Source organism: Eumetopias jubatus, unplaced genomic scaffold, assembly GCF_037043125.1.
Source record: "Eumetopias jubatus isolate StellerSeaLion01/CBP00866 unplaced genomic scaffold, mEumJub1_p1.0 scaffold_15, whole genome shotgun sequence".
Classification (NCBI taxonomy): Eukaryota; Metazoa; Chordata; class Mammalia; order Carnivora; family Otariidae; genus Eumetopias; species Eumetopias jubatus.
Window position 1 is genome coordinate 74103654 of NW_028274821.1, and position 142855 is coordinate 74246508.

At 45.8% G+C, this 142855-nt stretch overlaps 2 protein-coding genes and 1 non-coding gene across 4 annotated transcripts; 1 reads left to right on the top strand and 2 right to left on the bottom strand.

The window, feature by feature from the left end:
• Positions 1 to 492: 492 nt before the first annotated feature.
• On the top strand, positions 493 to 107983 carry SNX30 (sorting nexin family member 30). 2 transcript variants are annotated; one of them, XR_003610061.2, is made up of 10 exons: positions 493 to 685; positions 47527 to 47718; positions 59601 to 59711; positions 70387 to 70545; positions 73990 to 74185; positions 76060 to 76259; positions 87072 to 87158; positions 98276 to 98428; positions 101831 to 104030; positions 104221 to 107983. XR_003610061.2 is itself a non-coding variant. In XM_028107783.2 (9 exons), the coding sequence occupies exons 1-9, from the start codon at positions 530 to 532 to the stop codon at positions 101888 to 101890; spliced, it is 1314 nt and encodes a 437-aa protein (XP_027963584.1). In that variant the 5' UTR covers positions 493 to 529; the 3' UTR covers positions 101891 to 107983. The 2 variants fall into 2 exon arrangements, 1 of the variants encoding a protein (XP_027963584.1); XM_028107783.2 differs by having other exon boundaries at positions 101831 to 107983.
• LOC114212943 (U6 spliceosomal RNA) lies at positions 69866 to 69968 on the bottom strand. The gene has a single exon (XR_003610080.1). It is a non-coding gene; the product is annotated as a U6 spliceosomal RNA (small nuclear RNA).
• Positions 107984 to 111210: 3227 nt separating the features above from the next.
• On the bottom strand, positions 111211 to 120667 carry SLC46A2 (solute carrier family 46 member 2). Its single transcript, XM_028107849.1, has 4 exons — positions 119415 to 120667; positions 117926 to 118009; positions 117356 to 117512; positions 111211 to 112027 (listed from the first exon to the last, which is right to left on the bottom strand). Exons 1-4 carry the CDS (start codon positions 120541 to 120543, stop codon positions 111961 to 111963), a joined length of 1437 nt encoding a protein of 478 aa, XP_027963650.1. The 5' UTR covers positions 120544 to 120667; the 3' UTR covers positions 111211 to 111960.
• Between the last annotated feature and the right edge of the window lie 22188 nt (positions 120668 to 142855).

Consider the following 142855-nt stretch of genomic DNA (forward strand, 5'->3'; position numbering starts at 1 on the left):
TCGGAGGCGAGGTTGGCCACGCGGAGGACAGCGGCCGAGGGCTCAGGGCGCACTTCCTGCGGGGCAGCGGGCGGCTGGCGGCGGGCGGCGGGCAGGGGCGGGGCTTCGGGCGCGCCTCCTCGTCCCCCTCCCTTCCCTCCTCCGGCCTCCTCCCCTCCGCTCCCGCCTCCTTTCCCCTCCAGGGCCGGCCGAGGCGCCGCGGGGGCGGGGCCGCGAGCGGGCTGGGCGGTGTGGCGGAGCGGGCTGGGCGCCCCCGGCCAAGGTGCGAGCGAACCGCGGCGGGCTCGGGCGCGGAGCGGGGGCGCGCGGTGCCGAGCAGCCCAGCCCAGCCCAGCCCAGCCGCAGCCCGGCCCGGCCCCGCGCGGCCAGAGACGAGCCGGCGGGCGGCGGCGGCGGCTCCCAGCCCGGCTGGTGCAGGGCCTCCGACCGACCGCGGCCGAGCCGGGCCTGGGCGCGGGCGCTGGGGTAGCCAGCCGCGGCGGGCGCAGGAGGAAGCGGCGGCGGCGGCGCGTCCCGAGCCGTGCGCGCCATGTCGGGCGGGCCCCCCAAGGGCCTGCCGTCCACCGGGCCCCACTCCCTGCTCGACATGCCGCACCCGCTGGCCGGCTCCAGCAGCGAGGAGGCCGTGGGCGGCGACAGCACGCCCAGCCCGGACCTGCTGATGGCCCGCAGCTTCGGCGACAAGGTGGGGCGCACGGGGCTTGGGGACCGGGAGGCGCATTTCGGGGATGGTGGACCCGGAGCTCCCAACGGGCGCCGGGCCGCGCCCACCCTGGCGCCCCTGCCCGGGGGCGGGCGTGCCCTGGGCCCCAGAGCCTTCCGAAAAAGCGTCGGTCCCTGCCGCCCCCGCGGGGTCGTAGCCGCGGGGAGAGCGGCCGGAGGGGGGCGGGCGCCAGTGACAGCTGGTGGGGAGGGGTCCTGCCCGCGTGTCGGGGCCGGTGGCGGGTGTGCGGTGCTCGGCGCGTGTGTCCTGGGATGGGGTCCCAAGTTCCTCCAGGTGCATCCCCGAAGGCTGAGCTGCCGGGTAACTTGTAGCTCCCCCACTTCCCTGGGACTGCAAAGGAGCAAGTTAATGGTTTTCCGTGGTAGGACTGGCAGCCTTGGTCTTACTGCCAGAGTCATTTTCCCCACGCTCTGTCATGTGGGGAGTGATCTTTGTTTAGGTTTGCTGTGTGCCTGCCGGGTCACCTGACTCTGACCCCGGCGGCGAGGGGAGAGTCTCGCTGTGGTTTTCTCTCCGGGGTATAGGTTCACCTCTGACGGCCCTCCACACTGGTTAGCTTCGGCAGAGGCCCGTTTTGTGGTTGATGGAAAGGAAGCTCGCCCTTTGACCTTCTTTGTGCAGAAGGAGGCTCCTGATTTTCTTAGAGCAGCATAATCCTGGTGTTGCTTTGAGAGAGCAGAGTCCAGCGAAGGGTAAGGGGCGGCATCCCCCTACCCCTCCATTTCAGCTGGGACCAGAGCTTGAGCTGTGATTCTGTCAGCGCTGCCGTGGCCACCTACTCACTTAATTGCAGAAATTAGAATTGCTCTTAACACTTGTGATCAGGATTCCCTCCTCCCGGTAAAATACTCAATGAATTCCTCCCAGTCCCAATATTAAATGGGATCAGAGGACCTAATTCTTTCCCCCATAGATGGGAGAGCATGTGGTACAATAAAAATGAGTATTAGTGCACCGAGCACTCAAAATAGCTATGGAGGGGAACTTGATGTACCTTTTTAAAAGAGTTTATGAAAGCCAGGAGTGGGGAGTAGAGCATGAGGAGCAAAAAGACTTAAAAAGCTAATGAAACCAATGGATTGAGCAGTTTGAGGCGTGTGTGGGTTGGGGGGGGGCTGTTTGTGATTATTTCTCTTTATTTTATAGATAATAAACGTTATGAAGGGTTATGTTGCTTGGAAATACCTTGTGCATATTTGACATTCAATAAGCAATTGTTGAGTGACTGAATGAATAATTTGTTGCTTTCTTCTAGACCGAGGTATTGTTCCTACATGCATGTAGGACAGGGACCCAAGTTAAACCTTCTGATTTCCTTCTCAGGATAGTGAATTAATTATCTATTGCTGTGTAACAAATTACTCCAAAACTTAGCATCTGAAAACAGTGTGTGGGGGTCAACAGTGTCACCTAGGAGCAGCTTAGCTGGGTGGTTCTGACCTCAGGTCTCTTTTGAGGTAGCAGTCAAGGCGTTGACCAGGGCTTTGGTCATCTGAAGGCTGGGTTGGGGGAGGATTTGCTCACTCGGCTGTTGACAGGCCTTAGTTCCTCGTCGTAGGGCTGCTTGACGCGGCAGCTTTTCTTCCCCCAAAACAAGTGGTCTAAGAGAGCAAGAGATCCCAGGACTCAAGCTACACTCTTGTATAATCTAATCTTGGAGGTGACATCATTCTGCCATATTCTATTTGTCACACAGACCAATGCTAGTACAAAGTGGGAAGAGGGTATAAATACCAGGAGGTATAAATATTGGAGCTGTTTTGAATGCTGGCTGCCACTGATGGCTATTTTATTTATTTTTTATAAATTTTCTATTTATTATTACTATTATTATTATTACTGTTGTTATTGTTTTTAGTAATCGCTACACCCAGTGTGGGGCTTGAACTCATGATGCTGAGATGAAGAGTCACATGTTCTTCTGACTGAGCCAGCCAGGTGCCCCCACTGGTTTAAACATTTGCTTAATTTGGGGCGCCTGGGTGGATCAGTCGTCAGGCATCTGCCTTCAGCTCAGGTCACGATCCCAGGGTCCAGGGATCCAGCCCCGCGTCGGGCTCCCTGCTCAGTGGGAGGCCCGCTTCTCCCTCTCCCGCTGCTTGTGTTCCCTCTCTCGCTGTGTCTCTCTCTGTCAAATAAATAAATAAAATCTTAAAAAAATCCAAAAAAACATTTGCTTAATGATCCACTCTTGGAGGATACCTGTCTCAGAAATATGGGCATTTTACTAGTAAGTACAGGGAAGACAAACGCCCTGTACCACTGAGATCTTGTTGGTGGGCGGGAAGTCCGGCCCAAGTCTAGATACTGCGGGCTTCCTTTACGGGGACAGTTCTGTGAGAAAGACCATCTTGAAGCCGTTATTATTAATTATTGCATATTTAATAAGTCTCCTTACAGTTGTAAGAAGCATCAAAATGACATCACTCCCAAGGGCCTGATTTATAGTAAGCCACTTTTCCTTAGAGGTTAAATAATGTAATTTCTTTCTCTAACTGGAAGTAACATTTTCCTTGAATCTTGGCATGCACGTGTGTTGTAGCGACTGTGGAGAAATTTCTGTAGAGAGAGACTAGCATTCAACCAAGGTGAGTCAGGACCAGTGGAAGGAAGCCTCTTTCTCTTGCCCATGCAGCACGGGGGTCGTTGGAGGACAGGTAGGAAAGCCGAGTGCTGTGATCTGTCTTTGAAAAGAAACCGGTTTTCTCGCCTTTTTGGACAATGGAGTTGTGACCGTGGATGCCTGGTTCAGAGTCAGTTCTGAGCTTGGAGAATGCGGGTTGGACAGGCTGCTCATGACACAGGGTTGTTGTATTACGCAGAGGGGAATTGCTTTCTGCGGGCCCAGGATGTTGCCAAGAACGGGGAAGCCTCGTGTCTCGGTCCAGCACACACTTCTGAGTGGCGTCTGGCATGCTTGCTGGAGAAGGAAACAATCAAATATGATGGCTTTTTCATCCACTAACTTCTAAAATCATTCAGACCTTGGAGTTATGGGATAATCCTTCCTGTCTTCCAAGGGTTGCTAGGACTAATTCTTTTCATGCCCGATGAACTCACCAGGCCTTCTGTCACTTCATCATCTCCACCTAGAAGGTAAATAAACCACTTGGCCTGACTCTTTTTTTACTTTCATCTGCAAACCACTCTGGGCTGCTTCTCCCCTGACTCAGTCTCCAACTTCTGTGCGCCTCCCAACACTCAGACACCAAGCCCACTCAGGCCCCAACTGTGGTTAACACCCCTTCCCACATCCGCAGCCTCTTCACTGAATTCTTCCGCCTACTTCCTGCCCTCTTTGGTGGCTGCTTCTTCCAAAGATGTCTTTTCCTTGTTTATTCCACTTATATCAGGATCAGGAAATGGGGGGGGGGTCCTTTCTCCCCACTGCCCTTTATAAACCAAGCTCTTCTCTCTGGAGGCCCAGGTCGTTGTATGGGTTCAGTCACATATTTGAGGGCCTATCACGAGACAGGCACTCTTCCAGGAACTTGAGATGAGTCAGCCGGTTGAAGACCCCTGCCCTCATTGGGTACTTCTCACTGAGTACGTCCTGTGTTCTGTAATAAATGCTATGGAAGGGAGAAGAAGTAGGTTGGGGAGGGGGCTCAGGATCACTGGCTGTGGGAGGAGGATTTGGATAGACCTTCCTGAGAACTGGAGATTTGAGTAGAAACGTGGAGCAGGTGAGGGAGGGAGTTAGCGAGTGGAGGTCTGGAGGAGGGTCCAGGTGGAAGGAACAGCCAAAGCGGAGGCTTGCAGGCGTCTGCCCGGTGTGTTATGGAATAGCCCGGAGGCCTTTATGACTGGGGCAGAGTGGACAATGGAGAGTTGGTGGCCGACAGCAGAGAGGAGAGGGTCCAGATGGTGTAGGGCCTCATAGGCCACCCTGAGAATGTTGGCCTTTGCTTTGAGTGCCTCTGCACAGTCTTGAACAGAAGGAGGGCGTGATTTGACTTGTGTGTTGGAAAGGGTCACACAGGCTGTTGAATTGAGAACCCTTGATTTGCCTATTGTGCTGAAATTCGTTTCCTTTTAGTTAAAAGGACATAAACTAAATGCAAACTGGCAAAGAAAAAAAAATCTACTGGCTTAATGTTTTTGAAAAGCCCCAGGTAATTCGGCTTCAGGAGCGGCTGGAACTAGGTGTTCAAATGATATCGGAAATCTGTCACCCTCCCATCTCTTGGCTCTGCTTTCTTTGGTGTTAGTTTTATCCTCAAGCTAGCCAAGGGATATGTTCTACAAATAAGCCTCACAATTTCAGCAGAAAGAGTCTCTTTCCCGATAGCTCCAGCCAAAGCCCTGGGCTGGTGTCTCATGAGCCTAAATTGGGTCAGGCACCGAAACCAAGCTTTGTAGACTCTGATTTCCCAGACCTGTACCAGGTCCTTATCTTTGGAGCGTGAAGAAAGGAAATTTTTTGTAGGTCTGTGTGTTTGAATTGTGAAATGTACATATAAAGTATATAAAATGTTTAAAGAATAAAATGTATCTTTGCAGTTTAAAGAACAATAAATACTCATGTTCCTCCTACCTGGCAGTTTAAGAGAATATTGTTAGTATCTTAGAAGCTCCCTGAGTGGCTGGGGAGGATGGAGGTGGTTTCCAAAGCAGATTCAGGAGGCTGCTCATAGAAGGAGGCAGGAATGAATGGGAGACAAGCGGAAACAAAAGTCCGTCTTACAGGATGGCCGCGGCCTTTTCGTTCCCTGTCATTTCTACCTCCCCTGCCTCTCATTCATTAAAACCTCTAGCCCTCGGGGCGCCTGGGTGGCTCAGTCGGTTATGCGTCTGCCTTCGGCTCAGGTCATGATCCCGGGGTCCATGGGATCGAGCCCCACATCGGGCTCCCTGCTCAGCGGGGAGCCTGCTTCTCCCTCCCCCCACCCCCTCTCTCTGTCAAATAAATAAATAACATCTTTGGGAAAAAAAAAATCTCTAGACATCAATTCATGGTCTTCTCCAGTCATGCCCTCCCCTCAAGGGACTCTGTTCAGACCTTCAAAGCTATCGGCTTCTTAACTTTATCTCCACACACCTTGACCTCTTTTTCAGTCCAGCTGCCCTCCCCCGGCCACACCCTTGCATTCTAATACCCACAATAGTTGGGCTTTGAGATAATGCCTTGAGATAGCATCTTCTCTTGCCTTCCCCTCCTCCCAGTCAGCAAGTACTGACTGCACCTGTTCACCTCCCTCCTTCAGTGCTGCGTGGCTCATCTCATCAGCTCCTCCTGCCACTTCCTGTCCTCCATTCCCTTGCTCTCCTTCTTTACACCCAGCCTGGATCATTCCATGGGTTCAGGTCTTTTGCCTACACCTAGGGTGCGAACACACCTTGAGAATCGCTGCCAGGGTCAGTTCATGGGTACCAACCCCAGCTGGGGCCTCAGTGGTGCTGGGCGCTCCTCTCTTTCCACATACGCTCCCGTTGTGTGCCATGGCTGATCGGAAGCTTCTCTCTGTTCCTCACACCTTCCGTCCCTCTACTCCGCTCTCCAGTTCTGCTGATAAGACAGAAGCCACCATAAAAGAACTTCCTTTTTCCAGACTACGAAATGATCTGAATCCGTAGCCATCATTTCTTGGTTGCCCCCAGTTGCCATGGAAGAGATTCTAGGCCGCCCTGTCTGGCCTATCAGAGACCTTGCTCTGTTCATCACCCTCATTCATTCCTGAGTCTTCACACTCCCTCTCGCCTGGCTCATTCCATCAATATTTAAACATGCTCAGGTCCCCCTCGCTTGTAAAACAAACCAGAGGTAAAGAAAACTCTGCTGTGAGGCTTTCTTCTTCCCCATCTCATGATCTATATTGTGACTGACTCCTCTTCACAGCCAAACGTTTTGAAGGAATGGCTGCCCTGCTTGTCTTACTTGCTAACTCCTCAGCCCACTGCTGTCTGGTTTCTGACTTTACTCGTGACTTCCTTCTTGCAAAATCCAGTAGCCCCTTCACCATCCTCGTCTATCCTGACTTCTTCTTCCACCTAGCACTTGATGCTGTTGAGTTCCCTCCTTCTGGAAACACTTTCTCCTTGGCACTCCACAGCCTGGCTGTCTGTTTGAATCCCAGCTCTGCCTACCTACAGGCTTTGTGACAGCAAATGATTTAACCTCTCTGAGCCTCAGTTTCCTCATCTGTGAAGAGGGGATGAGAGGAGCATCTCTAGCACAAGGTTGATGTGAGGATCTGGGGAGTTCGTACTTGGAGTCGTGCCTGATATGTAGTGAGCCTTTAGTAAATGTGAGGTGGTGACGGTGGTTATTCCTAGGGGTTTTACTCTCCATATCGTCCCTCACACTTCTGCCTGTTCTTTGTCTGTGTCTGTAGCAGTTGTGGTCCCGTCAGGGTGAAAAACCTCTGTAGGTATTTCATACTGAAAGGCTGTGATGCAGGGAGCTGGTTACATAGGCAACGGAAGACGTGAGAAGTCAAGCAGGAGATGGCGAGATTAAGAGAGTAGTGACAGCAAGAAACTGCTGTTACCCTCAGGGCCAGAGGGTCAACGGGACGAGGTGATGTTAACATCCAGGAGCTTCTGTGGGAACTAGAACCATGGCAGGGCAGCTCCCCAAGTGTGGGGTCCACAGAGGAAGGGAGGTCTGGAGAGGAAGCAGCTGCTGCCAGGGACGCTCTCTGAACCAGAACAAAAGGCTCAGGGCAGGGGGAGAAGCACCCTAGCTTCTCTTCTCATCCTGTCTTCTGGTCTTTCATCAATATCTTCTGTTGGCCAAAATGTCTTCCTTGGTGGACATGGGACTCTAGGAGAGCCAAGCTGTCTTTCTTACATTTGCTCAGATGGATGCTGGGGGAAAGAGTATCTCTTTCTGTTAGATTATGAACCTCTGTTTGCTGCGATGTGGAGAGGGGCTGCTTAAGAATAGGCCAGAGAGGAGAGCTAGGAGAGAAAGAGGGGCAGGCCTGAGGGTCACCGAATCCTGGACCCCCCTGTGCCAGTGATGCCCGAAGCCAGCACTGCTTCTTGGTTACAGGAGGTCACGAATTCCCTTTTATTGACACTCTTTTCAGTTGGGTTTGCCACTTGCCACTTTAAAAAAAATATATATATTGACTGATAGATACATTGATGTTAAAATGTGAAGTAAAAATTGAATTTTACTTTGGGAATATTGAGAAGGGGTGCTTAGTTCCTATCGGTCAGCCCCACTGTCGGGGTGTATGTCTGCAAATCAGCTAAGGCGGCCGAGGTGGTGTCTTCACTGGGTCCTTGAAGTTTGAGGAGCCTTTCGGGTACGAGGTGGGGGAAAGCATCACAGGCTGAGGGAGTAGCCTGAGCAAAGCTCCTGAGATGGGAAGGACCTGTGCCCACTGGAATTGGATTGAGTCGCGTCATGTGTTGGGATGGGTTTTGAGGGTCTGGAGGTGGGGATTAGTGAGCAGACCCAAGACTGCTTTGAATGCGGTGATGTGGAGGTTAGCTTTTATTCTTCAGGCAGGAGTCAACCCTAGAGGGTTTCTGGGCAGAGGACGGTGTGGTCAGTGCTTGGGGCGGGGTGGGGCTGGCAGCAAGAGAGGTGGTAGGAAAACGTTGGCCTGGTTTCGGTTGGAGTTGTGGCCTGCAAGAAGAAAGATTAGAAAACGTAAAGATGACTCATTTTGGTAGAGTGGGGATGACTGGCGCCCTCAGAGAGAGGGCGCGTACAGATTGGGAAGCGAGTGTGAACACGAAGTGTAAAGATGATTAGGGTGCAGTTTGAGGTCAGGAGTCAGGACAGAGGTGGTCTGAGCCCCACCTTTGGAAGCCTACTCAGAGTTCAAGGCTTAGCCCAGATGCTGCTTCCGGGAAGCTCTTCCTTAGCATATAGACATGTAACCCCAAAAGATCCAGCTAAAGATGGCTGCGGAAGATGCGGGCGTTGACAATCACATGGAAGGCAGGGGTTGTAGCACTTGGGTTATAAGAAGTGTGGTGGCTTGGGGAAAAAACAGGGTTGAGCGAAGACATTTAGGATAGGGGAGACTTGAGTATTAGTAAAGGTTACAGGGAAGAAGACAGATGTTTTGTGTTAAAATACAAAACAGCCTGGCAAAGGTGCACTAATTCGTGTATGAGTAATTGGGTGTGTGGTCTCGCGTCCACTCACCCCCCAGATTCCCTCATCTTGGCTGCCAGAGCAGTAGTCAGGATGCTGTTCTCTGTGTGTGTGGCTGGCGTGAGGGTGTGTGGGACCAGGGCAAGACGGATCTGAGGAGAGGTGTTTCAGGACTCCTGTTTGAGTAAAGGCACAGAGGCAAGAAAAACACGCAACGTGTTTGGGGAGCAGAGTGCAGGCTCTTTAAAAAACCTTCATGTCTCAAGCATGTGCTTGTATACCTGGCTCTGCTTGATGCTGAGGACATTGAGAAAGGTTAAGATAAAAAGGAACCTCCCTCAAGAGGTTCTTGGTCTAGTGGAGAAGAGATGGTTACAAGAGAATGTGAAAAATGTTACATATATTTACTGGCTCTGAGGCCTTGGGCAAGTTTCTTACCCATGTAATGCCTCGGTGTCCCCTTATCTAAATTTTGGGTTATTTTTGTGGGGGTGTTCTGAAGGTGGAATGCGTGTTTGGAATAGTGTCTGGAATATAGTAAATACTGTGAAAATGCTGGGTGTTTGTATCGCCTTAGAAGCTGACCCTGAGAAAGAATTTAACCGCTAGTAGTTTATTGGAGAGGTGAAGGAAAGTGAGACAGGGAAGGGAAGGCACCAGGAAAAGGTAAGTTACCAAACCAGTCGACACCCCTCGGAGCCTGTACAGAACACACACCTCGGTTGTCCACACCTGGGATGAGGCCGCCAGGGTCTTCAAACAGCAACCTTTATCAGTCATTGGTTGGCGTGTTCGGGCATTGAATCCCCAAAAACTTTCAAGTCTGCCCCGTGGGTGGGCAAAGTAGGAGAAGCAGTCAGGCCAAGAAATGCACGTGCTGGTGGTTGGAAGTCAGGCCGGTGGGCCCTGGACTGGTCAGGGCAAGGGGACGTGGGTGGGGCGCCGGCCGTCTCCACTACAGTTATTGTGAAGGTAAGGTACAGGGTTGGAAGTAGGGAGTGAGCGTGCTTAGGAGAACGGTGGCTTTTCCAAAGGAGATGATGTTTGAGGTGGAGAATGGAGAAGTAGATGTTTTACAAGCGGGCAGAGCAAGGAAAAGTACCCGGAGCAGAGAAACAGCATGTGCCAAAGCTGGGCAATCAATGTCTAGTTGCAGGAATGGGCCAGGAGAGGGTGGCTGAGTTGTGCAGCTGGAGAGGGAGGGGGTGGGCAGATGGAGGTCTGTATTGGCGGACGGTGAGGGCTTTATCCCAGGGGACTGGGAGGCCAGTTTGTATTTTAAGCAGGGAAGGTGCAGGGCCATACTTGTTAGGTCCCTGTGACTGAGCCCCTAGCTGGGATAGGGTGGAGTCAAGAGGCCTGGAGTCTGGGGAGAAGACTGTTGGGAGCAGAAGGTTCGGGGAGGCAGTTTTGGTGGAGTTTTGACTCACTGATTTCAGGGAGCGTATTGCTCAGGAGTTTTGTTTGCAAATGATAGAGATCAGGCTTTCAGTAACTTACGCAAAAAAGGTGAACCTATGGACAGGCTCGCTTTAACCACAGGAATGAGCTGGAAGCAGGGGTCTGAATGTTCCCAAGGGTCAGTTTCATGCTCCAGAGCAGTTTTCTCCAAGAGGGAGGGGGGTGGGGCAACTGGCAGCTCCCATTCCTCCTATTTTACAGCTGTGTCTCCAGAGAGGGAGTCAAGTCTCTTACACAGGGAAGAATCTCAGGGAGACATGGCTTGGGTCGTATACCCAGCCCGAGACCAATCAGCTGGGCCCAGAGCTTCAGCCGTGGCTGGGGGCGGGGAGTCTGCAAGAGTAAGTCAGCCCTGCTTCCAGCTGCAGGGTTCCAGAGCAGCTTTGAGGTGCGTGCGCTAGGCAAACACTAAGAGATTACTTATGGGGGAGACTCTTGAGTCACAGGTTTTAGTGACTGGCCGAATCATCATGGCAAGAATAAAACAAATTTCGGGAGAAACAGGTCAAAAATTAAACTATAGATTTTCTAAGACTTTTAATTTTTTACTTTATTTTTTAAAAATTTATTTACTTAAGAGGCTCCTGGGTGGCTCAGATGGTTAAGCGTCTGCCTTCGGCTCAGGTCATGATCCCAGGGTCCTGGGATGGAGTCCTGCATTGGGCTCCCTGCTCGGCGGGGAGCCTGCTTCTCCCTCTGCCTCTGCCGCTCTCTCTCTCTCTGACTCTCATGAATAAATAAATAAAAAACATTTTAAAAAATTTACTTATTTTAGGGACGCCTGGGTGGCTCAGTTGGTTAAGCAGCTGCCTTCGGCTCAGGTCATGATCCCAGGGTCCTGGGATCGAGCCCTGCATCAGGCTCCCTGCTCAGCAGGAAGCCTGCTTCCCCCTCTCCCACTCCCCCTGCTTGTGTTCCCTCTCTCTCTGTGAAACAAAAATAAAATCATAAAAAAAAAGAAGAAAGAAACAGGTGACAGTTGCACAACCTTGTGAATATACCAAAACCACCACACTATATGTTTTTTTAAAAGTGGATTTTATGGTATGTGATTTATATCTCAATTTTTCTCATCCATGTTGTAGCATGAGACAGGATTTTCTTTTTAAAGACTGAGTAATAGTCCATTGTATGGATAGGTGACATTTTCTTTACCCATTTATCTTCTGGTGGATGTTCGCTTCTATCTCTTGGTTATTGTAAATAATGCTGCAGTGGACATGGGTGTACAAATACCTCTTTGTGATCCTGTTTTCATTTTTTTTTTTAATGTAAACCCAGAAGTGGGATTGCTGGATTATATGGTAATTCTGTTTTTAGTTTTTGGGGTACTTTCATACTGTTTTCCATAGTGGATGTACCATTTTATAATCCCACCAAATGTACACAAGGGTTCTAATTTCTCCACAGTCTCACCAACACTTGATATTTTCTGTTCTTTCTTTTTAAAGCTTTTTATTTTTTAATTTTAATTTAATCTTTTTTAGAGAGGGAAAGTGGGGGGGGGGAGGCAGAGGGAGAGAGAATCTTAAGCAGGCTCCATGCCCAGCGCAGAGCCCAAGGCGGGGCTCGATCTCACAACCCTGAGATCATGACCTAAGCCGAAATCAAGAGTTGGACACTTCACCAACTGAGCCACCCAGGCGCCTGATATTTTCTATTCTTTTGAGGAAAATGGCCATCCTAATGGATGTGAAGTTTGATTTGTATTTCTCGGATGATTGATACTGTTAGGTGTCTTTTCATAACACTTTCTGGCCATTTGTATATCGTCTTTGGAGAATTGTCCATTCAAATCCTTTGCTCATTTGTATATCAGATTATTTGATTTTTTAAAAAGATTTTGTTTATTTATTAGAGACAGAGTGAGCAAGCGAGAGAGAACACAAGCGGGGGGAGGGGCAGAGGGAGAAACAGACTCCCCGCCAAGCAGAGAGCCCGATGTGGGGCTCCATCCCTGGACTCCAGGATCATGACCTGAGCCAAAGACAGACGCCCAACTGACTGAGCCACCCAAGTGCCCCTAGATTATTTGATTTTTTTGTTGCTGAGTTGTAGGAGTTATTTTTATATTTTATTTTTATATTTAACCCCGATCAGATAATACAATTTGTAGATATTCTGTCTCAGTCCCTAGGTTGCCTTTGTGTCTTTTGTGCAATTTTTTAGTTTGCTGTAGTGCCATTTGTCTATTTTTGCTTTTGTTGCCTGTTTTTTAGTGACATATCCAAGAAATAATTGCTAAGTCCAGTGTCATGAAAATTTTCTTCTATGTTTCTTCTAGAAGTTTTATAGTCTGGGGTCTTAGGTTTGGGTCTGTAATCCATTTTGAGTTAATTTTTGTATATGGTGTAAGACGAGGGTCCCACTTCATTCTTTTGCATGTGGATTTCTAGTTTTCCTAGCACACCATTTGTTGAAAAGACTGTCCTTTCCGCATTGAGGATGTATCTATTTTTTTTTTTTTTTGTATTTGACAGAGACACAGCAAGAGAGGGAACACAAGCAGGGGGAGTGGGAGAGAGAGAAGCAGGCTTCCCGCTGAGCAGCAAGGATGTATCTACTTTTAAAGCTAATTTCTTACTAAAATAAATAAATCATATTAATAGTGAAGTGCTAAGATGAATTCTACAAATGTTTGAGTGACTCCTCTGTAGTATGGGCTGTGTAAGGCATGTTCCTTGAGAATCAAGATATCTAAATTCTGGAAATGACATTAGCCTGGAACAGGTCTGTAATTAGAATAGACATGCTTGTAGAATAGCTGTTTTACTGCAAAAATGGAAGCCTAGGCCTTCTTTAGGGCTACTTAATGAGGGCAGAGGTGTGTTCTAAGGAACTTGTTGTCCTCCTGCTGACATCAGCATTTATGCTGCAAAAAATGCAATTTAGCAGCCTATCTCTGCGCTGTCCGGTCAAGCAAATGTTTATTTCATGACTTGCATCAGCAGTTGTGAAAGGCACTTGGACTTTTCTTCATTTTTCTCAAAGCTTTATATGGGCCTATTGTGTGTCATACCTTGAGGATACATAGATGCACAAGAAGACCTTACTTTTAGGCAGTCAAGACCCAGGAAAGGAGACAGAGGAGGTGCCAGTGAAGGATTGCAATTGAAGATGGTGGTAGGGGTTACACAGAATGCCATGAGGGTAATTCAGAGTGATTTCTTTTGAGTTAAACAAATTCTAGAGTAAAGCATGTTTGAAGGAGGCATTGGGTTACCTATTACGGGTTTTGTCCTTGATACTAATGGTCCACATTGGGATTTCAGTGAGAATTTGAGTAATTGTTTTCTGGTTTGATAATAATGGGAAATTCTTTACTGTCTTTCAGCCCTTAGATTTTATTATGCATATGTTAATCCAGTGAACGTTCTTTTGCAGTGTATCCAAGATTGGCTGTGTAATTTGTGGGACCCAGTGCAAAATTGAAATGCTTGTCCCCTTGTTAAGATTTTATTGAGAATTTCAAGATGGTGACAGCAGAGCATTCAACCCAGTGTGGAACCCTTCTGAGCACAGAATCCTGTGTGTGTGCAGATTGCACGCCCACGGAGCTGGCCCTGAGTATATCCTTTAGAGGTACTGGTTGCCAGGTCCTGTTAAAATCACCTCTTATCCATCTTGGTGTTCTGGATCAGGACTGTTGGATTCCTTGGGTGTGGTTCTAATGAGTCCAGCTTCCTGGGGCTTGCTTCTCCAGTCTGGGCTGACCATGGCACTTGCTACTCCATCCCCTGTCAACATTCTAGCGTTTCCTGTTTCTAGAAGAACTTAATGTAATCTCCCCTCATGCCCAGCTTTTCATGCTTAATGTGTGCTTCGGACCGCTTTTCATTTCCCTAACCATTGCTTCTACTTTCTTTCCCCTTTGTTCTGGTCTCTCCCCCACAGAGGGTGCTCAGCATATATGCTCCCCCAGTTATCCTTGCCTTCGCTCAGAGATATTGGCAGGGGGTGCTTATAATCACTGCTAACATTTACAGAGTGCTAACTGGTTGGGAGCCTTGCTGGATCATCTCCGTGCATTCCCCTATGGTGTAGTTACTGTCTTGTTCCCCTTTGACAGCTGGGGAGACGTAGGCTCTGGGAGGAGTAACTTGTCCCAAGTCACAGAGCTAGAGGAGAGTGGGGCTGGGATTTGAACTTGGGTCTGTCCGACTTGAGAGCCTACTCTTCTTCACCACCACCACTGCTGTTGAATTGGCTTCCTTCCCCAAGCCCCCTCCCCGATTTCTGAGCACTTGTGCACCTGAGTCACCGTAGTACCTTGTGTTTCAGCTACAAAGCACATCTGCATGCAGAGGGGGAATGAAACCAGCCTCTCCTGTGTCTTAGCTCATGTCTCTTCTCTCGGTTCACTTTCTCACTTTTTTCAGCCTTTGTCCTCACCATACCAGTCTCCCTTGTCAGGGAAGTTTCCTAAGGCTTGCCGACTGCTGCCCACTCGCTCTCCCCATGCCCGCCAGGCTCCTCGCATGAGCGGTCTTTGTGCACTGCCTCCATCTGCCTTGGCGTCAAGGTCCATGGTCCAGGCCTGCCCCTACCACTCATCACTGCAGAGACCTGCGACGGCTCTTTTCATGCTGTGGCGCCCAGGCCTTTAGAGCTGCAGAGACCTGGAAGGGTATCCACCCCAAGACCCTCTTTTTTTCACTTGAAACCGTGGCCCTGCGAGAGGAGCGATTTGTCAGACGCGGGTCACCCAGCTAGCTCCTGGTAGAACTGAGCCTAGGACCCAAGTTTCCCAGACCGCTTGGTCCGGTGCCCATTTACTGTGACTCATGATGTTAACCGGCCTCCCCTCAATTTTCTTCACTCTCTTTTTTTTTTTTTTCCTCAGGGTCTCATTCTGTTCACTGCTGTATTTCTCTAGCCCAGTGCCTGGCACATAGCAGAGGCTTAATAAATACGTGCTGAAAGAATGGGTTCTGTTCTCTCTTGGTCCTCCCTTGGTCCACCCCTGGTCCACCCCGGTCCACCCCTGGTCCACCCCTGCCTCTCGGGATCCGCCTCTTTTTCCTTCCGGCTCTAACTGGGGGCCCGCCCAGCCGTGGTCCCTCCCCTTTGCTAGTTACTTACACACCATCTCTGGATGGACCTCACGACTGCCCCAAGGTGTAGGATTCCCAGACCTTCAGGGCCTAGCTTCAAATGCGTCTTCCCAAACATTTCTCTGATACTTGTTTTTAGCACCCTTAAAATCACTCTGTGGTGAGAGTATTTAAAATCATACCTTTCTTGGCCTCTCCTCTTAAGTATCTCATTCCTGCCTGCAATATCTCTGTTTACTCTCTTCTCATTTCTGTTGTCCTCGTCAGCATCCTAATGAAGGTGTCTGATTATCTATCTCGTTTCCCTGCTTTCACTCAGTCTACTCTTTTCTGACCACTGTAGCCAAAGTTCCCCTTCCTGCAAACATCCCATCTCTGGAGACCTGCAGCGACCTCCCATTGCTTACATAGTGATGGTGCAAGCTCATGCCTTCAGTGTTCGTTCAGGTACCAGTTTACCACTCTGGTCCTCTCCTAGGGAGTTAGTTCTACCCCTGCCAGATGATTTCACTCACGAGCTGCCTGGAATGTCATGGGAGTTTTTGCTTGCCCACCTTTTCTGTGTTTGTGTTTCCAGCTGCCTCCTATTATGGCTGTGGAACCTTGCTACTCAGAGTGTGTTCCATGGACCAGTGGCATTGACATTCCCTGGGAGCTCACTGGGAATGCAGAATCTTGGGCTGAATTCCGGACCTACTGAATCAGAATCTGCATTTTGACATTATCCCTAAATTATTTGCATGCACATTAAAAATTGAGAAGCCCCGTCTTCGAACAAGATTATCAGGCTTGACTAAGCAGTCACAGCATCGGAGGAATTCCTAGATGATACCGATGCCTGGGCCCCACCTCAAGAAATTTGGATCGAATGAATCTAGGATGGCCCAGAGACTGGTGTTTTTAAAAAAGGTTTTTGTAGATAGTTCTGATGTGCAGCCAAGGTTGAGTTCAATTGCCTTAGAAGAATTCTCGGATTCACCCAGTGGGAGTTTGCCATCACACGTGTATATCTCCTACACTATGCTATAAGCTCCTCGAGAGCAGGGACTCTATCTGATTTGCTTATTGCTGTAATTTTGGGGCATGAACAAAGCCTAGGGTGGGGTAGGTACTCAGATATTTGTTGGCTCAATAAACGGACATGTGCTAAATGATGTGTATTTAAGAGTTATTTGATGCAGTATTATTTCTAACAGCATAAGGGAATGGGCAGCCTTATATACACTGATATGCAACAATGGCAGGATATTTTAAGTAAAAAAAAAAAAGAAAAGGTACGTACGAACTGTGTGCAGTCTATCATTTTTGTGTTTTTAAGAGCGTAGGTGGAAATGTGTACACTAGCCTTGGAAGCATGCAACTTTACCTCGCAGAAGGGTCATTTTCTGACCCTTTGAGAGTGTAGTCTTCCGCCCCTGGAGGTTTTTTGACCAAACTGGAAAGAACCCTTCTACTCCCTTCCTAATTTGGTCAATAATAGTTGATACTGATTAAAAAGGAAAGATTTGACTAACCAGCCCCTGACTAACCCTGATCGTATTTCAAAGAAACATAAAAAAAGAGGCTCTCACTCATACTTCTGTTGAGTAGACGTGAATGTTGTCCCTGCTTGAAAACTGAATCATAACTGCTCATAACCTGAAAGGGAGAAGGCTAAGCTGTTAACTGAGGGGATAAAAGAGATGCTCTCTGGTAGTTTTTATTTATTTTTTAATTTTTAATTTTTATGTATTTATTTTTAAAGATTTTATTTATTTATTTGACAGAGAGAGACACAGCGGGAGAGGGAACACAAGCAGGGGGAGTGGGAGAGGGAGAAGCAGGCTTCCTGCCGAGCAGGGAGCCCGATGTGGGGCTTGATCCCAGGACCCTGGGACCATGACTTGAGCCGAAGGCAGCCGCCTAACGACTGAGCCACCCAGGCCCTCTTCTGGTAGTTTTTAATCTGTTCTGATCAAATACAGGTGAATATTGGCTTAGAGTGATCTTTACCATTTTTCCATCAGTTTTTTGAATTATCTTTTTTTCACTGGCTTAAGCAAGTCTTTTCTTTCCTGGTCCAAGTCAACTGTTGTTTCACTGGTTGTCCAGACTTCCAGGACTCCCATTTCATGCCCCTGCCTCTGTCCTTCCTGGCAAACGGGCTGTCCTGGACGTTGCCTGTCTTGGTGAAAGAGGAGGGGGTGTTTTCAGTCTAGTGACGTTAGCTCTTTCCCTGATCACAGTCTTTATCCTGGTGAATGGGTTACCTGGGCTTCACTGTAGCTTCTTAGAGAGGTAGCCAACTTCCTAACAAGCGGAAATGGAAAAAGTGGGACTGGGAGGTGGTTATGTTAGTGATGAGACTGACACCTCTTGGTAGGATGATGCTATTGAGTTGACTTTATTCTCTTGGTGTAACCAATTCTCTTGGGGAGGCTTGACACATTATTTTAGGTACCTGTGGAACTTTTTGAGCAACCTAGAAAGTATCTGCTATAGTATGATAGACTGGACTGTGTAGACTTTTAGATAGAATGAGAGCCAAATTTGGGTCTAACATGCATATCTGCAGATTTCTAAGCATGTCTCAAGTGCCATGGTTTGAGCAAAATGGCCACATCTCCACTTTCAGCTGCTTCTGAAGAACAAGGTAGCCACTGTTTTTTGTTCTTGTTGTTGTTGTTGTGTGTTTTGTTTTTCGTAAATCACTCTTAATCTCTTGGACTTTGCCACGTCCAGTGCTGAGTGGGGGTGGAAAGGGCCACATTTATTTATTTATTTATTTTTAAAGATTTTATTTATTTATTTGACAGAGAGCGTGGCAGGCAGAGGGAGAGTGAGAAGCCGGCTCCCCACTGAGCAGGGAGCCTGACATAGGGCTCGATCCCAGGACCCTGGGATCATGACCTGAGCTGAAGGCAGACGCTTAACCGACTGAGCCACCCAGGCACCCCGGGCCACATTTATTAAAGACATATTAGGGTGTTTCAAGATCATAAATTGTAGAAGCAATGTTTACATTTTACAAACATCAGTTTTGGTATCATATATATGAATATGTTTTCAGGTTTTGACCTTGGTGTGTTTGTTACTTAATTTAAAACAAACACAAACACAATACTGTCCGTTTTAAATTTTCTTTGTGGTTAAATTATGATGAGGCTGACAGGAAGGTCTTGCTGTTGATTTATACAGGAATCAAGGAAGCATCTATTTATAGGTTTATGAGTTTGCAGTAAATGGGTAAAGAGGATCTGTTAATCCTGAGAAACAGTGTTACCAGGAGCTGAGTGAGTAAAGTTTATTTGCTACCTCTGCTTCCAAAGCAAGGAGGTACGCTATGTAAAGAAATTTAGAATTTACATTGGAGAGATGAATGTAGGTTCATAGCAAGTGCAGCCGAGTAGAAAAGAATGGAGCCTTTGAAGTCGGTCATGGGAGTCCTAGCAGTCACTGCTGGCAAGTCAGCTTACCTGCCCTGAACCTCTGTTATCCTGTCAATAAATGGGAATAATAATAGCACCAACCTCATATGGTTGTTCTGGTAACTTAGTGAGATTAGGCACAGTAGGCCTCAGAAGTTATTCTCATAGCTGATTTTTATAACTGAGATGGGCAACATGTTTTAGATGACTACAGAGAATATTCTTTGCCTGTTTTTGATAGACACTGACAGTAAGGATAGGTGCACCTTGTGGTATAAATATCCAGAAAGTAAAAGATGAAAGAGAGGAAAAATGCTAGTTTCTAGAACAGCAAGGTTGTATGGTGAAGGATTTTTATAAAACAACAGAAAAAAGGAAGAGAAAACTGACCCAGTTCTTCAGAAGAGTAGAAAATAAATTGTGGTAAAGAAAATCTTGGAGTCCTCTCTAGGATTATTTTCTATGACTTCAAGGCCAAATCATAGAAACCTTTAACAAATAAATAATCCACAATACATATTCACAATTGTGTTATATTTACATCACCCTTGATCCAATTATTACCATGAGCTGATTATGGCAGACATTTTCATTTCATCTTTTTATTTGATTTTCATTTTGTTTGACCTAAGTGAATTACTCTTGGCTCATTCAGCCTGAAGCAAAAGAGGAATCTTTTTGATATGTGAGCTATATACCTTGAGAAGAAAGGGTTATTTCAGCTGGTAAGAAAACAGAATTCCCTCCCAGAGGAAATAGATGAGAGGAACCAGACTTAATCAGGAAGTTCATATTCTATTCACTTATTCATTAAATATTTATCTAGTGCCTGGCACCATTCTAGGTGCTTGTAGCCAAATCCTCTTGCGACAGTCTGATGTGCTTCAGGGCTTTTCAGGTTTCTGTTTCTCTTCCCCTACCCCAAGATGAAAAGATAAAAGGTCTAAAATCAAAATATTGCTATTATCCTATAGCTGATTGCCAGTATGGAGGAAAGCTATTGATTTTTGTAACTTTATCTTGCATCTAGCCACCTTACTCAATTCCTAACACATATTTCAGATTATTTTTCTGTTCATTGTCTACTTAGGGAAAAAACAAGGGGTTAATGTATTTAGCAGGTCAATGCTTCCTTTCAAAAAAGATTTTTTTTTTCATTTTATTGCATTGGTCAGGACCAATGGATATTCTTAAATAGTGAGGGCATGCTTATGTTGTTACTTGTTGAAGGGTATGTATTATTTCCTCACTAGATATAATGTTTGCTGTTGGTTTCTTATCAAGAAAATTTTTAAATCCATAGCTTACTGTTTAGAAAAAATCGGGAATGGAATTTGGATTTAATAAAATGCCTTCTCAGCGTTTATGGAAATGATCATTTGATTTTTCTGCATTAATTAATATAATTAGTTGATTCTTAATACTGAACCATAGTTACATTTATACTTAGGGTAAATTCTACTTGGTTTGGGATTTAGTTTGCTAATGTTTTATATCGGATTTTAGATTTACTATTTTCTGTTTATCCTTTTTTTTCTCCCTTTTCTCCATTTCCTGACTTTCATTGGATCAATCAAGTATGCTTTGTTCAGTTTTCTTTTCATCCAAGTTCTATTTCCTGTTTCTGTTTGACTAATGTTTACAATTATATTTTTCTACCATAGGCAAGACTTAATTAGTAACTGTAATTTTCTCTAGAACAAGGCAAGACTTTGGGCTTCCTTTTACTTCCCCTCCTAGGTTTTATTGAAATTACCCTGAATTTGAGTTCTTGACTGTGACCAATCCTTTTTTAAAATTAATGCCTCTTTTATTTTATTAATTCTTTTCTTAATTGCACTGAACCTCACAGTGACATCAGCTTTCCATTAAACGAATGTCTTCTTTCTTGAACAAGGCTTTATTCGGATTTATTTTTCAGTATGCTGCATTATGTCTGTGAGTAACTTGAGCTGAAAAAGAAAACCTGGATGGTGTATATTATATACCAACACCTAAGTGATAGACATTATTCTTTTCTGATTGGTAATTTGGCTGAGTTTTTCCCCTTAAGACATTTTTAAAGGTTGCTCCATTGCCTTCTTTTTACTTTAAAAACATTTAAGAAGGTTAAGGCATTTTTAGGCACGCCTGGGTGGCTCAGTCAATTAAGCGTCTGCCTTCCGCTCAGGTCATGATCCCAGGGTCCTGGGATCGAGCCCCACATCGGGCTCCCTGCTCTGCAGGGAGCCTGCTTCTCCCCTCCCCAGAGAGCTCGTGCTCTCTCTTTCTCTCTCTCTCTCTCTCAAATAAGTGAATAAAGTCTTAAAAAAAAAAAAAGGTTAAGTTGAAAATCAACTTCTGGGGTGTAATTTATATAAGATAACTGTCATTTAAGTGTGTGGTTCACTAGATTTGACAGTTACAGGCATCTGTGAGGCCACGGTCACGGTCAAGATACAAAACATCACCTACACAGGTTTCCTTCTGCCCGTCTATAGTTTATCCCTTCCTCCACTCTTGACCCTAGGTGACCACTAATCTGCTCCCTGTCACTATATTAGTTTGCATTTTCTAGAATTTTGTGTAATTGGAAGCATAAAATACATAGCCTTTTGTGTCTTTCACATAATGATCTTCATGATGCTGTTCTATCTGTAGCTTGTTCTTTTTTTATTACTGGTTAGTGCGCCGGTGGATGAACACGCCACAGCTTATTCATCTATCGGTGGGCACGTAGGTTGTTTCTAGTTTGGGGCTCTTAAAAATTAAGCTGCTACACTGGAAAAAGAAGCACAAACTAAACCTAAAGTAAGCAGAGGAAGGAAATAACAAAGATTAGAGTGGAAATAGATGGAATGACTAGAGGATAGAAAAACAATAAAGAAAACTAATGGAACCAAAGTCTTGGTTCTTTGGGGAAAAATCAACACAACTGACAGACCTTGGGGGCGCCTGGGTGGCTCAGTCGTTAAGCAACTACCTTCGGCTCAAGTCATGATCCCAGGGTCCTGGGATCGAGCCCCGCATCAGGCTCCCTGCTCAGTGGGAAGCCTGCTTCTCCCTCTCCCACTCCCCCTGCTTGTGTTCCCTCTCTCGCTGTGTCTCTCTCTGTCAAATAAATAAATAAAGTCTTAAAAAAAAAAAAAACACAGACCTTGAGCTGGATTGACCAAGAAAAAGAGAAGATTCAAATTACTATAATCAGAAATGAAAGAGTAGATGTTACTACTGAACTGACAGAAATAAAAAAGGATTATAAAGGAATACTGTGAATAATTCTGTGCCAGTAAATTATATAACTTAGATGGAGTGGACACAAGACACAAATAAAGCTGCTGTGCGGTCTTTGGTTGGCCTGTTTTCGTTTCTGTTGGGTAGAGATCTGATAGCGGAGTCCAGTAGCTCCGTTTCTCTGCCAAGAGTTAGTATTGTCAGCCGGTTCCTCAGATCCGTTCTAGTGAATGTGTAGGGTACCTCACTGTGGTTCTAATTTGTTTTTACCTGATTACTAGTAATGTTGAGCCTCTTTTCCCATGCTAACTGGCCATCTATATATCTTTTGTGGAGTATCTTCAAATCTTGTGCCTATTTTTACTGCACTGTTTTCCTTATTATTGAGATTACATACACACACACATACAGAGAATTATTTATATATTCTTTAAAAAATCACTTTATAGAGGTATGATTGGCCTACAAAAAGCTGGACATATTAAATGTATACAACTTGGTGAGTTTGGCGTTAAGTATACACCTGTGAAACCATCACCACAGTCTGTGCCATAAACATATCCGTTACCTCCAAGTTTCCTCCCACCCTCTATATTATTATTACTATTATTATTCATGGTAAGAACACTTAACATAAGATCTACCCTCTTAGCAAATTTTTAAGTATACTATACAGTATTGTTAATTGTAGGCAACTATGCTGTACTTTATTTTTTTTTTTTAAGATTTTATTTATGAGAGAGAGCGCGTGTGGGCAGGGTGGGGTGGGAGAGGAGCAGAGGGGGAAGGACAGGCAGACTCTGTGCTGAGCATGGAGCCTATCGTGGGACTCGATCTCAGGACCCTGAGATCATGACCTGAGCCAAAATCAAGAGTTGGATGCATAACTGACTGAGCCACCCAGGCGCCCCTAGTTCTCTAGAATTTAATTCACCTTGCGTAATTGTAGCTTTGTACTCTTCGACTAATACCTCCCAGTTTTCCCCTCCCCCATCCCCTGGCTATCACCATTTCACTCTTTGCTGCTTATGAGATAGACTATTTTAGATTTCTCATATAAGTGGGATCATGTAGTTATTTGTCCTTCTGTGTCAGGCTTGATTCACTTAATTCACAGGCATGATGTCCTCCAAGTTTATTCATGTTGTTGCGCAAGGCAGGATTTCCTTTTTTTTCCCCCTAAGATTTTTATTTATTTATTTGAGAGAGAGAGAGAGAGACAGAGTGAGTGAGCACAAGTTAGGGGAAGGACAGAGGGAGAAGGGGAAGCAGACTCCTCACTGCGCAAGGAGCCCAATGCGGGACTCGATCCCAGGACCCTGAGATCATGACCTGAGCCGAAGGCAGACGCTTAACTGACTGAGCCACCCAGGCGCCCCAGGATTTCCATTTTTAAGGCTGACTAGTATTCCTCTGTGTGTGTGTACACCTACACCTACACCTACACATGGCATATATTTTCTTACCGAGCTCTTGATATTTTTCTGGATACAAGTCCTTGTCAGATACATGTATTGCATTTTCTTCCATCCTGTAGTTTGTCTTTTTACTTTAATGTGTGTGTGTGAGAGAGAGAGCAAGAGGGAGAGACTGAGCATGAGATTTTTCTGTGTGTAGGCAGTGCATTCAAATGGCAGAAAATTCAGAAGATACAAAATTTTATCTGGTGATAACATCTTCCTTTTGCCCATCACCTCCCTTCCTCTAGCAGCAGGTTTCCCTCCCCAGGGGCAACTAATGTTACCAGTTTCTGGAAAAACTTTCTAGAGGTCTATGCTATGCATAAACAGGAAAATGTATACATCTCATCTTTTTTGAAAACTCAAATGGTAGCATACCTTACCAGTGTCTTGTACCTTGCTTTGCCCTTAGCCATAGATCTTGGAGATTGTTCGATATTGGGACAGAAAGTTCTTTCTCTCCTTCCTTGCTCCTCTTTTAATGATTGTATAGTGTTTCACTGTTTCAGTGAGTTTAGCCCTTATACTCCCAGATAAGTCTGTGCTGGTGATTCTTTTTTTCTTTACCTAATCTTCCACATAGTTCTAGATTTTTCTTCTTAAATTTAGAAATTTCACCAGCCTGCTGGTATTGAGAGGTGAATTTTCTCAGGTATTTCCCCTTGAAGCCCTTGCAGTTTTCCTGCTTTGTCTATATCCTTTTCATGCTTCATTCTCCTCTTTAGGGGAAAGGACTATATGGATTTTAGTCTGTCCTTTTTGGGGCTTCACTTTTTCTTGGCTCATTCTATCCCATTATATTTTCACGGTGATGGGGTAATTCTTTGATTGAATCTTCTGAGTGATGGCTTTACTTTTTTCTTTCATTCCATTCCCATATTTCTACTCTTTTTTTTCTTAAGATTTTATTTATTTGACACAGAGAGAGAGAGAGAGAGAGAGAAAGCACAAGCAGGGGGAGTGACAGGTAGAGGCAGAGGGAGAAGCAGGCTCCCTGCAGAGCAGGGGGAGTCTGATGTGGGACTTGATCCCAGGACCCTGGGATCATGACCTGAGCCGAAGGCAGTCGCTTAAGCAACTGAGCCACCCAGGCGGCCTATTTCTACTCTTCTATTTAATTTAAATTTAGTCTCGCTTCTCTTTGTGTTAGCCCTCGTGTCTGGACCTGCCCTCAGAATGTGATGTCCACGATCATGATGTTGACTTAGGGCAGGAACTGACCTCCTGCAGTCGAGAGTCTGCTGTGTTTCTAGTCCGCACACGTGGGGCCCTGTGGCTTCTACCTTCTGGGAGAGGCGCATGCTCTGGCCTTATACCAGACTGGTTCTTGTGCTACCGCCGGCGTGCGTACGTGTGTGGTCGTTCATGCGCGTCTGTGTGTCTGTATAAACAACGTACGTTTGCGCGCACAAGCTGTACACGGAGACCCTGTGTTCCCTATCCTGCCTGCAGTAATGGTGGTAGCGATGGAATGAGGTCAGGAGAGAATGGAGAAGAGACGCTTGGAATTACTCTGGGTGGGCTTCCTGTCAGGGCTGTGGCTGATAAAGGACAATAGGCTGGATGGGCTATTCTTAATTGAGGAAGTGGGAACAAAGTTGCCCTACAGATGGAGAATTTCACAGCTGATCCCAAAATATGCTTCCTCTTTTCTTTATTCAAGTTGCACTTCATCACCCCCACCAACCGCCTCAGGGCCTGCTTCTGTGCTCAGGCACTGTCATTTCTGAATTGGGTTTTCTTCCCCAGGGCCTGTGTAGCTAATCCCATCTCTTCACCACATCCACCGTTTCCCATTGGGGCCCATTTTGGTTTTCTTTTTCTTTTTTTTTTTTTTAAGATTTTATTTATTTATTTGAGAGAGAGAGAGAATGAGAGCTAGAAAGCACGAGAGGGAAGAGGGTCAGAGGGAGAAGCAGACTCCCCGCTGAGCAGGAAGCCCAATGTGGGACTCTATCCTGGGACTCCAGGATCATGACCTGAGCCGAAGGCAGTCGCTTAACCAACTGAGCCACCCAGGCGCCCTGGTTTTATTTTTCAACTCTGGTTAAATTTGATTTTTTCTGTAGGTTTGATCTGTCTGCTGTACCTCTTCCAGAAATTCCTCAAGATTTTTTTTTTTTAAAGATTTTATGTATTTATTTGAGAGAGAGAGAGAATGAGAGACAGAGAGCACGAGAGGGAAGAGGGTCAGAGGGAGAAGCAGACCCCCCCGCTGAGCAGGGAGCCTGATGTGGGACTCGATGCTGGGACTCCAGGATCATGACCTGAGCCGAAGGCAGTCTCTTAACCAACTGAGCCACCCAGGCGCCCTCCTCAAGATGTTTTTGACTGAGGGCACCCATCCCTGTTTTATGGCTTTTTAAGTGGGTTTATTCTGAGTTTTATGTTTCTTTTGTCATTTCCTTGGGATTTGAGTGACACAGGCATCAGATCCAGGGCTCAGCTCACCACCATTGTGGACTTGTGTTCCTCATGACTTTTCCCTGGCGGGGATGTGATAGCCTCGTTAATTAGTTTCTCGCCTTGCTCGTTCTCTATCCACAACATTTTAATAGTAGCAGCAGCTGCTAAATTGTTTGCTGTGTGTCAGGCATCCTGTCAGAGCTGATTGAGTTGTTTTTTCATTTTTGTACCTCCTCTGTACCAGGCAGATACCATTTTGGTTATGCAGTGCTGCTTAACAAACCACCCCAAAATGAAGTAGGTTAAAACACAAGTTGATTCTTAACCTCTTGCTGTTCTGTGAGTTGCCTGGCCTCAGTCAGCTGTGTGGTTCTTACTTGAGGTCTCTCCTGTGGTCATCCGAGGGTTCAGGCGGGCTGGATGCCGAAGATAACACGCGTGTGGTGGGCGGTTGACTAGAGTGCCATGGCTGTGTGGCTTGAGCCGCACAAAGCATGGCAGATGGGTTGCTGGAGGACATGTCCCAAGAATGAGCATTCCAAGAGACAGGAAATGTACATCACTTCTGCCCTGTTCTTTTGCTCAGAGAACCACCATGATTCAACAGGGTGGGTTGATTGACTCCCATTCCTGATGGGGAAGCAGCCAAGTCACACTGCAGATAAGCAATTGGGATATGAATTGCCACAGGCATGATGCTGAGGTACAAAGACAGCCGATACAGGTCCATAGTTCCTTACCCTTAGGGTTCGGTGGCAGAAGCAGATAGGTAACTAGGCAGTGATGGCGCAAACGCTAAGTGTCATGAAAGGCTAGGCACTGGGGCCCGACGGCAGTGGTGGGGCACATCTACCCCGTACTGGGCAAGTGTGGGTAGGCTGGGGGTGGAGAGGTCGGTTGAGAAAGAAGGCATCTTACCAGGGATATTTTTGGATTCGAGTCTTGAAGCCCAAATGGGCATTGGCTAGAGGAACAAGAAGGAAGAAGGCATCCCAGGGCATATCTGCACCATGTCTCCGTCTGAGATGTGTACAGAATTAAAAATGTTTCTTATGCTTTTCAGCACAGCATTTGGCTGACTGCCATTTGTGTCCTTTGCTTCCTTGGGTGATTTTGAGGACTGTTTGCTTTCCTGGGGCTTGAACTTCATAGATGAAATTCACTGGATATAAAGATTACCATCTGCCCAGAGTCACAACTAAGAGAGGAAAAGCGTTTGGGTCATTGAAGACAAATGGGTGTGGGTGGTGTCTCCTGCATTTTCTTCCTTGGCGTGGGCAGCAGTGACACTTAGGCATGGCTGAAGATTAAAGAAGGGGACATCAGTTCTGTTGTCAGTATTTTATTTTCTCTTCAGCTAGGTAGTTGAACTGGTCATGGAATCCCCAAAACAGAGTATTGTCATCCAACCTGTATTCTCACTTCTTAAAACTCCTTCCTTGCTCTTTTGACTTTGAACAGAGCTTTGAAAAGACATTTTATTCTGTAGCTGTCCTAAGTAATTTTTAGTGTGGTATAGGAGAAACAGTGGCTTTAGAAGATTTTTAAAAGATTTTTTTTTAGATTTTCTTTTTTGCTGTTATACACACACACACACACACACCTGTTTTATTGAAGTATAATTGACACACAATGTTACGTTAGTTTCAGGTGTACAGCATAGTGATTTAACAAGTTTATACATGTGCTCTGCTCACCCCAGTGTAGCTGTCCTGTGGCACCACACAACACCGTTTACCATACCACTGACTGTATTTCCCATGCTGTACCTTTCATCCCATGATTTACTCAGCCCTTAACTGGAAGCCTGCGCTTCGCAATCCCCTTCCCTCATTTTGCCTGCCCCCTCCCCTCCCTTCTGGTAACCATCAATTTGTTCTCTGTATTTATGGATCTGTTTCTGCTTTTTGTTTGTTTGTTTATTTGTATTTTTAGATTCCGCATATAAGTGAAATCATGGTATTTGTCTTTGGCTTGTTTCACTTAGCATAATACTCTCTGGGTCCATCCATGTTGTCACAAACAGCAAGATCGCATCCTTTTTTATGGCTAATAATTGTGTGAGTGTGTGTGTGTGTGTGTGTACACCACGTCTTCTTCATCTATGGATGGACATTTGGGTTGCTTGGATTTTGGGTTGTATCTTGGCTATTGTCAATGATGTTGCAGTAAACATAGGGGTGCATATATCTTTTTCAGTTAGTGTTTTTGTATTCTTTGAGTATCAAATACCGAGTAGTGGAATTACTGGATCATATGGTATTTCTGTTTTCAGTTTTTTGAGGAACCTCCATAGTGTTTTCCACGGTGGTTGCGCCAGTTTACATTCCCACCAACAGTGTGTAAGGGTCCCTTTTCCGCTACATCCCTGCCGGCATTTATTACGGTCTTTTTGATTCTAGCCATCCTGACAGGTGTGAGGTGATAATCTCATTGTGGTTTTGATTTGCATTTTCCTGATAATGAGTGATGTTGAGCATCTTCTCATGTGTCTGTGGGCCATCTCTATGTCTTCTTTGGAAAAATGTCTGTGTCCTCTGCCCATTTTTTAATTGGATTATTGGTTTTCTCAGGGGTAAAAAATTTTTAATCTTTGCCAATTTGATGGGAAAAATACCTTCTTTTCATTTTGTTTGCTGTTGATATGGAACAGTTACTGTTATTGAGCATATTTATATCATTTGTCCATATTTGTATCAGGCTCTTCTTTTAAATTGATTCTCGAAACCCTTACTATATTAAAGCAAACAACTTAGGGTCATATATGTTCCAGTTCTTTTCCCAGTTTGCTATTATCTTTTCATTTTTACTAACCGTGTGTTTTTAGCATCAAGGAAAGAAAATGTTACATCTTTTAGTCTTTTCCTTTATGGATTCTGCTTTTGGTTTTGGGTTTAGAAAGCTCTTCCCAAGCATGGGATTATATGTACTCTTCATGTAAATCAGGAATCATCAAACTAAGGCCAAGAATTAAAATCTGGCCAGCCACCTGTTTTTGTACAGCTCATGAGTTAAGAATTTTCTTTTTATTTTGAAATAACTATACGCTCATGCAAAGTTACCAAAAATGTATAAGGAGGTCCCAGTCGCCCTTTACCCAGTTTCCTCCAATGGTAATATCTCAGCACTGCCAGGAACTCAACATTGGTGTAATCCACAGAACTCATTCGGATTTCATCACTGTTACATGCACTTGTGTGTGTGGGTGCCTGTGTGCATTTAATTCTGTGCACGTCTGTCACGTGCAGATATTTGTATCCAGCACCGCCACAATCCAGACAGACTGTTTTATCACTAGGAGGCTTCCTCCCACCATGCTTTTATAGCCACGCCCACCCCCATCCCTCACCCCCTGACACCCGCAGTCTTTAAAAGTTGTTTTTACATTTTTTATTTTTTAATTTTTTAAAGATTTTTATTTATTTATTTGACTAGCACAAGTAGGCAGAGAGGCAGGCAGAGGGAGAGGGAGAAGCAGGCTGTCCGCTGAGCAGGGAGCCCTATGCGGGGCTCAATCCCAGGACCCTGGGACCGTGACCGGAGCCGAAGGCAGACACTTCACCGACTGAGCCACCGAGGCGCCCTCCCCCCCCCCCATTTTTAAATGGCTGGGGGGTGGGGAAGAGAAGATTTATATATTTCATGATACCTGAAAATTCGTGAAATTCAAATTTCCACATCGAGGTATTTATTTACTGTACTCACTTATTTACCTCCTGCCATGGCTGCTTTTACCCTGTAACAGCGGACTTGGGAGACTGCAGCAGAGACCATGGCCTGCAGAGCTGGAAATGTTTACTCTCTGGTCCTTTACAAAGACTGTTTGCTGAACCCGATATAAATCATCCTATATTATTACTTTTTTTGATATTTATTCTTGATATTTATTCTTGCACTTGGTGTTAGAGAAGCCTATAACAGTTGTTTTCTGGATAGTTAAGCAAGTTCTCCACCAGCACTAGTTGGACAGCCTCTTCTTTCTTCATTATTTGAAGTTCCATAGTTACCATGTATTAACTCAGATCTTGTTCCGTCAATTTCAGGAACGACAGGGTGAATCATCAAGCTATTTGGGCAGAATATATGTTACCCAAGAGTTCTCTGGGGACAAGAAGCCCTTATTCCCTGCATTAGCACTCAGTATTCAAGCCAGATGTGTCCATCCATGCACAATGGTATCTAATCACTCAGGTCTAGTTCTAAGTGCAGACAGTACGGTGGGGTCTTGCTTTATTTTTCTGGAGTCCATGGGGATTGCTGACAGCCAAATGGAGCTGTTTGTTAATGGGTTTTGGTCCTTTATGTTGGATCTCTCTGGAGCTGGCTGGTTCTAAAAATCCTTTGAGAAGTGGTGTGATTTATTTCTCTGACACTGGTGGATCAGGACTTTTAAGAAACACCTATGAAGGATTGCTTACCCCCAGGTGCTGGTGCAGATGCAGACATGTGTGTGGTGGTAGTGGGGGGGTCTCTTGTCCAGGAGGTGCCTATTGAATGAAATCTATGACAAGGGGGCAGGTCGTGGAGGGCTCTTAGCCTCTGCTCTGAACTCTTGGGGCTGTGCCTCTGCTTGTTCCAGACTGAGGGACCTTGGGCCCATCCTCTAACCTCCCTGGGCCTGTTCTCTTAGTAGGAAAACAGGGATAGTAAAGCTCACCTCCTTCTCCTTTCCCCTACCCCTGAGTTATTTTAAGGGTTAAGTGAGACATAACGTCTAAAGTTTGCATAGTGTCTGGTGGAGAGTATGAGTTGAGGACATTTCATTTGTGTACCTTTCCTCCTGCTGACTTAGGAGGAATATGTGTAGATGGCTGTGAAAAGTATGGATTTTGTCTCCAAGTCCTATAATCTTTCTTAGCCCTAAGAGTTTGCTTTCTATTTGGGGTTGTGTTGTGTTTCTGAGTCACCTCATAGCCCAGGCTTGCAGGGTACTCAGCTGGCCATCTTTTGCTCTCTGCCTGGAGTGGGTTCAGGCGACCCGAGAAGCACCCTCTGGCCAGGTGTCTGAGCCAGGCCATGATGACAGCCTGTGGGCTGTTGGTCCATCTGGCCTCCTTCAATGGATGGTGGTATAATGTTCCCCAGGGGAGTTCCCACAGTGAGGGGTGCTGGCTTGTGACAGTGGAAAACTGACTTGGGTCAGGTATCACTGAAGCAGATGACGGAAGGTGAGTGGGAGGAATCTACCCAGGGAAGCAGCTCCCATGTGGGTAAGAATGTCAGGTACCTGGTGACCTTGGTCTAAGTCTTGGCTGAATGCAGTCATTTTGATAGGACCTGCCCTTCTGTCCTAAGGATGGGCTCCATGGATTTAAAGATAGCACACAGGGCTGTTGAACTTGGGTTTATTACTTGATTTTGCTGGAACTGCAGCAATTTCTAATCCTCTGTAATTTGCCTGTGTTTGAAACATGAGCCGGTGTGGCCAGACTGTTTTTTTCTGCCTGGGAAACATTCCTTAGAGTGTCTCAGGCCATCTGACCCCAGTGTTGGTGACATTTCGCATCTGTGCTTCCCTTTCCTTGCCTTGGCATCTACCACCTGGTTCAGGTACCATTCGGAAGGGAGAGTGTGTCTGGACAATGACAGTAGCCCCTGAACTGATTCTTCTCTGATCTGTTATTTCTTTCCCTTATTTGTTCCATGTGCTTTTTCTGAGGTCTTTTTTGGTAAAACTTAACATTCGATTGCCACTTTCCTGCTTAGAAGCTTAGCTGCTGCCTACGGGGTGCTCCTCAGATTCTTAAGCATGTTATTTAAGATCCCTCAGAGTCTGGGGCCAGTCTGCCCTCCAGGCCCTATTTCCTGCCTGATGCTCCCCCCGGACGGCTCACGTCCACGTCCTGTCCACGATGATGTTCTCCAGCTGGGTCTTTGCACCTCACCCTGTGGCAGTGTTGCTGACGCAGCATTCCACGCCAGAACGCATTTCTCTTCCATTAAGTGGCTCTTCCCCACTGTTTATACAGACATGCTCAATACTCTCCATACAGCCTGGCCACCTGGACGGGTGGTCTTTCATTTCCCAGTGATCTTTGGGTGAATTTAAGTGGTTTTCTTGCAGCCCGTAGCTATTAGGAGAGCTGGAGTTTTAAGCCAGGCCTCCTGCCATCCTACAAAGCCCGGCCTGACTGTCCTCTCAGAAGCCTGCCTTAGCCGGCAGAGCTACCCTCGCTTTCCCTGGGACTCGAGCGCAGCGGGTTTCTCCTTCTTCACCCACCTGTCACGTTATAGCCTGTTGCTCTTTGTCCTGGGTCTGTGCCACACCCCGGACTCCGCCCTAACACTTGATTCCTCAAGGAAGTCCCTAGCCGGCTCGCTTTCCCCTGCATCTGGAATAGTACCTGGCACTCAGCGGGAACGCTGTGTTTGTTTGGACAGATACATGAATGAATGGAGTTTTCTTTCTACATCCTCTAATTCGTCGTTTGGCGGAGGATAGTACCCTGGTAATTAGGCTACTTAACTCTCCCGTGTGTTGGAAAACATCTCTCTTTTGGTCTATAGAATAAATAGAAAGTGGTAATTATATTGTCCCATTCCCTCTGCCATCTCATAGAGACAATCACGTGTTTTTTACTACTTGAAGAAAGCTGCTTAAAACATTTTAATTATGTATGTCAGAGGAATATAATCTTCAGCTGAGTTCTGTCAAACAACAGCCATACCTAGGAGTGGCTTTGAAGATAGGTTAACTGTCCTTTGATCTGTCAGCGCCCTCCCCGCCCCCTGCCCAGCAGCTTTAACAACAACTACAAAGTAATCGTCTTCACCCTGGACAGTTGATGTTCTTCTCTAGCATATGTCAAGTGTAAATAAAGACATCTTGAGAAATCCTTTCTGTTTATCGATCTCTTGTATGTGGGCTTCAGGACAAACCTCCAAGCCTCCCCATGTAGGCCGGTGTCCCATAGCCACTGCCGTGCCCGCCGTGGGGGAGCCTCCTTGTTTAGAGGCAGAAACGGTGGTAAGACTTCTTTGCTCATTCGTTCCTTGGCTTTTTCCCTTCCTCTGTTTCTGTCCCTCTGCTGCCTGTGCCTGGTCTGAAATCCCTCTGCTTGGCTCTATTCACAGGGCTGCTTTCTGCCTCTGCGCTCGCAGGGTCCGGAGGGCCAGACTGACCAGGGTCAGAGCCCCCTTCGCGTGCGTCCCTCCTTGCTGTCTTTTTTTCTGCTCTCCTCGTCTGGTTATCTAGTTGAAAAACTCTTTTGAGCTGTTCTGGTTTAGGATGTCCTATTCCAGCTTTTACTGTTGAAACTATGGTCAGACGCTTGGTGGTCGAGGGCCTTTTTCTTTGCCAGTGAATCCATTAACCTTGGGAATAAAAAGAGATCCCCCACATCCAGTCTGAGTCACGTCAGTAGGAACGTGGGAATTAGAGCGGGAGCAACCAGGTAGCCAGGTGGACCTCAAGCCTGGAAACACATTTGCACTTTGGGGTGAGAGCTGGCCACACTTCAGCCTTCTCAGAAGGATGCTGTGGGGGGAGGCCTTGTCTCAGGCTTTGAAGAGTCCCACAGAAAAAATTTTTTGCGGGGGAGAGGGGAGGAAAAACATTTTTTAGCTCCTTTGTGGTAAGGTGCCGATTCCTGAATCAACACAACTGTGCTTGATGCCAACAAAAGTAGTATTGAGAGACTACTGTGTATGCGTCCTGTACAAGGGGAAACTTTGAGCAAGTGTAACCTATTTGAATATAGTCACATATATTTCTTCCTAATTTAACAAATTCTCTTCTCGGGTTAGTTTTAGGTTTGGGTTGAGGGTTTAAGGACATCCCCACCCTCAAAGGTAGGGTATATGCGTCACACATCATGGCGTGTGAGGACGCTCTGTAAGAGGATGGTTTGAACTTGGGGAGCTCATGGAAGTTGAAATGTACTTCTGTTTCCTCTTTTTAATTTAGAGAGTTTAGAATCGATAGTGCTTAACTTCTTTCCCCATGGGTATTTTGGGGACTCTAAAAATGGTAGGTTCTCTGTGAAGGAAGATTCAAATTCCCACGTGCACACACAAAATTTGCACATAATTTTTGGCATGAAGGGCTTATGGATCCCTGAGAAAGAGTCCCAGTTATAGAGGAATGGTTAACTTGAAGTAATTTTTGAGGCAAGGACACTTTTAGTCTTGCTAAATGTGCAAGGCTTTTTTTTTTTTTTTAAGAGAAGGAGAGCAGGGGGAGGTGGGGCGAGGGAGGGGAGGGAGAGAATCTCACGTAGGCTCGGAGCTCAGCACAGAGCCGAATATGGGGCTTGATCTCACGACCCCTGAGATCATGACCTGAGCCAAAATCAAGAGTCGGATGCTTACCTGACTGAGCCACCCAGACTCCCCCAAAGATTGCATTTTTTGAGTAATCTCTACCTGCAACCCGAAGATCAAGGGTCATGTGCTCCCCCCGACTGAGCCAGCCAGGTGCCCCAAGGTACAAGGCTTTTTAAGCATAGCCGAGTGGTGTGGGCTATAGGCGTGGACTCCACGGTAGCCCCTTGGCACTTGCTGGTACCCTACCTTGTTCTGTTCCTCATTTGAAAGGTTGTTGCCCTTGAAACTCTTTGCTCTGGGATGATGATTCATCAACAGGTATTTGGTCATCTAGTACATATTCAGCTTTGTATAGTGTACTGTTTCCTCCAAGCCCATGTTCTAAAAACCAGAAATGCCCCTTCTTTGAACTTTAACTTGTTTTATCGAATATGGAGTGCCTTCTATATACATAGTATGGTGTCAGATGGTAGCAGAAGAACATGAAAATTAGAACCGGGTTTTTTTTTTTTTTTAAGATTTTTTTTAAGTGATCTTTACATCAAATGTGGGACTCGAACCCAGAATCCTGAGATCAAGAGTTGCAGTGCTCTACCGACTGAGCCAGCCAGGCACCCCTAGAACCAGGTTTTATAAGATGAATGAATGGTACAGTTGAGAGGTATTAGGTGAAGGGTGGGAAAGAACTATCATTTATTACGGGATTATACTAGGCACATTATGTGTTTTCTTTAACCTCTACACCCTCCATGTCCTAAATGGAAAATGGGGGCTCAGAGAGATTAGGTATCTAACCCCAGGCCTGGCGAGAGGAACAAAGCCAGAGTTCAGGTCCAGTCACTTGGACCCTTCAGTTACAGATCGGAGCAGATGGAGTGGGTTAGGGTAGGGAGAGCATGGAGAGGATCACCTTTGCTGGAGTATCTTCAGTAGGTTAGCTTCATGATCTTTATGAAACTTCACTTACCCTCTGTTGATTACCAATCATAATATAAGTTTTTCTCAGTTGGTCTTTTTTCTGCTTGTCTTCTCCATCACTTACCTTCTTACGGGAGGTACAAGGAGGAGCGTCAAGGTTATGTAGCACGGCTTTAGAATAGAAACCAAGGACCTGAATTCCTCACATTTCCCCTTGAGTGACCTCATGCATGCCACTTCTAAGCCTTCTTTCTGACACAGACAACTTGGGTGGTCTGAGGGGCTTTATGCCCCAGACCCTCCTGTGATTTTGGTGCAGAAAAATCAGTGGAGGAATGCCTTTACTTAGCTTTCAATCGACAGAGTGGGTCAAGGCGGGCAAAAAAAGGGAGCAGGTTTTTAGGTAGAGTCACATTTTCTTTGAAGATGTGCTTTTCGGTGAGGTTTAATCTGTGTTTTTAGAAACCTGTCGACCTGGGCGTTTGAATGCTCCAGTTGGCTTGCACATGCCTGAGTAGCAATAGAGGCAGAACCTTTGTGTTGTAAGTCTTAGTAATCATTCGGTTAGGGACAAGCTTTTGTAAGTACCTCTCCTCCTTCACACGCCAAGCTCCTCCACAGCCTTGTTTTTCCTGTTGGCAAATTCAGTCGTTCTTCTCAAGTTGTCCCAGCAGCCTTTGCTCCCCTCCTTCATTTTGCGTGGAGCTCCATTACAACCCATATTGCATTGCCTTGTAGAGGTTTTCGTGCCCATGTGCCCGGCTAGACTGAGTCCCTTAAACACTATTTTAAAGTGTTTGGGAGCACTTTTGTTTGGTAGCTCTGTTCTGTTTGGTAGCTCTGCATTAGCACTTGGGCTAATGTGTACGAGGTGCTCAGGATGTGGCTGAAACAGAGAGTATCGTCCTTAGCAGGAATGAAAAGGTATCATGTTTAAATTCATCTGAGACTGGGAGAAAAAAATCTTTGCTCCCAAGAATCACAAGAATGACTGGAGAAGTGACTGCTAGTCTGGAGATTCTTAGAAAAAGCGAGTAACAGACACTGGGATCTTAGCCAAAGAATGTGGACTTGTGCTCCCTCACGTTGACTTCATTTGTGCTCTGGTGAGGTCTTCTTTTGCATCAACTCCGTAGGTGGATTTTACTCAAGGGGCAGGTTTTCCAATAGAAAATCTAGGGAAATCTTTTCAGTTTCTAAACAACTTCATTAGTCTACAAATAAAGCTTTGAAACAGGTGGTATCTTAACCCATATCTAAAGAAGAATCTTTACCTCATAAGAAATGGTCCAGAATCCAGAGTAGGAAGAGGTAAGAAGTTCAGGGAAGATGCTAACCTAGAAACCATGGGCTGGTGGGCCTTGGGAACTTGGAGGTATTTGTGCAAGCAGCCTTGGAGGTTTGAGACAATATTTGTGCTAGGGATCCCAGGGCAAAGGTAGGAAGGAAGGAGGAATGAGCTTCCTACTAATAAGCAAGTAGGGTCCTGGAACTTAGGAAATACAGTTAAGATGTATTTGAATAACTCCCTGTAGGGGGAAAAAAAAGATACTTTAGCTTAAAGTTTCATATTGTTGATAGCACTATTTCCTATCTAGGTTTAAGAAATTATATAGACATTTTTATAATTACATGTATTAGTCAGCCTTGCTGTGGTAAGAGCTCCGAAAATTCAAAGGTTTGCAGCAAACATGAATTTCTAGGTCACGGTATGTGTCAGTGGCTGCGAGTTTGTTGCTATGGCTCTTGTCCGCAAGGACTCCATTCTGAAGGCGCAGCCCCCGATGGGACATGCCAGTTTCAAGGCAGAGGAGAGAGAACCGGAGAGCTGGTGAATGGGTGCGGTGGTTCCAATACTCTCTGCTCCCATCTGCTGTGTGTGCCGTATTGGCTCTTGTGCCTTTGGCTGGAGCAAGTCCCATAGCCAAGCCAAAAGGAGGAGGGGTGGGGGGGTGGGGATGTGCCCTCCTGTGGACAGTCACTTGGCAAGAGTAAGAATGTATAATCCTCTTACAGGAAGGAAGCTAATAATTGCAAATGATAATGCCATCCCCCATATAGTTTGTGTCCTTTCTTTTGTCACTGAACATTCTTCAGTTACATCAGTTCAGACCGATCATTTTAAAATGTTTTAAATACATCTTCTCCCTATTAAGTGTATTTCGATTTTAGATAATTTGGGGAGTAATTTGGGAAACTGACCTCTTGCCAGGGAGTGATGTGGTGGATCACTGCATGTTTTCAAGTATTCTTCTTGGGCACCGCAGTGCAGGGAGCTCCACTGTATGTACATCATTGCATTAGCTACGGTCTTCCGGAACAGTTTGAATAATGGGGTGATGTTAGGTATCAGGATCTTGTTTCTGAATTTAGTAGACAGGGCTTTAATGTTTGCTGCTTTTCAAAAAAAAATTATTGAGATAGAATTCACATACCCTAAAAATCATCATTTTTAAAGTATACAGTTGAATGGTTTTTAGTATATTCACAGCATTGTGCACACATCATTACTATCTAATTCCAGAATATTTTTGTCACCCCAAAAAGAAGCCCCATTCTCCTTAAGCATTCACTCCCTGTTCTCCCTTCCCTCAAGCCCCTGGCAACCAAAAATCTGTTTTCTGTCTCTCTGGATTTGCCTGTTCTGGACATTTCATATGAATGGAATGATACATGTGGTCTTTGATGTCTGGCTTCTTTCACACAATGTTTTCAAGGTTCATTGTGGATGTTTTCTGATATAAACTCTTTAAAATATTTAGGAACTTTACTTTTGTTGTGTGTCCCCCGACCCACCCCTGCATTCTCTTCAAAAGTCTCATCATATCCAGCCTGGTTCTTGGAAAAGTCTGCCATGGAACTGGTACTGGTTTTTGTTTTGTTTTGTTTTTAATTATTTATTTTTAAAATTCCAGTATCGTTAACATACAGTGTTCTGTTAGTTTCAGGTGTACAATACAGTGATTACTCGGTGCTCATCACAATACGTGTACTCTTAATCCCCTTCACCCATTTCACCCACCCCCCCACCCCCACATTCCCTTTAGTAACCATCAGTTTGTTCTCTGTATTTAAGAGTCTGGTTTTTGTTTGTCTCTTTTCTTATTTGTTCATTTGTTTTGTTTCTTAAATTCCACATATAAGTGCAACCATGTGGTATTTGTCTTTTTCTGACTAACTTATTTCATTTAGCATTATACTTTCTGGATCCATCCATGTTGATGCAAATGGCAAGATGTCATTCTTTTTTTGTGACTGAGTAATACTCCATTGTCTATATATACACCACATCTTCTGTATCCATTCATCTATAGGTGGACACTTGGGTTGCTTCCATATTTTGGCTATTGTAAATAATGCTGCTATAAACATCGGGGTGCGTGTATCTTTTTGAATTAGTGTTTCCATGTTCTTTGGGTAAATATCCAGTAGTGGAATTACTGGGTCGTATGGTGATTCTATTTTTAATTTTGGGGGACCTTCATACTATTTTCCACAGTGGGTGCCCCAGTTTGCATTTCCATCAACAGTGCACAGGGTTCCTTTTCTCCACATCCTTACCAACACTTGTTGTTTCTTGTGTTTTTGAGTTTAGCCACTCTTTTTTTTTTTAAATTTTATTTATTTATTAGAGAGAGAGAGTGCATACAAGCAGGGAGAGCAGCAGGCAGAGGGAGAAGTAGGCTCCCCGATGAGGAGGGAGCCTGATGTGGGGCTCGATCCCAGGACCCTGAGATCATGACCTGAGCTGAAGGCAGACACCCAACTGACTGAGCCACCCAGGCACCCCGAGGTTAACCATCCTGACAGGTGTGAGGTGATTATCTCATTATGGTTTTGATTTGCATTTCTCTGGATGAGTGATGTTGAACATCTTTTCATGCATCTGTTGGCCATCTGTATGTTTTTTGGAGAAATGTCTGTTCATGTCTTCTGCCCATTTTTAAATTGGATTATTGTTGCTGTTATTTTTTGGGTGTTGACTTGTATAAGTTCTTTGTATATTTTGGATATTAACCCTTTATCAGATATATCATTTCCAACTATCTTCTCCCATTTGGTGGGTTGTCTTTTTGTTTTGTTGATGGTTTCTTTTGCTCTGCAAAAGTTTTTTATTTTGGTGTAGTCCCAGTAGTTTAATTTTGCTTTTGTTTCCCTTGCCAAAGGAGACCTATCTGTAAAAATGTTTCTGTGACTGATGTCAAAGAAATTGCTGCCTATGCTTTCTTCTAGGAAATTTATGGTTTTGGGTCTCATATTAATCCATCTTGAGTTTATTTTTGTGTATGGTATAAGAAAGTGGTCCAGTTTTGTTCTTTTGCATGTAGCTGTCCAGTTTTTCCAACACCATTTGTTGAAGAGACTGTCTTTTTCCCATTGCATATTCTTGCCTCCTTTGTCATAGATTAATTGACCATATAATCATGGGTTTATCTCTGGGCTCTCTATTCTGATCCACCGATGTGTCTGTTTTTATGCCGGTACCATACTGTTTTGATTACTATGGCTTTGTCATACATCTTGAAATCTGGGATTGTGATACCTCCAGCTTTGTTCTTCAAGATTGATTTGGCTGTTTGGGGTCTTTGTGGTTCTGTGCAAATTTTAGGATTATTTGTTCTAGTTCTGTGAAAAATGCTGTTGATATTTTGCCGGGAATTGCATTGAATCTGTAGGTTGCTTTGGGTAGTATGGGCATTTTAACAGTATTTGTTCTCCCAATCCATGAGCATGGAATATTTTTCCATTTGTGTCATCTTCAATTTCTTTCATCAGTGTTTTCTAGTTTTCAGAGTACAGATCTTTTACCTCCTTGATTAGGTTTATTCCTAGGTATTTAATATTTTTGTTGCAATTATAAGTGGAATTGTTTCCTTAATTTCTCTTTCTGCTACTTCATTATTAGTGTATAGAAATGTAATTGCAAAGAAGTTTCACTTCTTAGGAACTTTACTCTTTTTTAAGATAAAAAAAATTGATTTATTTGAGAGAGAAAGAGGAAGGGGGGGCGGGGAGAGAATCTCCTGCAGACCCTGCGCCAGGAGCCCATCCCAATGCGGGGCTCAGTCTCACAACTCTGAGATCATGACCTGAGCCAAAACGAAGAGTCAGATGCTAAACCCACTGAGCCACCCATACACCCCTTAGGAACTTTACTTTTATTTCTTAATTTTACTTAGCGATTTTAATGGAATGGCTGGTACCAATTCATTACCAATGAATGATACCAATAAGCATTTTGGTAGTTGTACAAGGACATGATTATATCCAACAATGATTATATAATCAGTTAATGTAATAAATTGCATCAATACATCTCCTAGTGTTAAATTATTCTTGATTTCCTTGAACATATTTGACTTGATCCTGGAATATTCTTCTTTTTAAAAATTCTTTTAATACACCACTTGCTGTTAACTTTATTGACAGTGTTTACACTTAATATCTAATTTTCCTTTTCTGTCCTAATATTTTGATATCAAATATAATTAATCCTCATAAAATGATTTAAAAGGTTTCTCCATTTTTTAAAAGTATGTGTCTCAGAGTATTTGAATAAAACAGAACTTACTCCTTGATGTTCAGTGGAGCTCAGCTGTACAACAATGGGGCTTAGCTTACCTTTCAGTAAAAGTTTTTGACAACAGTTCTGTGCTTATTTAGTTAGATTTTCTACCTCAACTAAATTTTATTTTCGCCATGTATTTTCCTAAAAAGGCGTCTATGTCATATAGACTTACAAGTTTGTTGGCTTAGTTATTTATAGCATATCCTTATAATAATACATAGAGGTAAAATTTAAATAGTTATTGTCTACTCCCCTCCCCCACTCCCTTCTGTATTGATCAGGTTTCCTAAGTTACTTTACCTGACTCATCTTTTAGAAGGCTTGTAGTTTTTACTTTTTTCCATTTTCAATTTATACCTTAACTTTTTTATTCCCCCTTACAGTTTTGACTTCTTTTCTTTAATAGGAGCACAAAGTAAATGTGGCCTAAAGTGTTCTATTTCATGGGATAAATCTTTTTCAAATACATATATTTATGTGCTCTTGAGGACTGTGCTACTTTCTTTGTGTTTTTGTCATCTTGGGTCTGAATGATGAATTAACATTGGCTGGGTATATTTTTAGGTTTTCTTGTGTCTGATGAGGTAATGCAGGCGTGCCATTTGCCTCCTCTCAGAACAAGTGAATTATTGGATCTCCTCTGTTTCTCCATGATGTTAGAATTGTCTTCTTGGATCATAGGTTGAGTTGAGTGATCAGTTGACAGTTGAGTTGAGTGATCTGTCAGTGGGGAAAAGAGTCAGAAGGAAGAAAGCCAGGGTCCTGGTTAGTCCCTCTGGAAACTTGGCTTCATTTCTCTCTATGTCTGGATCCAGTATAGCTTGGCTTCCTTCTTGTTTCGAGTGTTCTCCCCATCTCAGTAGAGCCTGGCTCCTTCAGTTTGCAGTCGTGCCTGCCTTGTGCTTGGTGGACCCTCCCAGGGCAGCTGACCAGCTGCCTTCATGTTCCTCTGACCTTTGTCTTGCATTTGCATCTCCACCCTTCATGGAGAGAGGAAACTGTGTGGGCAGGCCTCCCTCTACTGGTGGTCCCCACATGGCCCATCTGCCTGTGCATGGCATCCCCTTGCCCACAGCAGCCAGCCACTCTGGTGGTCCTTCTCTGCCCCCCTGTTGGCCCTTCAATTCCCCATCCCCCCAGAAGATTGTCCTTTCAAATTAGAGTGCACGTGAGGGCTTCGGGGCATTTTCTACTTCTTCGGTAACCTTGATAACCTTAAGTGACCTCAGGGACAGGGGTTAAAAGATACCTCCTAGTTCTTTCCTCACTTGTGTCCCAATTAGATCCAGTAGAAAACCTTTGGAAGTTTTGGTATTTGGATGGCATTCTTGCCTGGTTTCCAATCTGGTCCGATTCCAGTCACTGTTTTGCTTTTATTTTCCCCCCACTGCTCTTTCTTTTCCATTCTCTGGGTTGTTAAGTTAGTATCTGGAGAATGGAAAGAGGGAGAAAGCAAAGGTGCATCTGCCCAGCTCATGGAGTTTATCTAGGAGTCTAGATTTGTAATGTTTAAATGAGTGTGTAACATTCCTATTAATGTAAACACGATCATTTCCTGGTTATTGAGCCCTTGGGATTTTTCCAGGGTTCACTCTGTGTTCTTTGCTCTGTTATGAGCATCTTTGAACAGAACATTTTTGGGATTTTTCCCCTTGAATGTATTCTCTAAAGTGGGCTTAAATTCAACTTTACAGCAAAGTCAACAATCAAGAGGATTCTGTTCACTTTGTGTAGGACATATTCTTCAAGCATCTCCTGCGTGCTTGGCAGGAGGGAGGTACAAATGGAGACAAGTCAGGTACGGTATGCGCCTTCTCCCCTTCAGTATTAAGTATGCCTATGTCAAGCTCTTCTGAAACTAGATCGTCATGTTGCCCACATTCCTCTAATAGTATCAAAAAGAGAAGTTAGAGTATTTAAGCATGACTTTTTTTTTTAACATTTTATTTTAGTCACCTAGTGCTCATCACAAGTGCCCTCCTTAATAATCCCCATCACCTATTTCACCCATCCCCCACCCACCTCTGCTGGGAACCATTAGTTCTCTATAGTTAAGAGTCTTTTTCTTGATTTGTCTCTTTTTTTCCCCCCTAAGCATGGCTTTTAAAAAATTAAATCCGTATTGGCTCGTAATGTATACCACTTTCTTTTCATAAACCGTATGTATAATGTAATACAGAGTTTTGCCAGTGACTTACGTTAATTTAATAATCTATCTCGTGGCTGGCTGACTACAATGGTAGGTCTAATAACTGAAAGCCTTTGAACCAGAGGGGTTTCTGAAGCAGCTTATGTATGTGTTTCTCTTCCTAGGTAGAAAGGGGTAGAGTGGGGAGAAGAAATTCACTTATAACTGAAACCTGCATAAGTGAGAATTGATACTTTGGAACAATGAGGAGTTTTCATTTATTTATCAAGTATGTAGTTGTAATTTTCACAAGGGTTACTGTAGCTCTAGTAAAATCATTAAGGAAAGTGTATTTGAGGCACCAACAATGACTCTTGATACAATTTTTATTTTCAACAGCATTTATTAAGTATCTGTTGTGAATCCAGCCACGTAGTTTCTAGGGGGATTCAAGAAAACTTGCCGACAAGTTGATTTCACTTTTTTTTTTTTTTTTAGCACCCACTGCTCCAGGCACTGTTCCAATTGCTTCCATATACTAACTCACTCAATCCCATTATACCCAATTTTATAAATGAGGAAACTAGGGCATGGAGAGATTAAGAAACTTGTTGAAGTCACACAGCTTGTAAATAGTGGAACTGGACTTCAGAACTGCCTAGTCATTGCTAAGCTCAGTTGATTTATTGAGTCCCTGCTATTGGCAAGGGGTTGAGTTGGATTATTTCTAAGACTCTTTCATTTATCAGGTACTTACTGAGTACCTACTATGTGCCAGAGGATAGCAGAATGAATAAGACAAAAGTCTCCGCTCTTGTCTGGTAGTCAATACATAGTAAGTTTTCAGATAGTGATAGTCTGTGACTAACGTAAAGCCAGGGAAGGGGCTGGAAAGTGATAGAGGGGTGCAGGGATATTTTTAGATTTTGTGGGCTGAGAAGGCCTGAGTCGTGTCATTTGAGCAGAAACCTATTTGAAGAGAGAAGCCAGCCACATGGGAATGTGAGGGGAGAGGAGTGATCCAGGTAGAGTGGGCAGCAAATACGGAAGCCCTGAGGTCTAAATGAGCCAAGACCTGTGCATCTGGAGCAGGATGAGCTAGGGGGAGAATGTCAAGGATGAGGTCAGGGAGAGTGATGAGGTCCCATTGGCCCTTACGGGATGGAGTTTGGATTTGATTCTGAATGCGATTGGATGTCTTTGAGAGTTTTGAGCTGGAGAGTGACGTGCTTTGATTTTTTCAAAGAGCTCTCTGGCTGCAGGGTGGAAGCCTGACTATAGGGTAGTGAAAATGAAACAGGTTTTTGTGTTGAGCCAAGGATTCTCTCACTTCTTGCATTCTGTAATTCATGTTGGTCAGAAAGGTGCTGCCGTTCCACAGCACCTGCTCTAGAACTTAGGTCTCTTAGTGTAGCACACCTGCTGCTAGAGGACTCAGGGATCCCTGACCTTTTCCTCCTAAGATTCTCATATTTTCCTTCCACGTTTACTTCTCATGGGGAGTGTATCTTGAGGCGGAGTCACTTGGGGGCATAACTTGTATTAAGACCCTCAGGGAAATGTTAGCTTTCCTTGATTGGCTTTAAAAACAGAAGCTTCGTGTTTACCCAGAAGGATTTATGGCCAGATAATGGAGATACGGGGCATTGTTGGGTTGGAAAAAGCCACACAAAAGGCATTCAGCTTGATAAGAACCTTGAACTCAGAACTAGAAACCTGGGTTCAGCTCTTAGCATAGCGATGACTAGCTTCATTTGGATGCGATACCTGACCTTTTGGAGTCTGCCTCCTTCTCGGTAGAGACGTTATCTGTCTTGCTAACCTCACAAGGCTGCCCTGAGCTGCGAGGAAGTAAGAACATGGAAGCATTGTGTACATGTGTGCCATGGAAAGGCCAGCTGGCGGGGTCCAGTTTTAGGAAATTGTAGACATTTGTAAGTCACTGGCTAGTTGTATGTGCATACGTAATGGCCCATGAAACACCTGATGATAGTAAGGGTGGGAGCGTTTCCCTGGTCACACAGTCCTAGGAGGAAAGACTCTTCAGTGTGATAAGATCTGTTTGACTGACTCCCCTCCCCTCGCCCCACCCCTGTGACCTGACTTGAGAACAAGTTAACTTCCCACTGTCTGGCCGAGACATCTCCAACCTTTGTGTGAGCTGTTTTTGGAAAGTTACTGGCAGAGGTCCCCAGAGCAAAGGTCAGGCGAGTTGGCTTGGAGCCAATGGGAGACCGGCACACAGACGGACAGACAGACAGATGCACACACACACACACACACAGGTAAACGAGGCACAGTCGTAGTTGTTGGGGACTTGCGGTGTTTGTGGATGTTACATATATAAATAAATGATTAGAACTGTGAAAACTGCTTCAGTGGGAGTATCTTCAAAGAACTGAGAAGATTGACTAATTTTGTCAGGGGGCAAATCAAGGAAGGATTCCAAGAGGAGGGGGCATTTGAGCAGATTCCAGTGAGATACTTGGAGACCACTATGTAAGAAAGACGGGTGGCTTTGCAAGCAAAGGTGAGGGGTACAAAACAGCATGGTGGGTTCTGGAATGGATGCCATGAGAAACAAGGCTGGTATGATCCTTCGAGGCCAGACGGTGCAGAGCTGCTGTCGGTGGCTTAGCTGACTAAAGATTTTTAGTTCTTTCTTTCTCTTGCGCAGTGTCCAGCCATGGCTAGAGCCGATTTGAGGCCCCACACGCTAGTGTTGATGAAATGTAAGCAAGGCTGGGCCCCTGCAGTGCCTAGCGTGGTGCCTTGCCTGAGGTGGTTGTTTAAACATTATGTACTGAAATGAGGGAGGCACGATGGTGATCACAGAGTTCCAGAGGCGATGTCCTTGCAGACCCCCAGACACTGGGGCGTGGACAGTGCACGCCCAGTGGTGTCTGTCTGCCGATAGAGCAGTCAGATCAGCTGGACCCTGCTGCTGCTGACCCTGCAGTCCTGTCCGCACTGGGGGCAGCTGCTGTGGGGTTTGACCAGCCCCCTGGCTGGGGAGAAGTGGAGAGTGGGGTCTCTTCCCACAAGTATCTTCTGTGAAAATGGTATCCGTTCAGTAACTACAAAAATATTTTTGACATTGCGTAAATACGCATGTGATTAAATTCTCTGCAGTCAGTAGAAATGGAGACAAAGGAAGGTGCCTTATCTGTTTACGTTCCATCATCCACTGAGTTGGGGGGGGGGCATTGCCCTTGACTCCAGACCATACTTCCCTCTACCTTGCCACAGCCCTCTTCCCAGATGTCCCATGATCAGCTAGAGCTCGTGGATGTGACTGCTGGGTTGACCTCTCGTTTCCTCTGTGTTCTCTTACCTGGGAGCTAAGTCAAATCCAACGTACATACAAGAAGAGAATGCAGGGAAAGCATCTCCCTACCTCCGACCTGTGATCTGATGACCTGTGATCAGATGACCTGTGATCGGGTGGTCAAGAATGTTTCCAGGGCCTTTTCCATGGTGTCCTGTCACTTTCTTGCCTTATTCCTGTGTTTGCTTCCTGATGAACCTACGGTGACATTCAGATGCGTTCACATCTACTGCTAGACAGGGCTTTGTTATTAAACCTAAAAACCAAAAAAGGTAAGACTGTACCTTTTTTGGATAGTGTAGGAACGTAACTTAATCAAGTGACTTCCTCCTAAGGCCTAAAGAGAAAGAGGTCCGTGATTTAAAAAATTTTTCCTTCTCTTTCCTTTCTGGCATTTGTACCTCTTCCCCCCCTTTTAAAGCTTTTATATTGTGGACAGATCTACACATACACAAAAGAGGAGGGAACGGTGTCATGAACCTGCAAGTCCCAGCTTCAGCAGTTACCAACTTTGGGGCTTATCTTGTATCATCTATATCCCCGTCTATGTATCCTTCATTATTTTGAAGCAAATACCACACATCCCATCATTTCATCCATGAATATTTTAGCATATAGTCCTAAGAGATGAAGACTTTGTAAAATCATAATACTTCTACTACCATGCCTGATAATTCCTTAATATCCTCAAATAACTGATCAGTATTCACATTTCCCTGAATATCACAAAATCTGTTAACATTTTGTTTTAATCAGGATCTGCTGCAGTTGTTAATAGGTCTCTTGAATTGCTTTGCATCTCTAGGTGCTCCTCTGTCTTTTTTTTTTTTTTTTTCTCTCCTTGCAGTTCATTTATTGAAGAACCTGGGTCCTTGGTTTAATTTCACACAGCATGGGTTCTGCTGATTGCATCCTTATAGTATGGTTTCACATCTCCCTCACTCCTCTGTATTTCCTACAAATTGGTGTTGTGTCTAGAGATTTGTTCAGGATTCGGATCCAATTTTTGGGCAAGCATGCTTTTTAGGTGGCGGTGTGAACTTCTTTCAGGAGGCACGTCATATTTACTTGTCTCTTTGTGATGGTTGATTGAGTTTTTAAATGTGCCAAGTATTTAAGAGGGTTCAGATCTGTTAATGTTGCCCTGGGCCCAGGGGGTGGTCTTGAGAAAGGGGGAGAAAGAGAATGCTCTTGTGGTGTGCTCCTGACATTCTCTCTCCATTGAAGTCTGACCATGGTGGGGGCTGTTAGGTTCTCTGTCCCTGAGCTGTGTGCATCTTGGAGGTTCCTTCAGTGCTTGCTGGAAGATGAGTTGGCGTGAATTTGGCACAGAGGACTCCCATAGTTTGTTTCCCTCGGTCCCAGAAGACCTGTGCCCTCAAGAAACACTTAGTAGGGAGAGGCTCAGTTTCTTTGAACGTTTACTTTTGTATGTAGAGGTGTTTCTTGGTTTGGCTACATGAGGCACTTTTGCTGATGTTCTCCAGACAGTGTGTTTTCATTTAATTGTAAGGTGACTCTTTCCTTCTTTCAGGACCTCATTTTGCCCAACGGTGGTACTCCAGCAGGTACTTCGAGTCCAGCTTCTTCATCTTCCCTTCTCAACAGACTTCAGCTTGATGATGACATCGATGGCGAGACCAGAGATCTCTTTGTCACAGTTGACGACCCCAAGAAGCATGTCTGTACGATGGAGACCTACATTACGTATAGGATCACCACCAAAGTAGGTCCCTTCATTATCTTCTGCCCCTGTTGAATGGTCGTGGTGAACTGGAGACCTGCCATCCTGATTCCTGCCTTGGTTTCTCCCTCCCTTTGTAGGACTCGGTTCACCTTCATTCCAGTGGTGGGTGTGGCTTTTTGAGAGACGAGATGTATTCAGATTAAAAGGATTCTATGTGAATTTTTTCCTTTAAAATGAAGGAGAAATTGTGACTAGTCTTTTTTTTTTTGTGACTAGTCTTTCAAATAAAACGTTTAATCCTTCTACTTTCATTATTTTTGGTCATGATACTATTTAGCATGTTAATATCACATTATTATTGAAATTTATGCATCACTGTATCATCCTAAATCTCTGGTGAGACCATGGTTGTAATTTGGTGTGATTGGAATGGATCATAGGCGGAGGGGAGTAAGAGAAGGACGGGAATGAAGGTTGATTGCCTTTCTGCTGTGGGCCACACGGGTAGTGAAGCCGTGGGCTGAGATTGACTGGCTTAATGTTCACACCGACCCTCAAAGGTAGATCTTGTGGTTATAGTTTTAGAGATCAGGAAACCGAAGCAGAAACTTTAAGTAACTTGTTCATGGTAACAGAGTTGGTAACCAGAATTCTGACTTGAATTTTTAAGGACTGTCAATCCAACATTTTTCTTTTCTTTTTTTTTTTCTCAAAGATTTTTATTTATCTATTTGTCAGAGAGAGAGAGAGAGAGAGCACAAGCAGGGGGAGCAGTAGAGGGAGAGGGAGAAGCAGACTCCCCACTGAGCAAGGAGCCTGATGTGGGACTCGATCCCAGGACCCCGGGATCATGACCTGAGCCCAAGGCAGACGCCCAACAACTGAGCCACCCAGGCGTCCCCCAACATTTTTATTTTCAAACCCATACTCTTTAACCTAATTCCACTTAATGCATTTTTTAAAATTTTATTTAATTATTTGTCAGAGAGAAAGAGCACAAGCAGGGGGAGCGGCAGGCAGAGGGAGAAGCAGGCTCCCTGCTGAGCAAGGAGTCCAGTGGGGGACTCGATCCCAGGATCCCGGGATCATGACCTTAACCAACTGAACCACCCAGGCATCCCAACCTAATTCCACTTATAAAAGAATAATGTGTCATTTTTTACTTTTGAAAATTATTTTCTCAGTATTTAAAATAGCATTACAATTTTAGGTTTTGGGCAGGGTTTCTCATCCTTGGCAGCAACGACTTTTTAGATTGAATAATTCTTTGTTGTAGGGGGGTGTCCTCTGCACTGTAGGGTGTTTACCAGCACCCTGACCTCTACCCACTAGATGCCAGTAATACCCTCCCCCAGCCCTCGGTGGAGACAACCAAAATTGTTTCCAGACATTGCCAAATATTCCCTGGGAGGACAACGTTACTCCTGGTTGAGAATCACTGATCCGGAGGAAGAATAACAATATTTACACTATTAGGAGAAAGTATACATGATCACTTTACATATATTAATCTATGTGTATACTTCTAACTTGTGTTACTTGATTACCAATTTATTATAAAAGGATATGGTAAAAAAAGAAGCCCCCAAATGGAGCCGCTTGCCCCCCACTACAGCAAACCAAGACTGAATTACAGTTTCAACCTATCCTAGAGCCATCACTTTATATTTTTGAATAAAGAAAGTGTTTTATTCAGGAAACCATCCTGTTGGTTGATACCCCCCTCCACCACAGGCCACATGATGAAGAAGGATTTACAGATATTTTTAGAAGTTTTAATAGATTGAGGGCACCTTTGTGGATGGTATTAAGAGAGATATTTATGAACATCTCTTCCACTGTGCCTTTTCTGTTTTTCATTGCAGAAGATAAGTTAATTTTTCACTTGAAAATTTAGTAGGTTCTGTAAACTCAAATTTTGTTTCTTCATCTTTTATTGGATGACAGTGCTCTATTTTAAAAATTATGCAAGTATTATAAATGCTTTATTGTGAACAATAAAGTAAATGATGATAAAGACCCAATACAAGTCTTCCTTAGCCCTCCTCACTTAGGTTGTTCTCGCCAGAAGCAACCATTGCTAAAATTTGGCATATGTCCTTCCCATTCTTTTTTTGTGTTCACATATGCACATAACATAGTTAAAATACATATAATTCAGATTTCTGTAATTTTTCTTTTTTAAGATTTCATTTATTTATCTGTCAGAGAGAAAGCACCAGCAGGGGGAGAAGTGGGCTCCCTGCTCCTGGGGCTCTGTCCTAGGACCCTGGGATCATGACCTGAGCCGAAGGCAGACTCCACCCAGGCCCCCCTGTGATACTGTTTTCTAACCTTCCCCTCTACAGTATTTTTTTTTTAAAGATTTTATTTATTTATTTGAGAGAGAGCACATCAGAGGGGATGATAGGGTCAGAGGGAGAAGCAGACTCCCCGCTGAGCAGGGAGCCCGATGTGGGACTCGATCCCGGGACTCCAGGATCATGACCTGAGCCGAAGGCAGTCGCTTAACCGACTGAGCCACCCAGGCGCCCTACAGTATTTTTGAAGACCTTTCCATGTTCATATGAATAGAGAGCTTAGTTTTTCAATATCTGCCTACTTACTTATGCAGTGACTATACAGTATCTTTTCTCTATGGACATGTAAGCCTTTCTCAGATATTTCTTTGATATTCCTGCCCCGTCCTTTCTGCACCTGGTTCACATTTGAAAACTTGTCTGTGTATGTGTGCGCCCGCACGTGCACGCGCGCCGTCTTCCCCCATCCCCCCGGGACCCCTGGGTGCCTGCTTCCCAGGCATTGGGCTAGGCGCTTAGAGGGATGTTAAATCATCAGAGGTCCTAGGTTGATACATGTATTCCCATGAATTATTTCCATTCCCTCCCCCCTCCCGCCCCCAGGGTCAACTGATTTTTTTACCCTGTAGTCAGCGAAATGCAAAACCTGTTTTTCTTGAATTTATGCTCTAACGAGCTGAAGGACAAGGTGACTGCTTCCCTGGCCCAGAAGTGCTTGCTGACCTGCACATCTTGCCCCACCCCCCCACCTGATTCCTCCGCTCTGCGGTCGGCCTCCCCGCCTCCCCCACCTCCTGCAGTGCGAATCCCGCAGGACCTCTGTTCTCCCAGCCGCAGGCTGACGCTCGCGCTCTCCTGTGCCTCTTCTCTTTACTTCCTTCCTCCCTCTTTCCCCCCAGTGTTCTTGTTTCTGTCCCTTCTTCCTGGGGTTGATATCCTATAAGTCAGAACTTCTCCCACTTCCGATTCCACATTTTCCCTTGGCTAGGATACCACCACCCCTTGGTGAACTCGTTGCAGATAAGTTTTCTTACTGTCAATTCTTTCTCAAACCGGAGTCCTTTTCTTTTCCCGTTGCAGGTAGCGACGCCAGGTTTAATATTCTTGGGGGCGCATTTGGGACGTTCTTTCTGAACATTGCAGTAAAGCATAACTGCACAGCCCGTGGTGTGTGGGGATGAGAGGGAGAGGGTGCACAGGAACACGGGGGCTCACACACCGATCTTGCCCGCCCCCCCCCCCCCCCCCCGCCCTGCCGTGGTTCTCTAGTAGAGTTAATGGTCACAGGAAGAGATTGTGCAAATAGTTTATTACTTTGAGCTTTGACTCCCCTGTCCTAATTCAGATTTCTGATGACCAAAGCTGGACAAAGTACAGAGCTGCTTTTAACCTGAGCTAAAATGAACCTAGGGCTGAGAGCCAATGTGGGCAAAGCATTCTCCACCCAAATCTAAGTCATGGGTGTCTTTCCTCTCTAGTGGTGGGGAGCCAGCCCGGCCTCCTCAGGGCAAGCGAACCCTGGCTCTTTTTCTCTGCAGGCTCCTAGAAAGTATCATCATCATAATAGCTAATTACTGAGCACTTACCATATGCTTGTACTTTTTGGTCATAGAAACCTTTTCTTTTATATAAGTAATATGAGCTAATTGTAGAGAAGCTAGAAAACTCAAGGAAGCTAAAACAATAAAATAAAAGAACACCAGTAAGCTCGCCAGCCAAAAATAATCGTCTGTAAATTTCTGAACTGTTGGTCTCTGTTCATTTACAAAAATGAGTATTTTGTATGCTGCCCATTCACTTCATGTGTTGGGCATCTTTCTGTGCTAGTAGATGCCAGCAAGCACACCTTTATGTTATCATTTTTTTAAAAAGATTTATTTATTTACTTGAGAGAAAGCGAGAGCTGGGGGGGATGGGGAGGGGCAGAGGGAGAGAGAGAACCTCAAGCAGACTCCCTACTGAGCACAGAGCTTGACTGTGGTATCATTTTCTAAGACTGGAACAGTGTTCTGCTATATGGATGAGCCATCAATTTATTTTGTGCTAAGGCTTTAAATATATTGTCAGCTAATCCTCACACTCAATGAGGCAGGTACTGGTGGTGGTTTTCTTTTGCGGATGAGGAAACTTGAGACACAGACCTACAAGAAAGTTACTCCAAAACATGCAACTGATACGTGGCAGAGCTAGGACTTGAATCCGGATCTGTTTGTGGCCATACTTCCAACAAGGCATGATTTTCAAGGGAGGGAGGGTTCTGCCCCACTGCCCCCAGCACTGTGCTTGGTCTCCTACCTGGCCTTTAAGAGCCCGTCCTCCTTCCTGTCTCTTACCCCACCTCCTGAGTAATCCCAAGTCTTACGCCACAACTAGCTCCTCTTTTTAGATGCCTCTGTGGCTAAACACCACTCAGAGGTCAAGCATGCATAAGGATTACAAGGCGAACGTTTAGATTTGATGACAAGTGGGTTATGGATGACTATGGTGGGCGCACTCCCGCTGGAGTGCTGGGCAGAAGCCGATGTGCTGTGGGGTTTGAGTGAGTGAGCGGGAAGACGAGACATGAGTGTTGGTGGTTTGGCAGTGAAGTGAGAACAGGAGCTGGAGGAAGTGTGGATTTGGGTTGGAGGGCGGACTTTTTGTTTGGTTTTAAGGATGGACAGGACTTGTGTGAGTACCCAGAGGCCAGTGTTGCTTGAGAAGGAGACATTAAGGTGAGACTAGAGGAGGATGGAAGCCGCTGAGCAGGGGCAAGGGGAGTAGCCTGAGCAGAGGTGGAGGGAGCCCGAGGCGAGCCTCCAATGGGGAGGTGTACTTCTTCCATTGTTTCTAGAGGTAGAGGGGAAGTTTTTGTTTTGCTTTGTTTTATTCTTTGTGGCAGGAAGTTGAGGGTTCTGGGCTTCTAGCTGCAGTTTTCTCTAGGAATAGATGATGAGGTCTTCTGCTAAGAGGGAACAGGAGGTTTTTTTGTTTTTTGTTTGTTTGTTTGTTTTTTAAGATTTTATTTATTTATTTGACAGAGAGAGACACAGCGAGAGAGGGAACACAAGCAGGGGGTGTGGGAGAGGGAGAAGCAGGCTTCCCGCGGAGCAGGGAGCCCGATGCGGGGCTCGATCCCAGGACCCTGGGATCATGACCTGAGCCGAAGGCAGACGCCTAACGACTGAGCCACCCAGGCGCCCCGAACAGGAGGTTTTGATGTAAGGCTGGGAGGTTTTCAGGACTTCTACAGGCTTTGCATTAACCGATGTGGAAAATGAGGGAGAGAGTTGACGGAGGAAGTATGAGAAGATCGCTTGGCAATGTTGAGGGTCCAGTAGGAGATTTTAGTGTGTCACTTAGTGTGTTTGCCTGTTTTGTTTTCCCTCCAGGAGTGTGCTCGCACATGCGTGTGGCAAAGCAGGAAGTGCACGCTTGCATTTTTGCCAGAGTCGTGTGGACGGACAGGAGGGAAAAGGACGTTTAGGATATTGGCAAATAAGAGGCAGATGTGATGGGTTATGGAATTGATGAAGAATAAGGAAGGAAATAAAGATAGGATTGGACAGAATGCCGTGGAACTGTAGGTTCCAAGAGGCTGAAAAACCAGGGTTCTTGGGAAGTGGAAAAGTCTGAAATACAGGAGGTGCTGGTTGGAGAGAGGGAGATCTGACTTTCTGCCAGATGACAGTCTGAGGGGAGGCAACGGGAATGGAAGGAGTTGCTCTTGGCTCAGAGGTGGGTGTTGTGTGTGCAAACTCACAGATCTCGAGGGCACCCAGGTTATGGAGGGGCTTTGGAGAGGAAGCACCTTTGGCACTGGAATCCTCTGGGAGTCAGGAAAATGATGGGGTGTCAGCAGATGACAGGTGTGAGAGGGACAGAGATGTAGATATCTTGATGGCATGAGCCTCAGAAAGGTTTTCACAGGGCTGTGGAGCAGTGGAGGTGAGGAGCAGTGCAGAATGAGGGGGCTATCAACAGCAACCCTTGGTCTTGGAGGGTGGGGCAGAGTTGGTGAGATGTGAGAAAATGAGCAGCTTTCCACCTGCTGGGACAGCAGGGAGGCTGTAGTCTCCTGGGAGAGTCGGCTTTCAGAATCCGAATAGCTGGAAGAACTACAGGAATTTATTAATTACGGAATGGGTGTTCTAGAAGGCTTGGCCTAAAGCTCCGAGAAAGGAAGCCCCGAGCAGCATGAGGAGAGACCAGAAGCCTCTCTGGTCATCATTCTCAGGTGTTCTCTTAGGGTAGCAGTGTTTTGAAGCAGAATGAGATTAGCTGGCTAATATTTGACAAGGGAAGAGGCGGTCCCTTTGCGGGGGGCGGGGGGGGGGGTCACTCATACTTCACAGGATTCAGTTGTGGCCTGAACAGAGATGGCACTTCTGATGAAGACCAAATCTCTCTAGAGTGGACTGGTTGTAAATTTTAGATTGAATGGAAATTCTCTGGAAGGGCTCCAGGCCACAGTAGTTAGGCACATCAGCTCCTGGGGAATAAGAATTCTTCTGTGGTTAAGGTGAGGCCCAATGGACAGGTGCTCTGCCGGCTGATTGATTGCCCTGTAGCTCTGTGCTAGGTCCTCTAAAGTGTTGAATTTACTCAAAGAATAAAAAAAAATTTTTTAAAGATTTTATTTATTTATTCATGAGAGACAGAGAGACAGAGAGAGAGAGAGAGAGGTAGAGGGAGAAGCAGGCTCCCAAGGAGCAGGGAGCCCGATGGGGGGCTCCATCCCAGGACCCTGGGATCATGACCTGAGCCGAAGGCAGACACTTAACCATCTGAGCCACCCAGGTGCCCCAAGAATAAAATTTTTTTTAAAAATTGGCAGGGGTGCCTGGAGATATTCATATGGAGTGATGGCAAAAATGAGTATTCTTCGTTACAGCTCTTGTGCTCAGTTAAGCTATTTGTAGATCTGGCTTTAGGTATGTCCCCATGACCTTGTGATCTTGTGGGGCATTCTGGATTATGGATCATGGTGTGGAAGGACCCAGAACAAAACAGTGTAGTGGTTGTCTCTGATTATGGAATTGTGGGTGTGCACTTTTCTCTTTTTATTGTTATTAGAAAATAGAGCTTTGCTTTACTTTCCTTACTCAGTTAGACCCTGAATTTCACAGAGGAAAAATTTACTACAGAGTCATAGTTGGAGTTTTATTGGCCTGCATATTTTATGAGTACTGTGAGTCTTATAACTGACTGGGTTTCTCTCCAGAAATTCACAGTGATGTCTGTGGCCCAGTTTTAGCAAGTGTGCAGAATTCTATGGTGAGTGTCTTTTGCTAGCCTCATTCCTGGCTCTACTTTTTCTCTCTGTCCTTGTTTTTTCTTGATCTTTCTCACCTACTTCTAATTTATGTCATTTAATATTATTTCATGTATCTCTATCTTTTCTAGAACAAATTGTGATGAAAGTAAGTAAAACAAATACTGAGTCAAAGAGTGTGAGCATCCTTCTGCTTCATGATGATTTTTTTTTTTTACCTTATTGCTTTCCGAAGCATCGAACAAATTTTTATTTAATCCATTATGTCCGTAAAGGAGCTTTTAAAAAATAAACAGTTTTTTTGTGTGACTATGAAAGTATCATATGAGAATTGTAGAACATTTTAAAATAAGGATGAGTATAAAGAGGACAGTTGTCATTATGAGTTCAGATTTTTCCTAACCTTTTATACCCATATTTTTAAAACTAATGAAATCATAATGTATGTGCAATTAATTTTGAATCTTTCTGTTTTCTCTTAAAAGTATATTAAAGTGTATTTGTTATTAAAGATGTCTTGTGGGGCGCCTGGGTGGCTCAGTCGGTTGAGTGTCTGCTTTCAGCTCAGGTCAGGATCCCAGGGTCCTGGGATGGAGTCCCGCATCGGGCTCCCTGCTCCGCGGGGAGCCTGCTTCTCCCTCTGCCTGCCGCTCCCCCTGCTTGTGCTCATGCTCACTCGCTCGCGCTCTCTCTCTCTCTCTGTCAAATAAATAAATAAAAATCTTAAAAAAAAGGATGTCTTATGACACGATTACCAATAACCATAGAATAAAAGTGCCATAATTTACCTGTTTTTATTGTTGAACATTTAGATTGCTTTGATTCCTTTGCCATTTTAAATAGTATTGCAGTGAACATCATTATACAGATATCTTTGCCACAGTTTAGCAAGTATTTTCTGATGGCAGATCTCTAGAAGTAGAATAGCAGTAATTAAAGATGTAAATAAATAAATGATAAATAAAGGAGGGAACACAGGTGAATATTTTTAAAAGCTTGCAATGGGGACAGCCTTCTTATCCATGACACCCAAAAATATAAAGGGGAAAAAATGGCTGAATTAAAAATATATATACACCTGGAAAACCCTTTGGAAATTATGATAAATGGCTGTAAAGAACTTTCACAAATGAAGCAGACTTTTAAAGACAATGAAAAGACATTTAAAAAAGAGACTTCTCACAAAAGAAAAATCTGTAGCTAACAAATATTTCAAAGGATGTTCAACCCCAGTAGTCATTAAAGAAACAAAACAAAGATGATGTATTATTTTTTTATTACAAGTCCATCAAAGATAACCACTGGTGATGAGAATATGTGATAAGAATATAAGTTGATACATTTCTGGAAGCAGGCTGTTAATTAAAAATACATGTACACTTGAGTACCTGGGTGGCTCAGTCAGTTAAGCGTCTACTCTTGATTTCAGCTCAGGTCGTGGTTTCAGCATTGTGGGATGGAGCCCCCACCTGTTTGGCTCTGTGCTGGGATGGAACCTGCTTGGGATTCTCTCTCTTCCTCTCCCGCCTTGTTACCACCTCCCCAACTCGTGTGTGCACGTTCTCTTTCTCAAAAAGAAGAAAAGAAAACCACTAATAAATTATAAAGATCGAGCATTTTGTAAAAAAAAAAAAAAAGAAAAAAGAAAAGAAAAAATACACCACACACATACTCTTTTATCCAGTAATTCAGTCTTTAGGAATTTGAGTTTTATCAAACAGATACCTGATGATGTTTACTACAACATTGTTTATTGATTGAAAGATTGGCAACAACTTAAGTGAGGATTTGGTTTTGTTGTGATACATCCATCCAGTGGAATACTATATATGTGTTAAAAATAATCATGTGGATTTGAATTACTGACAGAAAGATACTTAAGAGCTGTTAGAGATTTAGAAAATATGAGTGAATGAATGGATATGAATAGAAAAAGTATGGAAAGATATAAACCATAATATTCATAGTGTTTTTTCTCTATTTAGAGGGATTATGACTGATCTTTATTTTTTATTCCTATATTTTTCCTGAAGTTTAAAAAAGAAATTTATTTGAGAGAGACAGAGAGCGTGCATGCATGTGCTAGTTGGGGGCGGGGCAGAGAGAGAGAAGAGAGAATCCCAAGCAGACTCTGCACCAAGTGTGGAGCCCCACACACAGCTCGATCCCACGACCCCGAGATCATGACTGGAGTTGAAACCATGAGTCGGACGCTTAACCACCTGAGCCACCCAGGCACCCCTTTCCTGAAGTTTTAAAATAAGTATGTTTCACCTGAATAAGTAGAAGGGGGAAAAAAGCCAGTTCCCTCAAAGTAAAGTTGTTTACAGCAGAAACAAAACCTGTGTTTAATCATACTGCTCTTTGTAGTTACCAAATATTGATTTCAAAGTTAGAAATGTTACCTAAACTATAATTTATGAAGTGGATTTGCAAAAGCATAATAAAGAGAAGTGATCAGTTGATACCATGTAACATTGGGAAGGCAAAAAGTAGAGCCCTCCATCAGTACATTTACAATGAAAATGAGTTGCGTTTGTCACACATCCAAGTTGCCCTTTTGTGGGCACATCATCATTGGCAGGTCCTCAGACAGAGCCTGTTGGGGGTGCTCTGTATGGTTTTGAAGAATGGCCTTTCCGACCCTCTTCTTGCTGTTGAGAAAACCTAGGCTCCAGGAGGCTTAGTGTCTCAGGAATGTGGTAGGGGCTAGGACTGCTCATGCACAGGCTTCTCCTCACCCAGCCTCCAAAGGAGGCAGCACTCTTATGCATGAAAATTCATCAGCAGTGATTTGTTCTTTGAATTTAAGCATTCCCCCCCGCCCCCGCCAATTCTATCATGCTAATTCCTTTGGGGAGTCTTCTGATAAATCACAAATACTTACGTTGCATGAATTTCCTCACCTCTTCCCACTCATACCCTCTATCATAGGGGAAGGTTCTGCATGGGATTTTGAAAAGGAGAAGAGATGCAGGAAGAGTTAACTGAGGTTCAGTCCGAGACTGAGTCCTTTAACTTCAACATTTTGCTCAGACTGTGTGAGCACGGGTCTTGGGGAGGATGAAATCGCAATTTTCAATGCCAAAGATGTTCACAGCCTTTTCATTGATAGATGACTCTTGTTTATATGTTTTTTTATTTAATAATTTTTTATTGTTATGTTAATCACCATACATTACATCACTAGTTTTTGATGTAGTGTCCCATGATTCATTGTTTGTGCATCACACCCAGTGCTCCACGCAGAACGTGCCCTCTTTAATACCCATCACCAGGCTAACCCATCCCCCCACCCCCCTCCCCTCTAGAACCCTCAGTTTGTTTTTCAGAGTCCATCGTCTCTAATGGTTCGTCTCCCCCTCCGACCTGTTTATATGTTTTTAAGATTTTCTTGGTGTCGTGGATTAAAATGGACTTTTGGCCTGAAAGAGTAAATTTATAAAATGTAGCTTGAACCATTTTTATTTTGACCTTTCATTTCCGAGAACTATGACTGTCATATAGTCTGTACCCTTATAGGGAAAAATGGTTTAGCTGAGACACAACTTTAGTTTGGGCAAATTAATGTGTAAAAATCTTTTTTTGGCATAAATTAATTTCATTTTTTTAACATTGTTTTTCATTATCAAAGTGCTGCAATCACACATCAGAAAACTTAAATTCAAGAAAAGGGATGACTGATGTAAAACATTAAATGCTTAAAAAATGGGAACAAAGAAAAGGGATGATATTAATATTTTTCTGCAGTACAATGACATTTTGGCATTATTTCCTTCTAGATTTTTTTTTTCTTATCACCTGAAATACAACATAGTTCCAAGCTTGTGGTTCTGGCAGAATGCGGCAGATGAGGCAGATCCTTTGCTGTGTTCATCCAGTCCGACTCCTAAATGAGCAGGTGCTCTCTTAGCTCTTTTTGTTGGTCTCCCCTCTGCCTTTGGTAGAACTTGTCAGCATATGTAGCAGAAGGTGGAGACTTAATTTCTTTTAAAAGAAACATGGATTGTGATTTAGTAGCAATATCCTCTGTGGAATTATTCCGCTAAAAGCAATCCTCAAAGTTAAGCCTGGAGGAAATGGATCAAATGTTTCTAAACACATCCTGAGGGGTAGTTGAATTCCATTTCCTAAGGGTAGGAAAAAACCCCCCAACATTTCCTTTCTAAACCCTTGACTTTTGAGCTGGGCCCTGGGGGCCTGGGCGCATAATTTGGTCTTGGTAATTGATGCCTTTTGGCTGGTGTTTTGGTGGAAGGAAAGTGTGTTCTTGCCCCGTTTGGTTACTCAGAGAGCTTTTTTCCTTCTTTTCTGCCAAGATATGCTACTATTCCCTTATGCTTATTTTGTTCCACTTTTATTTGCAGAGTACGCGAGTGGAGTTTGACCTGCCAGAATATTCTGTTCGTCGAAGGTACCAGGATTTTGACTGGCTGAGGAACAAACTGGAGGAATCCCAGCCTACTCATCTCATTCCCGTAGGTACTAAGTCATTATAGCTTGTTCCTCTCTTTTCCTGCGTTGTCTTTCCTGAGGATGTTCACTCAACTCTCACCCTTTACATTAGGGGCAGATTCTGCCTGACATTTTATACCACGTTTTCCCGTCAAATGTACATAAAACATTCTCGTAGATACCGTCTAATCTATATCACCCTTGGGGTTTTGGTTTCTGGTTTGCTGTCATCATGCTGGTTTCTTGAGCGGCATGGGGGTAGGTTTTCACTTGCATTATGACAATTTTTTTGAGGTATGGAGAGTCCTAATTCTTATTTGCTGCCTCTTTAAAGACTGTTTCCCCCTTCTAGACACTGTTCTTGAGGTTTGGGTGGCTGCCACCAGGTGAAGAACAATGCCTCGGATTACAGCTGGCTGGGCTTTCTTTAGACACGGGTAATTCAGGGAACAGGAATCTAGCACACAACCCACTCAACCCCAGTTTTTCACTTAAAAAAACAAAAGCCATCTACCTCCATTTTTTGAAGCAGCATAATATTTATCTATTGCTCATATCTACACATAAAAAAAACAGAACTAGAGCAAATAAAATTTAAAAGACCACTTAAACCAACATACATATTGAATGCTTTTTTGACTTTTTTTTTCCCCCAGTAGAAATAATAACCATTTAGACCCCAGATGTTTCTTTGGGCTTTGGGGGCATTGGTGCAGTTTAGGCCATAAAACTCTTTAGAGGGGCTTTATCTTTCAGAAAACCTTGGTTGAATAACTTCTTAGCACTTGCCAATCTTCATGTTACGCATGCATCTTCCAGTGCTCTTCTCCCACGGTCGGGCAAGGTTGACTATGCTGCGGTAGAAATGACGGGGCTGGGACTGGGACTGCATTCTTTCTTGGGGGAAGAAACTCATCTTTAAACAGTTGGAACTGTTCCTTAAACTAGAATTGCAATTTGGCAAAATTGGCAGCTAGTGAATTATTTTTTTTTAAACAGACGTTTTATTTGAGAACAGTTTTAGATTTCCAGAATTCCTGTGAAGACAGTGCACTGAATCCTCATATACCCCCCCACCTGGTTTTGCTTGACATTTTACATTAGTGTGGCACATTTGTCACAGGTAATAAACCAGTAATGATCCCTTATTATTTGACTAAAAGTCCTTTATTCAGGTTTCCTCAGTTTCCTCATGTGCTTTTCCTGCTCTAGGATGTCACCTTCCATGTCTCCTTACTGGTTGTGATGGTTTCTCAGCCTTTCCTTGTTTTCGATGACAGTTTTGAGGAGTACTCGTCAGGCATTTTGTAGACTGTCTCTCAGTTGAGATTTGTCTGATGTTTTCCTCATGATTAAACTGGGGTCATATGTTTTTGGGAGGAAAAGTGCCATTCTCACCACGTCATACGAAAGATACATACTATCAACAATATTTATCACCTTATTTGATATAATGCTTGTCGGGTTTCTCCGCTGCACAGTTACTCTTTTCTCCTCTCCTGTTCCATGCTGTACTGTTTGGAAGGAAGTTGCTCTTTATGCTTAGCCCACACTGTGCAGAAGGGGGAATTACGCTCCACCTGCTGGCAGCTAGTGTATTTGAAGTTTGGTTCGACAGCGACACCTGCTGGTTGCACTTCTGCACCGACACTGAAACCAGACCTGAAAGAGGATGGAAGTCTTTGGAATGCTGGGGAATGATCCCTAGTATCTTTAAGTATGGTTTCCTATGGTCAGGGTAGAAGCAGTGAGTGGGAAGGTATTCTAGAAGCAAGTGGAGACATAAATGTATTCAATAAATTCTTGGTACATGTCTGGGGTGGAGAGAGATTTAATATAGAAGAGCGTCTCTAACTCAAATACGAAAGTCAACCTGGAAACAAACTTTTTTTTCCCCTTCAGAAGTTATTCTGCAGCAACTTGGCTAGGAAGTATCTATCTGTTATTAAGCACTGACTTTGTGTTAGTCTTTATGCTAGGCCTGGTGAGTACTGTTGGGGAGGTCAGGGGTCATAAGATGGACAAGGGACCCCTGCCTGGAAAGTTTATTTTCAGGTGGAGACCTAGTAGACATGCAACATAATTATTGTTTACATTTTCATATCTTTATTTTAAAAAACAGCTTTATTAAGATATAATTCACTCACCGTACAGTTTGCCCCTTTAAAATATACAAGTCAAGGGCTTTTCTTATATTTAGTATATTAGTATATGTTACTTCAGTATATATATTTAGTATATAAGTATTTTAATATATTTAGTATATAGAGTTGTGCATCCATCAGCGCAATCAATTTTAGAACCTTTTCTCACCCCAAAAGAAACCTCCCACTCCTTGCTTGTCGCTTCGAAACCTTCTATCCTTTCCAGCACCTGGCAACCGCTAATCTTTCTGTCTCTATAAATTCGCCTATTCCGAACATTTCATATAAAGTAGAGTCCTACACTATATAGTCTTTTGTGACTGGATTTTTTTTTTCACTTGGCATAATGTGTTCAGGGTTAATTCATGTTGTGTCATGTGTCAGTACTTTTGTTCCTTTTTCTTGTCAAATAATACTACGTTTTATGGATAATACCCCTTTCTGGTCTGTCTGCACACATTTAATGGACATTTGAATTGTTTTCACCTATTGGCTATTACGAGTAATGCGACTATGACCATCCACGAGCAAATTTTTATGTGGTCCTATGTTCTCATTTTTTCTTGAGTGTGTATAGACCTAGCAGTGTCATTGACAGAACATACGTAACTGTTTATTTAACCTTGTGAGAAGCTGCGAGGCTGTTTTCCAAAGTGGCTGCATCATTTTACCATCCCACTGGCAGGGTATGAGGGTTCTAGTTTCTCCACGTCTTTACTAACACCGTGATTGTCTGCGTCTTTGATTATAACCACCCCAGTGGGTGTCTCATTGTGGTTTCGATTTGCATTTCCCTGACAGCTAATGATGTTGAGCATTTTTTTTATATGCTTGTTGGCCATCTGTCATCTTCCTTGGAGAAGTATCTCTTCAGATCCTTTACGCTGGGTTGTCTTTTTGTTATTAGTTCTTTATATAATCTAAATGCAAATCCCTAACTAGAGATACGACTTGCAAAAAATTTTCTCCCAATTAGTGAGTTGTCTCATTACTTTCTTGATGGCGTCTCTTGGAAGTACAAAGTTTTTTAATTTCGATGAAGTCCAATTTATCTTTTTTTTTTCTTTTGTTGCTTGTGCTTAAGGGTGCCCTATTTAAGAAATCATCACCTAGTCCTAGGTCACGAAGATTTACACCTGTGTTTTCTTCTAAAATTTTTTTTTTAACATTTTGTTTTCAAGTAATCTCTACACCCAATGTGGGGCTTGAACCCATGACCCCAAGATCAAGAGTCACTCGCTCTACCACCTGAACCAGCCAGGTGCTCCTCTTTTAAAATTTTTATACAGTTTTAGCCCACACATTTCAGCTTTTCATCCATTTGAGTTCATTTTTGTATAGTAAGTTTTCCTTTAACCAGTGAGGCTGAATGTCTTCCCCTGAACTTATTGGACACTGGCATTTCTTTTATGACTTACCTCTTCATTTTCTCTCTCTCTCTTTTTTTGTAAAAACTCCATATCTGCAAAGGAAGTTGACTTTTATCTTTTATATTTAAATCTAGCATTTGTTCTGATGCGAGATGGGAGGACCATACTTTTTTTCAGGTGGTGAGTTGTTCCAGAACCACTTATGAGTAATCAATCATCTTTACCATCGTTTGTGCATCAGACCGAATCATACATTAGACTTGTGTATTCCTGGGCTGCTCCTGAACCCTTGGTTCATCAGTCTTTCTAATCTGTGCCCCTCATACACGATTTGAATGACTGTAACTTCATAGAACATCCGGTTGTACAGGTACCCATCTCTGTCTCCACCTGCCAACATACTTTGTTTCCAGAGCTTTTCTAGCTGTTGGCACATGTTTTATTTTTCAAGATGAACTTTAGAGTCTTTTGAATTAGTTGAAAATTTTGGGAGAATGAGTTCCAATTATTTTGTTTTGTTTGTTTTTTGCCAACTCAAGTCAGCTACGGTTAAAAATGTGTGAGGATTCTGAGCTTGCAGATTCTGCTGCTTGTGTTAGAAAGTGTGGAAATGAAGTGCCCCTTTTACCTGGGCTTCATTGGAACCATGTGAAGTTGTAAGTGAACAGCCAGCCAGACTGTGGTTCTGGGAAGGGACCCACATTCTTTCATTTTCCTCTCCCCATTGGCTGTCCTGAGGCCTGTTTCCAGCCCCTGTGGCTCTGAACTTGGCAGCTTCTGGGGCTGTACTGGGGAAACCCAGCCCTTTACTTCCTACACCAACCTTTCCTTTGCCTGAATTGAATCACAAGATGATCAGTATTGCTTGACTTTTCTCTCAGTTCAGTCTTTTCTGCTTTGTACCTTTAACAGATCTTGGCCTGTTTGATATTTTCTGTGTGCTGCATACCGTGATATTTTCTGATGCTGCAGCATATTTTTCTTTTTTCTTTTTATATTGCGTCATTGCTGCTCTGTAATTTGAAAAGCAGAAATGCTCGTATGTTCTTAAAATGCCATCTTACAACTAGAAGTGTGCTGGATGTGTATTTGTCATCTCATAATGACAATTCACTTCATCATCGAATAGTTGGAACCCCAAGAAAGTCTTCATTATGACATGGTTTTTGGTTTTTTCATTTATTTTTTGGCCCACAGGTTGGTTTTAACACTACTTCTTTTGCTGGGGCACACCTCGTTAAAATAATAGATATGTTTCATGATTTGATGGGCACAGGTAGATTTGGGAGATGAAGCAAATACATTTATTAAGCTCTTTAGTGTTTAATTGCACTTGGAAGTTTACTGTTTGCTTCAGTTTTTGTGAAGGAAGCTTTGTTGGAAGAATGCATTTGTATTTACTATATACCTGGTTTGTTTTGGGTAGTGGCAAACTCATAGGAATTAATAAAAACTTTGTAATGCAACAGCTGTTTTTCTTAATATAAAATAATCAGTAAAAACTCTAACTTCATTTTCTAGTTGGTTCCTCCTTTTTTGGTACTGTTAAAAAAAAGCATATGCACAAGGGGCGCCTGGGTGCTTCAGTCGTTAAGCGTCTGCCTTCTGCTCAGGTCGTGATCCCAGGGTCCTGGGATCGAGCCCCGCATCGGGCTCCCTGCTCAGCGGAGAGCCTGCTTCTCCCTCTCCCACTCCCCCTGCTTGTGTTCCCCCTCTCGCTGTGTCTCTCTCTGTCAAAAAAAAAAAAAATCTTTAAGAAAAAGCATATGCATGCTCTTAGCTTACCCAGTAGGTAAGTAAATAAGCAGTTGAACATTGATTGAAATTTCAAGTCTTTTGAATTAATCCGGGCTTGACAGTGGTCTTTATGGAGAGGAAGTTTTTAATCTTAATGCTCTTTTATTTATTTGTTATTTTTTTCTTAGGAGCAATATTTTCTGTTTGTTTGATAAGGATAGGAAAAATAGTTTTCTGTCATGTAGTGGGTGTGTTGCTGAATATTTGTTTAATTGCAATTTGCAATTAATTGCAAATTAATATTTGTTGAAGAAGCAATTTAAATGCTGACAAGAGGGAGTTGAGGGACGCCTGGGTGGCTCACTTGGTTAGGCGGCTGTCTTCGGCCTGGGTCATGATCCCAGGGTCCTGGGATCGAGTCCCGCATCGGGCTCCCTGCTCAGCGGGGAGCCTGCTTCTCCCTCTCTCTCCCTCTGCTTGTGCTCTCTCTGTCAAATAAATAAAATCTTTAAAAAAAAAAGAGGAAGTTGGATCATTTCAAGACTGAGCAATTGAAATCTTTGTGCAGATTTCGCACTATGAAATAGTAGCTTTCCATGACAACCTACAGGAAGTATGCTTTTGTTTCACGGATTATAAGGTACTTTCTTATAAACTATTATGAAATATAATACATCTGAAAGTGCTTGACCAAAGTATCAAGTGCTATAAAAATGTAAATATTTTATAAGGTTAAACCTTGAAATATTTAATGGGTTATTGTAATGCTTTGCAAATAGGATTTTTTAAAATATATTTTTTAAAGATTTATTCATTTGAAAGAGAGTGAACAAGAGAGAGAGAACACAAGTGGGGAGGGGTAGAGGGAGAGGGAGAAGCAGACTCCCCACTGAGCAGGGAGCCCGACATGGAGCTCCATACCGGGACTCCAGGATCCTGACCTGAGCCGAAGGCAGACGCTTAACTGACTGAGCCACCCGTGAGCCCCACAAATAGGATTTTTTGAAAGTTCCAACATATACATGCATGTGTCGTTTTTAAAAAATGTTTTCATTATGGAAAATGTCAGAAATACTAAAGTAGAGCGATTCGGTGCAATGAACCCCCTCATGTACTCACTGCCCAGTTTCAGCATTTATCCCCAATGGCCCATCTTGTTTCATCTCTACCCTTATCCACTCCCTCACCTGCATACCAGGTAAGCTTTTTTTTTTTTTTTTAGAAAGTGATTTGAACAACAGAAGTTTATCACCTTATATTCTGGAGGTCAAAAGTCCAGAATTGGACTCAGTGGATTACTATCTAGGTGGCAGGGCTGCTTTCCTCATAGAAGCTCCAGGGGGGAGTTGGTTCCTTGACTTTTCCAGCTTCTAGAGGCTCCCACATCCTTTGGCTCGTGGCCCCTTCTGCCATCTTCAAAGCACAGTGTCTTCTCTCCTCTCTGACATTTGCTTCCGTCACCACAGCTTTTTTTTTTTTTTAATTGAGGTAAAATTTGAATAACATAAAATTCACCATTTTAAGAAGTGTACAATTCCGTGGCTTTTGGTGCATTCATGATGTTTTACGGTCACCACCACTATGTAATTCCAGAATATTTTCATCCCCCCCAGAAGAATACCATACCCATGAAGCAGTCACTTCTCATTCCCCTTTTCCCCAACCCAACTATTACAAATAATGCTACTTGCACATTGATTGTACGAGTTTTTGTTTGAACACTTGCTTTCAATTATTTGGGCTGTGTACCAAGGAATGGAATTCTGGATCCTATGCTAATCTTAACACTTAATATTTTGAGGAGCCGTCAAGCTGTTTTCCACAGAGACTGTGCCATTTTACAATCTCACCAGCCCTGTATGAGGGTTCCAATTTCTCCACGTACTTCCTTTTTTTTTTTTTTTAATCTTAGAGCCATCCTAGTGAGTGTGAAATGATATGTATCCCAGAGGGTTTTTAAAAAACATTTTGGCCTCAAAGATGTATGGAAATTCCACCCTTTGGTCCACTCCCCTTCTGCCTTCTGTTCTCTGTGTTTACGAGGTCATAAAAATAGCTGGCATGTGTGTGACATCTACCATGTGCTTGGAGCTGTGCTGAGCTCAGTTACAGTCCAAAGAGGCACTTGATTTCATCAGCAACCCAGATTCCTATGCATAAAGGAACCAGAAGGTAATTATAAATGATGCCGAGAGTAGGCTTTAAGTCCCCTTTAAGGCTCGAAATAGGAAGAAACAAACTTCCGAAGCCATATACATTTGGGAATAATAATGCTTAGAAGGAGATTCTGTTTGCAGAAGGATTCACTCTGGGGTTCCTTAAAATAGCAAGCTTCCCTGATTCATTAAACATAAAGTTCAATGTACTAAACCTGAAGAATGAATTATTTCAGGAGATTATCTGTTACGTTAAATGAGGCATACCTAGCCACTTATTTTCTCATTAGGCTTTCCTCCCAAGTCCTACTCAGCATAAGCAAACCAGAACATGCTCACCAGGACTCATGAAATAAGAGCAGGTAAATATCCACTGGATTTGGTCATTAGAAAGCCTTTGATCATCTTTAAAAGAGTGGTCTACATTGGGTTAGGGATGAGGCGGAGAAATGCAGGATTGAAGGCAGAACCAAAGACAACTTTGTTTTGGGGTAGAGGAAGATTGGGGGCTGGAAGGAGTGGAAGTTAAGATAAATGATTCTTTCAGAAAGGTTGAATGAGCCCCACAGGAGAGTGGAGAAGAAGATGTAAGGTCAAGGGATAGTGGGGTTTATTATTTTTGGGTAGAAAGAGAACCAACTATATTTTTGTAGACTCAGGAACAGAGCCAGGTGAGGAGGAAATGTTGAAGGTACAAGGAAAAGAAGGTATAATTAGTTAATGACAACACAGGCATGATAGTGAACTAGTGGGTCAAAGACACAGAAGAGTTACCTTTGTGGTGTGTTGAGGGTTGGGTATGTTGTCCACAGGGACCTGAGAAATGGAGGGGAGATGGGTTTCTGTGGAGGAAGCAGAATGGTTAGGGAATGTTTATGTGATGCCCTTACACCTGGTTCCTATGTCAGAGAGATGGTATTGTGCTTAGCATGAAAGGTTGGGGGTTGAGTGTAGGGTTTAAGGAGAATGGCTGCCTAAGGGAATGGGAGAAGAACTGATCAGAACAAAGAAGTTATCTTAAAGAACAACCATACCCTATTAAGACAGATTCCCTGGTGCTTTTGACTGGGCTGGAACATTGGGCTGGATGGCCCTCTGCATCTCACCCAGTACCCCGTCTCTAATATTCTCCTCAGGCATAAGCTCTACCGGGCGTCTAAGTTGGACGTGTTCTCTCCATGTGGCTCTGTAATTTTATTCCTCACTCTACTACCCTCTCTTTCTTCATTTCCGTGCCTTTCCGCCGTGCCCTCTAGAACTCCCGATCTGGTAAAAAGAAACCTGTCAGTTCTTAGCCTCTTCTGCCTGCACACTGCCACCATTTCAAAATGTAACTGGACATGGCTGTCCCCGAAGATTAGTAGTTCCTGAAGCCGCTGCCCCTCCTCAGCAAAGACCCCCCCCCCCCCCCCACCAAACTTTTGTTGCTGCTTCCTCTGCGGCAGGAATTGTGTGGAGCACATTCAGCCTAGTAGCGAATTTTAATCCTCGTAACAACCCTGAGAGGCTGGCATTATTGTTATCTATTTTTTTTGTACAAACGAAGAAGAAACTGAGGTACCAGGAGATGGTAGAACTTGACAGAAGTCAGACAGCTTGGCCGAGGGGGAAGATGAATCCCGGAGGCATGGAGTCACGATCTCTATTCTGGAGATGGAAAACATCCTGCCTTTCCAAAGCTCTTCCAAGTGCTTCATCCCAGGGCTGTTGATGGTGCCAGACTCCCTCTTTGAAAAGGCTCAAAGTTGGGATCACTTCTTGATTTCTCCACTCCAAATACCTTAGGATTCCACTTCTTCGGGTTGGTGAAGTCCTGTGTCTGTTTTTGTGTGCTCGTGTGTGCACTTGAAGGTTTATAATTTAAAGGAAATAAACTGGGGCGCCTGGGTGGCTCAGTCGGTTAAGCGCCTACCTTCGGCTCAGGTCATGATCCCAGGGTCCCGGGATCGAGCCCCACGTCTGCCTCTGCCCCTGCCCCTATGCTCTCTCTCTTTCAAATAAATAAATAAAAATCTTCAAAAAAAAGAAAAGAAATAGACCTCTTTATTGTCAGAATATGGGGCTGAAGGAGGGTGTGGACTTAAATCTGGTTCCATCCTCACCAGTACCTGTTCTGTTCTTTGTTTTGCTTTTGTTTCTTTCTTTCCTCCCTTATTCTGACCATCCTCATGGGTTTGAAGTCGTATCTCACCGTGGTTTGCATTTGTATATCTCTTCACGTGCTTCTTCGCCATTTGTAGATCTTTGAAAAAATATCTACCAATTGTTTGTCCAATTTTTAATGTAAATGTTTTTTAATATTTCATAACCCAAAAATTTTCAAATTGCACACTAGCAGATTCTCTCTCTCTCATGGTAGTAATGGGGAGGGCCTTTTAATCAAGCATTTAATCAAAGCTACTATGGAAATACTTCAAAGCTCAAAGATCCCTTAGTAACCAGGTAGTTTTAAAATGCCCGCAATATTGGCTCAAAGCAAATATTACAGAGACATTTGTTTGAGTAAGAGGAGCAAAGGAAATTACATTTTTAAGAACTTTTGAGTGTAAACCTACACAAAAGATTGGCTTGGAAAAGGTATTTTTTAGATACATGGGTTTGCCCAATGTACTTATTTCTCCATTCACCAAGTTCTTCTACCCCTTGAATTGGGAGCAGAATGTGAATCTATTTAAATCAATTTTTGTGTGGTTGATCTTGTCTGCCTTCTTTCCTTAGACTGTCTTTCTGGCCCTGACTTTCTCATTATACCACCTGTGCATTACGCAATGTACAGATAGCTAGACTCTTGGATTTACCGTGATCCTTGTGCCAGGGTCATGCTAATCCTTGTACTGTTCCAATTTTAGCATATGTGCTGCCAAAGAGAGCAATATTGGATTTACTGGATACATATTGACTGACTGTTTTTTGTATTCCAAGGACTAGTCTCTAGCATTTTACTTCTTGGGTTATAAGACTGAGAAGGGTAGCCGTGATTTACTCCATCTGTGTGTTCTTGGACAGAATTATTTGCTAGGGGCGCCTGGGTGGCTCAGTTGGTTAAGCGACTGCCTTCGGCTCAGGTCATGATCCCGGAGTCCTGGGATCGAGTCCCACATCGGGCTCCCTGCTCGGCGGGGAGTCTGCTTCTCCCTCTGACCTTCTCCCCTCTCATGCTGTTTCTCTCTCTCTCTCTCTCAAATAAATAAATAAAATCTTTAAAAAAAAAAAGAATTATTTGCTAGCCTGTGGTTTTTCTTTCCTCTATCTTATCAATTACTCTGAATATTTTTCTTCCTGTCTTCATAGCCGCTTCCTGAGAAGTTTGTGGTGAAAGGTGTTGTAGATCGTTTTTCAGAAGAGTTTGTGGAGACCAGAAGAAAAGCTTTGGATAAATTCCTAAAAAGAATTACAGATCATCCTGTGCTCTCTTTCAATGAACACTTTAATGTTTTCCTTACTGCTAAGGTAAGAACAGAATTTTTCACGTTCTTCCCCCAAATTAGTATCCTTCAGGCTCTTTCTCAGAAGCTGCTTTGATGTCTCACAAACCACCTTTGTGAATGGCCCACAGTAGTGGATGTCACCAAATTGGTCTATTTTTTTTTTTTTTTTTTTGATGTCCATTTACCTCAGCAGGGTTTCCATGTTAGAATTTGGGAGAAACACCCCTTTGCAGCAGCAGCAGCAGAGGGAGTTAAGAGTATTTTCACTTGCCGAAAGGAGGGATAAGCATTTCCTTAAACACTTCTTGGCATATTACTGGGTGAGACCACTCTTACCAAGAGTGGGCTGAAGGAACAGAGCGTAAGAACATCTAGTGAGTGTTTGGTAAGGATGCTCTTCACAGGAACCCATCACAGGAACCACCCTCATTTTACAGATGGGGAAACTGAAGTTCAAGGAGTCAGTACGTGTTCAAGTAGCATCACTAGGATTTGAGATTGGGTCTTTATGGCTCCAGAGGCCACACTTCCCCTCTGTATCTGACTGCCCGACCAAGACGAGTCGAGTGTTACTTGCCCACAGCCACGTTCCCATTGGGTGGGCATTTTCCCAGGCATTTGCCAGAGAAACGTTTGGGTCCCACACAGTTGCTAGGTTCTGTGTGTCCACACCCAGGTTGGTCATGCCCTGGCTTCTGTGTGCACTTCCCTTTTGGCAGAACTGGTGGGAATTCTGAGGCACTCTGCCCTAAATGTCTGCAGAAATGGGATCTCAGGCCCAGATTCTCATGCCAGCTCCCTGTAGCCACATCTCTTTACCTCCATGGGTCACATTCCCATCCTCGGGCCATAGGTGCTTTGTTCCTTGTTGGCAAGGGTGTTGAAGCTCAGGGACTTCCCAGTTTTCTTTTTCAAAATGGCAAAACTGAGAAATATTTGCAGATAATATCAGCTGATGTTAAAGATTTTAGAGAGGGTGCTGTTCTCCAGGTGATGGAAACCAGCTGGCCAAGTCCTTTAGTATTTTCTTTTTTTTAAACCACCATTGGCATTTTTTTTAGCCCCATTGATGACCTTCCCATTTATCTCTTTTTTCCTAAAGGCCCATTTCCCCCCACATCAAACTCGTGTTCTGTTTCAAAATAAGTATTTCCTGGTAACAGATCCTCAGATACGGTTCTTATACAGAGTAAAATTCCATCTGATTCTCCAACATTGCAACTCACTGCCTCACGCACGGTTCGGCTTGTTGACCTGGCAGGCCCCAGTCGTGGTCCTCCTCACTGAGCAGAGAGACATGGGAGAACACGTGGACCCTTGGTCATTAGGAATCTGTGTGGAGATTAAAGAGGAAAGATGTGTGTGTGGGGGGGGCATTTATCTGTGGGCCAGAGGAATGATTAAACAAACAAAAAAAGTCCTTCACTGTCTTAACCACAATCCAACTTCCCCTGAGTGAGTGCTGGGGTGTTGACTCTAACACAGAACAAATCCTAGCCTAGTTCAGTTTTACTTGCCGAACTGAATGTACTAACTAATAACCCCATCTTGTTCTTTTTTTTTTTCTTTAGATTATGGCAAAATACACAATTTACCATCCTAACCATTTTAAGATGTACATTTCAGTAGCATTAAATCCATTCACAACTAATCCTCAGAACTTTCTCGTCTCGTGAAACTGAAACACGGTACTATACTGTGTGCTGTGTGATCCCACAGGAGCTCCCCATCTCCCCCTCCCCGTGTTCCCCGTCTTCTGACACGCCTTGAATAACTTGGTCTTGTTCTTAGGTGAGGCCTTGACACGGTCTGACACAGTGAAGGCAGAAGCATTCCTCCTCTTCGTGATAACCTGATCTTAACCACAAACCAGGAGTGTCTTTGAGAAGAAGCCAGTAATGCTGGGAGCGGTGAGGGGATGCTCAGTATTGCCCGTGTTCAGATCAGTGTTTTTATCTTTGGCAGAGTGGGTGCAGCAGTCAGACACTACCCAATAACCTCATGCAGTATATTGACTTGGCTAACTGGGGGTTCTCTTCTGAGCCTCTACTTGGAATAGAGCTTCTGCAGGCCAGCGAGCCCATTGGGCTCTAGCCCCTGCTCCAAAGAGTACTGAATCTGCAAGCAGAGCCAAGAGTGGCAAGGCTTCCATTACTGTCTTGTGAAAGCCAGGTGTCTACGGGGACATTTTCTTATCTAGGGTACCTGAGGCTAGAAGAGGAGATGGAATCTTTGGAACATTCTCCCAGGTAGCCTGACTTTGGAAGGAAGAAGAGAAATGGAGGAGGAAATTGCCGCTGTTTTGAAGATGGGTGAGCCCTGGGTGTCTATTATGCACCGAAGGGTGAGAAGTTGAAGGTACAGACAGGAGAGGGAATGGTTGATGGGCAGGGGCCTTGCTGGTCAGCGAGGTGTAGCTAGGAAAGAGTGGAATCAAGAGTGCAAGTGAAGGACTTGGCTGCCTAAAGAAGAAGGAAGTGAAATCAGGAGTAGTTTCCCCTGCAGACACTTGTGGAGACCGGAGCCTGTGACTGTGGTGGTGAAATGGGAGGGGGCCGCTGGACGTCTGCGTTCAGCGTGATTCCCTGTTCTCTGCTCCATCCCCAAACCAGACAAGGTGACCAGAAAGCAATGGCCTTGTGCTGTGTTCCCTTATATCTCTGTGGACATGCCCTCCTTGGACCAGGAAGTCCTATTCTGTTTGTGTTGAGGGTGGATATAAGGAGCAGACACCTGATCTTCTGTAAAACCGGTTTTGAAGGCACCATTAAAGGAGGTGACGTCGAACAACCTGAAGGTGCTGTAGATTCCTCCCAGAGTTGGATGACAGGAGGAAGTTCATTTGACCTGGCAGACTGATATACATTTTAAATTTAGATACAGTGGATCATGTAGCTCAGCATATTTCCTGTGTATGCCCTGACCAAGACGTTTAGGATAAAATGTTTGGTTGTTTACAGCACCTCTCCTTGGCTTGGGTGTTCTTGCACTGCTTTTTCTGTCACCGTTTCCTACTTCCTGTCCTCTTCTCCCTCCTTTCTTTATATCACTTTGCTTGGGATATAAATAAATGAACAGAATGAATTTCAGCTCTAGAATTTTCCTCCTAAAGATAACTTAGGGTATTTTATAGGAGAGAAAGGGACCTTTTTTTTTTCTTGGTCAGACTTTAAAACATCATGTTAGAAATAGTGTTGAGTTTAAAGGCGAGCACACTCAGGTGAGTGAGCCCGATCAGAAAGGTAGGAGTCTGGCTCTGGTGAAAGGGCTCAGGTGTGCGCGCTTGGTGTTTCTGATGGCGAGGAGAGAGGACTGTTGTGTCTGTGGTCAGTCCTCTAACTCAGCTCCCTTTTCTCGGAGTCTTCCACTTCCAAGAAGAAACCACCTAAAGGGATTGGGTTTACCGAGACCTGGCTGTGGGAGTGATGGAGCCCCTTGAGTTTGTTTGTTTATGTGTCATCCTTAGGACCTGAATGCCTACAAGAAGCAAGGGATGGCGCTGCTGACCAGAGTGGGCGAGTCTGTCAAGCACGTCACTGGAGGCTACAAGCTGAGGAGTCGACCTCTTGAGTTTGCAGCTGTAGGCGACTACTTAGATACATTTGCGCTCAAACTGGGAACCATTGACCGAATAGCCCAGAGGATCATTAAGGAAGAAATAGGTGAGCCCTTTGTGCAGATATTGATCACGCCCAGGGAGCATGTGTGCAGAAATGACATTCACAGGTGCTGAGCAGAATCAAACTGGAGAAACGAGGCCACGCTTACAAAACTAAAAAATAAATAGAAGGAGGGGAGGGGGTCGTCGTGAGCAGAGTATAATTTTGTGCTCCCTCCTTTGCCCTGCTTCTCAGCCTTGTGTTTGCTTTCCCCATAGCATACAGTCACTTCTCAGCCCCGAGGAGTTTCTTTCCACTTCTCTCTCTCTTTAGCTTTAAAAAGTGAAGACATTGACTCAACTTCCTTTCATTCATAGGAACTATAATTTAAAAAACAAACTTTGGTACCTTTCTGGCAGAAAGATGGTTCAAAAGGACAGCATAGAGACCTGTGTATGCCAAAGTTGTGGTCCTAATGAGCCTTCAACTTGAAATTGACTCACCTGCCCCACCCCGGCTTCATTTCAGACCCACTCTTCCTGACCTGGGGAGTTATGAGACCTTTCTGGAACCTTCCGGGTTGTTGCCACCACTCCCTCCCCACCCCTCTTGTGACCACCTGATTTTCTATAGCCCAGAATATTCGGGCCTTTTGTCTTCTTACACGTGTAGGCCAGAGAAACCGGAACAACGTTAATGATCATGCTGGCACAAGGCATGAAACACACCAAAAAGGATTCTCCAGTAGTTGCCATCCATTGGTTACTAAAAAATGGCAAAAACCTTTTTTTGTAATGGCAGGCATCCTGGTGATGGGACACCTGGGTGGCTCAGTCAGTTAAGCATCTATCTTTGGCTCAGGTCATGATCTCAGGATGCTGGGATCAAGCCCCGCATTAGGCTCCCTGCTCCACGGGGAGCCTGCTTCTCCCTCTGCCTCTGCCTGCAGCTCCCCTTGCTTGTGCATGTGCGCTCTCTCTCTCTCTCTCTGTCAAATAAATAAGTAAAATCTTTAAAAAAAAATCCTGGTGATGAATGATGGGCTAGATTTTTTTTTTGAGGGGAAATAAATCAACATTTGCCCTTTTCCCCTGTACTTTCATTCTCCTCTACCCACTGATGGTATTATATGGGGCCTGCAGGTGCTAGAGGTAGCTTTCAGTACTGTCCACATCTAAGGAGCATGTGGAATAAATTCCGATGGGACCACAGTTTTGAGGTGACCTCTGAATGAGAGTGATTCTGCATATGTAAGACCACATCTGTAACAAAATATTTCCTAAAATCCTATTATTTTTCTTTCCCTTAAAAAGATCCCCCTAAACCTATGTGAAACTCTGCCCCTACTACTGTTAAAATACTGCTTCACTGTATGAGTAGGTGAGTGGTTATTTTTGAAGATATGTGGTGGATGTAGCTCCTACCACTTCCGCCAGAAGGCATTATGGTCCCCATTATCCAGAAGCATGGCATTCCTACTATGGGGTGAAGTCAGGTGATGTTATGATGTTAGCTATAATATAGGTTTATAGAGATTTTTATTTTTTTTATTTTTTTTTAAAGATTTTATTTATTTTTTTTTTTGACAGAGACACAGCGAGAGAGGGAACACAAGCAGGGGGAGAGGGAGGGAGAGAAGCAGGCTTCCCGCTGAGCAGGGAGCCTGATGTGGGGCTCGATCCCAGTGTCCTGGGATCATGACCTGAGCTGAAGGCAGATGCCCAACGACTGAACCACCCAGGCGCCCTAGAGATTTTTAAAAACTGTAAACAATGTTGTGTTTTGTTTAAAAGAAAGCCATGCTTTGGTGAGTGAATGGCCAAGGAAATAACATCTTACTATAGCGAGCTCTTGGCTACAGTTGTTACTGAGTCAGTAATACCAGTGATTGTCTTAATTACCCACCAAGTCTTACTTAGTTTCTCTTCTCCCTTTAGAGTACCTTGTAGAGCTGCGAGAATATGGGCCTGTGTACTCCACGTGGAGTGCATTAGAGGGGGAGCTGACTGAGCCCCTGGAGGGTGTGTCAGCTTGCATTGGCAACTGCTCAACGGCCTTGGAAGAGCTGACAGATGACATGACAGAAGACTTTCTACCTGTTCTCAGGGAATATATTTTATACTCTGACTCTATGAAGGTAAGCTGGCTCACTTCTTGTGCACTTAAGTAGGTTCCTTGTTTTAGTCATTTTCAAAAAGTAATTTATTATTGCCTATTTGCACATGGTATAGGTTTCCTTCTTCCTGGGTGGGCAGGATCACACATGTGGACTGATCTCATAGGCATATAAATAGAACACATAGTGAACCAAGTATGTGAATTAAATGAAGAAAAATAGTGTGGAAGAAACTCCTAACGTTCTCTAGGAGTTCATGGAGGTGTAACATCTACTAAACAAGACCAGGATGCTGTGAAAAGAGAACATTTGGATAATTAGAGTTCTTGGGAGTTGAAATCTGATTTGCTGAGATGAAATTGAAGGGCAAAGTTGAAAGATGAGGTTGAGGAAATCTTGGAAAGTACAATAAGGAAACCGAGTAGTTGGAAAGTAGAACAAAAATGCAAAAGTACTGAAAATGTGGAAGAATGATACGAGACATAGAGGTTTACTCACAAAGGTTCAGCATCTGTCTGATAAGAGTCCCTGAGAGAACAGAAAAGACTGATGGAAGGAACTAATGAGAGAAATAATATAAGAAAATCTTCCAGAGCTAAAGGATGTGAGTTTTCAGATTAAAAGGACATGGTGATTGACCAGCAAAAGGAATGAAGAGAGAGCCAACCCACAGCATATCACTGTAAAATTTTAGAATGAAAGTTATACGATTTTTAAAAGCTTTTAAAGAAAGAGGGAGAGGGAGGAGACGTACAAATGGAATAAGAATCAGAATGGCTTTGATCTAGCAGCAGTGGACGAGAAAAGACAGGAGCTGTGAGGACATATGATTTCCAACCTCACATTCTAAATGCAGAATAAGGATGGGGTCAGATGCTTTAATGCCCACACTAGAAACTACCCCAGCCTGCACTTAGACCCTTTTGAAAGGACAGCTACAGAGACTCCTACAGTGTGACACCCATTAGAGAAGAGTGTCAGGCTTCCTGTCCAACAGAAAAGGTTATGTCACTGTGTTGAACATCCCAAGTAGCCCCTCTTCCTGTTTCCCAAAGGAGACCTGATTTATTGATCTGTTTTGGGGGCAGATCTAGGGCACCCCTTTAAGAAGGATTGGCAGGCAAGAAATCTACCACTGAACCACCAATGCCCCTTTAAGAAGGATTGGGGTAAGGATCGACAAGAATCTCTTGGGAGAAACTCCCATCAGACAACTTTGGGTTGTAAAAATGGAAAACCAGAAAAATCATGGCAGTATGAAAACATTCTACACCTTAAGAAAGGGGAGTAAAAAGTAATGAATCAGCTAGTTATAAAAACTTAAAAAAAAAAAACCCTTATGGAAAATTTCAAACATACAATAGAAGCAAAGAGAATAATATGACAAACCTCCATATACCCATTACCCGTGTTCCATTTTGTTTCACCGGGTATGAAACTTTTAAGGCTCTTGATACATGTTAAATTGTGGACAATGGAAAATGTTCCTGCTAGAATGAATCACTGTCTCATGTGTACGCTATAAAACTGATAATAAAACACTTTCAAAGAAAGACAGGATTGGGTCTGGATCTCACAATGGGCTAGGAAATGGTATGAATTTCCTTATCTGTAAGGTGAAGTGATGGTAGGCATGGTGATGATAAGGCTAAAACTCACCATGTGACATCATTAGCCTGAGGCAGTTTTACTGGTTAATTATTGGAACTGAGGCTGAAAAATTATTGGAACCACGGCTCCTGATTTCCAAAAATTTCCTACTCATTTTCCTCTATTACATTGGGTTTATTTGTTTTGTTTTATTTTTTAATGAAACCTATAAATGGCATATTTAATTCTGTGGCTGAAACAAGTGTAGAAAGGCATTCTGGGGCTGGGGGGTGGGTGGAATGGGTGAGGGGAGTCAAAAGGTATGAACTTCCAGTTATAAGTAATAAGTAAGTCATGGGATGTCATGCACAGCATTGGTGACTATAGTTAATAATGTATTATATGTTCGAAAGTTGCTAGGAGAGTAGCTCTTAAAGTTCTTATCAAAGAAAAATGTATAACCATGTGTGGTAACGGATGTTAACTAGTCTGTGGTGATCATTTCACAATATATACAAATCATTATTTTGTATACCTGAAATTAATATAATGGTATATGTCAGTTACATCTCAAAAAAAGGCATCTTAACTTGCTTTAAACAAGCCAGAATATTTTGCTTTACTTATAAAGTTAATAGTATCTATTCTTGTGAACAAAAATAAAACTTTACAGTCCCTGGGGTGTCTTTGAATTTGTCTGTTATAGAGACACAGCCTTCATCAAAGATTCTCCCTTAACCTTGCCAGACTGAAAATCTGATACATTCACAGTCCTGGGATATTACAATACAGATTACTTTGTTCTTGCACATGGCAGGTATGTTCGTACTTAGAATATATTTGTACTTGAAGCAGGATTTGAAATTGTCATTTAGCTAAGGTGTATCTGGCATCTTTATTAAGATATTGTTCTACAGTGAGGCATAAGCTTATGTGAGTAATTGAAGTTCTACACCAAAGAAACACTTTTTTGTTTGCTCTCTTCCTTCACCCTCTGTGTGAGGCATATGTATTGAGGTTCTTGTTCACTAAGCCTGAATAAACATTAATCAGGTTAATCAGGCTGGGAGAATGGGAGTGTATACAGTATTTTCTGGGAAAGGCATAGAAAGGAGGAAGTGTTGACTCTGCCGCATCGGTGAGCTGGGCTAAGCCTGGTTAGAAAGAAACGAGGTCTGCCCACTCCCATTCTTCCCAAAGGGAAAATGTCTCTGCAGAGGGGTCTGGGTAGGACGGGAGTGACTTGATGACAAAGCCAGGACTGCATGGGTCCATGATCCTCCAGTATTTTCTCTAGGCAAGGCTAAACTGATGTTCAACTATTTCATATTCCTAATGATGGTTGAGGTCTGTGTGGCCAGGTCTGAAGACACTGGGAGAGGGGGATAGGTGTCTTAAGTGGCTCCCCTGCCTTTGCCTTGTAATACTGCTGCTCTCTAAGAATTCTTAGCTGAATTCTATTCCTCTGAAAGAGTCGTATACTTCCATTTCCAAAATAACTTTCTGATTTGGGGGGTAGGTGGGATCGACTTTGCTGTTCAGTATGAAAACGAAACATACAGTAGAGAGCTTGCTGAAGGCCTGGCTGTGACATGTTCAGTACCGACTACCGTATGGTCTTCCGAACTGAGCAAGTCCTTCCAGTTATGTTTTGGTGGGGAGGTTTTAGTGTGGTGACGTTTTATCAGTCTCCTCGGTTATGGCCTTGAGTGGACCAAAGTGAGTATTCATCCTCATCGTTTGGAATGAGAGGCCTGTGCCTCAGGAATTTGAAGTAGTTGTGGGTCAGCTGAGCCCTGCATGGAGAAAATGGTGGAGATCATCGAAGCCCTCTCCTAATGGGGCTAAGGTTGGGGTTCCTCTCAAGTTTGAACAGGTCTCTCGAGTGACTTCATCTCCTCCATCTAGATCATCTTGTCTGTCTTGCTCATTGTATAGATGAAGAAATAGAGCCCCATTGGTAAATCTTTTCTCTGTCCCATGGCCATAGTTGTAATGCAGTCACCTTGTACCTGTGTCTTCACTCTTGGCCAAAAAGCAAACCAGAATCAGTTCCTGTTTTTCAAGGCTGAGTCTCAGACTGTCTCTCTTTAAATGCACTTGTGCCTGGGTACGCTCTGTTCCCTTTGGAGGTAGAAAGAAAGCACAGAAAAAGTAAGGTTGTTATCAGGCCATGTGGGACACATGAACAATGTTCGGTGAACAATGAGGACAGCTTGTACTAGAAAGATGGTTGAGGTCATGTATTTCAAGGATGTTGAGGAGAGATAGTGAACAGCGTGTGAGAGGGAGAGGTACCAAAGTTACCCTCAGGCCCAGGACTCAAGTTAAACACCCTGAAGACACGTGCACGTGAGCCCTTATATGGGATTTCACGTCCTATAGACTATGTATGGGGAAAATATAATTAAGGTAGTGATGGGCTGGGAGAGAACATCTTAGAATCCTTACAGATTTCAGGCAGTGCCTTTTGAGTACTGGCATCCTTATGACCAGGACACGAGTAGGAGAAGCTTTAAGAGGGTTAGAGTAGAGTATGGGTTATTTCCCATACTGCCTTATTCGTAGAAGGTGGTTAGCAAATGTTTAATTGAATTTGATATTGTGGTCAATTTGAAACATTAACAGATATATAACTACTGCATGTCCCATATCTTGATATTTTTAAGAGATGGGTTTACCTACAAAGCAAGGAGCATGCTTATCTCAGAGGTCTTGCTGAATGACTAGGGTGGGTTGAGTCAGAAGAGGGTGGTAAGGAAAAGCCACACAGAGGAAGTAGCTTCGGTTGGAGACTTGACTAACGTATAGGAGTTATCTGTGCAAGGATCAGAGGATTGAGCATTTTAGGCAGAAGGAACCACCGGTGCAAAGGCTCTAAAGCAGAAATGAGCTTGGTGTCTTTGCAGATCAGAAAGGCCGGTGTGAGTGGAGTCCAACGAGCAAGGGAGCAAGCGGGAAGAAGTGAGGTCAGAGAGATAGGTGGGGGCCAGGACATGCATAGTAGTAGCATCTTAAAGGCCATGGTTGGTACGAGTGTGGGTTTTAGTCTTAGGAACAAAAGGGAAGGCGTTTGGGCTTATGCAGGGGAATGCCAGGGTACAGTTTAAGAAGACGGCTGGTGCTACAACAGTGTGGAGGATGGATTGTAGGGACTGAGAGTGGAGGCAGAGAGACCTTTAGGAGACCGTCAGAGGGCGCCATGTGGCGGATAACTGTGGCGGTAGAGCTTGGGCAACAGTGGTGGATTAGAGTAGATTTTGGATGAAGGGCCGACCCGACTTGCCGCTCTATTAATACGGAATCAGACAAGGAGGGATTGGTGATGATTCCTGGGTTTTGGCCTCAGCGACTGGGTGGACAGTGGTTGCTGTTCGTCAGGATGGGGAAGTGCGGAGCAGAAAGATTGGGCAGTTGGGAATCAAATTGTTTTGGCCGCACAGAGTTCAAAAATACCTATCAGTCATTAAAATAGAGATGTCATGGCAATTGGTTATGAGTTTAGTTCAGAGTGGGCATAGAAATGTGGGAGTTGTTTGTGTATGGATGGTGTTTAACTTCTTGGGAGGGGAGTAGGCCATCTAGTGAGATGAGATCCAGGTAACTAGTCTAGGCCTGGCTCTGAGGCATGACAATACTTAGTGGCCTAGTACCTAACCAGGAGGAGGAACAAGTAGAAAAGGAGACTCAGAAGGATTGGTAGTGTAGTAGGAGAAAAAAAGTAGAAGCCAAGAGAAATGTTTTTAGGGCGCCTGGGTGGCTCAGATGGTTAAGCGTCTGCCTTCGGCTCAGGTCGTGATCCTGGGGTCCTGGGATTGAGTCCTGCATCGGGCTCCCTGCTTCTTGAGCCTGCTTCTCCCTCTGCCTCTCTCTCACATGAATAAATAAATAAAATCGTTAAAAAAATGTTTTTAAAAGGAGCATGATCCACAGTGACCGTTGTGTTTAATAATATGGAGGTCATTGGTGATTGTGGTGGTTAGAGGTGTGAGATGTGGATGCAGAAGTTTGGTTTTAAAGACGTAGTTTGTCTTTGAGTTGGAGATAATTTGAACAATGCTCCGGGATAGCTTTTTCCAAGTATCAGTTATATTTGTGGTTTTTTTCCAGCCTGCCCACCTTTTCCTCTATGAGCCACAAGGTGGAGCTAATGAGTTAAGTGGCCAGGTTTCAAGTTGGCCACTTCTAGTGCCTTTGAAAGCAAAAACACATTTTCTTTCTTTCTTTCTTTCTTTTTAAAGATTTATTTATTTGAGAGAGAGAGAGCACGAGTGGGGGGGGCGGGAGGTGGAGGGGCAGAGGGAGAGGGAGAAGCAGACTCCCCACAGAGCAGGGAGCCCCACGCGGGGGCCGGATCCCAGGACCCCTGAGATCATGACCTGAGCCGAAGGCAGATGCTTAACTGATGAAGCCACCCAGGCGCCCCCAAAACAAATAATTTCTTGAAGACTGAATCAGGAGGGGGAAAAAAAAGGTCCTCTTTCCTAAACAAAAGTAATTATAGATTGAGGGCATAATTGGAAAAATGAAGAAGCAGGATGTAGAAATGTACATGATCTCAAATGTTTTAAAAAGACAAATATATAAAAATTAGCAATCTGAGATTCTCAGTGATGGCAGACTAAATATATAAACTCCTTTTTCACGAAACCGCACCAAGATGACGCTAGAATGGTTTGTTTGTTTGTTTGAAGTCAAAGCCTGCAAAGATAAAGAGCAAAGAGGAAACAGTAGTAGACAGGGGGACTGGAAAGCAAGCTGAGAGGTGATAAGGGACTTAGGGGACTCAAAAAACTGCTTTTGAAGCTGACTGTGTGTGTGTGGGGGGGGACTTAGAGACCTCCTGGTTTACACAGTGGAATCCTTCAGAAAGGTGGAGAATTGGCAGCACCAAGTGCCTCTGGGATGGGAGAGCTGAAGAGAAGAATTAGTCAGGAATCTGTTTTAAGAAGTTAGAGCTTCCAGTTCTGACCTCCCTCCTCACACAGGGGCCACTGTCCCTTCTGTCCTCTGGCAGAACTGGAGGCACATTCTCTGGAGGAGGTAAAACAGGGGCCCCGGGCACAGTTGAGGTTGAGAGCTAAAATCCTAAAATCAGGAGGCTAAGTAGAAGATTACCAAATGCTGAGACTCTTAGTCCTCTTCCTCTGCTTGACTTTCTTACATCTTTCCTGCAAGAATTAGAAGAGCCTTTTCTATAAAAATCTAAACAGGCCAAGAGAAGAGATTTGAGGGTACTGATAATGGGGAAGGATCCACAATGAAATGACCCAGCAGGGTCCCTGTAGAGAATTGTCAACAAGCCCTCGATGTGCAAAGAGCTTTCAGTCAGTGTTTCCCTCTTGGATGAGTGGGCAGACAAGGTCACTGAATATTTAAGAGAAGATTCTAATATGAATATCAAGTAAAAACAAAGAAAAAAAGTATCTTCAATGAAAAACGTCATTAAGGGAGAAAAAATTTCCAGGAGAAAAAAATCATTAATGTCTTTAGAAAGCGATGTCACAACCATAAAACAAGACTTTTTGTAATCTAGAGAACGAAGAGATCATAGCAATTAAAACCATGAGAGAAATGAAAAAAAATTAGAAAAGTTAGAAGAAAAAGTTAAGGAAATTACATGTAAGGTGAAACAAAAAGATGGAGATTTTGAGAGAAAAAAAGTGTGAAAATGAGAGGACCAGACCTCAGTATCCAACATCTAAATAACAGACTGCCAGGAAGAGAAGACACAGAAGTCTTATATATATATAACATATATGTTAAAATATATATATTATATAATATATATAATATATTATATATGTATATATATAAGCAGCTCGGTTTTATATATATATTATAATATGTTATAGTATATTCCCCATATATTAATATATTTTACTGTGCGATATCTTCCACTTTTCTAGAATGTAAGCTCCACGAAGGCAAGCGTTTTGTGCATTTTGTTCTCTGCTGGATCCCCAGCACCTGGGTCATGAATGGAGACACATAAAGTCAGGGCAGAAACAGGGTTGAGGGTGGCTCGATAGGGAAGCAGCAGGGGGGCACGAAGTAGCCAGGAAAGTGTCCCCATGCACTTCGCCTTTTGATTTACGTTCTCCACTGGCATCAGAGACCCCTACAGAGTTCTGAGAGCAGCTCAGATGATGACTGGCTTTTGCTTGTCACTCAGGGATGGTGGGACCTCTCTGTAGCTGCTGATCGGGTTCCTTTGCAGTCTCAGGCTGAGGCCCCATCAACCATAGGCTGGTTTGATCAGTTTTTTTTTTTTTTAAAGATTTTATTTATTTATTTGAGAGAGAGAGAGAATGAGAGATAGAAAGCACGAGAGGGAAGAGGGTTAGAGGGAGAAGCAGACTCCCCGCTGAGCAGGAAGCCCGATGTGGGACTCGATCCCGGGACTCCAGGATCATGACCTGAGCCGAAGGCAGTCGCTTAACCAACTGAGCCACCCAGGCGCCCTGGTTTGACCAGTTTTATCGACATAGCCTGTGTTGTTTGGTGTACAAGGCTGGTCCTTGCAGATCATCACCAGCTGTGTGCAAAGATGCTTTTAACAAGGATGGTAGTCTTAGTTTATTTTGATTCAAAAACCTGTTTCCCAGCCTGCAGCATGGTTGGGCTCACAGTCAGATTGGGAAACTGCACGCTGTCCTGGAATGTGGCAGCAAATGCCTGAGTCACCGCTATGCCGCCAGCAGAGTGGCCGCAAGCACGTCCCTCTGCTGTACCTTAGTGTTCTTGTCTATAAAATGGGGATAATATCCTTTCACTTCTTCAGGCTCCTTGTGAGTCTTTTCTGCTCTCCAGCGAGGTGGGGGATGGTAGTGCAAATCCTCCAGCGGAGTGCATGAGGAGGCAGCATTCTTGCCACTTCAGGTGACGTGGGCGTAGCAGTGGCTGAGGAGTCAGAGGCCGACCTCTCCCCTGAGCCAGGGAGGGCCCAGGCTAACTAGGGGAGGGAGTATAGCTGAATCTTGGGGCCCCCTCACCTGCTTTAGGACAGGGAGAGGAGATGCGCCTTATCTCTTCTAGCTGTGTGGAGCTCTCACCATCCCTCCCCTCCTGGGGGCCTTGGCACCCTCAGCAGAGAGTCCTGGAGCAGAACGCGGGACAGGCAGCCCCACACTGTACTGACTGGGTTCCAGGGCATTGCTTTGAGAGCATTTCTAGCTTTGGTTGCGAGGTTCTTGCCACACTGACAGAAAGAGAGTATCCCTGGGACAGCCCAACCCATTCCTAGTTTGGCTACTGTGCTTTTTCCAGTAAGATATGAGGTGTCCCATGATGAGAGTCCACAGGGCAGTGATGAGGATTCCAGTCAGCCCCTCCCTGCTGTTCCGTGGCTCGGAAAACCACATCTGTGTCTCCATGGATAGCATTGTGTGTTTGGGTAGAGATTATGATTTTTACTCCTGAGAGTACCAGACTAGTAGATTTAGAATATTTTCTGGGTTCTATGAAATCCAGAAAGGACCCCTGACTTTTTTTGTATTTACTTTATATATCTATGCACTGTCCAGTATGGCAGCCACTAGCCTTTGGTAGCTGTTTAAGTTTAAATTCAAATTAGTTAAAACAAAAATTTTAAATCCAGTTCCTCAGTCACACCCGCCAATTTCAAGAGTTCAGTGAGCAGGTGGGGCCAATGGCTCCTGCATCAAAGTGCAGATGATGGAAAGTTCCCATCGCAGCAGAGAGTTCTGTTGAATAGCGCTGCAGGCATTCCTACTCAAAGCTTGGTGAGCGTGGGGAGGGAACTTCAGCGCATCCAGGAGAAAGACAAGTGGCAAACAAAAGCTACTCTATTGCACATTTTTTTCCCCTCATGTTCTTCACAGGGTAAAACACTTTTCAAAGGAAATACTTCAGAGGAAGACTTGAGGTTCCCTGCATTGACACATTCCATTAGAAGGTTTCTGCCACGGGGTGCCCCTGGGTGGCTCAGTCGTTAAGCATCTGCCTTAGGCTCAGGTCATGATCCCGGGATTCCTGGGATCGAGCCCCACATCGGGCTCCCTGCTCGGCAGGAAGCCTGCTTCTCCCTCTCCCACTGCCCCTGCTTGTGTTCCCTCTCTCGCTGTGTCTCTCTGTGTCAAATAAATAAATAAAATCTTTAAAAAAAAAAAAAAGAGGGTTTCCGCCAGAGCGCACTCAACTGTTCAGCCACTCCTCACTTTTCGGCACGTTATCAGGTACACAAGGTGCCCACTGCTTAGCCAAGGAATGGCTCCTTCCTGCCTGACTCCATACTCTGCGGGAAGGTGCCTATGGGAAAAGCATGAGCTTAGCAACTTTCAGAGCACTTTGTGACTCCTGAGTTGGAAAGAAAATTACCACTCTTGAGTTGCCGTTCATGCTGCTTATACTAAAAGAAGAAAAAAGGAAGCCTTGGATGAGACAGATGCTTTCCTAGACTGTGGATCGCATTCTTTTCTGTCCTACCTAGTGGGGTCTCAGTGGCAGGGCCAGCACCAGGTGGGGCAAGGGAAGCACCCAGGGCACAGATTTAGGGAGATGCTCATGCTCCAGTGCCGACCTTGCACTTACAGGGGCCTGGGAGTGATTGCCTCCTTAAATGTTGTGTCCTGGGCACCTGGCTTGCCTCACCTAGCCCTGCCGAGGTTGGCTCTGTTTGAGCTCATTTACCACTCACTCTAGCAGGCTCACTGTGTGCTTCTAGGGATTCTGGACTTGTGCATAGATGCACCTTTGTGCTATGTCTACACCTCTTCCCTGGCTGGAACCCCTCAGGTAGGGGTGGTATCTCTTTGCTCTTTGGATGCCTGATCCAGAGTGGGGGGACAGATGAGCAGCTAATGGATCAGTGAGCAAATCAGTCCACCAGGGATCATCAACTCGGTGAACCAGGGTCAAGAACTCTCCTGACTTAGACTTTTCCATGAACGGTTCAAGAGAACATCCTGCCTTGTCACCTGCCAAGCCTCGCATTTCAGCACAGCCGAGTCTTCTCATCAGTGTGGCTAAGGATGGGCACTGTTCGCCCTACTTGTCCTTCCCCAGAGCTTCCGTCACCTTCAGTATCAGGCTGAGTTAATGGTGCCACCCCTACTCCACCCCTGCTTCCTCCAGAGTCCATGTCACGTGTCCTGGGAGCAGGTGGTGGGGCCTGGGTGTGCCAGGACTTGGGGAGGAATGGGGTAAAGAGGCAACTGCCTGGGGCCAGAAGTCTCCTTTGTGAACTCTTGTGTAACGTGCTTCCTCTTTCTCCTCCCGCAGAGCGTACTGAAGAAGAGGGACCAAGTACAAGCAGAGTACGAAGCCAAACTGGAAGCTGTGGCTCTGAGGAAGGAAGACCGCCCCAAGGTCAGGGAGGCCGCCCCGGGAGGGCTGGGCTTCTCAGGGCTGGAGCCACAACTGCCCCGCTGGTGCCAAGTGAAGTCTTGTCCCTAGATCCGTATGACGAGGGTGGTCAGCCCCAGCTGGGCTGTGTTCATGCTGTTACTGTCCTGTGTTTGTTCTCTTTGATGTCTTATTTCTGGAACTTTCTAATGTGTCCTTGGGGTTGAGTTTTCTGCTGTTTCCTCAGGGTTTTTTTGTTTTTGTTTTTGCTTTTTGGAGGTTTTTTTGGTTTGTTTTTGTTTTGTTTTGTTTTTTTACTTTCAGCTTTGCCATTCAGGGGCAGTTCCTCTCTCTGTAAAATGGGACTGAGGAGAAAGGGGGTGGTAAGAACAGTCTAAATCAGTGTTCTCAAAAGTGTGGTTTGCTAACTCATCCACTAACTGTTACCAATCCGTGACAAAGAAAGGTGTAGAAGCTGAGAGTCAGCAGCTTCATAGCAATTTGGTATTTGTTGAACCTGTAGCAGGAGTGTTGTCAAACTAGGTCATGGAGAGCAAACTGCATACTTGTTACGCATAGTAGGTGTACAACTTTGTCGTACTTGAGGAGGAGGCCAACCGATAGTGGTCCTCTGCCACAAAGTTTAAGAAGCACTGACTGAGTTATTTAAGGGCTCTGGGTCCAGACAGAGGATCCTAAGGTAAATATGCATCCGTTGTATTGCCCTCTGTCGTTTGTTGCCTCTTTCTCCCCAGGATAAAACAAGATCAAAATAAGATTAATAAAAGCCAGCATGCAAGTGCTTACAAATGTGCTAAGCTCTTTACAGTATCTCACTGATTCCACACAACAGTCATGTGGTTTGGGTCTCACTGTTACTCCCACTGAGAGCTGAGCAAACCGAGGCCCATGACCTCACAGCTAAGTTACCGCTAAGTGACTGTGCTCCTGTCCTTTTTGTTTGTAATTGGAAGGTGTATTTGTTTTCAGAAAAGGGGTGGGGGCAGGGAACGTTATTAAAAAGATAAATCGCAGGGCCGCTCCGTCCAGGGAAGTGGTTGGACATCAGAGTGGTTTGTCTCCCGCTGCCTTGGTTCTAGCTGCCCCTGCAGCCGTGCCAAGATGCACCTGGAAAGGAGCCCACTTTGGAAAATTGAAACCCACGCCTCAGAAACAGCACAGCTTGACTCCGTATAGTACTTTATATATACATATACATATATATATACATATGTATATGTGTGTATATATACATACATATATGTGTGTATATATATGTATATGTATATATACATGAATTGCTTCATGTGGTCACCGCATCAGTCACCTGGGGCCCAGAGGGAAGGCATTGTTCTTTCCCCATTTCATGGGCGAGGAATGAGCCACGAAGCAGCTCGGTAAATTGCCTGGCTTTGCGGTCACCCGAGGTCTTTACCCAGCGTGCTGCACGGTGTTGCGTTGGTTCAGGTGTCACCCATAGTGACCTACATGAGAGAGGGGAGGCCGCATACAGCTGCTGGAAAGTCAGTCGATAGGGATAGGGATTCCTGTCATTGGCCCGGTGTGTGCCGCTGGGACTTGGCACCTCTCGTGCGTTCCTCTTGCCACAGGCTGTCAGCCTGCTTCTGTCCTGTGTGTCACAAGGGGGACCGTGATGGGGATGCAGCTGTGTGCACAGCCACACTCTGTCTTCCAGCTGCCTGTTCCCTTGACTAGTTCCGAGCCGTTCCTGTGATATTCTGGAACACGGTGCCATTTAAAGGAATGACATCAAATACTGTGTTTATATATCTCGAAGTTTCTTTCTGTCTTTTTTTTTTTTTTTAAATAGGCTCCACACTGGGCTTGAACTCACGACCCTGAGATCAAGAGTCGGACGCTTAACCGACTGAGCCACCGAGGCGCCCCTTGAAATTTCATTCTAACAATTTCGCTTTCCAACATAAATATAGAAGCTACTTTTCCTGGCGAGGGAGGGACAGAGGGAGGGAGGGAGGGAGGGACAGCAAGTTCTGCTGCTGGCCTAGTTTGGGAGGTGGAGATCCTGTATTTAAAAGATGTTCTGTCAGCATTCATCCCTGCTCAGCACTGAATACAAGCTTTGTCTCAGAGGCTGGTTTGTCATTTAATATATGTTCTGCTCTGTACGGAACAGTTCCTTTGTGAAGACAGGACCTGAAGGTTATGACTAATAGACCAAATGGAAAGCTGACTGTGCCTTGGCTTGCCGGTTGCGCGAAGGTCGCACCGCCTCGGAGCAGATGGGGCTGAGCTCCCACGTTCCACGCCGCCAAGCTGCTGGGGCTCCTGCCTCATGGCTGTACACCTCCTGCGGGCCTGGGTGACGCCTCTTCTCCTCCTAGTGGGTGTGGAAATCTTGCTGCTGCTGTTTTCACCTTCCTGGAGCATCACCCATACGACTCCTTCTCTTGACCTCAGGCGTTCTTAGAAGAGGGGGGAAGGGCTTCTTTCCAGCCAGCGGGACTAACCAGTAGGTCTAACCATGCCTGCATTCTCTTAGCACACGGTGGGTAGGCAGTCTTGGTCTTCCCTCTTTCTTCTTTCTGGTGGGATGCTGAGCCACGCCCATGTTAATGTCCCCTTATTTAGCAATTGTGCTAATTAACAAAACGGGGGCTGTCACGATGGTGGTGCCCCAGTGAGTGTGGTCTCACTGGAGCTACGGGTTTTGAATCTGGGGCAGCGGCTACTTTGGTAGGCAGCGGAGGGCTCCATTGGTGGCCTCCCCAAGTGGGTAAGGGTTTGGTTGAAAGAGCACAGGATTTAGACTCAGACGGCCCTGGGTTCAAATCCCAGCTCTGTCCTCCAGCTTGGATTGGCTTGCACATTAGCCCTTGTGGGTTGCATCCATGGGACTGCTGTGAAGGTCAGCAGTGTCTGATGTCGGGACAGGGGCCCCATGGAGGAGCCTCTGCTTCCCATACTAGCTCCACTTGTCTCTAGAAGGAATGCTGACTGTGAACTTTGTTTTCCTGGCTTGTTGCCCTTGTGGCTTTTTTTTTTTTTTTTTTTAATTCTGCTTATTTTATTTATTTATTTATTTTTTTGGCTGCACTGTTTGGGCATGGTTACCTTGTGTCCTAAAGATGCCCCGGCCTTCCCAGCCCTCCCGAACGCCTGTCCTCCCTAACAACCCATCAGCAGGTAGAGAGACGTCTCTCGGACGTCCCGAGTAGCTGAATGTTTTGCTGTGCTTCGTTTTGTGTGATTTGGGGCTCTGCTTCCCAGAGCTGCTGTGGGCGAGAGAAGAGCCAGGTTGTCAGCAAGTGGGTCCGGGCAGATTCTTACCCCGAGGACCCAGTGGGCTCCGCTGTCCGTGAGGAGAGCAGGAGCGGGATTGCTCACAAGTTGGTCACAGGGATCCCGGAAGGAGAGGATTCTTACCCGAAGACGGGAAGTTTTTACAGCGCTCTGGGCACGTTAACAACATCTGAGGGACTTAGCAAGCCTGGGGGCTTACCTTGTTTTGAGGCTGAAGTCTTGAAAAGTTGGTCTAAAGAGAGAGGGAAAGTTGATTTCTTTGAAGCCGTGGAGTGGTACCAGAATCTGATCACTTCTCCAAAACCCAGAAGAAAGAAATGGCGTTGTGGGTCTCCACAGCCCTCCCTGCGAATTTCACACCGGAGAGGCTGCGTGAGGAGGAAGGAGAGGTGTCCTGGGGCCCCCGCTGCTGACCGCAGCTTGGCCGTGCACAGGGATGAGGCCTAGAGTTATCACAGAATTTAAAGTTTTGCTTTGTTTTGGGGTTGAGAAAAGTCAGCAGAGCCTGAGGTGGTTTCATCTCAGGCGAGTAGACCTTCAGCTTGCGTAGACTTGGCTTGCCTCGTTTGAACTTTGAGGTCAGAGAAATTACAGGCACTTAGTGGGCTGCCTTCTGATGCACTTGTCAGGACCCCAGACTTGTGTAAATCTTCAAACGTGACCCTCCTTAGAAGCCAGCAGGGTATCAGAGCTGTTACTAGACGCAAAGAGGGGCCGAGGAATTGCATTTAAAACTGGACGGGAAGCTCACACTAACAAGAACAATAAAAGTAAACCATGGAGGGAAGTTGCACGTCTTACTCCATTCTGTGATGGACTCTTTTCAATGCTAATCTATTCATGTGATTCCAGAAAGAACAAAGGAGGGATGCCAAGGGAGAATACTTTATAAAGATCTTACAGTTATCTTCAAAAGACTAAGAAAGGGGGGAGAGGGAAGGATGCTATTTTAGGCCCTGACCCACAGGTGGCCTTGTAGTAGGTCCAGCGCTAGGTGAAGAAGCTGCTGGAAACAGGGAATGGAGGTGTGTGGGAGCAGAGAACAGGGTGTGCTGAGCTGTTGCTTCTCGGGGTGAGCAGAAGTAGGCAAGGGAGGTGGGATTTGGGATCACTTGGGCACACCTCTTGAAGACCGTGGACCTTTCAGAGCTCTTAAAACCCCCAGCATGGTGACCATTCTGGGCTGGGGAATCTGGCAGGGAGCAAGAACTCTAGTTCTAAAGCAAGATGGGGGCAAGGGGACTTCTTCATGTGGAACTTCTACAGACCTGAGCGTTTTGCAAAGTCATCTGTCATTTTCAGACACTTCGGATGAGTGAGGAGAGATGTGCCTGATGTCTCCCCATTCGCTCCACGGTGGCCGGGATCCCAGCCTGGGATAGAAAGCCAGAGGTCACATCAGCCAAGACTCTGTCACCTCCCTTATGCAGCTCCTACAACACCTTCTATAATGTGGTTATTCCCATTGTACAGATGAGGAACCCAGGCTCAGGGGAATTACATAGTATATGTGCCAAAGCTAACAAGTGGTGGAATTGGATTTGGCCCTCGGGTGTGTCTGGCTCCAACGTTAGAACCCTTCATCCCCACTCCGAGGCTCCCAGCGAGCTTTGCTCCATTGAGGTAGAGGTTCTGGCTTTTGTAAGCATGTGTAGATGAACACTAGTAGGGTTGGGGGAGAGAACGTAGACCTTCTCTTGGGTCTTCGTCTCCATGTCTATGAGCTCCTTCCAGTCATCACGCAGGTGAGCTCCTGGCTTCTCTGTTTTCAGTGCGCCTGCTCACTGCCCATCTCATGTACTCACTTATTCCTCCTTACCGGCCGTTCTCTGAAGTGTGTGTGTGTGTGTGTGTGTGTGTGTGTGTGTGTGTGTGTGTGTGTGTGTGTGTGTGCGTGTGTGTGTTTAAAAGCATTCTTTCAGGGTACCAGTAACTTCCTATTTGCCCCAGTTCAGTAGCCTCTTACTGATCCTTTCCCTCTCTCAGTGTTTTCTCAACTTTTTTTCATCTCTGACTCATGTAGAAAATGAAAATATTTGTATAGTGCACTGGGATAGCAGGTCAGGTTGCTTGAAACGAGGTGACCAGCCTGGGGGATCGATACTGCTTCATTCACACAGCACCAGTGAGGAAGCTCTACCCCACCTTCCACTCAGCAGCATGTGGCTGAGAAGACTGCCATCTTGAATTGGTTTTGTCATTGGTCCTGGGACCTGTCCTGTAGCAGCCATGAGCCCTCTCTCTCCCCCACGTCTTGGGATCATGTCCTCCTTATATAATCTTTAGGGACTTTTACTAACCTACTGTCCTCAAGGGAGCAGATAATGTGATATCTCTAACCTAACTCCAAGAAGGAAACTTAGGTAGAGATTTATATTGTATGGCCTAGAAATGCCTGGTACATGGGAGAGCTCTTTTTTTTTTTTAAGATTTTATTTATTTATTTGACAGAGAGAGACACAGCGAGAGAGAGAACACAAGCAGGGGAGTGGGAGAGGGAGAAGCAGGCTTCTCGCTGAGCAGGGAGCCCGATGCGGGGCTCGATCCCAGGACCCCGGGATCATGACCTGAGCCTAGGGGAGACGCTTAACGACTGAACCACCCAGGCTCCCCATGGGAGAGCTCATTTTTTAAATGAGCGTTGAGTGAGTTTGCTTCCCACCCTGCTCCTCAACATACAAAAATGCTTAAGCTCATCCCACATTACCCTTCTTCCATTGCTCCAACAACCCATATTCTGGAATGGAAATTCTCATGAGAGAGAAGGGAGCCACTGTGAAAAATATAACCTTGTCTCTATTTAGAAGTGTTGTCTTTTGAGGGCCCACCTGGTAACTTCTTTCCTTGTTGGTGTCTTGTGATAAGTGATAGCCTATCAGTAGCATTGAATAATTCTATCTCAACATCCTTCAGACACAAGATACCACAACTCTAATGACACCTCAGTCAAAAAATTAAAACATTGAGCTAAGCAATGCTGGATGTTCCTGGTCAATGAACCGATTGTCACAAGAACACCATCCAGAAAGAGACAAGAGGAGAAGAATGCCAGCTGCCTTCCTCTTCATTAAGTTGGGCACCTTCGGCTGGTCTCTTCGGACAGCTCATCCCAATTCCCACCTCCTCTTAGTCTCTTCTTTTTAGCCCTTACCCTTCTCTGCCTCCTAACCCCTCCATCCTTCTGTGTCTGTGGCTCCGCTCACCCTGACTCACTTCCTGCTTCTGTGCTTATCTTTCTGAGTCACCTTTGCTGATCCCTTTACTAACCCTACACATTTAGGCTTCTCCATGAATTCTACCCTTCAACCACCACCCCCAACCATCTCTTTGATTTCCCCATATAGTAAAAAAAATTTTGAATCGTGGCAGAACACACATCACCAGAATTACCATCCTCACTGGTTTTGTTTTGTTTTAAGATTTTATTTATTTGACGGAGAGAGACACAGCGAGAGAGGGAACACAAGCAGGGGGATTGGGGGAGGGAGAAGCAGGCTTCCTGCAGAGCGGGGAGCCCGATGTGGGGCTCAAACCCAGGACCCTGGGATCATGACCTGAGCCGAAGGCAGACGCCCAACGACTGAGCCAGCCAGGCACCCCATCTTCACTGTTTTTAAGTGTCCAGTTCAGGAGTATTAAGTAAATCCACAGTGTTGTGCAGTGGATCTCCAAAACTCTTCTCATCTTGGGGAACTGAAACTCTGTCAGTAAACACGTCCCCATTTCCCCTCCCGCCCCCCTCCCTGGCCCCTGGCAATCACCATTGTGCCTTCTGTCTCTGTGAGTTTGATTACTTTACTACCTCTTGTAAGTAGAATCATATATTTGTCTTTTGGTAAACTGCCTTATTTCACTTAGCATGATGTCCTCAAGGTTCATCCATGTTGTGGCACGTGTCAGAATTTTCTTCCTCTTGGAGGCCGAATAATACTCCACTGTATGTATATACCCCTTTTTGTTTATCCATCCATCTGGACAGACACTTGAGTCGCTTCTACCTTTGTCGTTTGTGAATAATGCTGCAGGGAGCATGTGTGCAGATATCTCTGTGAGACCCTGCTTGCAGTCTCTTGGGCATACCCCCAGAGTGGAATTGCTGGGTCGTATTCTATTTTTAATTTTGGGGGGAAGTGCCCTACTGTTTTACACATGTGCGGGGGGGTTCCAGTTTTCTACATCCTGGGCAACACTTGTTACTTTGTTGTTGTTGTTAGTAGCCGTCTTAATGGCTGTGAGGTGGTTCTCACTGTGGTTTTGAGTTGCATTTCCCTAATGATTGGTGACGTGCAGCACCTTTTCCTGTGCCTACTGGCCATTGGTAGATCTTCTCTGCATAAATGTCTATTCAAATCCTTTGCTTATATTTAAAATCAGGTGGTTGTTGTTGTTGAGTTGTTTCAGTCCCTCCTGTCGGGGGGGGGTCTCCCCCTTCCTGTGGCCGTAGCTGCCTCCTTTCTCTGGCCTGTGCACCTGCCCTTTATCCCGAGCCCTGCGATGCGCTACTGCTGCCCTCGCCAGCCAGACTGCAGACTTCGGGCTCCTCTCTGACTTCCTGTGTCTTACTTCTCACGTGCAGTTGGTTGTCACTTCTGTCTCCACCAGCCTGGCCTGATCTGTCCTCTCCCTTGTGCTGTCAGAACCACCGCCCCAGTTCCAGGGTGCCCCGGGTAATCTCGTGCCAATATATTTGGGTGTTGACTCATCTCTGATCTCTGGTGAAATCTCAGGGTGAGGTAGCGTGGGTGAAGGGTGGTATAGAGCTTGAAAGAACATATTTAATAATATTTTATATTTGGAAAACAAAAAAGAAACCTTTTTATATGACACGGAATATAGTTTATAACATTCATTCTTGACTGTGGTGGGGGGGGCTGTGCACACGGCAGATTATCTTTTAGGAACAGCAGTTTATTGATACTGATCAGAATGATGAAATATTTGTGGAGCATTTAAACTATGCCAGGCACCAAGTATTTTATGCAGAATATCTTGTTTAACCTCATGACAACCTTATGAGGTGGTTGGTATTATCCAGAAACAGAAGCTGAGGCCTGGAGAGGCCCCAGGTCACCCATCTAGGAAGTGGTAGATGTGGTATTTCAACTCTGGAAATCTGGCTCTAGAACTTTCTGTATAGTTAGAGGAAGCACAAGGCTTTTCTATTTTATAAAAAAGGGGGCGCGTGTTAAGTGCAACTGAGAAAACCTGGACTCAGGGACCCAGGCTTCTCATCTCCTCCTCGCTGCCACCCCCCTGCCCCGACCATCTTGCCAGCCTTTTTGGGCACTGTGGCCTGTGAGCGATTCCTAAGGTGGGTCCAGACACAGTCTCCCCTCTCTCACTTGCATGTGCTGTCACTCTGGAGCACCCTCCTTCTACTGTTGCCTCATTTTTTTTTTTTAAGATTTATTTATTTATTTTAGAGAGAGAGCACGACTCTGTGCTAAGCACAGAGCCCGACATGAGGCTTGATCTCACGATCCTGAGATCACAACCTGAGCTGAAACCAAGAGTCGGACACCCAACCGACCGAGCCACTCAGGCGCCCCCGCCTCAGTAGTATTTCTCCAAGGAGGCCTGATCCCTCATCCAGGCTGGACTCGCTCTCCAGCTCCCCCTCCTTGTGCTTACCACGGGGCTCAGAGTGAAGGGAAAGCACCGCCCCCCCCCCCAAGAGTGTGCAGGCGTCTTCATGGCCTTCCCAGCTAGACTGTAGGCAACCTGAGGTAAGACCTGCTTAATGACACCGAAGCCCTTCGGTCTCCGTCTGTGCCAAGCACAGAGTGCGGTGGGAAAATGGTGAGTTACTGATATTTCCCAAATGGAAGCTCAGGTCATCATAAAATCCAGAGCCGTGGTTTTGGCTCTTAATTTTCGTGGATCCACCAGAGTTCCCACCTTCAGAACAGACCTGGGCATTGATCCTTTGGATCAGAGGCCCTGGCCCCCCTCTTCTCACTGGGCCTCAACGCGGTTCTCTTTTCAGGGCTTTGCTTTTCCTGCTGCCCACAGTAGTTTTGTTAAGAAAACAGGAAGCTGCTCCAGGGAACTTTCAGCCCATGCTAAAATGAGCAGTGGCCGGGAGAGGAATAAGGGAGCTGGACTGTGTCTGCAGGGGAGTGAGGCCCAGAGACCCTGGCTCACTGGGCCTCCACAGAGGCTGGTTCCCTGTGTGTTTGTGGGGAAGGCTCTGGAGGGGCAAAGGCAGGGGCGGGTGGGGGTGCATCTGTTCCTCAGTTGCCCCCGAGTTGGACAACAGCGACGGGAGAGGCAGCAGGAAAAGGCAAGAGTGACTTCGGTCATGGCATCAGAAGGAAACGTCAGGTCCTCTTTCTTTCCTCTTCCAGAGGCTAAGTGCTTTGGAAGAGGCTCCCTCTTTGAAGGAGAGTTCCTTTCTTTTAAATTGCCCAGGGTGCCTCCCTCTGGCTTTCTGTCGAGCTCCTCCTGCCTCACCCAACTTCAGATCCCATGACAGGCCTGTGTGACGCCCCAGCCCCAGGCTGCTCACTTCCCTTGCTCCCACGTCCTGCAGCCGTCTGCACAGGGTCTGGGGGGCCCTCGGCACTTCAGGAAGCCCTGAACGTGTCCAGCTCCCTCAGCCTTGGCCCTTGGCCCTCCCTTTATTGATTTTTCTGGGTCCTCTCCTTGCCCATAAGGCCCGGGGAGAAAACTTCCCTGGTGGGTAGAGATTGACCCCTGATGGCGACCCACAGCTTAGAGCCATTTGGGACCATAGACCCCGGTACTCAGAATGCACAAGGCCTCACTTGTTGTCAAGAAGCATCTGGCAGGTGAGCATGTGACCCAGTTTTAGGCATGTTTGCCCCCTGGCCAGCCTTAGGGCCCCATGGAGCTCTTGAGTGAGGAGAGGAGCCAGCTTTGTGCTTCGAGGACCCAGGTAGCCACAAGGCCCTCCGGCTGTGACAGAGTTCCATTTTGAGAAAGCCTTCTAAACTTCTTTAAGAAAAACTTGAGGGGCACCTGGGTGGCTCAGTCTGTTAAGCATCTGCCTTTGGCTCAGGTCATGATCCCAGGGTCCTGGGATCGATCCCCATGTCAGGCTCTTTGCTCAGCGGGGAGTCTGCTTCTCCCTCTGCCTGCCACTCCCCCTGCTTCTGTTCTCTGTGTCAAATAAATAAATAAAATCTTAAAAAAAAAAGAAAAACTTGAAGTAGTCTGCTATATTTTTCTTCTTCATATTTCAGATTCTTTTGACACACATAAATGATTTTCCTCCCATTGCCTCAGAATTCCCTAACCTAAACTCATCATTTTTGATTATCTGCTATCTGGGGGAGCATAGACAGGTCTCTAGTTGATGTGTAATGTAGGGTTCAGAGGGAGAGGTGGGCTGATAGTCTTATTATTGCAGTTAATTGTGTGGTTAACGAGGGTAGGCGTTATCAAATGCCACAGGTAATGGAATAGTTCCTATGACGTGGGAAAACTTTTCTGGTTTCACATATAGGACCGAGGAGAATAGCAGGGACAATGCCAAATGCTGCTGTATGTTTGCAAAATCTACACACGTTTTTACATACAGATGGATAAAAAGGAGGGACCAAAGATCTCTGACTCTGAATTGCAGTGTTTCTTCTTCCTGTTTGTAAACAGGGGGGTGTTTCCCCTGTGAGTCTCTGTGTGCTTGGATGGGTTTGAAGATTTGGGTAGGGAGAGCACTTTTCAGAATTCCTTCTTAGACCTGAAAACCCAAGGCCCTGCCTTCACGTAAATGCCCCCAGAGGAGGGGCTGTGTTCAGGGCCTTTCATGTAGGGCTTTGGCCTTTCGCAAGGGAACTCGAGGCATGGGGTCACCAGTTCTGCATCCAGAGTCCCCGCTTCTGCACCCCCCGTTCCAGGTGCCTGCAGACGTTGAGAGGTGTCAGGATCGGATGGAGTGTTTCAACGCCGATCTGAAAGCCGACATGGAGCGATGGCAGAACAACAAGAGGCAGGACTTCCGGCAGCTGCTCATGGGAATGGCTGACAAGAACATCCAGTATTATGAGAAGGTAAGGGGCGCGCCGGCAAGACCCCGGCCCTCTCGTGGAGGAAGCACGAGGAATGGCCAGAGCCTTTTGCGAGAGCCAGCCAGAAACGCAGAAGCAGAGGGCCCGCCAGCCCCACCTGCTTCCCTTATTTTGTGGGTCTGTTCTGGCGGCCCCTGCGTGGTCCTCGCCCCACTGTGTGAGGTGGGGGTGCAGACTTTGGAAGCAGAGCCCCTCCCGCTCCCGGTGCCCATGGGGCTCTCCCCGGTACACGCGCTCGTGGAAGTGGCGCTTTTCTCGCCCGTGCCCTTTGGGCCTGGCAGACAGCTGCTTCCCAGAGTCCAAGGGCCTGCCGTGTGGGCGTGTTCCAGTTAAAGGAGGCTTTGAGGTTACCCCAGGCTGCTGTGTGGTTCTATCTATGGGGGTTCCTCACTCTCATAGTGCCGTAGATCCCACCAAATCCTTATCAAAATACTGTTCGGTTGTTTTTAAGACTTCAAAACACTGTTTGTAAGTAGCCTCCCAAAAGGTATGTAGGATTACAGAGGAAAACTATTAAAAACAGGTGTTTTCCCCCCATGAATCCCCTTGATCTGTGGGGTTTGCACCCTTCTCTTTCTCTCTCTGTCTCTCTGTCTCTCTCTCTCTCTCTCTCTCACACACACACACACACACACACACACCACAGACCCACTTAGGGCGCTCATCAAGCTCCAGCAAAGTCTCTCACTCAGGGTTTGCTCTTGGCATAGCTAAACCCAGATCATTTCTGCTGCTGAGAAATCCTAATATTCCTTGGAAGCTTAAAGTTAGAGATGAAGCATGGCCCAGTCACAATTCCACAAAGTACCTGTAGACGTGAAACCAAGTGAGACAAGCATTAACTCGGCTATTCCCGCTGCAGTTCTAGAAACGCATCCTCATCCCAGACTAGAAGAATCCATATCTTCTGAAGGCTTCTGCTGTTCGGAGGCAGCGTGTCTACATCTTTCTTTGGAGGAGGGCTAAGGAGAACAGTCACAGAATAGCCCTTACTGGCCAGGCCTTCGGAAGAGCTGATTGAGAGGGAGAGAGGGAAGGTGCCGTCCTCTGTCCCCCAGGACCGTTTTTATAGAGCCCCTGCCATGGCTGCCAGCACAGAGCTGGATGCTGTGCATATGTCACCTCCTTAAATTTAACCCCCAGCGTAACAATGTGAAGTAGGTTTTATGGTTCTCCACGTAAAGCTGAAGAAACAGAGGCACAGTAAGGTTTTAAGACTGCCCAAGGTTACACAGCTTGAGTGACTGAACTAGGGTCAGACTCAGTTCTGCTGGGGCCACAAGTCTGAAAATTCCCACTCATGCACACTGTCGGTGTGGTGGGCGGGGGACGTGCATCTCTGGGGCCAGTCCCGACTGCCCAAAGATAGAAAGGTCACTCCGTGTGAACTGGCTGTGCCTTAGGCAGGGTGCCTCTCTGTGTCTGCCTCTTCCCCTGTAAAATGGGACTGATCCTTCTTCATTGAGGATTGTGAAGACACAGTCAAACGGTGCATCCCCGAGTCCCTAGAACATACTGGCACATGGTAGATCCTCAGGAAGTGGCACTGCCTTCCCTGATCCCCTCCCCGTGCCTCTGCTGTCCGACAGCCCTCTCGCTACATAGAAGCCGACCTGATCAGATGTGTCCATCACACCGCCTCGTGATTAATGCCAGCACTTCCGAGGCCCCGGCCCCAGGACTCAAACTCAGGGCTTGTATCTTCCCAGATAGCACAAGTAGGGGCGCTGTCGTGGGGCCCTCCTCTTGGCTGCCGCACACATTTAACATTGTCTGCTGTGTCCCTGCCGTGCACCAGGGACTTGGGATAGGTTGCTAAATGAAACAGCAGGACCCCTGCCATCAAGGAGCCCTCCGTGCAGTGGAAGATATGCATTAATCCAGAAATCCTGTCACTTCAGAGTAAGATACGTGCTCTACAGGAAAAGCACAGGAAAGCTTGGAACAAAATACTGGGGGCACAGTTCAGATCAGGGATGGAAGAAGGCAAGTGGAGTGGGCAGGAGAGGCCGATCTGAGGAAATAACATTTAACCTGGGTCTCAGAGACAAAGACTTGGAGAACAAGTATCCCAGGCCAAGGGAACAACATATGCAAGGGCCCTGGGGTGGGAAGAAGTTTGAGCATTTGAAGACTGGAAAGAAATCTGGTGTGGCCTTGGTTCCCCATCGCTGACATAGAAGGACCTTTCTAGATCTAAGATGATGGCCTAGGGAGAGAGCAGGGCCCACGTGCCATGGACCCTGCATGGGGTTCTCTCGCTGCAAGCAAGTTCCTGGAAGCTCCCCAGCCTTCCTTATGGAGGGCAGGGTCTGAGTCTAGTTTCTTCTCTAACCTCAGAGTCACTAAGGAAGGAAGCGTGGAGCAATTTCGCCACACTGCTCCCCAGCTTGACCAAAGAATGCCTCTCTTCTCCTACCTGCTCAGAGCTCCTCCCCAGATGACTCAGCACAAAGTCCTGCTTCACCCCGAGCTGCTTCTAAGGAAGGCCTTGTGTGGTTCTTCTGGCCTGCCCTTCATGAAAGAGATGTCTCAAAGGGAGGATCATTTCACTAAGTAGGGTGCTCCTGGAGTCTTTAAGTTCAGTGCATACAGACACTGGCCCTTCACAAGGATCTGGAATGAAAGGGGATTTGTGTAGAGGAAAGAATTTGGCCACTTACTAGTTACGTGTCTTAGGCAAGTTATATAACCTCTCTGGGTCTCGTTTTCTCCATCTATGAAGTGTGTGTAATAAGTAATAATTCCACTTCATAGAATTGTGAGGACTAGAAATAGTGAATGTAAAATACATCGTGGTGTTTGGGCCCAGTGAAACTCAATAAGTAGAGTCCCCCCTCCCCCATTTTCCCTTTTGGGAGATCCAAGAGTTGCCCATACAACCAAAACTGAGGTCAGTAAAGAAGAGCAGGGTTTCAGAGCCCCCTCTGAGTCAAGTGGCTGGGCCATGCCAATATGATTTGCATCCTCAGCAAGTCCTACCCACCACCTGGAGCAATGTCTTCAACCTGGCTGGGGACGTCGGGCCCCATGAAAGGCTTGCAGCCTCTTACCTTTTCTGCTTTTTGAAGAAAAAGAATGTCTTCCAGTGACTACATTTCCACTCACCAGCTATGAGCTCCAGGGACAGTGCTCTGTAGGCCTTGCTGAGATCCTGCTATCTTTGGTAGAGATGGGGATGATGTAATCAAACACCTGTCACCTCCCCAGTTTCTAATAGTGATGGATAATACATGTAGACGTTGGACGTGACGTACATACATTACTTAGCCAGTATATAAGACGGAGAGATTAACAGTGAGAGGCTGGATCAGAGGAGAATGAAGTGCCTGATCCTGAAATCTGATGTTGATAACTGTGCGTGTGTGTGTGTTGTCGTTTCAGTGCCTCATGGCGTGGGAGTCGATCATTCCACTACTGCAGGAGAAACAAGAGGCCAAGTAAGTCCCCTCTTGGGACAGAGACTCTTCTGCCTACACAGGGCATGGCGTACCGGTACGCCCCTGTCGTGCAGAGAGACGGCACTGAGAAGCATCTCTCCTTTGTGTATTTCTTTCCCTGCCCGCCCATCACCCCCTTCGTCCGCCCACCGGTGGTTTTCCATTAGTTTCTATTCCTCGGTGGAGTCTGCGAGGCTATCATCATCTCTCCGCGAAACAGCATACCTCCGTGGCACGAAGGAGCCTACGAAATGGAACACTAAGAAGATTTGCAGCCAAGGGACAAGACGACCCAGCTGACATTCTGACATCTCATTACGGTTTCCTGTTTGGGGGAACCGCAGAGTTGCCTGTGGTGGAAGAGAGCCCGGGTCTTGCTTTTCAAGGACATGAGGAAGGCATGGACAGGAGGCAGCCCCTGTTGTCCGTGGACACGTGGTGACTGCGGAATGGACCTCCGTGGGGCAGTGACTTGTCTAAGCCTAGAAGGAGGTGTTGGTACCTCCGTGGAAAGCCCTTAAATAACGTACGGTGGCCTGTAGCTGTGCGTGCGGCCCGCCCCCTGCTTGTGATGAGCGACAGCTGTCTTGTGGCTTCTGGTTCATTCAGGACCATTTATTTCAGCGTCTGTATGCATCTGTGCTAGAGCGAGTGAGCCAGTGTCCTTGTCCTCGCGTGCTACCTCGGGAAGCCGAGGGGGGCAGTGCTCCCCAAACTTGTTTCTGACACTAGAATGCAGCAGACTGGAAACTTGTAAAATGGGAGGTGGGGGGGAAGGTGCATTTTTCTCTGTGAAGTACTTCAATGTTTCCTTTTGCCTTTGTGAAATGCCGTCAGAGTAGAGATTAGTCCTGTTGTGGGGAATCCGTGTTGTCTGGAAGTCAGAGTAGCTCCCCAGTTGCTGGGCTTGGTGGACACACACCAGGCCCCAACCCCACGCCTGCCCTGTGCAGTTTGCCTTTACCTCACCCAAAATTCCTCATTTAATGTTTTCCTGCCACGTCCACTGAATGTTTGGGCAAACTTTTGCTGAGAGGCTGTTAACGCTGTCGTGACCCAGTTGAGATTTTGTAAACTCAACATGAATGTTCTACATGAAGTGCTTTAACCCTTGATAATTCCCCGGTCAGGAAGAGAAGTCAGTAACCGGATGGGCCTCGGAGATGACAAGTGTAACAGAGAACGTCTTTGCTTCTAGATAAGCTAGGATCTCCTCCGTTTGCAGCCAAACCCCTGGGGACCGCCAGCTGCGTCTCCAGTCTTCACTTCGAACCATGGCCAGGTTTGCTTGCTTTGCAAATCAACGCAAAGCAGACAAAAGAGGATCTGTCTTCCAACTCATTTTGTTTCCTCCTGAAATGAAGCTACCTAGGTCACGTTGTGTCCTTCCATCTGTGGCTCATCCCATCCGAAATGATAAAGCCGAGCCTCAAAGAGGCAGTAGTCTGTTTGTAGTGAAGCTAGCTGTGCCGAGACGCAGGCGCAGACACAAATTAACCCGCAGAAACGGGGCACCGCGCGGCGAGTCGAAATCGCTCCATCCCGTGTCCACCTGCGGCACTGACCCCGGGCGGCCGCCGCTGTGATGTCAGTGGCACAGCGGTAGAAGAGCACAGAACCGCTTGGTTCTGTTTCATCGTGTTTGAATAAGTCACAGTTTAAATTAGAAGTTTTGTTATCATTTGGTACTTGCCTGCACCGTCAGACCCACTCATGCCATTCCAAGATCCTGCAGCTCAGGATTTTCATCTTGGCACAATTAGAAATGATCCCTCGAAGCAGAAGGGTAAGGACAGTCCAGCTACCCTGAATGGCAAGTCCGTGTTTCATGCTACCTCTGCGCCATCCCGTTGGTGCAGGTCTGGACGTCTGGGTCCGACCTGACAGTTTGCTGGTAGAACAGGGTTGTGTATCTAATAGTGGGTCGATGGCCCTCTATCGATATTTCGTGGAAGGCACTAGACTGACCTTAGCAGCAAGTGCTCATCAGCAGGAACGCGCAAAGCCTGGCCTTGTGGAATGTGTGCTTTAAAAATGTCGTCCAGTATAACGAGTACTTGGAAAGAACTGTGGAAAGAGTTACAGGAAGACCAGAACCTCGCCTGCTGCTAGTTGCCAGTGCCTGGGAGCATTCCTGTGTAAAGGTTAGTTGGGAAAGAAGGCAGCCCTTCAAAAAAGTCATCGGGTTCCTCACTGGGACACACGGGAAGGGAGTGGGGGGACGCAGTCATTCCATACATTATTGGAGGCAGAAGATGGGCTCAGAGGGGAATCTGGCATCTCGGGGTTTATCTTTCTCTCCTTGTGCCCCATGTGATGTTTCTGTGCTTTAAGACACCAAGGAGAGCAGGAGCATTGACAGCAGTGCTGGGAGAACCAGCGCACGTTACAGACTTCCCTGGAGAGATGCACTTTCTCCGAGAAGGGACCCTCGCCCCTTCCTCTTCAGGCGGGCGTCCGATGAGGTGAGAAGGCTGGCCCAGACAGAATGCACGGTAGGCCGTGAGGGAGGCTCCCTCAGCCCCCAAGGCTCCACAGCCCCGGGCATCTGCCCCTTCCTCTCGGTGGGCACAAAGGTGATTCCCTGTGAGAAGTGACTTGTTGACTTCCGTGCCAAAGACTGCCTCGTAAGAGGCTTCCTCGCCCCATCCTTCTTGGCTCCAAAGTCATGGGGCCGAGCTCACTGCCTCCTCTCTCCTATTTATGTCCAGGGGGCTTCTGCTTGAGGACACGCTTGACCTCAGGCAGGCAGACTTGGACAGGTTTTGCGTCTTGAGCACGTGGCCGTGGAATGGAGAGTGGTCTCTGTCCACTGTCCCTTGGGTGTGGGAAGTGAAAGGTTCATTCACCCAGGTTAAAAATCCAGTCTGAGGCAGAAGAGAGAATTCTTAGACACTGAGCAGATGTTAGAGATGCAGGTGTTGAAGGGGGCAGTTGTGCTTCGTGGCAGATACGGACACTGCTCTTCTCATGTGCTGGACCCACAAGGGAAGATTCTAGGCTCCTCTGCCCAAAGCAGAGAACTACTTACTGTTCTTCCCGAACGAGGAGGAAACACGTTACACAGCCAGGTTTGGGCTTGGGTTTTATCCTTTAATAAGACTTAATAATGATTCCCGGTGACCTCAGATTAAGTGCAATTATGGAGAGGACGGGCTCGTATTTCACTGTGCTGCTCGTTGAACTCGCCAGACACCTGTCTTTAGGTGAATAACAATAACAGATATGACTCCGGGGATCATGGTGAATGTAACGGAAGTTTGTCTTCGTGCCAAATTTCACCCGCACCTGGAGTGCGTGCTGCATGTTGTGGAATTAAATGTTTTGTCAGTCACCATCCACACGAGGGATTTAAATGCTCTTGTGAGGCCACCTTTGTGTTGAAATGGCAGGAAGTCCTGCTTTAGAGGAGGGAGGGCATGGTGGCTGGGTGGGCATTTGCAAGTGGAGTTTCCCTCCTGGGATGGCAGGTATCAGCCCAGGACACACCCAGAGGCCGAGGGCCTGGGCTCTGCCGTCCATGGCACTGAAGTCCCGGGTCCCTGGCTTAGTTCTGACACCATTCATTGGACTGAGAGTAGTCCTTCTTTAGACTCTTTCCTGAGAGAGGGCAGGAGAGTCAGATCCACCACTACCCCCAGGTCTGTGTTGGCCTCGTCTGTGTGGGTCTCGGGATGGGTTAAAACTGGATTCTCCTCTGGCTTCCCTAAGGAGCGCCTGTGGTCAGGGCCGGGCTCGGCAAGGCTGCTCCCCGCCTTCCCAGATGCCTACTCAAAAGGCCCGTGGAGACTGAGCAGTCTCCCTGTAAGGCTGGAGTAAAACTGGCTTTGGTGATCCCCGCTTACAAAACATTTTGGGAATTTGGGTTTGCCTTCTGGCTTTCCAGAGTCCTCAAGATGGTAACAGATCGGACAGGCCCTCTTAACGTTTTCTCCATTCAGGTGGCAGGTGGCATTTGTCAGTAGAGTTGAGAAAAGTGTCATCCCCTGTACCCGACGGACCTATGGAGCTGGGTGTGTCGGAGTTGTTCTCCGCTCCCTCATGGTTTTTTGATTTAGTGAATAAACCAGAAACCTGATTTTTTCATCAGTCCACCCAATAGGTGGTTAGCTTTCTGTTTTTAAGGATGGCTGGTCTCCCTACAGTTGCCCGGATGAGAGCATGCCGAGGGTTGTCTGCATTAGAAAAAGTGGAGGAGGGACCTTTGTCGCAGGGACTTTGACTGTTGTTCGTTAATCAGATGTGTTTGGAATGCATTCTGGGCATGGCTGTCTAACCTGTTCTGTGGGGCAGCAAAAAAACAGTCATTTTTACTACTCTAGATAGCCTGCAGATAAGTGCTTTGGAAAAAATAACTTTAACAATACCAATAAGGTATTTGAGTCATGTAGAAACACTCTGTCTAGTTAGCACTTGAAAATCAACAAACCCAGACTTTTTAAAAATGCCACAGACTGTTGAAAGCCTAACTCTACTTTTTGAGAATGGTCAACGCCTATTAATCTGCCTTATCTGCCTAATCTGTTTTAGATTCTGGATAGAAGGAGTTTTTAGACCTGTAACTGGTTGTTCAACTTAATACTAGAGGTCTAACATAGCCCATCCTCAGCCCTCTTAAAGAAACAAGAATGTGGGGTTCATAATTAGGGCTGCCTTTTGGGAGGAGAAAGCTAAGTGTTGCTATTGCCAAATGATATTTTTGATAATGTAAGGAAACACAGGGACCACTAAACGGCTTTTGTTTGTTTGTTTGTTTGTTTTAAAGTGTGAAAGATTAACTCAGTGCCTTTCGGCACACTCTTGATTGTAGAGGATATATGGTGTTGGCATCGACAAATCGCAGAGATACAAAGAACTCTAGATTATGACAATATTAATGGTTTACCCCGATTCTACAGAACAGCTTTAAAAAAGATAACCGGGGAACAGGCAGGGGAGAGGGCGCGGGCCTCAGATCAGCATAGTTCAGATAGAAATTCTCCACAGGCTGAAATGCCAAAAACCTAAAACCTACTGTGTTGCCTCACATACTTTAGTCCATTTTCGCAGAGCTTTCCCTATTAATGCCAGTGACTGAGTATTACACGCGCACCTCCCTTGGCTGCACCACCCCCCTCACCGGGTGATCCTGGGCTCCCCGAGGGCCAGGTCGGAGCAGGTGATACCCGTCAACACCCCCGCTCGACAGGTGGTTCACAGTCTTAGACCAGCCCTGCAGTCACAATGGTACTGGAAGGACAGAAGGGGGATGGCTGTTGCCCCAGTGTGGAAACAGGGGAAAGGAGGTTGCAGACAAAATGTGAATCGGTATGCTCAAAGGACACCTGGGTCAGCTGGGCTTTCGTGGAGCCACAAACCAGCAGCTCTTCACAGTCAGCACGGTTCACCGGGACGCTCCTGAGGTTTTGGTCCTGTCCGGTAGATGCCCTGTCCATTGTACGTCTGTGTGCCGACCCCCTTGATGTCTGTGTGTTGGGAATGCATTGAGAGAGGATGTCCGTCTGATATCTTCCCATACAGTAAACTGCCAGCAAACTTTCTAACTTGTATTTTAACTGTTGAAAAAGAGATTCAGAACTTTTGCTTAGGTCATGTCCAAAGGATGGACTGTATTTCTTATTTTTAGAAATCATTCTTTACATTTAAAATTTTAACAGAACCCCCCCACCCCGAGGTATTGATAGTCCTCCGTGTAAATGTGTTTCTCTTCTCTCCATGCTGCCAATAAGCCAAATCAAAAGCTGTGAAAAAAAAAAAGTGCTCAAGAAGGTGTGTAGATGAGAAAGTGATTTATTTACAGGTCAAAGTCTCTGTTTCATGAAGCTACCAAACTTTAAAAAGAATGTCACCTTTTTTTTTCCTTTGTTATGGAACCCAGAGATTGTAAAAAGAAAAAAAGTTTTTGTTGCATTTTTGATGCTGGCACGAGGTTTTTGTCCACTTTTTTTCATATATCTGTGTATAAAAAATTCTGTCCATTGTTTACTATGAAATTAAGTATCACATTTTGAGGTAAACAAAAGAATTTGTATTGCTTGATAAACTATTAGCTTGTAAATTTAAAAGGTTTCTTTTCCTCAATTAACTTAATGGACCAATAAACCTATGAAATATGCTTTCTTTACCTTGAGTCCCGTTGTCATTTGCGCCACTCCATACGGCAAGAAAACGTGCGTGCCTTGTATTGTGTTTTCTTGTTTTCTCCACAGAGATGCGTGTGCCTGCAGGAATCAGGATATACAGAGCAACAGGAAAAATATATAACTGAACTATTTTAATTCTTCACGTCTCTGTAGACTTGTCCTCAGTTTACCTTCTCCTGCGTCTTACAAGTTGGCACCAATCTGAGGAGATGAAGAAACTACCTAGTATCTGTATGTAACCATCGTGATTGGCAGGCAGGTTGGCAGGGCTGGCTCGATCCCATGACCCTGAGATCATGACCGGAGCCAAAATCAAGAGTCACGTGTTTAATCAACTGAGCCACCTAGGCACCCCTGCCATGATGTTTGTTTGTTTGTTTGTTTGTTTGTTTGTTTTTAAATCTGTAAGGCAAGAAGAAATGTCTGTGTTTAATTAGAGTGTTAGAGTGTGTTTCGAAGAGAGATCAGAATGCTCAGTCTAGCTTATACCTGATGACTGCAATCCACCAGAAATGGACTTGAACTGACAGTAGACATCACTAATATAAGACTATAGTCATACAAAATGAGGCAGCAAGGTGGGATAAGAGAGATTTGGGATCGGATCTCAGCTTTCCTACCTGCTAGTTCTGTGGCTTTAGGGAAGTCCCATCCCTCTGAACTTCAGTATTTTGATCTTAGAAATGAAGACCTGCTTTCCCAGAAGGGTTGCCAACAGGACTAGCAATAACGTCTACAGAGCACCTGAGTGCTAGCACTTACGATGTATTAGCTCTTACGGAAGACTCTTCTATTACTGGTGTGAATATGGCCAACTTAAATATCAGGTATTCCCATAACAGTCCTTCCCGTTTGCTTTGTCAATTGAAAATTAAAGGTGGGGCGGGGGGGATGTATTTCTTGTAACTGCTTTAGGAAGGTGCTGGAGAGTGTATGCTGGAGGACTGTGGTCAGACTGAAGCCCCAGGGAGTAGACGGAACTAGATCATAAAAGTCACGGCAAGAGGTGACAGGAAAAGAGATGGATTTAAGAGATTTCTGTGATGAGGGGAAGGGCTCAGACGACGTGGAGGTTTCCAGCCTGGGAGCTGGGAGGTGACGCCATTCACTGACCTGTAAAAACAGGATAAAAATATAAAGGTTGGAGTAAGCTTAGATGGTGGGGAGGAAGAAGAATTTGGTTTGGATTTTTGTTTGAGGAAAATCTAGGTGGAGGTGTCGAGCAGTTGTTGGAAAGGGCGTTGTGGCGTCCCTGGAGTAGGCTAGGTTCCTTGGGGGGAGTACAAAGGGCAGGGCTTTCTGGGCCTCAGGAATTAAGGGTGCAGGGAGAGCAGGAGGGGGGCGAGGGGGAAGTCCTTAAGGAGAAAAAGGCCCAAAGATGAAAACATTGTTGGGCGCCTGGGTGGCTCAGTCGGTTAAGCGACTGCCTTCGGCTCAGGTCATGATCCTGGAGTCCCGGGATCGAGTCCCGCATCGGGCTCCCTGCTCGGCGGGGAGTCTGCTTCTCCCTCTGACCCTCTTCCCTCTCGTGCTCTATCTCATTCTCTCTCTCTCAAATAAATAAGTAAAATCTTAAAAAAAAAAAAAAAGAAAACATTGTTTTAAAGCTTGCGAGCTTGTGAAAAACACAGGTTGTTGGGCCCTACCTCTAGAATTTGATTTGGATAGAGCCTAAGAATTTGCATCTCTAACAGATTCCTCAGGGGTGTTGATGCTGCTGATCCAGAAACGACACTTTGAGAACATCAAAGGGGTTAGAACGTCCTTTAGAAGAATTGGTGACCTGGGGCAAGTGTCCAAAAACTGCTGTCTTGGTGACGGGCGGGGTTGAAAAGGAGCCACTGCTGGGGCTTCGAGAGCCCAGCTCCGCTTAAAACCCCCAAGCTCATGGCAAGGGCGAGCGTGGGCAAGTAAGGAAATGTTTCGGATGTTGCAAGCCAGCTTTTCAGGAACAGGGAATGGAGCAGCCAACAATAAGATTCATCCAGGTTGGGGAGCCGATCAGGGGCTGGGACAGCAGGCAAGGAGTCCAGAAGGAGCGTAACTGTGAGAGTTCACAGAGGTGAGAGCGTGGCCTCAAACTCCTCCTCCCGTGCCCCCTCCTCCATCCACATGGCCTGTCTCAGTGAGAGGCTCTGCCTTCTTCCTAGTTGCCTGAACCCCGAATCTGAGCATTCTTGCCTCCATCTGCCTCACCCTCTGCAGTTCCTCTGTCCCTGGCTCCCACTGACCACTAGCTCCCAAGGATTTCTCTAAGTCCCTCTACTTTTCTCGATCCTTGTAGCTCCTTCTCCAGCATCAGTCTTCCATCGTCCGTCACCTGGATTACTGCATCTCTGCTCTTGCCTCCTTTCTGCAAGTAGTGCTTGCTCCTTCTGCTCCTCCCCACCCCCCGACCCCCCAGTTCATTCTCAGGGATGCAAGCGTGCGTTCTGTGCCCCTGCCTGCAAATTTCTACCAGCTTGCCCCATTAAAGAGAAACCTTTTTCTTTAAGCCTCTATTTGTGTGTGGTTCCTCCTTACCTCCCCAGTCTCGCGTCTTGACCGTGTCCCGTTGATACCTGCCCCTCCCTCCCCCCCTCCCCTTATATTGAATTTGCCACTTCTGAGAAGCCTTCCCTGCTTCCCTAAATCTGGGTTATTTGCTCCCTTATGTTAGCATGTATCATAGGATGCACTGTTGCTGGCTGATCTGTCTTCTGCACCTGCCAGAGGGCACATGCTGTCCTGGCAGGAGCCGTCACATTCTTGCCATATCTTAGCACTTAGCCTGGTTCTGGGACCTCGGGAGACATGCCAGAAAGTTTAGTTTCTTCCCTGCAAGGGATCAGAGATGCAGACTCCCTGAGCCCAAATCGTTGGGAGCTTTAAATGCATTCTGTAGCTTTTAAGTTTTACCCCAGTTTAAGAATGCCATGCCTGGGGCGCCTGGGTGGCTCAGTTGGTTAAGCGACTGCCTTCGGCTCGGGTCATGATCCTGGAGTCCCGGGACTGAGTCCCGCGTTGGGCTCCCTGCTCGGTGGGGAGTCTGCTTCTCCCTCTGACCCTCTTCCCTCTCGTGCACTCTATCTCTCATTCTCTCTCTCCCAAATAAATAAATAAAAATCTTAAAAAAAAAAAAAAGAATGCCATGCCTGGAGTTATAGAGGGAGTCTGGCCAGAGAAGAATAATTCACACACATACAACAAATGTCAATTTTATTGGGAAGTGAGTCTGCTTTTCTACATGTAAGTAAAATAGGCTATAAAAATGGGTACCTCAACATAAAATGGCTCTTAGCATATCTCCCCTCTCCCTTCACACCACCCACTTTGGGAAGTATTGTTGACTGAAAATATTCAGTATAATATTCCACTAAAGAAAAAGTCTTTTGATATTTGCTTCTTAAAAGCAACAATAACAACGGCAATAAAACTACCCTGAAGCCAAGAGCCCGAGCCCCAAATCTTCTAAAACATTGGGAGTTCTTATAAAACATCCCCTCTGCGTTCCCCTTAGGCTGGTGAAAATGTGTGCCTTGATTTGAGTTTTCACGTGGGACTCCCAGCACATTACCCGGGTGACGAGTTAGCCGTACCTTGGAGCCCTGGAGACAGTTCCTGGAAGACGGGGGGCTGCCGTCGGAAGCTCTTTGTGCGTCTGGCATGACTGTGTATGCAGCCTGCATATAACCCTTGAAATTTCACACTCTACTGCCCCCGGACCCAACCTCTGTCTAGCAGGAACATGTGAAAGCTGAGAAAGTACTTCTATCACCAAGAAAGTGCTGTTCCCCACCCACCAGGGACCCCCTGAGCGGGTCATTCCGAGGCCAACTCTGGCTGGGACTTGGGGTTTGGGGGCGGTGGGTTGCCTTGGTCACCAGCACCCAGTCCGTTCCTTTGCCTTCAGAGGGGCTCTGCCGTTGCTGGTCCTCGCAGCTCCTGTAGGTCAGCACCTGGATGTCTCTGGGATGTCTCCATATTGCAACCACGAGGCTTGTTTATAGGCCACGATGCTGTAAGAATTTACAATCCAGAATTACAAGCCAGCAGTTGGAATGGGGCAAAGGGTGTGCCTTTTCCTTCCCACCAACAGCCGCCTGAGAGGCTCTGTCCATCATGCCCAGAAGGCTGTTCCGAGTGGAGAGATGGCCCAAGGAAACTTCTCCCGCTCCGGGCCCATTCCACTCCTAAAACATCTCAAGCCCTTTGCGTCTACATTTTCCTTTTCCTGGAATCTCTCTCCATCTCACTTCTGCCTGATGATGACCTCCCACGTGTATTTCAAGATCAAGACTGGCTAATCCCAAGCAGAACTGGCTGCCTCACCTTCTGCCTTTCCATAGCCCCTTTACCTCTTCCACAAATCCTCATTACATTGTTTTCAAATATCTGTAGCTAAGGGGATGCATAGGAATTAGGAGCTCTGAGTCAAAGTCTTGGATGTGTGACGTTTGGCATGTCCTTCCACCTCCGGGGTCCTTGGGTTTTCCTGTGTTTGAGCTCTAGGAGCCTCAGTTTCTAAGCTAGAGCACGGCTCTCCCTGGCTGATGGCCGACTCCTGGAGCTGCTGGATGGGGTGTGCGCAAAATTCCAAACCTTCTAAGGGGGAGCTTTGTGAGAACTTCCAAAAACTCTGACTTCCCATCTTCCATAAGCCCCAGGGCTCTACAGGGAGAAGAACTTGCTGTACTTGAAACAAAACTCGTTGTATTACAAAGCTGGCAGGGAAGCCCAGCCGTGGAGGCAGCTAGCCCAGGACCTCGTGAACGCCAGGCTGCAGCCTTGACTCCAGCTGAGCCCTGCGCAGACCTGGCCACTCGGCCACGAGGGGGTGGCCAGCCCCTGCCTTCAGGGGCGGCCAAGGGGCGGCTCTGGGGGCGGGGGTGGGGAGGTGGGTGGGTGGGTGGAGGTTCGCCGTGCTGGCGGGTAGGGGCCACACCCATCTAACATCATTCCTTAAATACTTCCTGAGTACTTCTTACAGGCCAGGCTCTCTGCTGGACGCGGAAGACTCGTTCCTGCCCTCAGGCAGCCTACAGTAGGGTGGGCAGGCTTGCGTAAAGATAATCACTAACCATCAACTGTCATGCTATGAAGGAAAGTACAGGAAGCTTTGGGAGCATATGATAGAAGGACCTAATTCAGACTGAGAAGGGGACTGTCTCAAATCCTTTTTGAGAAAATCGTGTTTAAGACCATAGCTAGCTGGGTTAAGAGGGAGGCACGGGTACAGAAGGGGGAAGAACATGAGGGGCGGCCACTGGGGCTGACGCATGGGGTCGGGGAGGGTGGTGAGCAGCAGAAACAGGCACTAGGAAGGTTGGCAAGGCGAGATGACGCGGGGCCTTGTGGTCCATGGGAGGGCATTCGGGTTGTATCCTAAGAGCAGTGAAGGCCAAGTGCAGAGCTCTGAGCCGGAGATGACATGATCTGTTTAAACACTTGAAGGAAATTGCTCTGGGCACCTGGTGGAGGGAGGACTGGGCGGTGGATCAAGAGTGGACAGGGGCACGGTTCAGAGGCTAATCCAGTCGTTCAGGTGCTCGGGCCTCAGGGTGGTAGCAGTAGCACTAAAAAGAAAAGGATGAAATCGAGGCCTGCTTTGAAGGTAGAATCAATGAGGCCTGACGGACTGGAGGTGAGGGGAGGTGGAGAAGAGGGCGGACATTGGTGACTCAGATTTCTCTTCCTGAGGGAGTGGTGGTGCCTTTTAGTGAGGTGGCACAGACTGGAGAGGCAACAGGCGTAGGAGGGCCTCAGGAACCCAATTTTGGAAACTTAGATGGTAATTGGAAGTTTTGAAAGTAGTTTGCTTAGAGAATATGAAGTGAGAACCCAGAGCAGAGCCCCAAAGAATCCTCCATTTGGAGGTTTGCCGAGAAGCGATGAGGCGTTGACAAAGCCCAGTGACGGTGAAGAGTGACCACGGTGTGGGGGCCGTGAGGAAATCATGCGGGATGAGGACCGCAGGGAGTCCACTAGATTCAGCCTGGAAGACTGGTTAGTGGCCTTAGTGAGAAGAGCTCTGGTGGTCGAGGGGGGTGCCTCAGGCGGGTGGCTTGAAACGTGAGTGGGAGGTGAGGACACAGAAGGTGCACACCAAACTTTGCAGAAGCTGACCATGGAGCGGATGGAGGTTGAGGAGAGAGAGGGTGGTAATCACGTGTCAGTTCAGTAAGCATTCAGGAGAGAGCAGCTGGCTCGCGTGGGGAGCTCTCTGAAGAGATGGGACCCAGACACCGGCACCCAGACACTGGTGACTCTTCTAAGAAGCAGTGCCCTGTGGTGGGTCGGAGACTGCCTGGGTTCATCTCTTGTCTCTGCCACTTACTGGCTGTGGAACGTTTGGCAAGTTACAGGATACCCTAGGGTCTCTGTCTCCTTTTTTGCAAAAATAATAATAGTGATGACCTCAGAGGACTTTGAGGGACGATTCAATTCATTAAAATATATACAATATTTTAAGTAGTAGCTGGCACATGATAAAAAGGCTATCTACATGTTTGCTACTATTACTGTTATTTTAAAAAGCGTGGGGAGGGCGGAGAAGAATAGAGAGGCAAGTAGGTTGCCAATGGACTGGACGGAGTTACTCCTTTAGCATCTCCCAATTGCACGGAAGAAGAGCAAATAGGAGAAGGCGGGTTCTCCAACAGTAACGTGAAATTGGCTCACTTCAGTACCAGGAAGGGCTGGGGGCAGAGTCCCTTCTTGCAAACAGGCTGTTGGCAGCTCTGGCTCAGGGACTTCTCCTCCCAGCCTCTGCCCTCCACTGTGTCCTCTGTTCCCCTGCTCTGACATGCCTTTCCGGGCTTTTATGTCGTTGGAATGTAGCTTTTCTCTCTGTAGTTAGTTCTATTGGTTTTCCCTGGTGCTCTCACTTGATTGATGGTACAGCCTTGGCCTCGTCTTGCTGTAAGAATTTTTCAGGATCTTGTTCATTTAGTGACTCCGTGGAAGGGAAAGGTAATGGAAACACTCCCTTTATACCAGAGTTCTCACTCTTCGTTGTATATTCGAATCACCTGGAGAGCTTTTAAAAAAGTCCTGTGCCCAGGCTGCACTCCAGATTGACTAAGTCAGAATCTCTGGGGGTGGGATCCAGAGATCAGTGATTTTTAAACCTTTTTAGGTGATTCTAGCATACAGCGAAGGAGGCTTTATATGCCCGCGTGTCTCTTTACTGCTAAATGACTACAAGAGAGAGAAATAATGATCAACTACTTCAGTGCCTCATTCACATACGCACTCAAGTATTTACCTGATGGATTCAAGATTCTGTCCCTACCTCTGTGATAGAAGATTGCGAAGACCCTGGAGGGCCTAAGGAAGACACCTTTCACAGAAAGTATGACCAAATCCAAGTGCATGTTACATAGTGCACTGGGGTGAGGGGTTGAGAGTGGCCCACCTCCTTCATGTGCGACTAAAGTCTCTTAACAAAGGCCCAGCAACAAAACCGTAGAAAGGAACCAATTACCATATTTTCTCATGGCTTTCATTTGTCCGTTTATCTGTCTAGCTATGCCACACATTAACTAGTCAGGCTTTCTTTCTTTTGTTTTCCTTTGTTTAAGTTAATGAGACTGTTTCACCCATCTCCCAGTCAAATAGGGTGGACAACTGCCAAGTGGCACAGCTACTGATCCATTACTGACTTGGGCAAACAGCTGGGAAATTTGCATTGCATGCTAGGTCTAGCTGAGCCCAACCCATTCAGCAAAGACTCACATAAAAATAAGGCCCAGGAAAAGGCCTAAGGGCTGGGCAGTCTGAGGACAGGTCTGGCTCAGTCCCACACCTTGAAAAAATGAGAACAGGGCCAAGAGGGTGCTCTTGATCATGCTGTTGCTTGCACAAATTCTCAGCTGTTGACCTTCCTTCTTCCCTCCCTCCCTTCGTTCCTTCCTGCATTCCTTCCTTCCTCCCTTCCTTCCTTTCCTAATCTTCCCATCTTTCTTCTCTCAACCATGAAATAGAGCAAAGAGCCTTCATGATTGATGGCTCAAGAGGCTCAACCTTTTGTGTAGGCAGGGACCTACGTTATGACATGATATGAGAATTCTAGCAAGGGCCTTACTGCCACCCACTTCCCGCTTCTTCCAACCTGCCTTCAACTGGTTTCTACTGGGCTGTCTGTAATACCACCATTACTGATACATAGAGCTCTCTGTGCTACCACGCAGGTCCCCTAAAATGCAAATCTTTATCAAATCCCTTGCCCCTTAGTGTCGCTATATTTACTGTATTCCTTTCTCCTCTGGTGGGATTGATACAAGCATGACAGGACCTCACTAACTGAGAAGGGGTAAATGGGCCCAAACCATCCAAGGCTATGCTAATGTAGTAGCCACTAGTTGCACTGGCCCCTGAGCACTTGAAACATGTGCAAATTGAATCCAAACTGAGATGTGTCATCAGCATAAAATACATACCAGATTTCAAAGACTTAAAAAAAAAAAACCAAAGCTCATTGATACTTTTGTAAATTGACTACATGTTAGAGTGATATTTTGGATATATTGGGTCAAATCAAATGTGTTACTAAAATTAATTTCACCTGTTACTTGTATCATTTTCAAACGTTACTAGAAAACCTAAAATCACGTATATGGCTTGCAGTGTGGCTTGCACTGGTGACTTGCACTGGAGAGGGCTGGTCAAAGACCATTTGGGTCCATTTAGGTGATGTCCGAGGCTGGTGCTCTTACCCTGGGAGTGGAGTTCCTCTCTTTGGCTTCTCCAGCGGTCTTCCTGTCTGTTATTTCTCTGACTTGAATGCTCTTATTTGACAAATGAGACAACTCCCCCAGAGAGGTCAAGGGAATTTCCTGAGTCCTCCGGGGAGCTCACACAGTCCAGTGGCATGTGAGGTTGCGGGGGCGGGGAGGGGGCACTGAGCACAGAGGCCACCAGGTGCCAAAGCCTTTGGAGGGCCTGGCAAAAATACTCAGAAGTGAGGCAAGATGGTCCTCATCTAAAAGGATCTAAACAAAAGGGGTGGAAGTGGTTCAACAGAGGTTCTAATCCCAGCCTCTGATTACAAGGAAGTGTATGAGGCTCTTATAAAAAAAACCGTATTACCAAACTGCCAGGAAGTATGCCAGCTGTGTGTGGCCCTGTGTTCATTATTTAGGACTTTGGGGGTTTCCTGTATTGCCAGATTGTTAGCTTGTGGGGAACAGGAGGACTTTTTCTTTGTGGGAGAGCTGACTCAGAACCCACTGCCTAAATGCTGCAAATAAATAATTCTTTATGATAATAGGCTGTAGATGGTCCAGCAGGCCCTGATGTATGTCCCAGGGCTGCAGCCCAAAGTACAGACACCGCTCCTGTCTTACCCAATTGGGATGATGGCCAGGAAGGAGAGAAAGGAGGAGAGAGCAAAACAGGTGCCGACGAACTTTTCCATGGTGAGCTGATAGATCTTGTTGTACACCGTGGAGGTCACCACCCCAGTCAGAGCCAGGGACAGCTGCAGGATGACGAACACCTTTCCTGTGGAAGGGACAGGGGTTACCAGTAAGATGTGCTGCTGTCCCTTCCATGTTACCGGCTAGCCGAGTCTCCAGGGAGCTCTCAGGAGGCTCTGCATCCCTCCCAGAACTCCCTCTCCATCTCAGCTCACTCCACCAGGACTCCTGCCTCTATCCAGCTGGATCTTTCTGCGGCCCATGGATAGTAGCATCCTCCTCTGACTGTGGCTTTTCAGTGACTGACTTTCTGAGTCTTTCCCACCCTCCTGTTTTCACCTGCTCTGCCCTGGATGGACCCCAGAGGGTTCCTAGTGTATTCAAGGCAGCTTCTGGAACTCTCTTGGGGGACTTCTGCAAGCCTGAACCCTGTGCCTCAAGCCAAGCAGCTCTGCAACGGGCCAGGCAGAGAACTTCAGAGAGACTTCTTTTACTTACCATAAGAAGAGCCCTTTATGAGTTTGGACATTGCCGATCGGATGGTTGTGACGGGGATGAGAGCGAACAGCATGACGGCTCGGGCTGGAAGGAAATCACACAAGAACGCTCCTCATTGTGCCCCACCTTGGCCAAGGAGTAAATCAGAAAAAAAGCAAAAGTCTCACCAGGACTCTCCCTCTCCCTCTCCCTGCAGTCCTCATGGGCTTGCCCTGGAAGTGGTGGTTTCTCTGCTGGAGGACTAGCACCCCCCACCCCAGGGCAGGCTGAGTCCCTGAGCTCTGACAGTGCCAGAGATGCCACAGACCCACCTGTGAGGTGGCAGGGCACAGCTGAGATGGTGATGGATAGGGAAGGGTGTCTGCATTGGCAGAGTGAAGTGGCATCTAGGGAAGGAGACCTGATGACGGAGTGACTCGAGACTCCTCGCTTTGTCGCTGGGACAGAGGTATCCTCTGTCACCATTCACGACCCCCTCTGGGAGACGGTTGTGGGAGCTTTGGCAAACTGCCTCCAGGAATGTGTGCCACGTTACACAGCTGCCACACACCCTTCCTTCCCTCAAGCCTTACTCATAATCCCCAGTGTGGCATGTGCTTAAGTGTGTGTGCGTGGAGAGAGAAGAAGGGAGGTCGAGGGGGCGGGAAGGGGAGAGGGGCACTCTGGCCTTTGCACGTGGCCCATCTAACGGGCAGGTGGCCAGGCGTAAGTTGCCATTTGGTTAGGTGTTCCCCGAGATGCGTGACCTCAGCCAAAGGACAGCCTGTGGTAACTGTCTAGAGTTGTTTTTTCTAATATGTTAGCCACTAGCCACATGTGACTATATAAATGAATTAAAATAAAATCAGATTTAAAATTCTGTTCTTTAGTTGTGCTAGCCACATTTCAAGTGCTCAATAGCCACACGTGGCTAGTGGCTACTATATTGGGTGGCACAGGTTTAGAACATGTCTATCATTGTAGAAAGTTCTACTAGAGCTCTCTGCCTGTGGCCGTCAGTTGGAAACTTCATTCTACTTCCTTGAGAGAATTTATTATATTGGTTGTGGAAGGCATTTCTGGAGAGTTTTTATGCATTTTTAAACAGCCCATGCTTGGCCTGAAATGATTTTAATGAAGGGACCTTTCCAGCCTGATTACCTTAATGTTTTATCCCTTTAAAATTGGAGGAAGAAATCCAGCCCCTTCTCCTGAGGCCAATCTGAAACCTTCCCTGCTGACTGCAGGCACCACTGACCAACCCTCCCCTGACCTCCTAGAGCCACCAGCACCACTCTGATAACGTGTCAGTGGGCAACACAGATAACCCAATGCAGTGCAACTAGATTAACTCAACGGCACATAATCCTGTCTCCCTTCCTGGGCAGTACACCCAGTCCCCGGTGCTGAGCTGGGACACCTAGACCACACCTAAGCCATACCATGTCAGCCCATGACTCTAGGCATCCGCAGTGTCCTTGTCCAGCCTCCCCAGGAACACCGGACTCACCAATGTAGAACATGTACGTCTCTTTCACAAACGCCAAGAGGAGGGCTCCTGACCCAAAAGAGACCATACCAATCATGATCATGGTGGTGTCCTGAAAGCAGCGGGAGAAGACCAGGACGCCCAGGAAGCTGGTGATGAAGATGGTGTACCCTGCAGCCATACCATAGCCCACCTGCACCTGGTTCCAACCGAGAGGCTCCCTTAGCATGAAAAGGGGCATCACATCCACTGTGCCCACCACGGCCAGGTCATATATGATGGCACCCAGAAAGAGCAGGGCAATGATAGTCCTTGGGGGCCGTGCTTTCCCAGGAGAGGGAGGGCGCCCCACCACACTCTGCTTGTCTAACTGATCAGGATCCAGGGCACAATAGGTGCCAACCGTGCCCGACACCGTATCCACGGCGGGGAGCGCCTTGCCGGGATCCGCCATCGACTCAGGCACCTTCAGAACCAAGAGGCTGTAGAAAAGAGCGAAAGTGGCACAGCTCACGCTGCAGGCCGTCAGCACCAGGCCGTGCCCGGAGTGCCCCGTCATCTGCTTGAAGAGGTGCCCGGAGGCCATGCTCCCGCAGAAACCCGCCAGGCCCAGGATCAGGTCGATGAGGATGAGGCGCATGGAGCGGCGGCCCTCGGAGGAGCCCAGGGAGCCCAGGGCCATGACGCCCGACCAGAAGGCCGAGAAGCCGCCGCACAGCCCCTTCAGCGCCGCCGCGCCGTACAGCACCTCCACGGGCCAGTCCAGCAGCACCTTGAGGAGCAGCCCGAGGCGGGAGAGCAGGAAGCCCAGCAGGGACACGCAGATGGAGATCTTGCGGTGGTAGCGGTCGCTGAGCCAGCCCAGCCCGTAGGCGGACAGCAGGGGCGTCAGGCCCACCACGAGGTTGTAGACGATGTAGAAATTGGAGATGGCCCTCTGCTGCTCGTCCTCCAGGGCGCCCCGGGGCGACGGGCTGGCGCTGTGGTTGGAGGAGGCCCCGGCTCCGAAGGACGCCTTCACCACGAGGAGCAGCCCTGCCTCGTAGAGGGAGGCGGCCACCTGCGTGGAGGCCACCACGGGCTCGATCCAGGTCCTCACCCGGAGGCGAGACAGGAGGCCCCTCCGCGGGCAGGCGTCCTCGGGGTCCATGAGGACTTCCGGAGGGGTCGGATTCGGTCCCAGAGCGCGAGTGTGCGCCGTGCTCCCGGGTGCGCGCGGGACGGGAGCAAGCCGGGCGGCGGGGCGCGTGTAACAGCGGCCAGCCCTGCGCGGCTGACCGCCGGGGCCCGGCCACTCCTCCCGGCCTTAGAAGGCCGCGCCCCGTCCCCGCCCCCGCCCCCGCCCCCGCCCGCCGAGCGGGGCTGGAGGCCGCCCAGGAAGCCGGGCGCCCGGGGGCGCACCGCCCGTTTCGGGCCCCCACGTCGCCACCCTCCGGTCGCCGCGTCACGCTGCTCCGGCTAGCGCGGCCGCCTGACGACGGCCCGATGGCCCCACAGCCAAGCGTGCCCCGACCTCCCGCGGGGCGCGGGGCGCCTTCCCCGAGCGTGTTCTGGCCGGGGCCGAGACCCCACGGCAGGGAGCGAAATTCTATTATCCGTGGCGGGCAGGTCTGGGCGAGGGGCGGTGGGGTGGGGTGGGGTGGGGTGGGGGTGCAGAACCTAGGATTCGTCCTGGGAGCGGGGCCGGGGTGTGGGGTTTTTTTATTGGGTTTAAAAGCAACAGGGACTCATTCGCTGCTGTAGGGAGCTGAGTAGCAAAGACTTTGAGAGAAGTGCTAATAATACCTCTTTGAGACGTTGCTTTCAGTGCTTTTGGATGAATACCCAGCAGTGGTGGGGGAGGAGGCGGGGGTGGGGGGCGTCCCTGGATAGTGGGGTAGTTTTAGTTTTAATTTTTTGAGGAACCTCCCTACTGTTTTCCATAGAAGCCACACCATTTTGCATTCCCGCCCACAGGGCACAAGGGTTCCAATTTCTCACACCCCCACCAATACTTGTTTTCTTGATATCTTTTTCTTTCTTTTTTAATAATAGGATAGCCATCCTGACAGGTGTGAGTGATTATCTCCTTGTGGTTTTGATTTGCATTTCTCTGATGATGAGTGATGTTGAGCATCTTTTCATGCTTGTTGGCCATTTGTATGTCTTCTCTGGAGAAATGTCTCTTCAAGTCCTTAGCCCATTTTTCAGTCGGGCTACTAGTTTGTGTGTTTTTGTTCTTACAATTAAATTGTAGGGGTTCCTTATTTATTTTGGAGATTAACCCCTTACCGGATGTAAGGTGTGCAATATTTTCTCCCATTTTGTAGGTTGCTTTTTCACTCCATTGTTTCCCTTCCCATGTAGAAGCTTTCTAGTTTGATGTAGTCCCACTTGTTTGTTTTCAGGATCTTGAAGAGATGTCAGTAGTCCTTTGTTCATTGCGGTATTATTCACCCTCCACTACTCTGGCTGCCTTGCTTCCTCCTTGAAGTACACACTTCTGCAAAGAGGACCAGGCTGATGGGTGGCGCAGGGACGGTAATGCACCAAGGAGAAAGGTCACCCCCAGGGATGGAGAGTCAAAACACACAAGCCCTCTCCTCGTCAGTTCAACCCCAGCAGAGCCCTGGCAGCATGGAGGAGCAGGACTCCAAAGCCACACAAGGGAGGCTCAACTGTGCAGGGAACATTTATAAAGCCAAATGGATAATGTATTCATGGGAGGAGGGACTCCATTCTAAATGACTTTGTGTAGGTATGTGCCCTTTAGGTGAGCTATCTGTTTCCCTCCCTGGCACTGCTCAGCCCCCTGTGTCCAAGCCAGGCAACTCTGGCTTCTGCAAAGAGACAGACCCACCTCCTCTCTCCCTTGAAGATGTGCTCTGTGCAACTGGCCTGGTCGCCCCCTCAAAGCCTCCCCACTTCCTTCTTCCTCCCCCTCACCTAGGCCTACCTTGGGAGGGATTGGTTTCACTCGGCCCATGACCAGCTCTCCCACTCCATTCTTAACCCTGTTTTTTTCAGAGGCTGGAACAAAGCAGTTCAACCAGTCTGTTCCTGTGAGGTGAAGAGGCTCCTGGGGATGGGAGGTTTTTGGGGGGGAAGATGGTATTCAGCAGTCAGATGTGGCCATGAGAACGACAGCCTGAACTGTATGGACCATTCTGGCCACTTAATCAAGGGGTTTGTCCATTCTTGGGGTTGTAGGCACGAGAGGGTAGACTCGATCCTCCCTGTTGTCTCCGTTCTTTCTGTCCTCTTGTGAAACTAGGGAAATTTGAGGGGCCTCTGAGAGATTTCCACCAGATCTAGGACAGGTCTAGTGGGAGCTGGGTCATCATGATGCTAGCCAGCCAGCCCTGGGACCCTCCAGCCTTGGACCCGATTCCTCTGGCCCAGAAATGAACTAGACCCAGGGCAGTCAGTATCTCTCCCGGTTTAGGCTACTCTGCTTTGGATTATATTTTCATCCTGTTCCCGAGACCCCCTCCATCTCTGACTGCAGGCTTCAGCTAAGTTAGTGCCTGGCCATCCTCTGTGGCCTAGGCTACTGGCAGGGTATGGCCCTTGAGCCAAGTTGAACACTTACCCTGCCACCTTTGTCTCTAGCTCAAGGTTGGCTCTATTCAAGTGCAAAAGTTAAACTCGCTCATCTTTTCTTTCTTTATTTTTTAAAGATTTTATTCATTTATTTGACAGGGAGAGACACAGCGAGAGAGGGAACACAAGCAGGGGGAGTGGGAGAGGGAGACGCAGGCTGCCCGCTGAGCAGGGAGCCCGATGTGGGGCTTGATGTGCGGCTCGATCCTTGGGATCATGACCTGAGCCGAAGGCAGATGCTTAACGACTGAGCCACCCAGGCGCCCCTAAACTCATTCATCTTTTAGATTGATAAAGTCACGCTATTTGAGGAGAAAAAGACTTAAAAAAAAAAAAAAGGAGCAGCTAACATTTACTGAGCCCTTACTGTATACTTAGCACTTTGCAGGAATGAATGAACGCAGTCCTCCCAAGAAGTCCATCAGCTAGTCTGTCACCTCATTTTATGGTTGGAGAAACTGGGGCCAGAGAGGTTAAGTAATTTGCACAAGATCACGCAGCTAGTAAGTTGGGGAGCCAGTATTAGGCACTAGTCTTTGCAAGTCTATAGCTACGGGAAAAATACACTCGACAGGGACTCTTACTTGAGGGTACCCCCTCAACCAGCACAGGAATGTGGAGAGGAGCAGAAACACCTTCGTCATGATGAAATTATTGTTGATCAACAGTGTATTACACAAATGGAGAGCAACAAAGGAAAGGATGGAAGTTTATTTACTGAATGTATATCCCAGGCACTTTACAATCAAGTAGGAAATACTTTTGTTTTCTTAATGGAGGGCTCAAAAATTCATCTTAGAAAGGAACTGTGTTTGTTGGGAAAATAACTGGAATCAGTTAGAAGGTGAAATCCCTAGGCCTGGGCTTCAGCTGCAGAGGAGGCTCCAGAGAGGGAGTGGAAGCTAGGGGCGGGTGAGTCAAGGAGAGGAAATTGTCTGACGCTCTGGAGGAGGAGCGGGAGAGAAGGGGTATGGGGGAGGAGAGGGAAAGAATGTTTTGTGTGAGTGCAATTTTTCCAGGGAAATTGGTAAAGAAGCCGTGCTTCCTGTCTGGGTGGACACAATGCTGAGCAGTAGTCGTGAGTAAACAGGAGGAGGGTACCACCAGGACACAAACGTCCCGGGGATTTGCTGGAATCTGCGACTGGCTTAGAATTCTCACAGCTTATGGACTCGGGGGAGTTAAGCCGTTGACCCAGATCTTGAGGGCCAGAGAGACCCTCGCAGCTGCCCAGCAGGCTGCGCTGATGAGGGAGGGGTTATTCTCTTCATTGTTAACATTTCAGGGGCTGAGTTCAGTCTTCCCCAAGACATTGCAAATGAGGGAAATAGGATGCCCTCAGAGACATCAGTATGCAGTGGAACAAAGTGAAGATGTACAGACTCATCCCAGGAGGCAGAGATAAGCCTTGTCAGTGGCCATCCAAGCCCCTGTCTTTGAAGGGTTTCCCAGCGGCCAGTCCATCGCTACCCGGAAGAGGAAGCCCCAGTCCTCTTGCATGACCTCAAGTAATCCTCTAGTTATGGTTTTACTTCCCAAATATAGCTGCACACAGGGAGAAATGTGCTAGTTATTTGAATAGTTACTCCAAACACTTTTTAAAAAGATTTTATTTATTTAAGAGACAGAGAGAGAGAGAGCACAAGCAAGGGAGGAGCAGAGAGACAGGAGCAGACTCCCCACTGAGCAGGGAGCCCAACATGGGGCTGGATCCCCAGACCCTGGGATCACGACCTGAGCTGAAATCAGACACTCAACCAACTAAGCCACCCAGGCGCCCCTACTCCAAATAATTTCTTATGGCAAATTAATAAGTTGGCATTCTGGTTTATCTATCTGCCTTTCTAAGTTGGTTCATGCGGGCCTCTGTCTGGAAATGGCTTCTCCATGTGCTGGTGAAACAGAGGTTTTTATACCATCAGGCTGAGAGCTGGGCCTCGTCTACAATAAATGTATCCACATAATGAGTGCCACCTCTTGGGAGATTGTCTCACTGGCCTTCCGCTCCCCCCCCCGCCCCCCCCGCCCCGCCCCGGCACTGTCATGCTGCCCAATTTTATAGATGAGGAAATGGAGACTGAGGGTAGCTAATCATTTGCGCAAGCTCTCACAGAGCCAGAATTCACACCTAGGGCTGTGTGACTTCGGGGTCTCTGTTATGTTCACGGTGCTCCATTTCTGATGGAATTGAATAGAAGAGAGAGATTTTAAAAATGGGCTTCTTGGGGCTCCTGGGTGGTGGCTCAGTCAGTTAAGCGTCTGCCTTCAGTTCAGGTCATGATCCCAGGGTCCTGGGATCGAGGCCCGCATCGGGCTCCCTACTTCGCAGGAAGCCTGCTTCTCCCTCTCCCACCCCCGCTGCTTGTGTTCCCCTTCTCACTGTCTCTCTCTCTGTCAAGTAAATAAATAAAATCTTTAAAATAAATAATTAGAAAATGGGCTTCTTTGTTGAACATTTTTCATCAAATACTGTGGGCCTCTTCCTGTTGAAGATATTTTCAAACTCAGTGCTTCATGTGTTCATTCTATCTATGCACCCATCCATATCTACCCATGCAACCATCCATCTGTTTATTCACAAGCATTCTTTGAGTATCAAGCCCACTAGTAGGTGCCAGGTTTGCAAAATCCTTTTTGCCCTCAAGGATGTTTCAGCCTGCAGAGTTATCAAAAGGCACTTGTACTAACACTCCAAGTTCTGTGTCACACGTGAGGTCACTGATGCCTGGCCATGCCTCCCCTTTCATCACAGACGCTGGATTCCTCTCCACCCCAAGCTCTGCTACCAACCTGAACGGCATCTCAAACAACCTGCTCAACACCGTAGAAGAAGAAAGACGTCTGCTGGCTTTGCTGGTCAGGATACATTAACTCTTCTTCTAGTAACAACACCCCATTGAGCCACTCCATGGGGATCTGAGACTCAGCTCTGGCCAGTCACAGCAAGTACCTTGGGCTCACAGTGATTGGCTTAGAGATGGAGGAAATATGATCCAAGTGGAGACCAAGAAGAATGAGGCCCAGGACTTTGGCTTAAATAGTTAGGGAAGAGCTGATTATTCTCGTCTGCTGGTGTCGGACGGGTGAGGATGAAAGCCTGGTACTGGCAGCAGTTTTACAACCCTGAGAGAAGAGCTCGCCTGAGATGGGAACCCATGCAGAGGAGAGCAGGGCTGAAAGAGGGGTCAGATCCTGAGGACATCACATGTGCGATGCCTGGGGCTAAACTACCCCTCGGCTTTCTGCCTTTTTAATTGCTGGTTTGATTTAGGTTTTCTATCAAGTCCAAAAGAAAGAGATTCGATGGGGTCAAGCCCACAGCCTCTCATCTCTAGTGACCTTGCCCCTTTTCCAGCCACCGACTCCCCTGGATCCCGGATCTGCTCATCAGCTGTAGCTGTGCCACCTCCAACGTCATCCGCCCAAACGTCCCACTCTGACCACAAGCTCCTCTTCTTCAGTGTTGCTGGTTCAACCACTTCCACTTTCATGATTCTTTGATCCTATCAGGACCCATGTACCCCTCTACTAATGTATGATTTTCCAAACCGTAGCCTTTTCCTTCTCTTCTCATCCCCTACTCCTTAACTTTGATTTCCTGGGACATTATTTCCACAACACCCTTCGTAATAGACCAGACTCTCTGGTGCTTCTGTCTTTTCGATGCACGTCAACCCTGGACGAACCCAGTTCCCTGCTGGCGCACAAGTAACAGGGACTGTTGGGGGAAGTGTCACCATAGGGCAGATTTTAATGAGACATTTACTAACTTCAATCTCAAATGAGCCCTCAGAACCAGCCGGCAGTCCTGTGTTGTCTCTTCAGCAACCCTCAGCCTCTCATTCTCCAAAATCACCAGTTCAGACCTTTGCTGTTCTCTTCAGACTTTCAAGCCCTTCTACCATTTCTGTTTTATTTCCAGCTCTGTCATGTCAGGAAATGGACTTTCTGAGGTCATCAGTGATCCCGTGTCATCCTACTTGACTCTGAGCAGCCTTGGAGCATTTTGACCTTTTCCCTAAACCTCTGAGTTTATTCTCTTGTTTAGGTAACACCATGGCCCCTTTGCATATCTCTGTCCTCTGTAACCACTCTTCTCTTTCACCTTTGGAGACTCCTCAAACTCTAACCAGTCTTTAAAATTGGAATTCCTCAGGCCTCTGTCGTGGGCTTCCCTCTCAGTCTCTCCTCTAAACATTCTTGTCCATACATGGGACTTGAACAACCATTTATATGTAGATGACTTATTACGTTGTCTCCACTCCAGACACACAAACTACCTACTGCATATCTTTTCAACATAAGACCAAACTCATAGTCTCCTCCCCCCGCCCCTTACAGGGTTCCCCGTCACTGTGATGGCACCACCATCCATCCAGCTGTCTAAGCTGTAAGATGAAAGGTAGCCTTGATGTCTTTCTCTCTCTAACCTTCTTTATGCAATCCCTTACCAAAGCATGTTGATGTCATCTCTTAAATGTCTCTGGAATCCATCCACTTCTTTCCATTTTCAGAGCAGTACCCCACTTCGAAGTATCATCTCCTGCTTGACCCCCACACTAAACTACTAATTGGTTTTTCTGTATCCATTTTCATTCCTCTCCAGTACTGAAACCAGATTTCTCTCTACAAAAGACTCAACCTCTTCTAAAGCCAAATCCCCTCACTGTGGTCGGCCAGGCTTGCCTAGTGTGGTCATTACCTACTTCTCCGCTTTCATCCTGTACCATGCTCCCTTCTTATTGCTTCTTATTCTCCCTTCAACTCCAGCCATATTGGCTTTCTAGTCCTCAAATGTTCTTTGCTCCTCCTACCACAGGCCTTTGCCCATGCTGTTCTTTCTATCTAGAACCTGCTAATGTCCTGGTTTTGCCTAGCTACCATCTACTCATCCTTTGGGTCTCAGCTCAAGTCCCACTTCCTCAGGAAAGCATTCCCCGACTTTTCCAGCTAGGTCATTCTACTCCTCCCCCATTACAGGGTCTCTTAACACCGTATAACTCCTCTTCTTGTCACAGTTCTGATTTTTAAAGTTGTTTTGGTGATAAATTTGCTTCATGTATTTGGTGCCATTGGGCTGTAAAATCAGTGAGGGCTGGGACCATAGTCTTGTTGCCACCAAAGCCCCAGAGCCCAACACATTGTCTGGCACCTGGAAGCATGCAATCGGTGTTTGTTAAATAAGTGAATAAATATAATACTACATTGATCCTTGTTTCTAGGGAGCTCATGGGTTCAGATTTTTAGAGAGAAGAAAGTTAAATGTTAGTTATTATTTTCGACCAGCCTCCTGAATAAGCTGAGGCCCAAAGTGCTCGGTTAGTAAGGACTGGTCTTTAAGCTCCGTGACTCAGACCTCCCATTGCACTACTCGCCCTCCCATCCAGCGGCCGTGGTGCGCACACTAAACTCAAACCCCTGGCACCTTTGCATGTATTTACAGCAGAGTAGCATGTGACCCTGGGGTCAAGTTCAATATCCTTTGGGATGACACTCTTAGCTTTATCAGCACTACATTTTGGACAAATTGTCACCGCTAAATAAAATCTACAAAGGTCAGCTCAGAATCCTGCTATTTCTCCAAGCCCTGATTTATTGAAAGCTTCGCCGGGGGGCTGGAGGTACAGCGAGGAGCTACAGACCATATTTCTGTATTTCCTGTCTCGTTACCTTCTGGCAGCTCCTCATATAATAATACACCAGGAAACCTTTCTGGCAAAGGAGTCTTTGGGATCACATGAATCTCAGCTGAACAGCTCTTCTTGGTTCTTCTTGGTCGGGATATAACAGCTCTCAACAGATACACATTTGAGCTTCTCACTGTCTCAGCCAAAAGTTTACCCCACCATTCCCTCCCCTCAGGGTCCTCACCACAGGGATTCACTAGGGTGCAAGATGCCCCTTTTCAGGTGCTGATGGAGACTCCAAGTTCCCTAATTTAGGGAGTGGGGCTCTGAGCTACACTCCTCACCCAACACATGGTCAACTACCTCAAAGTGCAAATCCTCACAATGTTAAAAAAAAATTGAAAAATGAGAATAAAAAATTTCTGTTCCTAAGTACTTGAGCCTTGTCTCAACGACCATGCTGTGTAATTTAGGGAGGATAGAAAGCAAGGAAAAAAGGGCACCATTTCTACTATTTTAAACCTGAAATAGATGTGTATATGAGTCACCCTGACTCAGTATTTGCTTGCTTGCACTATCATTTTTATCAGTCAGATTTTGCTCCATGACACAGGAGAAGTAGATCGTGGAGAGACATGGACAGGCCCGGAAACACCTCTGTGATGCGCTGAATCGAGTTAGGCCCGTAATCACTCTCTGATTTCAGGGAGACACAAACCCTGTGGGAAAGGCTGAAGCTCCTCCAGAGGAAGAGATGAAACAGTCCAGGGCATTTCCCACATGTAGATATTGTGAAACCTGCAGAATCACAGAAGGGCCAAGGAGAAAAGAACGTGCATCTGCTTCCCCTTCCAGAAATCAAGTTAATGTTTTGAGTATTTATGTTGAGTCATCATATATTGAAGTGAGAGTTTATTCCACATGACTTCCCTTTCATGAGGGAGAACAGTGTTCTCTCGCTCTCTCTCGCTCTCTCTCTCCTCTTTCGACTGGCTTGCATTTGGGGACTTCTCTGTTCCGTGGATTTTGCCTCCAGTCTGATTCTGTCTCTTCAGCATTTTCCAGATGTTCCTTGGTCATTCTGGTTCCCTGATGGCATCTATCCTGTTTGCCTTTGACTCGATGGAGTTATGCTTCTTTACGTGTACATAAATTCCCTCTGCATTCAATAATACTTTGCGAGGAAGGAGAGGTAATACATCCATCCATCCACCGTCTGGAGATAAAAGCCGTATTATGTCTTGAAGTGTCCAGGCTCTTGTAGAATAAAGATAGTTTGTGGCTCATTGGACATAAACAATGTTTGTGATTATATTACCTAACTCCCAAATCCAGAAGTTAAATGAAAAACATGAAATGAGTGTGGTCCATTGCACTGATACCTTGTGCATGTAAAATTGTGTCCTTTGACTGATCACTTAAAACATGGTAGAAGATATATTCTGTGGATTATGGGGGGTAAACATTCTTGTCATGATTTTCTATAAATGTTAGATGGCAAGATAAAAGTATACAGAGTGGTTGACATCTTTCATACTAGGTTTTCTTCTAATAATTAACATACAAATGCCATTTCTAAGGTAGAAACATGTTTTAAATAAATGAATATTATTTTGTGAGTATAAAATTATAAAAGTAAATGTTAAAAATACAGGCAAGCTCTGAAGAAAAAATAAAAATCCAATCCAACAGAGAGACACAACCACTGTCAACATTCTAGCACTTTGTCTTTAAATTTAAAAGCTTTTATTCTCACTTCAAACATCAAGGGCATTTTCCCGTATCATGAAATGCCTATATGAAATTCTTGACTGAATATGGGAAGAAATATAAAGTGCTCAATAGTTCATAAAACTGGGATTTTAAATTCATGTAACTTAAACTTATATTTAAAACTCTGATGATTCTTATTTGATAATATTCCGACAACTAATGAATTTACAAAAGACATGTGGATCAGTCATGATTGGCTTGGTTATGTTGTGATAACAAATAATCCCCAAATCTCAGTGGTTTAAAATGACCAAGATTTATTTCTCTCTCAGGCTACATTTCTATCATGGGTTAACAGGAGGGATCTGTTCACTGTAATCCTTCAGGACCACCACCAACTCAAACACTCTGGTCACCATTTAAAGAGAGTTCTGGAGATTCTTGCATTGGTAATTAAATGGTTGGCCCAGGAAGGAACATCCACTACTTCTGCTCAAAACTCACTGGCCAACTGGAATTCATCCAGGCCAGAAACTTTTGTGCTATCGGGGTGCCTGGGTGGCTCAGTTGGTTAAGCATCTGCCTGCTGTTCAGGTCATGTTCCCGGGGTCCTGGGATCGAGCTCCTCATCGGGCTCCCTGCTTGGCGGGAAGCCTGCTTCTCCCTCTCCCACTCTCCCTGCTTGTGTTCCCTCTCTCGCTGTGTCTCTCTCTGTCAAATAAATAAATAAAATCTTTTAAAAAAAGAAAAGGTTAAACATAGACTTACAATATGTTCCAGCAATTCTTTTTTTCTTTTCTTTAAATTTTTTATTGTTATGTTAATCACCATACATTACATCACTAGTTTTTGATGTAGTGTTCCATGATTTATTGTTTGTGCGTAACACCCAGTGCTCCACGCAGAACGTGCCCTCTTTCTTTAATACCCATCACCAGACTAACCCATCCCCCTACCCCCCTCCCCTCTAGAACCCTCAGTTTGTTTTTCAGAGTCCGTCATCTCTCATGGTTCGTCTCCCCCTCCAATTTACCCCCCTTCATTCTTCCCCTCCTGCTATCTTCTTCTTCTTTTTTTTTTCTTAACATATGTTGCATTATTTGTTTCAGAGGTACAGATCTGTGATTCAACAGTATTGCACAATTCACAGCGCTCACCATAGCACATACCCTCCCCAAAGTCTATCACCCAGCCACCCCATCCCTCCCACCGCCCACCACTCCAGCAACCCTCGGTTTGTTTCCTGAGATAAGAATTCCTCATATCAGTGAGGTCATCTGATACATGTCTTTCTCTGATTGACTTATTTCACTCAGCATAACACCCTCCAGTTCCATCCACGTCGTTGCAAATGGCAAGATCTCATTCCTTTTGATGGCTGCATAATATTCCGTTGTGTATATATACCACACCTTCTTTATCCATTCATCTGTCGATGGACATCTTGGCTCTTTCCACAGTTTGGCTATTGTGGACATTGCTGCTATAAACATTGGGGTGCACATACCCCTTTGGATCCCTACATTTGTGTCTTTGTGGTAAATACCCAGTAGTGCAATTGCTGGATCGTATGGTAGCTCTATTTTCAACTTTTTGAGGAACCTCCATACTGTTTTCCAGAGTGGTTGCACCAGCTTGCATTCCCACCAACAGTGTAGGAGGGTTCCCCTTTCTCCGCATCCCCGCCAACATCTGTCGTTTCCTGACTTGTTTATTTTAGCCATTCTGACTGGTGTGAGGTGGTATCTCATTGAGGTTTTGATTTGGATTTCCCTGATGCCGAGTGATGTTGAGCACTTTTTCATGTGTCTGTTGGCCATTTGGATGTCTTCTTTGGAAAAATGTCTGTTCATGTCCTCTGCCCATTTCTTGACTGGATTATTTGTTCTTTGGGTGTCGAGTTTGATAAGTTCTTTATAGATTTTGGATACTAGTCCTTTATCTGATATGTCATTTGCAAATATTTTCTCCCATTTTGTCGGTTGTCTTTTGGTTTTGTGGACTGTTTCTTTTGCTGTGCAAAAGCTTTTTATCGTGATGAAATCCCAATAGTTCATTTTTGCCCTTGCTTCCCTTGCCTTTGGCAATGTTTCTAGGAAGAAGTTGCTGCGGCTGAGGTCGAAGAGGTTGCTGCCTGTGTTCTCCTTTAGGATTTTGATGGACTCCTCTCTCACATTTAGGTCTTTCAGCCATTTTGAGTCTATTTTTGTGTGTGGTGTAAGGAAATGGTCCAGTTTCATTCTTCTGCATGTGGCTGTCCAATTTTCCCAACACCATTTGTTGAAGAGACTGTCTTTTTTCCACTGGACATTCTTTCCTGCTTTGTCAAAGATGAGTTGACCATAGAGTTGAGGGTCCATTTCTGGGCTCTCTATTCTGTTCCATTGATCTATGTGTCTCTTTTTGTGCCAGTACCATACTGTCTTGATGATGACAGCTTTGTAATAGAGCTGGAAGTCCGGAATTGTGATGCTGCCAGATTTGCTTTTCTTTTTCAACATTCCTCTGGCTTTTCGGGGTCTTTTCTGGTTCCATACAAATTTTAGGATTATTTGTTCCATTTCTTTGAAAAATGGATGGTATTTTGATGGGGATCGCATTGAATGTGTAGATTGCTCTAGGTAGCATTGACATCTTCACAATGTTTGTTCTTCCAATCCATGAGCATGGAACGTTTTTCCATTTCTTTGTGTCTTCCTCAATTTCTTTCATGAGTATTTTATAGTTTTCTGAGTACAGATCCTTTGCCTCTTTGGTTAGATTTATTCCTAGGTATCTTATGGTTTTGGGTGCAATTGTAAATGGGATCGACTCCTTAATTTCTCTCTCTTCTGTCTTGTTGTTGGTGTATGGGAATGCCACTGATATCTGTGCATTGATTTTATATCCTGCCACTTTACTGAATTCCTGTATGAGTTCTAGCAGTTTTGAGGTTGTTCCAGCAATTCTACTCCTAGATATAGACCCAAGAAGATTGAAAACCTGTGTCCACACAAAAACTTGAACATGAATGTTCATAGCAGCATTATTTGTAATAGCCAAAAAAATGGAAACAACCCAAATGTCCATCGGCCGATGGACATGAGCTGATGTCCATGAGCAGATAAGCAGATAAAATATGGTATATCCATACAAGAGAATAGTATTCCACCATAAAAAGCAATGAAGTGCTCATACATGCCATGGCAGGGATGAACCCTGAAAACATTCTAAGTGAAAGAAGTCAGACACAAAAGGCCTCATTTCCCATGATTCCATTTATATGCAATATCCGGATTAGGCAAATCCATAGAGACAGAAAGTAGATTTGTGGTTGCCAGGGACTGTGGGGAAGCGGTAATAAGAAGGATACTGAGGGGTGTGGTGTTTCTTTTTTGGGTGATGAAATACTCTGGAATTAGTGGTGGTGGTTGCAGAACCTTGTGAATATATTAAAATCCACTACATTCTACCATTTACAAGGATGAATTTTGTGGTATATGACTTATATCTCAGTAAGTTTTAAAAAATGGACTTATACAGCACATGCTTCAATTTCATTTCTTAAATTAAGGTTTTTAATGATGTTCCAATGATTTATGTAATATAATTTTATAATCTTAATTTTTATTCTAATTTTAGTCATAATCTTACTGTAAGACTATGCTCGAACTTTTAAGTCATTGAAAGATTTTAAATACAGTTTTCCATTTTATAAACTTCATTAAAATAATATAATAGAAGAGCCATTTACAGTCTGGCTTTTCACCAAAAAAACTAGAAACTTCTCTGGGACCAATTTCTTAAATAGTTCTAGTACATTAAATTTATGACTCAGTTTATGATTAGGCATACATTTTTGTGATTATTAAATCAGTAATGATACTACTCACTAGAAAGTCCCTCAAGGATGGGAACCCTGTCTGTTTCGACTCCCCAGCACCAAGTAGTCTGTGTGGCTTGTAGCAGATATTCAATAAATATTTGTGAGAAATGAGTGGGTGATTAGTTAAAAGAGCTAGAATTTCAAAACTTTCTCTAAAGCCATTTGGCACTTCTGGGACAATGATAAAAGATACTAATACGGAAGTGAGATACGATGGAGAGAAATATAAAGTAAGTCAATTTCCTAAAAGTGATCCCTTTCTCTGCTCTGGAAATTTGTCTTTTTAATTCCTTGAGCATCTCTAGCCATCTTCCAATATTTCCTAAAGATGACTGACTTGTTATTTTGGGTTTATATCTGACCCTTCTCTCAGGGTTTCAAAATATTTTTCATCTGGGCTTTAGATTAGAATTTAATCAAGTAATTCTGAATTCTCTGGTTATCTTTGTCTCTAAGACATATCGGGTTCTAATTCCTTTTTTAATCACATTTATTTTTCCCTTCCTAGTTTGAAGATAATTTTCCTTGCCCGGGAAGGCAGGTTAGTGTGGTGGCTCAGAGCACAGGCCCTGAAGTCAGGCTAGTCCCTGAGTCCTGGCTCTAATGCTTACTGACCATGTGATTTTAGTCTCTCATACCTTATTTTTCTCATAGGTACAATGGGAATAATATTAGGACATACCCTAAGGGTTGTCATGAGGACTAAGTGAGTTAATGCATGTAATATGTTCAACATAGTTTCAATAACGATTAATTTCTATTATTGTCAGCCCAACAGAGGAGTCAGATATTAATTTATAATTTTCTAGCTGCTGCCAGGTTGTAGGTTTAACTCTTTCTTGTTTGTTTCCGTACTGTAATCAGGGCTTACCATGTCAGTCCCATCTTTTGTGTTCATAATAATCTCCAGAAGCTTTGGCTCATTGAGGGATTTGGTCTTTATTGGCCAATGGAGACTGTTCCAAAACAGACAGTGAGGATGGTGAGTGACTATTCAGGACATCTGAGGACCTGTCAGAACAATCATGCTTTTTAAACAGGAAGAAAGGAGGACTAAGTGACGAGGGCAAGATGGGGTATAGGGACAAGGAACAGTGTGTTCCTTAATTTACTTAAAGGACTGCCATGTTGATAGGAGTTGACTTGTTCCTTGTGATCCCAGAAGAAAGAGCTGGGGCCACTGGCTATAACGTTTGCTTCCATCGAAGGCAAGAATTCCTAATAGAGCTTTCCAAACCTACCTCGGTCCAAGTCACCAGCTTCTCTCTCCCACTTACTACAATAATCTCATAAATTATTTCCCACGTCACTGAGGTCCCTCCAGTACCCCAGCCACGCTGCAGCCAAGGTTCTTTTTGTAAAACACCAACGTGATCAAATAATTTCCCTCCTTATTACCTTTCAGTGATTTCCAATTATCCTTGGAATAAAGACCCCAATCTGTATCATAGCCTGGAAGCCTTACTGGGTCTGGCCCTCCTCCCTCTCCTGTGCCCCCCCCCTCACTGGACATTCTCCTTCGCTCACAGTGGCCCACCCACAATGGTCTTCACCATTTGCCTCCTCAAACTGCCCACGGGCCCTGAGCAGGCTTTTATCTCTGCTTATGACATTCTGCTTCCATTTTCTCTCATCAATGCCTACTCTTCCTTCAGATGTTAATTCAGCCATCCATTCTCAAGGAAGCCTCCCTCGAACTTCCTGTCTTGGGCTGTTAGATGTTCTCGGAGCATCATGTACCTCTCACCTGTGTGCAGTTCTTTCCACTGTTACAATTTAATGGTGTTTGTATGAATTTTTGTTTAGTGCCTGCAAGGTCCATGAGTGCAGAGATCATGCTTTTTTTCTTTTTTATCCTCACCTGAATCCTCATGAGGGAGCACAGTGCCTGGTACAGAGTAGGTGCTCAGTAAATGCTTCTTGAACAAATGCACGAACAAACGCCCCAACAGCTGATGAGCTGTGTTGGTAGGAATTACCCTGCTTCTACTGGAGATGTTTAATGCTGAGGATATGCAAGCTGAAAGTTCTTTTTAAAAGACTCTGAGTCTATAATCCCAGGGTCCTTGTAATAGAAGTTTACTTGACTTAAAAAGTGGTAATAAAGCTCACCGAATTCCTGTGGTCAATCTCTGAACCGTTGTCACATTGTGTAGTTGGAAACTGCGTGAGCGCCACCTAGTGACCAGAGGAGATGCGCCTTTCCCCACCCTCACTGTCCCCTCACTGTTTATGCCTTCTACCGTGTGCCTCGCTCAACTCCAGGAGGCGCCATTCACAGAGACCACGATGTCAATGGTGCCTCGTGGAGTTCTGCAACATGGTGTCCCTGGCCTTCAAGCATGATTATTGAGGAGGGTTTGGGACAGAGGGAAGAGAGCCATTGGAAAGGAACCGGTTGAAGATTTAAGATGGTGAGGGAACAAATAATGGATCAAGATTCTACAGGGGGGGCGCCTGGGTGGCTCAGTTGTTAAGCGTCTGCCTTCAGCTCAGGTCATGATCCCGGGGTCCTGGGATCGAGCTCCGCGTCGGGCTCACTGCTCAGCAGGAGCCTGCTTCTCCCTCTCCCACTCCCCTTGCTTGTGTTCCTGCTCTATCTCTCTCTCTGACAAATAAATAAATAAAATCTTTAAAAAAAAAAAAAAGATTCTACAGGGAAGAGGAAGGGCCACAGGGCAAAGGGTACCATGGGCCAGACGCAGATGAGCTATTACATGGGAAGAAGGCATCCTAAGGGAGAACATCTTGTGTTCTGGATAGTTTTGAGCTTTTAAACTACTCGAAGATAAATACTTTTTCACTGAACATGTCTTGGGAAAATATTATATGAGGTAAGTTTTCTCAGACTTCCTAAGCCTAGATTTTCTATGGGGTTTGGGCTCAGAGTGCAAACAGATGTTCCCTCCCGCCGGCTCATTTCCCTCAATGTGGGAATTCTCTCCCAAATTCCGTTAGTACACGGTCCCTCTTTATCCCAAACCCCAGGCTTCTATGGCCCTATTTTGGTATCTTTGGACCTCAACCATTTTTAGCTGAGGCCTCAGTTTCTCTATAGAGGTAGGAAGGTAGGGCTCAATCTCTCACCACCTTACTACTTCTGAGGACCAAGACACTGGAGTGTCAATTTTGTCCTTAGAGAAGGGATCAGACACGGGAACCCCCAATTCAGGAGTTGGCAAGTGATGCCAACTGGGGCCAACAATCTCTTCCATATCATATCTTAGCTCAGAAGAGCAAGATGGGGAAGGAAGGTGAGGACAGTCCCATTATAAAGGATAAGGGAGGAGCAATCATTTCTGAGGATCAGGGAGAGCTGCCCAGGTAGGGCACCTGCACGCCACAGTCAAGGCCAGGGAAATGGGTGTGTGTGTGTGTGACTCTCTGTGTGTGTGTGTCTGTATGTCTCTGTGTGTGTGTCTGTGTGTGTCTCTCTGTGTGTCTCTGTGTGTGTGTCTGTGTGTGTGTCTCTGTGTGTTGTGTGTGTGTGTGTGTGTGTGTGTGTGTGTGTGTGTGTGTTGAGTCTGGGTTTGGGAGAGGAATACATGTGGGTCTTAGGCTAAGGAGCAGAACTCTGAGACCTCGTATGTTGGGGACTGAGAGGCAGTTGAGGCTGCAAGTAGGTTTAGGGTGCATGTCAATAGACTAAAATCTGTCACATTGTAGGGGGGGGTCCCTTGTACCACTCCTTCCATAAGAGTTGCCCAGAACGAGACCCATCTAAAGCTCAGAGAAAGCACATGCTGTGTGACTACAACTTTTTCATTCACATCTTGTGTAGTGTTGTTGCAAGTGCTTTATGGGGGGTTTCCCCATCATTACCTTCTCCACAGACCACTCACCCAGTGTCCAACAGTCTTAAATCATCCAGTTAACACTGACTACATTTATTAAAGTCTTTCACATAAATCTCCCAGCTCATAGGAGCCAACCTGATAGCTAGACCCAATGGACACATGAAGCTCGTTATTCATCCTGCCCCCCACTAAGTCATCCTGCACGCACATGGATGTTTCGACCCCCTTTATCCCTTATCCCTCAGGGTGGTGTGTCTTCTTTGTTCTTCTAGCTCACCTAGGTATCAAAATAGCTTTCCTTAACTTGTTCTGCAGAAGATAATAATGAATTGAGAAACAATTTGACCTATTTAAGGCTGATTGTTTTCTTTAAGTTTTTTTTTTTAATCATTAAGAATAAGACAAACATTCTCAGCTTTTAAGAATGAGTGCCTACCTTGGGTTTCCTATGGAGCAGACTCGGAGGTAGAGATTTGTGTGCGGGAGGTTTATCATGGACTGCTGTGGGGACCGTTGCCATGGGGGCAGGGGGCAGAGGGAGCAGTCAGAGGGTGGAGGCGAATTGCAATGCAGTTGCAATAAGGCCTCAGCGGACCTTATGGGGAGCTAGAATGGTCCTCCAGAGTCATCCCACCTTGAGACGAGGGCACTAAATCTTTACGTTCCCCTCCCCACAACATTGATCAGCCACGGGGTTCAGGCTGCCCTGGAGAAGGGTGTGCGACTTTGGGCCAGACAGCTCTCCTCAGCTGAAGCCAGTTCCCAGAGGGGACTCAGCTGCCGGCTGCCAGCCATCAGCCCCCTTAGCGTCTGAGGGCATCAATGTCCTGAAAGAGCGGCCTGGATAGTGCGTCACAGCTTCTACTACAATGGGCAAATGACAAGAAGAGACAGTTCAAATAGGAAGAAGTCATTTTCACCTTCAGAATGTTGAGCAAATGGCCAGCCTCATTAGTAGTATGAAGTGCAAAAGTAAACTGTATAGCACTCTAGCCTATCAGATTTGTGATTTCCTAAAAAAGATTGGTCATGAATAAAGGAGTTATAACTAGTATACTTGAGACCCTAGGGTGGTCATGGTGATGGATTTAAGATTTGGCATACTGGTGGTAGAAACCGTGGGAATAAAGGTGATCATCCCGAAAGAGTGTACATAAAGAACCCAAGAATCTTACCATCTCAGAGGAAAGTTAATAGAAGATACATAGTTTAGCACGTATGTAAGGAATGCTCAATACCATTGTACCTGGAAGGCTTGTCCCATGGGAATTTACTGAGCTTACTTAAAGCATGATCCTGAAGTCCACATGAGGAGCAAAGACATTCTGGTGAAAATTCCTAACCACAGGGTAAGGCAATTTGGCTGTTTCGACTAGTGGGGAGAAGCTTAGAGGTATAATAGTAGTGATGAAGTTAACTGAACATAAAATATGCAATGACCAACTATCAATGACCAAAAAAAGAAAGAAAGAAAAGGAAGAATATTTCTGACTTCTGGGGTTAAAATGTAACCCAGGCCAGAGAGAGAAATATAATTAAACATCTGTTAAACTACCCAAATTCCAAGTGCCATGAAGGAGACGGTAGTGGATATTGTACTGACTGCAAAAAGGCTATGCCACCTGTAGCAGAAATCTGTGTGCCGTGCAGAAAGTAGTTTCTGGTGTCTTACTGAGCCCTGGCAGAGAGGGGGCATCTGATCAAGAGACATCAGATGATCACGCAACCAGAACTATCCATTGTAAGCTATTTTCTTTTTTTAAAATAACTTTTTATTGTTATGTTAATTACCATACATTACATCATTAGTTTTTGATGTGTTCCACGATTCGTTGTTTGTGCATCACACCCAGTGCTCCACGCAGAATGTGCCCTCTTTAATACCCATCACCAGGATAACCCATCCCCCCACCCCCCTCCCCTCTAGAACCCTCAGTTTTATCCATCGTAAGCTATTTTCTTTCAGACTAGCGAACTATAAGGTTGGATGGGCTCAGGGCAATCCATCACAAGATGAAAGTGGTACGTTGGGTTAGGGCACAAGTTGGGCCCGGGGGCACCAGCAAGCTGCTCGAGCGGGTGGCCCAGATCCCATGTCATCCAGTGCCTCTCCCGCACCAGCTGCATGAGGGATTTCTTATGACAGCTGATGGAGGGGAAAAGAAAGTTGGGCTTGGTTCAAAATGTGTCAGTTTAATATGACCACACAAGCCAAGGGTCTGCTGCTGCACGGGTGTCTTTCTCAGGTGTGGTACTGAGAGAGAGCAGTGAGGAAACCTCCCAGCGGAAAATATCTGGGAGGTATAGCTGGTCATGTAAGTTTTCCAAGGTAGGAATGTTGCTTCTGTTGAAAGTCCAGCCTGTCAGCAGCAGAGACCAACACTGAGCACCTGATCAAGCATTATCCCCAAGGAAACTAACTATCCACTTGGTGGCAACTTGACTGTAATATGTCCCTTGCACACTAGAAGGGACAGCTATCACCTTGACCGGGATCAATACATATTCTTTATGTGGGTTTTTCTTCCCTGATGTGGGGTCTCAGCCAGCAGCACGATCTGAGACTTTATCAACTGTTTGGTATCAGCAAGGGATCAAAGCTAAGGGTCCCACTTTACAGCAAAACAAGCATGGTAGTTGGTGCATGGTCACGGGATCCACTAGTTCTATCATATTTTTCATCATCTAGGAGCCACCAGCCTGGTAGAGCAGTAGAATAGTCTTTATAAGACCAGCCAAGATCTCAGTTTAGAGTTAACACCCCATAAGGATGAGGTACCATATCCACACCCTAAATCAATGACCATTATATGGTACAGAATACATGGGTCTGGGAACTAAAAGATGGGAGTAGAAATGGCCCCATGTACCATCACTTCAGGTGACCCTCTTGGGAAATTTATGTTCCCCATCCCTGTAGCATTAGCTCTGCTGGTCTAGAAGGGACCGCTTCCATCAGGGAACATAGAAGAATTCCATTGAACTTTAAGTTATGATGCTTGCTCAGGCACTCCCAGCCCCATGTGTCAAGAAAACAGCAGGCAAAAAAGGAAATTCAGGAGTAATTAGGGCTACTGCTACTCAGTGGGGCAGGGAAGAATATGTTTGGTGCTCAAAAGATCCATGGAGGGCCTCTTGGTATTCCCATACCCAGTTTTAATGGTAAATGGACAAGGGCAGTAGCCGCAGCCTGAGAAAGACATAGTAGATTTAGGCACAGACACCTTAGGGATGATGGTCTGGGTCACCTCACCAGGTAAGTCACACAGACCCACAAAGGCACTGAGGGGAATATGTAATGGGAGGTGGAGATGGGGTGATGAGGGTCATTTATGCCCTCAGTTTAGCTGTGGCAGTGGGGGGTCTGTAGTTTGTCTCACTAACCCTTCTCTTGTAAGTTTCCCAGCAAACCAAGCCAACCAGAATTATGAAGTCATTCCTAGATGCATCTGAGAGGTGAAGAGGTAAGCTCGGTGGATATTGTAGAATTTACTCAGATCCCTTCTTTAGGGCCAATGCATCTAATCCCAGTCGCTGAGAATATCAGACATTGTGGGCCCACAGCTGTGTCTCTCCCTGGTAACTGCACTTGGCACAATGAACTGTTCTGCCCAGATTTCCACATCATTCCCAGGAAGTACAGCTCCGGAGCGATGGTGTCAGTTGCAATCTCATTGCAATCCTACTGCTTCTGCCCAATCCTGCCTTCATGATTTCCTCACGGGGGTACCTCCAAGAACATTCCTCGACAAACCTTCTACAGACTGTTTCAGAGTCTGTCTCCAGGGAGCCCAGTATGGAACGCAGTATAAAACAGTGTCCATGTCCATGAATGAGTGGTCTGCAGGGATAATCGTGGATTGGGTGATTGAACCCAATAGTGCCCAAAGAGTTCTTCATGAAATGAATTAAAAACCCTTTAATTGCTTACACAGGATTCTTTTCAAGCAGAGAACTGTCTTTTGTATAGAAAAATGTCTTGATAAACTGATTGGTAGAGAATGGGACCCAAGAACAAGAACGATGGCAACAAAGTAGGATGATTAAATTGTTCTGCTGCCAGAAAGAATGCAAGGTTTTGGGACAGGATGGAGAGGGAAGGATGAAGAGGGGTGGTATGATTAGATGGGGTGTTTTGTGTGGCTGGTAGTTTAAAGGATATCTTTGAGAATGGTGATATGTCAAGGTCAACGTGAGGTTGCTTCCATGACTGAACTTGCCCCACATTTTTGAGAACACATAGAACACTTAAAATTGTGAACATGGGAATTCTGTGAAAATTGGAGAAGAAGCTCAGCAGAGAGAAGTAGCCCACAGGGAGGCTGGAAGTCGAGTGAATTTGAGGACGTACCCCCTTGGAACTCGGAGGGAATGTTGAGAAAGCTTTGGACTTCTGTAGACTGCAGAAGGGGGTACAAGCCAGTGTTCTCTAGAAGTTCAAGGGCGAGGAGGGACCACCTAATACGTGGATTACATTAATGAAGAACTGACACACCAGGGAAGCTTGAAAATGGAAGATGACTTTAAATCTCTGGGATTGAAGTGAGAATTCTTAGAAAGAGAGTCTGAGAATCTGAAGTAAAATTTTGCATTGCCCAAGGAGATCTGTTCAAAACTATATCGCTTGACTGGGGACCTGAAAGTTGAAGGGGCAGTGATCCCAGGTCTTGGATAATATAGCCAATATTTCTGTGGTGATTTCTGAGCCTGGAATTGCCTCCTGGAAGAACTCATATAGACCATCACCAAGCTGATAGGCATCGGGAATACGATGTTCTTTTCTCTGTGTCTGGGCCTCATCATCATACGAATGCTCTGTTCTCTCATATGAGTCTGTGGCAACTGCCTCACAGCTGTTCACTCTTGAAAACATTGTGG

What these genes read in the sequence shown, in the direction of transcription:
- SLC46A2 (XM_028107849.1), bottom strand. Translation starts at nt 120,543, where the DNA reads ATGGACCCCGAGGACGCCTGCCCGCGGAGGGGCCTCCTGTCTCGCCTC. An exon ending in GACGTACATGTTCTACATTG is followed by an intron (nt 118,010 to 119,414) that starts GTGAGTCCGGTG and finishes ATTTCCTTCCAG; the next exon opens with CCCGAGCCGTCATGCTGTTC. An exon ending in CTGGCCATCATCCCAATTGG is followed by an intron (nt 112,028 to 117,355) that starts GTAAGACAGGAG and finishes AAATTCTTACAG; the next exon opens with CATCGTGGCCTATAAACAAG.
- SNX30 (XM_028107783.2), top strand. Translation starts at nt 530, where the DNA reads ATGTCGGGCGGGCCCCCCAAGGGCCTGCCGTCCACCGGGCCCCACTCC. An exon ending in CCCGCAGCTTCGGCGACAAG is followed by an intron (nt 686 to 47,526) that starts GTGGGGCGCACG and finishes TCCTTCTTTCAG; the next exon opens with GACCTCATTTTGCCCAACGG. An exon ending in ATGTTTTCCTTACTGCTAAG is followed by an intron (nt 70,546 to 73,989) that starts GTAAGAACAGAA and finishes TGTCATCCTTAG; the next exon opens with GACCTGAATGCCTACAAGAA.